The sequence below is a fragment of the Phaenicophaeus curvirostris genome, chromosome 14, assembly GCF_032191515.1.
Source record: "Phaenicophaeus curvirostris isolate KB17595 chromosome 14, BPBGC_Pcur_1.0, whole genome shotgun sequence".
NCBI lineage: Eukaryota > Metazoa > Chordata > Aves > Cuculiformes > Cuculidae > Phaenicophaeus > Phaenicophaeus curvirostris.
The window spans coordinates 13,653,883-13,769,422 of NC_091405.1; the positions used below are offsets into that span (position 1 = coordinate 13,653,883).

Consider the following 115,540-nt stretch of genomic DNA (forward strand, 5'->3'; position numbering starts at 1 on the left):
CAATTAAAAGCAGTTGCATTGGGCAGAGGTGTCTTGGGGGATACCTGAGCATGCTTCCTCCTGCAAGCTGCTGTTTTGAAACCTCTGGGCAAGTTTCTGAACCCGACTAAAGGGAATGACACAACACGAGTTTGCTTCAGTTACGTTTCCAGCACCAGCATCAGAGTACGATTGGAAACTAAGGATGAAATTTAATTTGACTTGTGAGCCTGATTTCCTTCAGCATCAGGTTTGCTGAAAAAAAAAAATTTAGAAAAACAGGCACTTGAAGGACTGTTTGAGATACAGCATTTATTGAGGCAGAGCTGGGAACAGAGTGTGTGACCCCAAGGGACATTCTGTCCCGTTTAGTGTTTGCCTCCTCCCCATGTTCTCTCACCTCCCCTTGGTCCAGATCTCCCATCACATCCCAGCAGAGCTGTAGACCCATGCCCTCCACCAGATGCCCAATGCCCCCAGCCAGCCTTCAGCCCTTCTGTGCAAGAACCACAAAGGGAAAGCAAACAGAATAACCAGTAAGAAAAAGCTTCGCATTTTTTGTTGCAGTTTTCATCTGAACAACGCATTTTACAAGCCATGCTGAATTCAATTAACAAAGCCTTCATTTCTTAATTCATTAAGAAACAGAGTCTGCTTTATGATCTCATAATTGAAATCAAGTTGTAAGATATTGACTATAATCACTTTTTTCTCTTTTGTGAGAAAAAATAATATAAAAGAATATTAAAAGTCTCAGTCTGTATTGAGTGGGAAGGGAAGGAAATCCACTTCTTTGTTATAATAAGCCATCTATATTTCAGCTTAAGCATTTTCCAGTTGTGCCATCCAGCAGGCGTATATCTGATGCCAGAATGAGGTCCCTGCCCCAGGAGTGCAGTACATCATTTTGGGAAGAAAGCGGGCTGGAAGCTCTGACTGCAGCCAGGGCTCATCCCGCAGCGATGAGGTGGCCCAGGAATGGATCTGCCCAAGCAACCAGGGACCAAAATTCAAACAGTACCAAGCCCCCAGTTAGCATAAATAATTGGTTTTCCAACATAAAGGCCCCCACGGTGACTTTCCCATCGAGGAACCATGTTCTACTAAGAAAATTAAAGGTTGAAGGTTCATTACTGGGACAAGTAGAGCACGAACTTTTGCAAAATGCCTCATCGATTAGCATCATCTCTTGACCTAAAAGAGAAACTCTAAGGAGAGCTGATAGAAAGTTGATTCCTGCTGGGGTTTATTGCTATTAAGTATTATTATTATTCATTTCAGCTCATTATTTTCCTTTATTTATAAAAAAAAAAAAAAAAGAAGAGAAAAGAAAAAGAAGTTCAATGGGCTTTCCATCAGCCTGGCTCCAGAAAAGGTTATTCACATTGCAAGGCAAAATAGAGTTGCACACACAGATGCTATTAATACTTCCTTTCTAATTAAATTCCACAAGAAATTGTGCAGGATATTTCTGTCCCTATACTCATTCTAGTCCCATCATCTTTTGATTAACTATCCTCATGCACTAGCAATTCAGGTGTGACCTCTAACTTTTTTTGAGAGAGATGTGCTGTTTTTAATATTAACAGCTCCACCTTTTCATTGTTCCTTGAACAGGGTTGGGAGGAGAAATATAATTACACACAATGGGGGTATAATTCATACATTAAAAGTGACATTAAAATGATAGGTAGCAAAATATAACAATATAGCAGCTTGTCTGTCACACTTTTATGGATTGCTGGCACCCTCCAACCCCATTACAAACACGTCCCAGGAGGGAGCACAGCAGGAAGACGTGAGCGAGATTAACGCCAGCAGAGACCTCATGGCGCTTGGTGCCACAGGGCTCCCTCAGCAGGGATATCCGATTTAAACTCCTGTCGGGTCTCTCTTCCCGCAGGCACCCCATCCATGAGCTGGCTGCCGCAGCTCATGCCACTGATACCCGTGGGTCCTGTTCTCCTGGTGAGGAACTGCCCCAACATTGCAGATTCCAGAAGCATAGTCCCAGCACTCCCATTAGGAGATAATGTTATGCAGTTTGATGTATCTGGGGCATGGGAGGCCCTCCTACGTAGCACAGAGGAGAGCAGCTCTGCTGCCCGCAACATTGCCTTCTTCCCAGAAAAATGAGCTGGCCCTGGCAGCGAGGAAGCCAAGTACTCACCAGCGGTGAGGCACATCAAAAGGGCTGTTTGCATGGAGCCAGACTGTGGGTAGCAGTCGCCCATGGGACAGGGGATGCTGCTGGCAACACACCTGGCCTGGCAAATCATTTGGTCATTGCCTTCCTGTGGAAGCTGCAGCCCAGCTTCATTTAAACTGCCTGTACATGGCTGCGGAGAAACTGGTGCAAACCCCTGGGCATGCAAATTTGGGGATTTTTTTCTGCTTAGCTGCAGGGTGCTCCCTGTCAGCATAACCTAAGTGCAAAATTCTCTTTTGAAACTGAATTAGGGCATCATCTGCTGAATGCACCAATGTCTGGCACCCTTCTTCTCCATGTGGCTGCCTGGTACCCCTCTAGGGCTCCCACACTGGCCCGCAAGGAGATGGGTATGTGTGCAGCCCCAGCCAGCCCATTGATCTGCCCCAACACAACCCATTTGGGCTGAACTGAATTAGAAAGCATCCACACTGGCAAGAGCTGTACCCCCTGGCTGGGAGGTGCAGCTTCCCCGCAAGCCCCGTGGGCAGGTAAATTCCAGCTCAAACGGTTTCAATATACACTTTCCTCAACAGAGCTTTCAGCTGAGTTCAGGCTCTTTGGTCAATGATCACCATGCTCCATCTAGTCTGAAAATCAAATGAACGTAAGGATATGCTTAAATCTTTGCACAGTCCTTATCTTCACATTCCTCAAACACAAACAGTAAACATCACTTCTGATAGCAATTAGCTAACATTTGATTAATATATTTTTCAGGTCCAGTTTTAAGACTCAAATGGATTAAATACAAGTGTGAAAGCATCCCTGCAAAACGCAGCTAGGGCTTTTACTGAGGAATTCTGAAAAGATGTGGCTCCACGTGGGAAGAAAGGGGAAAATCCAGAAAGATACAGCCTGAAACATAAACACAACAACCAGCGAATGCCCAGTAGCAAGAGCTTCAGTGGACTCGCAATATTCTAGTTAAAATAGGCATATCACTCATTTTTGCCTCGATAGTGAGATAGGTATTTTAAGACAGGCCTGTTTTGGAGAGCACCAGCCCACCAGCCTTTTCTGCTCCCCACTTCTTATACCCACAAATCTTGTTTAGACATCAGTTAATGAACAGGAAGATGAGACCATCGGGGTCCTGCTGCAGGGAGCAGAATTTCCTTGCCCCAAGTCACCCTGCAAATTTTTACTGCAGTATTTTTGCCATCGTTGTATTTGTTTTCAGGAAAAGGACGATGGGTAGCCTTCATGCCCAGAGTGCACAGTTTGCTCTCTCCAAGCACTTCCCAGCCACTGCCCTGCACCTTGTGCCCACCAATCCAGCCTGTTTCTCAGTGCACAGGAGCTGGTTTCATCCCACCTTGGGTTTTCTTTCATTTTTTCCCTATTTCTTTGTTTTTTCTTTTTGCTTTCTTTTTTATTTTTTAAACATAGAATATTTTAGCCCATCTTTTAGCACTCCTCGCTATATAAACATAAGGAATTAACTGACACCAGAAGCAAGGTTTTGCTACGTTAATTACAGCAGCCCCAGTTCTTTTGGAGCTGCATGGAGCAGCACACATCGCAGCAGCCCCTGTGGAAAACAGATCACCGACACCGCACTGCGCTTTCTCAGGCTTTGGCACCAAAAGCAACCCAAAGGAATTAGGTTTTCTTGATGTCTAAAATTAACCGGAAAAAAAACCCAGTACTTGCCATGGTGGCTACCGCAAGTAAAAGCATTGGATGCTTTTTGTGGCAGAAATTTAAACTGGTTTCATCTCTAATATCTACATGAAGAAAACTCATTGTCACCGTGATGCAACAGCCCACCCAGACGGCAGGACAGAGGGGACTGTTTCAGCACCCACCCCGCATGAGGTCCTGTTTTCACCCTTGGCTCAGCCTGCAGGCCAGGGCCAAGCACCCACCTCAACATGGGGAAAAATCTCAGTCCTCAAGCATACCTACTATTAAATAAAATTGCTTTCGATGTCACCATAACTTTCAAGTCAGCTAGCAAATTCTGGTTATATGGATTAGAGCAGTCACAGATGAGCCGTTTCAGGCAGCACAAGCATAGAAACAGAAGAGAAGTTCTACTGCGCCACATTGTGATAAATGGACATCATGTTAATTTCTGGAAACCTTCAGAATGGTAAACGCAAGCCTGGAAAAGAATGCACTCTTGGAAAATGTAGGACAGCTGGGATGTGAGGTTAAATTTTGTGATTTATAGCCAGCTGTATGCAGTCTTTGAGATATTATTAATTCTATTTTCTATGGGCTGGTGGTTACTGAGGTGTGCTTCCTTGTTGGCCAAAAAGGTAAAAGGACAGTGACTCTTATTTTGAACCTTTCTGGACATAAGCTGGTTTTTAAAAAATAAAAATTTAAAATATTGGGGTATGCATTTATCCCAAAGCATTTGTTCTTCTTTTTCCTCACGCAGTCGCACCTACAACTACTATTTCACACTCTTGAATCCTGTACAGCCTGAAGAACAACTATTTAACAGTACCCATACTATGGATAGACCTTCAAAGTGCCATAACACCATCCAGTGCTGGTGGCCCAGGAAGCCCTATGCGACAGGCAGCCCAGTACGATTGCACAGCTCAGAGAGTAACAAACTAGAAAATCACTCCAACACCCCAGCTTTAAGAAGCTCTTTTTACATTAAAGGCTAAATCTGTCTGTCTACCTAGTAATTATGCCACAGACAGAGGGTTTGGCAAAGAGGAGTGAACCCGTTCTCCTCCAGGTCCAGGGCATCTAACAGCAGCCAGGGAGAGTTGAGCCTGGCATTGAGGAAGAACCTTTCCACTAGAAGCACAGGAACAAGCATCTCCATAAACACTCCAGCCCTTTTCTCTTTATTTGTTTTTCCCTATCAGGTGAGGCATGGAGCTAGTGATAGTCTAGATAAGCCAGGTCCTGTTTCACAGTGCTCCTGTGGTCATCTGGTCCTGAAGTTTCCCAGACATTTCATATCAAAGTCTGTCAACACAACTGTTTAAATCCATAATCCACTAAGTCTTGCCAAGGCAAGTAGCACATTTCAGATGTTAAAAGCTCCTTGTTCAGGAGTTTTTAAGACCAGTAGGTTTGTGTGCTTTCTGGATAAGCAAGGTGTCAGAGACAAAGAGCCCTGTGATATGAGGTCATCGCTAGAAATGAGCTCTAGATCTCACCTCACAGGATTTATATTTCCCTCTAAAACTCAGGTGCAGTCCCATGTTGCCAGAGCACCCCACTACCACTGCCTGCCAGGAGCCAAGGCTTCACGAAAGGAAGGGCACCCAAGGTACAGCTGGAAGGTTGTGCATGCTCACAGGTGACAGGCAAATGTGACAAATCTGGAAAAGAGTTGATGCATCCTCCTCTGTGTAGACAGCACAATTTTCTGTTTTGCCTTTGCCAGCTGCAGTAGACCACCTCACATACAGCATAAATTAGTTTGTATTTTGGGGAGTATCACTGCAAATGAGCTGAGCTTCTGGATCTCCCGTGAGAGTCAATGGCAATCACAGGCACTTGGCTCCTCTGGAAACTAACAGTGTTTTACTTTTCCTCTCCTAAGGGCAAGAAGTTAACAGGGAAAATGAGAGGACAGTCCTTACACCATCCAAAGTGCATTTACAACCTGCTGGACAGGGAATGGACACAGAGGACTCCCAGCCCCTAGGTTTCTCCAGCCCCCAGGCGATAGATCTGCTCTAAAAACAAATTTCTTCTTTACAGAACTGTTTAGTGGTTAGAAGTAATTATTCCCTGTGAAACTATTTTCCATAGATTTAAGAGCCGGTAATTTATTTTACTGCTGTCCATCTATTAGATTTTCATCTCCTTAGAACTCAAGCACTGAGAAAGAAGAGGGTGCAGACTCCCCGTGACTGTATATGAAGCATTGGCAATAAAGAACTGCAGCAAGTTTTCATTTTCTGCTTTCTTGAGCTACGTTTCTGGAGAACCGACATCCATTCATCAAAAGGCATTATTATGAAGTGATACCTATAAGCGTCAATATTGACTTACTGTCTCTCTGAAATTTCTTCTCCTCTATTTCCAACAGAGCTGAACACAAAGCTGGCACCATCTCCAGGGAGCAATTCAAATAAACTTTTAAGCTAGTACCAATGCACAATGCACCTCCTTCCAGGACTAACAGGACTTCAAGAAACTCACTGAGAAGCTCTGTGCAAGTGCCGCTGTGGAGAGCTGCAAGGCACAGTCCCCACTGTCCAAAAAGGATGCTGCCATGCGATGGGGTCATTGTATGATATGTGGGCAGTGGCCACTCAGGGGATGAGCTATTGCTCTCACCCACACGCGGATCTCCCAGGAAACAGTAAAACATCCTCTGCAGCACAAAAGCACCCTCTAAATAAAGAAACTGAGCTGAAAAGGGACATCGCTTTTCCAGGACCTGCAGCCAAAAGAGTCAACCACACCATAGAGAGGAAGGCTGGCTCACACACACAGGTATGTGGTCTTCCCGCTTCTTCTATTCAGCAGAGCAGCCCAGTGCTTCAGCAGAGGAACAGAAAGTTGGGAGTGGGGCACACCTAAGCTTGCCATCTGCTCCAGGCAGGCCTGGCTAATTCAGGTGTGTAATACCCTGTGCCTTCTGCCGTGTCCTTTGCAGGGCAGCACAGGCAGGCTGCCGTCCCCAGCGGGCAGTGGCCAGGAGCCAGCGCACCCACGCACTGAGAGCCTGTATGGTGGGAATGGCAGTCTGGGATTGTGGGCAGCCTCCTGCCACAGCAGCAGGAAAAGTTTTGGCTGTCTTTTTCCCTTGTCATCTCTGCCTACCGTTATCCCTCCTTGCACTGGAATAAGGAGGTCAGCCAGACCCACCCAATTAGAGGAAATTGTAGAAGGTTGACCTCGTACCCTGCCAGGTCCTTTCAAGCATGGGCAGTCTTTATCAGTAGCAGCACAGAAAACACAGAAGAGATGTGCTTATAGATGGGAGAATGAGATTGTTAAGACATTTTTTCCCTCACTCTCCACAAACTAAGATAGTACCTCTGCCACTTGGATGAACTTAGGTTATTCCCACTCATATCTGGCAGCCCGTGGTTTCTTCCTTCATCTTGACTTCTGCTATTTTCATTCTGTGATGTCTGTACTTTTGCACTATTGGGAGTGGATTGTGTGTGGATCACTAACTTTTGGACAGGTCAGCTATCTCAGCCTGAGCACCACTAGATGGATACTAATAAGAGGAAACGAATACATCAAAGAAAACTCTTTCTTTTTCTCTTCATATCCCTCTCCCAGGCACGCTGCTTTCTCTGCTCTTGTTGTTGCTGCCCTTTCTCCCTCTGCATTTATGCTCTGATTTCTGCAGATTGCGTTGTATCAAGACAAGGTGAAGATTGACTTTTTAGGTCTGCTGGAACTACCCAAATGAGCCTGCGTGGAGCCCACTTTTCAAAGGGAACAATGTAAAAGAGAAAACGGATGCTACAAATTGTGTGCAAAATTTAACAAAACAATTAGAGCGATGGCTGTTAGGAGATGAGTGATGGCGCTGTGGGGAATGCATCGGTGGTGTGTGGAAGCACTTGTTTGAAGAAGATATCTAAACCCTGGAGCGCATGGAAGCCTCCACTGCAATTAAGTCATTTTATAGCTGGACATGGTTGTTACTAGTATTTGGCCTGGCTAAACCTAGATAAGCATACTGCAAGTGCTTGTCGCTTCCTTGGCAAAAGATGAGTTGCAGGAGCCCTGTAAGTGCTAAGCAAACACCCCTTTATTTTACACAGCATTAGTAGGCCTGAGAGTGGAAAGCTGGGGGGTCACTGTAGTTGCTAAGGTAGCTTTTCTGAGGACATCTTCCAAGCACAAAATCAATTCCTCTTTATTTGTAAGTGATGGAAGCTGATACAGGACATGTCTGACCATTAGATCCATAACAACTGTATACTTGCCCTACCTGCCAATAGACCACATGTAACAACCCAGTGACACTAGTGAGTTGGTCACACAGAGTGTGTGATCAGTGCTGGGGACCAGAGTCTCTCTGGCCGCACTGATCACAGCTGGAGATGTGCATGTGTCTCAGCTGTATTGGCGAAGCTGTCTCTGAGGGCCTAATTTGGCTGGCAAAATCTTTGCTACCAATTGCAATCCCTGAAAAGAAATCACTTCAGCCTGACTGCCAGGTTGGCTAACAACAGCTACAGTTAGGAAAAAGAGAACAACCCTTTACCAGTAAAAGGAGTAAATAAAATTTGGAATCAGCAGGATACAATAATCCTGGACTCCCAAAACACTGTTTCTGCAGCACCAACATTTTGAGGACTTTCAGGGCAAAAAGCAAGTATCTCATATGACAGGAGGACCACACTGGATGAAAGCTTCTGTTTCTGCCACACTGGCAGATTACAGGAGACCAGGCCCTAAAGTGGAGAAATTTGGTGGTTTGGACTCATTAATTAAAAGTAGTTGGACCTCAGGAGCTTTGCGGAAGCCTACAGGTATCAGGACTTGGGATGTTCTCCCAAAGCAGTTTGGGTTACCTTCTTTGAAACCAAATATTCTCCACATGGCAAAGATCTCCCAGGCCACCAAGCAGTTGGTGTAACCTGGGGAGCACGGTGGAAGCCTGCTCATGTCCAGCAGCGGAGTCAGACTACAGTAATTAAGGATCTGCAGAAACCTTGCCTAAACCCTTTCTGATCGCCTGGCATTTTATTTTCTTCTTCGCCAGTTTAAGCATCAGCCTTAGCAATGGCAGTGTGCCACAAGGAATAACGATACACAAACTCCACCCAGTTGAACCCAACGTGCTCACCCCGTCTCAGCCACATTATTAACAGGCCTGGGCACAGCAAGCAGTTGCTGGAGGTGCCGTAATCTGCAAAGGAGCCCTGAGACACAGCCCACGCCAGAGCGATGTTCCCAAGTTTGTGATTAGACACAGTGGAGAGAAGCAAACCAGAAGTGCATGACAAATTAATGGCTTTGCAATTTGTCACTACAGCAATGGTACAAGGTGGGGTATGCAGACCAGACTGCCTGATACCAACCTCAAGGCACTCTGGGCGGATAATGTGTCCAACACATGCTTAAAAGACAAGACCTTCAGAAACAGCTTTCAAATCTCTTTTCAAAAACCATAAGCCCTTATTAAACTAATTATTTAAATTTGTTAAGCATCACCTGTACTATCCTAGCAAATAACTGAGCACAGAAACACTGAGGTTTGGTGCCCAGTTGCTTCCTAGACTCTTTTATGCATAGGGTATAGCTTAAAGCTATTTAGTCGCCATCCCGGCCTGTGCTAAGTAAAATGAACTGATCCTCCCATTAGTGCAACTTGGAGAAGGCATCTCACTTGCGGTTTCTGTTTTTCAGATGCGTTAATAGCTACAGCCCATGTTAAATCCCAGCATTCAGAGCTTCCTCCGGGTCTGGTTATTAACAAGCCAGCGTGAATCTCTGCCAACTCCTACGAAGACAGCCTGACCCCTGCGCATGGAGGCAGCGGGAAATGCACCCCAGGCTGGTCCATGCAGGCCTGTGCCCCTGGGATACTGTAGGCGATGAGAATGGGCTGCCTGGTGGGGTGAGCTTGGGGGCTGCACATCACCTTTCAGACATAGGCTTCAACAGCCAGCGTGTATACGCACAGGTCAAACACATGCGTGACCTGCAGCAGCACGGGCCAGTGGAGCCACGGCCGCAGATGGAGGGCACCAGCTGCACTCCCAAGGGCAGCACTGCCAGCATGTCCTGTGGTCGTACACCAGTACATCCCAAAACCTCGTGTCCACTCCGAGGCTGGCCAAGCAGCCAGTCTTCAGCCTGTGTGTCCCTTTCAGAACGGCCTGGCAGCCCCAGCCTTTGCTCCATGCTCTCGGCCCATGTTTGTGTTTCCAAACACAGGTTTCACGAAGTATTTAAAAGACTAAACAACCATTACATGTGACACTGCTTGTTTTTAAAACCTCATTTGATACTTGTATGTGGAGCTGTTTTTTCCCCGGTGGTTGTACTGAGAAATTATGTTAGATTTAAATTTTTCCAATACAAATATTTTCCTGAATGTTTTCTGCTAGCTGAGAAGTAGTACACGGGGAAAAAAAGCAACAACAAAAAAATCAAAATCCTCAGGACACCGGGTCAGGAAACATCCTCCTGCATGGCAGGGTGCTCCCACCCTTGTGTTGAGGAGCTCCCAACCACCCACAACAGATGTCTCAGCACAGTCATCTTCCTTCAGTCATGATAAAATGCTGCTGTTGCATCAAGTGTGAAATTATGCTACCATCGGTTGCTGAAGAAGGTAATGCCCAGCTTTGTCAACAGCACTGGTGGAAATGTTACCATCTCCAAAACTTTTCCGTGCACATCGACTCCTCCTGCCCAACGTAGGGAGGTCAATACCATTTTCCAAACAACTCCAGTGAGAGATGAGGCAGGTAGAAATATGCAACCTGAAATGATTTTGGTGAAGGTGCCAGAGAAACCTTACAAGGACTGGAGCTTGGATAAAGAACCACCACCAATCCCAGCAATACCTGCAGGGGGAACAACCAGCCTTGGCTGTCACCATGCTGCCAGGTCAGGCTGCCAGTCACCACAGTCCCTCCTTGTCCAGGCAGAGCCGAGCAAAAACTGAGGAAAACTAATCCAGACCATTTTGCCCCAAGGCAGCATGGGAGCACCTAAACATTCCCACATGCTGCTGGGGCCTCTCTCGGGGAGGGAAGGGACATTAAGAAGTGGGATCATAGTCCCCCCTGCAAGATGTCACCTGGGATTTGCTCACATTCTACTAAGCCCCAGCTCACCATTTCCCCAGCAGTCATTTTTGGAGGAATTGGCTGTCTCGGGGCTGCCCATAAGAAGCCCCCACATCCTGCTGAGCCCCCTCAGCAGCACAGCCCTCCCGCCAGCCTGTGCTTGGCCACCCCCGCATCTCTGAGCTCACCCCGTTTACTAACATCTCCATTAGCTGGTAATGACTAACATTTAGAAAACATATTTCCTCCCACATGGTTCCAGAGGGGTTTGCAAACTGAGCGACAAGAGCTCGGCACAGGGACTACTCTGCTCTCTGGGGCAAAGCGCCGTGGCAGCTCCAGGGTGCACAGCAGCCCAGGAGAAGCTCCACACACCAGCTCGGCTGTGGGGCAGCGGCTATGGCAGTGTGGGGCTCAGCAGTGGGGACAGACACAGGGCCGGGACTGCGTGCAGGGTTGCCCCTTTCTACAGGGGAGGTAGCCCCCAAACCAGGCCACCCAGGCCATTGCGTACCAGCGGCCGCTGGTGTCCCCAGGCAGCTCTGCATCCCCATGTGGTCGGTGCCTGGTGGGCAAAGGCTGTCCAGGGACCACCAAGCACTGTGGGGAGTTTTGCATCACCAGCACCCACTGTCCCACACCTCCCTTGGGGGCTGGTAAAGCCAGGAGACAACTGTGGAAAACTTCTGCTACTTTCCTAATCTTCTAACTGTCCAGACATGAAGCGTTTATTTTGAATTCCTTGCTACCGAGTCATTACGCATTCAGGTGGAGAGGAAAGTGAGCTCGGCAGGAGGCTGACAGTAATTCTGCATTAGTTAAGCATTAGCTGACAGATGTATAAAGCAAAGCCACTACTCCCCTCAGCTGCTCTGCCCCAACTCCTGTCCCTATTGTGGGGGCTCCTCCAACCAACAGCTCCAGAGCTTGAGGGGGACAAAGGCCTGATAAGAGGTGGGGAGGGGGGCAACTAAAGGTGAATGAAAGGGAGGGCAAGGATTTTGTCTGGAATGCAGTCTGGCCAAGTGTTATCGTCACATTGGGATATTTCAGCGCTTTTCTGCCGAAGCAATGTCAGGGATACCAATCTTTCCAAATACACACCAACCATTTCGAATGAGCATGCCAGAAGCAATGCTTGCATGGACTTCAGGTTGCTACACATTAACCAAATTTGAATTTATTTGAAATCTAGTCCATTAGTAATGATATCGTGAAACTGCAAGAACTCCCTAGAAAATTCCAAGTAGCTTTTACTAAATCACTTACAACATACTAATCACTAAGTGCTATTAATAGGAAAAGAAATACATGAAGAGATCACTGGGTACCCTGCACTGAAACAGCCAGGATCTAGAACTGCGTAAGAGATCAATGCTTCTTTTCTGCAGAGTAAACTTGAAAAAAAAAATTAAATATATAGAAAATCATTGCAAATTACATTTCTCTGTGATTACTATTGTTGAGGACAAAATTAAAGATAAATGGAGCAAATAAGTTATCGCTGGTGTTTCTGTACACCTCCATCTTCAGCCTGAGTGCCAGAGGCAGAGACCCTCACAGTTAAGAAACATGCTCAGGGATATTGTGAAGAAATTTCCAGTGTAGTAGAAAAAAAAATTAATCAGACTGGTATCTTAGGTAAGTCCTTCTCTGACAGCCAGACCAGGTCATTCCTATCACATGCTACTTAACATAAATTTATGTCAAGGAACCCAAATAGCATGTTATAAAATGTTTAAAGATATCATAAGACAAAAACCCCCACAGACCCTCTATTCTTGCTGTTTACCAGATGATGTGTATGCTAAAGGCTTTTGCACAAGCAAGTGCAAAGATATGGTGCCAACTGGACCTGCACTCTCTGCAAGTCAGTCTGTATGGTTCCCAGCAAGTACAGAAAATAAGGTTCAGGAAGAATTAAAATTTACCACTTCTTATGATCCTGATGAGACTCAGTTGAATACTTATTTTCAAACACCTGAAAAAGATCTGCTGAAGTTTCAGTGCGATGAATTCCGCTTGGTACCAGTTCTTGCTATTTCTGCCTCCAATACTGCTACTGCTGTGCAGCTTCACTCCTTTCCCTCTCTGTGGACAGTGTCTGCAGTGAAGATGCTTCCCTTTTATGCATCCCAGAACTGCTTTTGTCTGCTTTTAGTTTCTTCCACAAACAGGCCATACAACAAGAGGGAGGCAAGGATGGCCAGCACACCACTACGGACAAGTGGCACCTCGACAGCCACATGTGCATGAGCCCCGACCCCGCCAGGCTGCCTGCAGGGCTGCTTTGGGGTGCTCTGCCCAAAGTCCATCAGCTCAAGTCAAACAACACCCTTTCTGTGAACTAGGCTAACAGCAGAAGAAAAAAGAATGATGAATTTTTGAGAACTCAAAGTGTCCTTCTGTATCTCTTCAGTTTTAAGTTTAAATCTAATTCACTGATGAAAGACCCTGTAAGCCCATTGTTCCCTTTAGGATCTGCATGGAAGGGCACAGAACAAGAAATCTCACATCCACTGGACTTTCCAGTGGTCCTGCAGTGCTTCTTGCCCAGCACACACACCTGTCTCTCACCTTCTCTCTGTCCCTTCTTTAAGTGTTTGGACATCATCCACCTTGTAACGACTTGTAACAAGTAACTTGTAACTTGACAAGTACAAGTACAAGTGACTTGACAAGTAATGACTTGCAACTTGTAATGACAATGGCATGAGGTTTAACAAGGCCAAGTGCTGGGTCCTGCACTTGGGGCACAACAACCCTGTGCAGTGCTACAGACTAGGAGGAGTCTGGCTGGAAAGGTGCCTGGAGGAGAGGGACCTGGGGGTGTTGGTTGACAGTGACTGAACATGAGCCAGCAGTGGCCCAGGTGGCCAAGAAGGCCAATGGCATCTTGGCTTGGATCAGAAACGGCGTGACCAGCAGGTCCAGGGAGGTTATTCTCCATCTGTACTCGGCACTGGTGAGACTGCTCCTCCAATCCTGTGTTCAGTTCTGGGCCCCTCACCACAAGAAGGATGTTGAGGCTCTGGAGCGAGTCCAGAGAAGAGCAACGAAGCTGGTGAGGGGGCTGGAGAACAGGCCTGATGAGGAACGGCTGAGAGAGCTGGGGGTGTTCAGCCTGGAGAAGAGGAGGCTGAGGGGAGACCTCATTGCTCTCTCCAACTACCTGAAAGGAGGTTGTGGAGAGGAGGGAGCTGGGCTCTTCTCCCAAGTGACAAGGGACAGGACGAGAGGGAATGGCCTCAAGCTCCGCCAGGGGAGATTTAGGCTGGACATTAGGAAAAAAATATTGCAGAAAGGGTCATTGGGCACTGGCAGAGGCTGCCCAGGGAGGGGGTTGATTCACCTTCCCTGGCGGTGTTTAAGGGACAGGTGGACGAGGTGCTGAGGGACATGGTTTAGTGTTTGATAGGAATGGTTGGACTCGATGATCTTGGGGGTCCCTTCCAACCTGGTTATTCTATGATTCTATGACTGGCTTCAATATTTTATTGCCCTGTACTGTTTTCTGTTAAACCATCCTTTATCATTTCCCTCCTGCCTGTTAGATACTCTCCCTTAATAAATTATTAAAGCATGTATTTAGATCACAGAAGGCAAGAAATTAGATTACATTGATCCACGGCAATTTGCTCCCACACCATTTCTACACTAAACAACACCCTTGCCATACTTCATTCATAGAATCACCAGGTTGGAAGAGACCCACCGGATCATCGAGTCCAACCATTCACATCAGACCCCAACCCCGCACTGTCTCCTCCAACATTCCCACCAGCTCAGTGTGTGGCAGAGCCCAGGCAGGCGCAGGGCAGGGGACACCCCGCACGGCAGGAGGCCCAGGGGCGTCCTCATCCCTGGAGGGGTCCAAGGCCACGTTCAAGGAGGCTTTGAGCAACCTGATCCACGGGAAGGCGTCCCCGCACATCGCAGGGAGGTTGGAACTGGCTGATCTTTAAGGTCCCTTCCAACCCGAACTATTCTATGATTCTGTCCCAGAACAGCCCTCACAAGCCACGGACAAACCCAGAGCCGCTGACAGCACTTGCTCAGAGCGCCATTCCTGAAGCGGTCAAGAACAACCAGCACATTTTTCCGACAGCCATCCCGTCCCCGCTGAGAAAGACTCAGATGCATTATTTTAATTTCTCTCCTTTCTCCTCCCAAGCACCCCCTGACCCCCCAGGCCGGGGCCCTCCCCGCCCCAGAGCACCCCCCCCCCCCGCCATTCCTGCCGGGCAGGACGCGGCCCCGGCCCCGGGAGGCGCCCCCGCCGCGCGCTGCCCGGTGCGCTGCTGCCCCCTGGCGGCCGCGAGCAGGGGAGGCGCGAGCAGCGGGGGCTCCGCTTTGTCATTGAGTCATTGAGACACCCACATCGCGGGGGGGGGGGCAAACAGGGGGACCGGGGCAGGCTGGAGAGGGGGGGCTCCGCGAACCTCGTGAGGTTCAATGAGGCCAAGTGCAAGGTCCTGCACCGGGGTCGGGGCAATCCGCGGGGTCAGCGTGTGAGGGAGAGCTGCCCTGCAGAGAAGGATTTGGGGTGCGGGTGGGTGAGAAGCTCGATATGAGCCGGCAACGTGCGCCCCCAGCCCAGAAACCAACCGTGTCCTGGGCTGCATCGAAAGCCGCGTGGGCAGCAGGGCCAGGGAGGGGATTCTGCCCCTCTGCTCCTCTCCTGGGAGACCTCATCTGGAGTAGCGTGTCCAGCTCTGGAATCCTCAACAGAAGAAGGATTTGGAGCTGTTGGAACGGGCCCAGAGGAGGCCACAAGGATGATCTGAGGGCTGGAGCACCTGCCGTGTGAGGACAGGCTGAGAGTTGGGGTTGTTCAGCCTGGAGAAGAGAAGGCTCCGAGGAGACCTTATAGCGACCTTCCAGTGCCTGAAGGGGCTCCAGGAAAGCTGGGGAGGGGCTGCTGACAAAGCTTGCAGTGATAGAACTAGGGGCAATGGGTGTAAACTGGAGAGGGACACATTTAGACTAGATACAAGGGGGAATTTCATCACCATGAGGGTGGGGAGGCCCTGTCCCAGGTTGCCCAGGGGAGCTGTGGCTGCCCCATCCCTGGAGGTGTTCAAGGCCAGGCTGGATGGGGCTTGAGCAGCTTGGTCTGCTGGGAGGTGTCCCTGCCCAGGGCAGGAGGGGTGGAACTGGATGGGCTTTGAGGTCCCTTCCAACCCAAGCTATTCTATGATTTCATGATTCTAAATCATACAATGCACCATCTTGGAAGGGACCCACGGGGATCATGGAGTTCAGCACCTGTCCCTGCACTGGACAACCCCTATGTTCTACACCGTGGGGCTGAGAGAGTTGTCCAAATGCTTCAAGTATTGTGAGGCTTGGTGCCATGACTGCTTCCCTAGGGGGCTGTTCCAGTGTTCCACCACCCTCTGGGTGACAAGCCTTTTCCTAATATCCTCCCCTGAACCTCCCCTGACACCTCTTCCTGCCATTCCCTTGGGTCTAGAGAGGAGATCAGTGCCTGCTCCTTCTGCTCCCCTTGTGAGGGAGCTGTAGACCACGATGAGATCTCCCATGGGTCTCCCGTTCTCCTGGCTGAACTGACCAAGTGACTTCAGCCACTCCTCGTACAGCTTCTTCTTTAAACCCTTCCCCAACCTCATAGCCCTCCTCTGGCCACTCTCCAGTAGCTTTATATCCTTTTTATCTGATAGCACCCAAACTGCACACAGAGGACTTTCCCCTGTGCCAGGGCTGCATCCATGGGCTCTGGAGAGCCAGCACACCCACACATGGCTCTGGGGACATGAGTGATCTCTGGATTTCACACAGGTTATCTGTCTCCACCAGCAACAGATGAGGCAACCCAGCATCTATGGGCTTTCTCAAACACCTGAAGTAAAGCCAAGCCCACATGGGTGCTGCTCCGGCCTTGGAACACCTATCAAAAACTTTTAAAATAACCCTCCAGCTTCCAATTTGTCCTAACAAGCCACTCACTTTGAAGTCACAGCTTTCCTAGCCCTCACAGCTTCTTCCCACAAAGCTGCAAAACTGTTACTGGAACCCCTGTGAGCAGGTCAGTCAGGAAAGCAGAGTTCAGAGACATATGCTTGTAGGTGAACAACTTAAAAAGTCAAGGAGCGGAGTTTGGTCTGGAAAGGACTATTTTTCCCTTCCGTCACCTCTGACGTCGCTGTTTTAGGACTTTAAGCATGTGGCCTCGCTTTGAAGGAAAGGCTCAGCACTGGAGAGAACAAAGGCCCTGGAGGAACAGTTCAGCAAGCTTGTGAGAGGGGCAGCAACCCCGATAGGAAAGGCAAGAGCTACAGGTGAAGGCACTAGATGTGATTGCCAACCAATGGCAGGATTAATTGGTAACACCACTTCAGCTATTGCCAGGGATGGAAGCCCAGAATCGTTAGATTATCTACTCTGCCCATTCATCCAGATGACTTCTCTAAAGCAATTAACTCCTTGGAGCTCTAAACCATAGAAAAAGCATCAGAGAAACCAATTTATCAATAATGGTTTCAGCAAATCCCTGTGAGTATGGAAGAGGAGGAGGAGGAAAAAAAAGGTTGTTGATACAGTTGTTAAACCCTTGGAACTTGGGGCACATTACATCCTTGTCAGCAAGGGTAAAAAGCTTCCCAGTTATTAGAATTCTTTCCTCTGCCAAGGTACCTGGACACTCACATCACTTCCAAAAATTAGTCTCTCAAAATTTAACAGCATGAGGCTTGTTTCCACAGCTCTTTTCTGTAGTCTCCAATAGGCTCTCACTGCATCTCCAAATCCACCCCAAAATGTAGACCTCAAACCAGGCAATTCTAGTATTTTTTTCCTTGAAAACAGGACCAGTAAAAGTGCTTTCCCTTCTGCTAATGGAACTAAAAGAAAAATAAGCCATGCAAGGATTGTATTTATTTCTTTCACTGTAGTACAGGACTAAGTCTTCCAGCTGCAGCTCCAAACCAGTATCTCCCATCTGAAACACAACTTGCCTTCTTTACACCCAGATGTGCAGCAAGTGTCAGCACTTGCCTTTGGCTGTGTTTGCTGATTGAATCCACTTACCCAACTGAGTCAGAAAGAAGCAAAGTCTTTGTTATTTACTGCCTTGCTGCTTCAGTGTTTGAAAATTTTGCCAGAAAACGGGTTGCTATCACTTAGAAGTGCTCAAACTTCAGCACACAGGCAGCGCTTGGCTTGACAAACCAACTCATCCTGCCCGCAGCCTGTCTTCTGCATCTGACCTTTCCACAGAGTTAGCAGCAGAAGTTTCAGTAAGATTTGACCCAAGAGTCTAGACGCTTACAGTGAAAGATGAAGAGGATTGAAATCTCACAGCTTCCACGAGAAACACATTATCTGCTGTTGCAATTTCAGCGTAGCTCACAAGAGGCAGCAGATGCATTTCCAAGAAGATTCTGCTTCCATTGATTCCATTTGCCTCGTTCAGCACATCTAATTACTTTACACAAATTACACAATCTAGCACTCTTCCCTCCAAAAGTCAGAGAGAAAACGTTACTAAACTGTTCCATAGCTGGTTTGCACTGAACTGCATGCGAAATTGCTACTAAGTAAAGCAATGCAGCTGCTAAATAAAGGAAAGCAGTACAATTGCTCTCTATAACTTCATTGCTCTTTATAACTACCTGAAAGGAGGGTGTAGAGAGGAGGGTGATGGCCTCTTCTCCCAGGGGACAGGACAAGAGGGAATGGCCTCAAGCTCAGCCAGGGGAGGTTTAGGCTGGACATTAGGAAAATGTTTTTCACAGAAGGGGTTATTGGGCACTGGAACAGGCTACCTAGGGAGGTGGTTGAGTCACCTTCCCTGGAGGTGTTTAAGGCACGGGTGGACGAGGTGCTAAGGGGCACGGTTTAGTGTTTGATAGGAATGGTTGGACTCGATGATCTTGGGGGTTTCTTCCAACCTGGTTATTCTATGGTTCTATGAATGATGCTTCTGTTTGCTTTTCATACTCTAGGAAGGCTCACAAAGTTTTATGTACACAGAACAGTGTTCAGGCATTAGGACATGTCTGCGTTGAAGGTGTATGGTCCACCACGAGGTCTATCCAGCACTCAATGTGTTCTATGGCACCTTCTCCAATTACAAGATTGTATATTTACATAAAGACACACAGCTTCCCTAATTAATTGACGGTCTATTTGATAAGGAGCAACTCATCATCTTGTTTACCATCAGGGATTTTTTTACTAAAGGGACTATAACTAAGGGAGTGGCTTTGGTTGCGACCCAGCATTCAGTATGCACTGCATGCAGATTCCTGATTCCTCCGACTTTTCTGATGTTTGTTCCCTTGTCACTGAGATCAAAAGTCAGAGTATTTGGGGTATCCATTACCAGCATACCAAATTGAGGGCTCAAAATAAAGAAAACACGACTCAGGTATAGACAAATTCACATGGTTTGCCTAAAGTTACATGGAAAAGCTGTTACATGGAAAAGCTGGAAACTCCAGCAAGAACATAATAAATTGTGATATCTCAGATCTCAGGCTTAACACAGCCTTAGAGGATCAGACTGTTGCTAACTTTTATCTATGAGGAGCCTCCTAACTTCCGCAGCACCCTCTGCCTCTATTAAATTAGGTAGCTTTGAATTTAAAACACTCCAGATATAAGCGAACAATAATCAAACACACCAGAAGACAACCATAACAAAGGAATACAGCATAACCATCATAGACATCAGAGACGGGATTGAACAGGAGACTCAGTTCAGCATCTTCTAAAGGGTTGATATCGTACCTTTAGCATTGTTAATGCAGCCTCGATACAAAACCCCAGCACTGCACACAGGTTACATACCTTGAATCAGAACTCAACAGTTCTCAGTTACTGACACTCGAATCTAAGACTTACCCAGGAAATAAAGAAATAAGGAATTATAATTACAGAGAATGCAAGAATTTGGCAGCAAGCATTTCTGAATGATTAGTCCTCTCTGAAGGAGTATTAAGAAGCTGCTAAGACATCAAAATAGCTTAAGCGCTCTCCAGTCAACAGCGTACATAATTTCATTTATAACATACCTGAGAATGGAAATTTTCTTCCCTCCACACATCCTGCTTACATTCCCCAACAGTGTTACACCCCATTAAACACTATAAAAGGATGATGAGGAAGAAGTACCAAAGAGGAAAACACCCAATAAAATATGTACTTTTACAAACATCATCAGAAAGTTTACAGCACACCAATGAGCACAAAAGAAAGGATAAGGGCTTTAGGCTCACACCATTTATTTAGCCCACAGACCAAGGAAAACCAAGCACCTCATAAATAACATTACCACAAAAGGAAACATCATCTTGCCTGGTAGCCATGCAGCACTCATCTTTAGCAAAACACATTGAAATGAAAAAAAGCAAACCAAAACCATCTCAGAGCAGTTGTGTACGCCCAATCCTCAGTATCAGAGGTAACCACAGTTTGCAAAAGAATACAGAATAGGGAAATGCTTAAAAGCATTGTATCTAGAAACATTAAAGTAGTTACTTATCAAGCTTTCATCATCGTGTAGTCAGACACTAAAGCAGCAACACTCATCACTCAGCAATTAACAAGACAACCAATATTTGTATTTTTCAACACGTCTGATACAAAGACCAAAGTTTACTGCCACTGTACTATGGTCAGGTACATAACCCCCATCCTCCCTACTTACACCCTGCATTTGGAGAGCTCTAGAAATGACCCTCATAATCCAATCTTTTCTTTCTCAATCCCACAGCTCATGTGAGTGCCTGAAGGGGAGACAGGCTTCCCCACAGCCCACCCAGGACTCATCCCATACCTGCACGCCGCAGGGGATGGAAACAGCTAAGCCTACTGCACCCAGCTTTTACACACAGCCTTTTAACAATGTGCACAAGCAAAATTGCATTAATTGAAGTCTGCTTTTGCACAAAGAAGCTCTTACCTGCAGCGGGGCCCTCCAGCTGGGGCACTGCCAGCAGCAGGCAGCCCTGCCAGGTGCAGCAGGTGAGCTGCCCGCCCCTGGCACGAGGCTCACCTGCCCTTCACAAGCTGTCAGCTGGTGAAGCAACAGGGTAAAAGAAAACACGGGCAGAGAGAGCAGCACACTTTCCTCCCCAGTCTGCAGTGGGTAGAGAGCACGCCAGGCTCATTTTGCCCATGGAAATAAAAGACAAAGCAAGGGCACTGTTTCCTCCCCCTCGGTTGGGCCGCAGCAGCTACCAGGCTCTTGCTGCTCCTGCAGCACTTTGATGTTCTTGGGCAGGAGAGCGGCTTCAGATGCCTCTTTGCCCTTCACAATTTGTATTCAATTCTTGGCGAAGGGCTGGCAGTAAGAGCCATTTCCCCTCAGCAGCCCTGCCCAGTAAGGCTCAGTGCAGCTGTGGAGCTGGGCAGCTTCACCACCCCTCCTCTTCTCGCCTCGGCTGCCTCAGGTGCGCGGCACAGGGGAAAGCATCAGACTGAAACACAGCCACGATGTTAGCACACCGCAAAATAAAGTTATATGCCCCCAAATGCACATTTTGAATAAGAAAGTCACTTTCTCTTGTGTGGTTACTTAAACTTTGCCAGACCTCTGCAGAATGACCACAGCACAACAGCGCTGTTTTCACTTACTTCTGATACAAGTTCAAAAGCAGGTCAGAGTAGCACTAGTGTTTGTCTGAAAAATACTTTAAACCCAAGTTTTCCGTCAGAAAAATAAATCCAGCTAAAGATGTCAGAGCGAATGAGATAAAATACAGTGACTTTAAAATACATCTCCACGAGCCCTGAGGACATCTAAATCAACAGTAGTACTGGCAATATAAAAAGCATTCAATAATTCAAGTGCTCTGGGCCATATGTCAGCCTTAGCTATGGATGAAAGTTATCTTTTTCTGCTTGATCACCAGAGCAGGATTGTGGTCAAAAATCTCATCTGATACATAGTCTTCTTTGTAAAACACGACAGAGGCCTCGAGTGACTACTGCACAATAGAGTAGTTTGGAAAATAAACAGCAGCACGATCAAAGGCTGCGTTGAGTGCGACACAGGCCACGTGTCTTCTTGATTCACATCCTTAGGTGCAATGGGGAGATGGGCAGCTGCTGAAGTTTCAGCCTTGCCTACCCCTGGAGCAGAGACCTCCAGAAACTCCTTGAAAAGCAGAGAAGTAGGAATATTCTGTCTCTCCCCCTTCACTTTTCACCGCCAGCAGCCTAACTCTGTTTGCACTGGTGCTCGTACTCCCGCACCTGAGGAGCAGCACCGAGCTCACCAAGGGACTCGTGCTTCAGTATCAGCCAGACCGACTGTCTCCTCTGTGCTGTGCCTTAACTACCAGGCCGCTTTTTCTCCATAGGAAGCAGTATCAGCTGTTTTAAAATGCTGCAGTATATAAATATTTACCTGGTCAAGGTACAGTTCGCTTTTTTTTTCCCTTTACCTGCCTATATGGCACTGCACATCATCACTCTATTCTTGCACACTCCCCAGTACTGTGAGCATTCGTTAAGGGCTATTGGCCTTTGTAACCAATTTAAAATTGGGCCTACCCGCCCCAAGCACCTCACTGAAAGTAAGCAAGCATTTGTATTTGTCTATAATACATTTTAACACCCCTCCTGAGAGTCTGCAAATAGCAGGTCAATGAAAGAAGCTTCTGAACTACTTTAAGGTGCTCAGAAGTTTCCTCATGAATATAAATTAGAAATTCACAATTCATTTAGTGGACAATGTTCTACAAGGCTTGGGCTTCTGTCTTTCACGGGGTAAGGTGTGTTTGGGCTGGGTTTTTTTTGCTGTATTTAAATAAGCGGAGTGAGTGATGACTTCTGCACACAGGCATGCTGAATTTAGAACTCTGGGGATTTATTTTTCTCTGATTTCACATCAGTGAGGCTATCAACTTAAGCCTAATTCTTCTGAAGGACAGACACCTACAGAAATGCCTCACTCATACTTACAGGTTTTGCTTCATTTAGCTCCCTCAATTTCCTTTTAACTTGTGAAGTCAGATGTTCCACCTGACTTCTAAAATGGCAACATAACACCCCTTTTCAGGTTCTTCTGCACACCTCATTTCTGTTCTTCAGATTACAGGTACATGCCTTTGTCATTATTTATTCCCCTACGATACTTAGTTTCAGCACCTTCCCCACAGCATGGAGGGGTTAGATTTATGTGCAGGAGGTGCCACTCTCTCCCCTCAGCTGGAGCTCACTGAGGCCAGCAGGACCTGAGCAATCCCTGTTTGCACCAGAGCAGCTCCCCAACTTCCCACTCCCTGCCTCAGAAGAGAGATTTTACACTATGATAGATAACTCTTCAGCAAAGTTCACCTCAAAACCTCAACCTCAAGTGTTAAAAGAGAAAAACCCTTAAATGATACCAGTTATTACATTTAATCCCTTCGGGGGAAGTGGGGAATGATTTTGTGATTAAGGACCTACTGTGGGGCTCAAGGGAATTAGTTCAATTCCAGGCTCTGAAACAAGCTTCCATGTTCCACTGGGGAAAGCCTATGCAATCTCCTACCTCACACGGACATCAGCAGGATAATTTGTAAGTGCATGCAGCCCTCAGACATCATAGTATCAACAGCCAAATGAATGCACAGGTAGAGGTTAGGTGGGCTGCAATCATTTTGAGAGCTGGTTAGCTATCCAAACAGGGCACTACCATTAGACTATCATTTACCACAGAAGTCATACTTGCATTTTTGAAAACAGGTATTAGAAGGAGTCTTGAAAAATAATGTTATTTTATTACTTACTCTTGGACTGACAGCTGGTTCCTAATGGTTTTAGCTAATGCATTAAGTGAATGAAAAAAGCTGCAAGATAAAAATAAGTTGGCAGGCCTTGCAGAAAGGCACTACTTAGCTCTGAAGCACAGAACTATTTTCCATGGTTTGCACTGCAGGGAAATTTTGCTCAATTAAGATCTACAGTTGGCATTGTTTCTCAGCAAAATTAAATTTATCAATTGATTTAATTCATAAAATGAACAAATTCAATAATGAAAATTCATCAAACAACAGGAGTTATGAGAAAGTAAATCAAGCAAGCACTGTCAGGAAAACATAACACTGCAGTCACTGTGTAACCTTCTAGAAGGCAAAATGCTCCACAGTACAATCCCCAGTGAAAGCATTAGACAGCTTGCCTTGCAGAAAGGAAAACCAAAAAGATTTAATTACTCTGGTATACCAATATGCACACATAGTAGCCAGCTCTTTGCTATTCACTGTCAGCAGGAAGTTCCCCTACAATTATGAAAAGCAGCTGTCTTACACCCATACCAGAAATATATAAAGGAAAAACTACTTCCAGTTTTTAAAGACATTGCTATAATTTTTAAATTCCACTCCTTTCTGAAAAAGCACTGTGCCTATTATGATCGCAAGTAATATCCATGGTGTATTTAATGCATGACAGAAGTTCCTTTCAGTAGCTTGATGCATGCTTCATATACTTCTAAACTATTTTTTCTATGAAAGTAATTGCCTCTTTCAGAAAGTGTAAAAATACAAAGTTTCAAGATCAGTGTTTCTGGCATTGCCTCTTTATGTTCATTCTATAAGCAATAGTTTAACCTTGACAGTAAGTGTTTTTACAGTATGGCTACCATTCTTTTTGCATGTATTAAAACCAGGAGAATGGCTGTTAAAAATATTTTTTTAATCTATTACTTGATTGGCTTGTATGCAACTACAGATTCAGGCATTTCCTCACATAAATTTGACTGCTTTTCTAACTACAATACTTTTAATATTTTCCTTAGTTTTTCCACTCTTTTAATTTCAAGTTATAATGGAAGTGAAGATATAATGGAAGTGAAGAGTTGAAAATAGAAAAACCCAATCCCAATCAAAATCAATATAAAACCACTTCAAAGCTGTCAATCATAGGGTAAGCAAGAAACACCAATAATTCCAGTTGAGGCTAAAGTTGGTCTTTTCACCTTCATTGATAAAGTAAAACACAAAAATAACTGACGGACTTCTGATGACTTCGGAGAAGTTCCATCCATCCCATTCAATTTGCACTAAAAGCCAAGTCTAACCAGACCTGCCCATTCAAACTTGCATAGCCAGATTAAGTTCAACCACAGTGAAACTGGTGACAAGGGTCTAAAATAAATAACCTTATTTTGAGACTGTTTAGCAACTTCTAATTTGAAGTTATGAAGGCACAACACTGACATTCATGAACATTTGTTTTAATATAAAAGCCTCCTTAAATTTTTCAGAAGTTGTTACAGGCTGGAATGTGACAGAAGGTGCGATGCATGTGTGGTTACAGGACTTCCACTATAGCCAATGTTGTCAGCAACATCTTCTTAGGCTTCCCATTGGTGCTGCACTGGTTTGACGTGAACAGCTGTGACAAAATAAGATAAATACTGTAAGACAGTTGTAGTTTCTGTATGTGTTGCCCTCTCCACACCTACTTATATTTAAAAACCACTTCCCCTCTTCATCAGTGGAAGACCAATTGCCATCTCAATTTTTCATTTTTGCAGTATTATTGAACCTAATGATTTACTGTAAGGTTTTGATTGTTCCATATCCTCTGATAGGTCATCTAACATTTAACTTCTCACTTCAACACAAAACATAGTCCAATATTTTATTCCCTTTAAGTATCCTGCACCCACGAATCAGGTTTTAGGCGAAATCCCACTGCAAAGCTAACACTCCTGCAGCTGAGAGCATCAATAAAATGATCCTGTCCTAACATCTGATGCAGAACCACAATATCCATATTACCACCAACTCTTTCCAACAGAAGGTAAGGAAGCATTTCTGAGCACACATCCACTTGTACTGAGTGAAGTGATCGAGCTGAGTCTTGTTCTCATAGTGACAGGTTAGAACATGTTCTTTAACCACACCTCTGTCTCTTCCCTCCCACTTATGGTTCCCAAGCTAGAGGCTTAGTCTTTTTTTGTGTCAGACATCATAGAAGCAGTATCCTCCAGGCCAAGGCTGTCTTGAAAGATAGCCATCATTCTATGGCTGTCATCACAGGAAAGGTTTTAATTTGAAGCGATTTATTAAACCAAACAGCTACAGAGCTTTGTCTCCCTCACCTGGCACTGGGGAAAGGACAGATGTACCTCCAAGCATTGGCCATTTGGCAGGTCGATGTCAAGAACGTCCTGGAAGTCCAAATCTTTTAGCAGGTGCTAAATGAAAAGGTAGAAGATTATCCTTTGTATCCAGCAGTCCTGTTCGGAAATGTCTGTGTTTGATGTTTTTTTTTGTGGTGGGCTTTTTTTTGTTCATTTTGTTTAATTAACTGTTTTAAAACAAACAGTGAAGTCTGCTTTTATTTGCACAGGACACTCAGCTGTGAGGGTCTAAAACCACCAGGCTTAAGAAATGCCAGAAACCTATCTAAAAACAGGAACAGAAAGAAGCACTGCAGACAAAGCAGTGACACCACACACCAACTGCAACAAATGTCTTAGCCTTTATCATTCATAGTGCCTTATTTTAAAAGGGGTGCAACCACTGAACTACAAGTACAACCTTCCTGTATGTTTTAACAGAGCATGCCGACCTGCAGTGTTACTAATCTTAGCAAGATTAGACTATAAAGTAGAACTCCCCTTGATATTAATTCTAGTCTGCATACCCAAGTTACAACTCAGACAATCAGTAAAGTTAAAACCAGATTTTATTTGAGTGATTTTGTACATAAACATATTAGAAGTCATCTGAGGCTGGTTCTAAGCAAGGATTTAAGCCATGACTATAATGTAGGTCACTAATGTTGATACAGTTTGCGCCTAGTACTTATTCCAAGGAATCAGGTTCAGCACTAACATCAATAGCTGATGAGTGTGTACATTTGGTTTCATTTACACCACTATTTAATAGAAGAAAATGAAGTCACTAAGCAGATGTCACTATCTTTTGCCGACTTCCCTATTTATTTCAATCATTAAAGCAGTATTTAATTTACAAAGCACCATACTCTAATCCTATGCATCCAAAAATATTCATGTTTAAAACCTGAACCGCCCTCGCTGTTTCTGCTGCCCTTCTGGTTTTCAATAAGCTTCAGTAACTCAAAAGAATTGCAACCAACTTGGTTACTAAAAAAAAAAAAGCTTTGTAGAAAAGTTCACAACAGGGGAGGAAAAAAAGCTTTTCTGCAATAGCCAGGTGTTCACCTCAACCCATACCAACTTCAAACACATGCAAGGACAGAAGTTGAATCTGATTTCAGAATAAGGACATGAAAGATGAGCTTTATATTCTTATGCTTTTATAATGTTAGAATGAATTCACTTTTAGATAAAGAATAGTATACTCCCCACTCTCCTGTTCTTTCACATAAAGTTTGCTCTGAAAATAGCATGGCTGAATTCCAGTCTTTTATCTACAGTTTGATCACTGCCAAATATTTGCAAGTTCAGATTTTTCCATATCCCACCCATCTACTTGATTGCATTTCATGTAGTACCTACAACATTTTGTTCTACTGTTATGAGTAAGTGTACAGTAGCAAGTCAAATGAGCCATGGAAACAGAATTACTTTGAAACACAAAACAAATTATTGGAAGAGTCCCCAGCCGTCTACCATCCAAGTGACAGTTTAACCTGAGGAAGGGGTGATTGGCCCAAGAGACCAAATCTGTGTATTTGAGTGGTTAAGATTCCCATAGTCAAGTTGATCCAGCTCATCTCCAGAAGATGAACAGTGATGTAATGGAAACTAACTCTTCTACAGGACATACTCATAATAGAAGTTTGTCTTCTGTTTAACAGAATGTTACTACAAGAACCCATTTCTCCAAAGTATCCTAGTTTTGCTTCAAATACTAAGAACCAGAGACCAGGCAAGAAGTTCTGTGCATTTGTAAGCCCTTTTTATGTAGCCAAATTTAATCTTTCCTTCTGTTGGCAACTGAGAAAGGAATATTTTTAATTAAAAAGGTACCTCACATGCATCAAAACCTACAAAGATTACTCAGGCAAAACCAGGACCCTAAACTACTACTAATATGTCTACGTTAACAGACCACAAAATTCAACCAAGCACTGCAGGGTGGCCTTTAAAACAAAAAAACACACAAAAGAAATTATGTAGATTAAGATCAGACTTAATTCTCAAGCCAATTTTTTTAAGAACATAGACAGATCCCTCATGGCTGTCACAGTACAAAACTTGAATGCATAAGAAACTTTAAGACTAAGTGGTAAGGGGACCAGACATATTAAACAGGCGTGATCCTCAAACGCCATCTATACGTTTGCAGGGTCATATTTCTGAAATGAGTTACAGTAACACCTCTATGATAGAATTGGCTGAAAAAATTTTGATAGAAACCTACTTTTGCTTCTTGCTGATAACAATCAAGGCACTTCATTCTTTCTGCATGTGTTGGTGAAACTGCAGGTATAGCTTCTCTCCATAATCATCCCTGGTGCGGTCATCTGCAACCAAGTGAAAAATCATTTAAGCAACAGCACAGACTGCAAAACTGTATTAGAATACCACTAAGCTTTACCATTTAAAAATACTGTCAAAAATGATAAAAAAATAGTTCTTTGAAGCGAGGTGGTTTTTTTTCTTTTTTATTTTTCCCTGAGGAAATTTGTTATGGACATGCAAGAAGGCATAAGAAACATGGTTAAACTTGGCTGCAGGGTTCTCAGAATTAATCTACAGAGAATAGCCATTCATTTACTCCAGCCCACAGAGGATTACTTTTGTCCCATTCTCTCCTGCACTTTCTCCATTTTGATACTGGGACTCAAGTCTTACTCTAAGGGAAAACAGTGAGAGACTAGGAAAAGCCAGACTGCCTTTTATTTTAGCTATAGCCAGACACTCAGGAGATAACTAGAACATTTCTATTGCAGTAGTCATAAGGATCCTCCGAAACAGAGCTGGGATATGTTGCACTCTGTACTAACTGCTGGACTTCCCAAAGATCCTGTATCCTAAGACAAGAGACATACTGAAGACTGTGCAGAGGACGATTATCTACTGCATATATTAACACAAAGAAAACCAAATGTGATAAACTAAAAACAGGAATTAAGTTATTTTGGATATAAGAAGCCTGTCTTCTGAAGTGCTATAAGGAATAAGAGAGTGAGTTTTACTACTCCTGCCCTAAGTACTTAAAAAGACATACAACCCTCACCACTCAATTGAGTTGTAGAAAGGGAGCACAAGACAAATTAGCTTTATAGACTACTGAAATTCAAATAATTTTTAGCATCTCATACAATGATATTCAATAAGTCAGAACAAATTTCAAACTATGATTTTAAGAAGTGAAAATGAATCTTCTATTACATCAGGACACACAAATTTTGTATTTTTGTACTGTGCATATTTTACATAAAGGTGATTCTGTGGAGTTTGCTCAGATGTCCAACAAAAGGCTTTCTCTTTTCTACTGAAAATGCTGCTATTTCATAAATCTCATCTTCCAGGATAAAGTTTGAAATGTTTTCTACAGGCATGCTAAAAGAAAAAGTTAACAGGGAGAAGAAAAAGTTCTGGTCAGAATTTTGTTGTTGTCTAAACCAAGAAGCCCTGACATGGCTCTTCCTACAAAAAACCCCACAGTAGTTCTGAAGATAAACCACACTTTTTAGGGAAAATGAGATGGAATGAAAAAAGGAACAGTTTTTCAATAAGATTTCAAGCCTTCTAAATCTACTCCGAAAAGGAATATAAAGTATTAAACACTATCCTCATATGGTCTCCGAACTTTGAAGGTAGTTACTACAATAAACAGAGTTGTAAAACCAGGATTAGTTCATTCAAAAAGACTGAATGTCTAACAGCCTTAAACATTAGCCCAGTATCTCTGAAGTAACATGTTGCCTCAAGGGGAAGGAAATGTTTAGAGGAAAACAAGCACTAGAAAGGATTATGTAGAGACAAACACATAGGCAAAGGCTGGAAATGCAATCAAACTAAGAAACAAGTGACCCATCCTAATTACCTCTGATAGCAGATGCTGCTAACAGATGCTCTCACATTATGCTCAAAGTACAGCTGTGAGAATCAGAAACAGATACAGAAGATGCTAAAGTCAAAGACAGATCCCTTGCACCTTGAGAAGCAATAACTTGAGATATTCTAGGCTGACAAAGCATGTTTCTTCCAACCACCCCTGCATTATGAAGCAACTGAAATTTACACAAGGCCCTTGCACTTAAGCTGTTAATTTTAAGGCTTCACAAATGCTGGCAGAAAGAGATATCAAGGATTATTAACAGATGCACTAACCCTAAGAAAGACCTCATTACAGTCATACCTGTCATACAATGAGCATTACATTGTCTTACCTCGTTTACCTCAGCTTGTCTCCTATCAGCAGAATTGTACAGATGAGAGTAGAAGCTACTTAGAGAAAAATTTAAGCTGTCCAAGAAGTTTCACATTACAAACAATAAAGGAATGACAATTTACTGAAGTATATCAAGGGTTACTGCTCTGGGAACTGTTTTCCTAACATAGGTTCAGCTTTCAAGTGTCACAAATCACAGATGCCTGAATAAATATCAGCTTTAAGATACCAACACCTGTTCAGAAGCAAACCTAACAGGTAGAGCAAGATAAAGGATCAGCAGGAGATCTGCACATCAACAGACTGACAGAATATAAATAGCCTAATAAAAATAATAACTTTCTGATGCTTTCAGGGTACTAGAAACCTTAGCACATCATTCCATTTTTCAAAGTAGCATCTAACTTCTTGGGGTCTGATTAATTTCAGGGGTTCCCAACTGCAAGAGCATAGCTGTAGTAAGGAAAAAACACCTTCTTCCCAGACAGGACTTTTCATTCAGTGAAAAATTCTAGTCCTAATATATGCTATATAATGATGATCCGAGGGCTGGAGCACCTCCCATGTGAGGACAGGCTGAGAGAGTTGGGGATGTTCAGCCTGGAGAAGAGAAGGCTCCAAAGAGACCTTATAGTGACCTTCCAGTGCCTGAAGGGGCTCCAGGAAAACTGGGGAAACGCTGCTGACAAAGGCTTGCAGTGATAGAACTAGGGGCAACGGGTGTAAACTGGAGAGGGACACATTTAGACTAGGCATAAGGTGAAATTTCTTCACAACGAGAGTGGTGAGACACTGTCCCAGGTTGCCCAGGGGAGCTGTGGCTGCCCCATCCCTGGAGGTGTCCAAGGCCAGGCTGGATGGGGCTTGGGCAGCTTGGTCTGCTGGGAGGTGTCCCTGCCCAGGGCAGGAGGGGTGGAACTGGATGGGCTTTGAGGTCCCTTCCAACCCAAACTATTCTATGACTCTACAATCTTCACCAATAGACAGAACCAACAGCCCTGAGGCATTCAGCCTTTCCACCTGGCTGAGGGAGTTCCAGCCACCGCTAGCAGGACAGCTTCTGTTGGCAAAAACTAGCTAGGAAAAAAAATATAATAAGCTGGACTTACAAACGCTGCAGAGAACATATTTTCCTGTTACCTACGTTCAGTCAGGCAGCACCAAAGCAAGAGTAACTTACGCCTTGGTAGCAAACACGACGTTTTGTGATTTCACTTAAAAGCCGTGAAAGCAAAATGACCACAAATCACGTTTCGATGACTGTTGAATTTCCGTTTAAGAAAGCCTCGGTATAGCCGTAACTCCGTGCCTAAGGGGTCTCGCCTCCCCTCACCCCCGGGAGAAGGGGAGCTCCTTGCCCCTTCCAGAGAGCGGCGAGCACAGCCCGGGAACCCGGGACGGCGGAGCCGCATCCCCGCACAGCTTTAACCAGAAAAACCCTCATTAAGGGAACAAAACCAGCTCGGTTATCACCGTATCCTCGCTGGGAGATTAGGATAAAATGATAAAAGCCACGGAAGGCCAGCACGTCCCATCACAGCCTGTAACCCCCAAACGCACCGCCTCAAGGCACTCACTATTTCGGGTGCTGCCGCCCCAGAGGGAAGAGCGACCCCACTCACCCGCCACCCGCAGCCGGGAGCTCTGAACGTTGCTTAGCGCCGACCGCCGTTAAATAGGCGCGGCCGCGCCCGGGCCCCGCCCCCCGCGCCTCGCAGCCAATGGTCGCGGCGCTTGCTGCGGGGGGCGTGGCTCTGGCGGCCAGTGGCGCGCGGCGTTGTTGCGGCGGGCGGGGCCGCGCGGGGCGGTCGAGAGGCCTCCGGCCATGAACTCCCTGGACCAGGCGGAGGGTGAGTGCGGCGGGCGGCGAGCCGCTCGCCCTGAGCGAAGGGTGAGGCGGGCCCAGGAGGCTCGGGCTCCCCTCGGCCCTGGCGGGGAGCGAGGCGGGGGCTGCGGGGTCCCCTCCGCGCGAGGGTGGGAGCGGGGCCCGCAGGGAAGGCCCGTGCGGAGCGGGGAGCTGCCCCGTGGGCTTTCCCTCCCGCATCCCCTTCTCCTTCCTCATCTCTCTCCCGTATCCCGTTTCCTTCCCTTCCTCTCCCATTCCTCCTTCTCTTTCCTCATTTTCCTCCTTTCGTCTCCCCTCCTGTGCCCCCTCTCCCCCTCCCGTGTCTCTTTTTCTCGACTGTAGTTTATTAAAACTCGCTTTTGTCGCAGTAGCTGTCCCTCCGCTCTTGTTTTCTCATATAAAATGCATTTCCCCCAGCTGCGAGCCCCATCGCCCGGGACATCGCATTGCACTCTGCAGCGCTCGGCTTGCACTTGAAGAACGTGACCTCAAATAGCCCCCTCCTGCCTGAGGCGGTTTGGGTTACAAGTTATCTGAAGTCACGGCTTACAGGATGTCAGAACCCTGAAAAGAGTTCTTAGTGGCTAAAAATAAGACTCGTAGAGGTTTTTAAAACGCATCAGCGCTTCGGAGTTGGCAGGTGTTCCGTAGCAGATGCTAGAGGTGGACGTTTCGATAAAAACTGGTCACCCGGTGCTGAAGGAGCTTTGTTGCAGTGTCCCTACAAGCTGCAGGGATCGCAGGCGTGTGACTGGGCAGTTAGAGCTGCCAGGTGCCAAAGGGATAAACTCGGAGAAGGTTTTTAGAAGGTATATAGGCAAAAATAAGTTCAAACTTGAAGTTCCTGTTTCCTGAAAGGGTTTTTTCTTACAGTTTTTTTGTTTCAATGCTGTTTACATTACGCAAGCGTTTCTAGAGAACTTTATTGTCAATAGCTTGATTTTTTGTCTACAGGATGCTATTTCTCAAACAGTAGGTTTTCACGTGATACCTGATATTTCCCCTCACACTTCACTGACTGGTTGCAGGGGTTTGTGCCAGTCAGGGAACAGTTAATTAGCTTTAATTGCTGGCAGTAGTTTAGCTTTCCCAGAAGGGAGGTGGAGGACAGCCCTAACTACCGGGCTGTTGGCAGTAATTAAGACTAGGTAACTGTTCTGTGGCTGAAGTCAAGATGCTGTAATCTTCCCTCATGAATTCACCTGGAAACCACTTAGGTGTAAATGTGCAGTTTGGAAAAATGCATCAGTAATAATCATGATAGGTATATTTCTTCTGATCTTATTCTCCGATTGCTTTATTATGGTAAATAATTCAGTAATAGCTGCAAGTTAAAGGAAAAAAAATCCAGCATGCAAACGAAAACACCTCAGCTGAAAGTTAAGTTTATGCTAACAAAAATTTAACTCCTGGTAGAATTCTAGCTTTGACTGGAATGTTGTCAAATATTGACTATGTTGAACAGAAGCTTAAATCTAATGGATTTCAGGTGAAACAGCTCCTTGTAGGCAAACATTAGGTGGCTAAGATTTTTTTAAAGTAAATTAGGAGTATGAACTTGAAATGCTGCCCGTCATTTAACAGCAATGTCAGTGGAAAGCCTGTGGGAGAATTATGGCAATAAGAAGAAAGATCTATGTAAATTAAAAAAGAATTGAAATAAAATTGTTGGGCTAGTGTTTGTTGTGGGTTTTTACACATGTGTGTGTGTATTGTGGAGTCAAGAGTTTCTACAAGACAAAGACATGGAAGCCACGCTGGTCTGAATAATCCCATGAGCAGCTGGCAAATGGTTAACTTTTTTAAAAAATTATCATTATATAGATAATGGAACTTAATGGTTTCCTGATACTGTTCATTAATACTGCAAAATGTAACACTTATTTTCTGCTTAGAGGAGCTATTTAAGCTCTTCTAAATATAACTCAGTATCTTTAAAGATGTTTAAAATACTCTTATTTCTGAACTATATCTATTTTTTTTCCATAAGTGGGAATGGTTCTTGCATTTAGTATATAACTGTCATTGTACTTTTCAGCTAAACTTGTGTGATGCTACTTTGACTGTGCCCTTATTACATCTTAATTATTATTTTATTGGTTTTCTCTGCCTGTCTAAGTAACGAGTGTGCATAGGGGAAAAGTGGACTCCTTTTATCTTTTACATTAAAAATTGACTAAATAGATTAAGATCTAATTATGCTTGACATCCTCCCCAGATCTCAAAGCTTTTGAAAGAAGACTTACTGAATACATTGCATGTTTGCAACCAGCTACAGGACGTTGGAGAAGTAAGTCTGATGTTCCAAGGGATAAATAGGCCTCTCTCTTACAAGCTTTTTAGATTTACTAGTGTATATCTTTGATATGTTAGCCCAGACAAAAAGCTGTGCTTAAACTCCCTTTAAAACTTGTGTCATACGTTAAAACACTGCAGCAGTACAAGATAACAAACTAATACGTTAGCCAGAGTTAGAAAAATGAGGTCAAGATTGAATTGGCTCAAGGCTGAATCGTTCTGGAAATAGTTGGGACAGTAAGTTGTTGTATTTGTTTCTGTTTCATTTGGGGTTTTGTTGTTGGGTTGTTTTCTTTTTGGTGAAGGCTCAGACTTTCAAGACAGTCACTATAGTTACTTGGACTAAATACAATAGGGTGAGATAGTTGCTATAACATTGAAAGTGAAAACTCTACAGCAGCGTGCCTTAAGGGCAGAACATGTCCTCATCCTTCTTCTAAAAGGAAGGTTGGAAGGAAGACAGGAAGGCTAAAATTAACACTGATAGGCTGCCAGCTTTGGGGTCAGTTGTCCATAGTGGGAATAGACTGCTTTTTTTTGTACTGAGACTGAAGTTTCCATACTCAAAAGAATACAGATATTTTTTTAAGAACTTATAAAATAGCATCTTCTCTCCTGAGAGACTGAGGAATAGGAGGAATGACTACTTAGAAAGCAGAAACAACAAAAAAAACACCCCACCCAAAACACCACCCCCCAAACCTTGTGTCAGAGCAGTTAGGAGGTAAGCGGATACTTGTAAATGGTTATCCAGCTTGTGCACACCTACTGTAGGAATGTGTTTGGATTCCAGAATTGCTATTTGCTGTCAAATATAATCAAAGAAAAAAAAAAATACTGGAACCTTCTAACTTTTCAGTTTTGTAATATCAATAAGAAATACACAACTCAGTGAATCACAGCAGTCTTAAAACCTGAAAGTAGTGTTTTATGAAATCTAGGGGGTTTTTTCAGTTTTTTTTCCTTTGATCCTAAAGGCTGGTAACTCTGTGTCTTTTCTTTTTTTATCGTAGTGTTCTTTTTTTGCTTTTTTTTTTTTTGTTCCCTGGTAAAAGACTTTATTTGCATGAGCTTCAGACACCACAGAAAAGTCTTAGAACTTCCAAAGTGACCAATGAAAGCTGCAAGGCTTTATGAGTATGCAGTAAAATATGAGCTTTCTCTACCTTTATATTTGTTGGTTTTTTATTTTTTTTTCATCAACCACTGTTTCCCAACCTTTTGTAGTGTCCCAGAGCAGTCTAATATCTTATGTTAGTCTCATATGTATCTAGCATTATACATTTACAGTGAATTGATTATTCTTCCAAAGGCATTCTGGATATGAGGCGTTTTTTTGTTAATCTTCATGTGCTAATGCTAACGTGCCTTCTGATTCCTGTTTAAATTTTGTGGATTTTTTTTTCCTCTGTGTCAACTTTCCTTGCTTGTAATTGTGGAGTTCGAAGCATAATACAACTTAGATGTGCCACTGAAACTGCTGGTGCTAAGCCTCGGGCCTTTCTCATGTAGAAGAGCTAGCAGATAGAAGGTTTAGATCTGCTCTACAGTTTAATGGTGCTGCATATCTGTTGCCTAGACTGCTTAAGCTCATATAGCATACTGAGCATTTGGTACAACTCTAGTCCTCCAACTCACATTTTTGCTAATTGTGTTATGTTAGAAACCTTCATTTCTTCAAAGCATCAGGATGTTTTTACCTGACAGAATTTAGATCTTTGGTATCTGCTTGTCCTGTCCAGGAAATCTTTAATTTCACATAATAGAAATTTCTTTGTGTATTTTAATTTCTGCCGTCCACTTAGAAGCTTTTCCTCCCTCAGAAGCGCGAGGAAATATAAATGCCTAAGAGCTGCTGCTGAAAAATTAATGCTTTTTTGTAGAAGTGAGGTATACTATTTGACTGCTGTTCTTTTCTTTATCAGTGATTCTGATAGTGGTATCAGTCTGCACGGCAACTGGTGCTTGGAACTGGTTAATAGACCCAGAGACACAAAAGGTAATGATGATGCTCATTCTAAATGTAATGAATGTACTCTGCTTCATCATTTGGTGTTACAGTATCTTGAAGACTGGAAGGCTAAAGGTGGCTCTCCCATGAAACTGGGAGATCATTTTTAGTTAAGTTGTCTGGAGTTGTTGTGGAATATGTCCTGGGACAACGTCTACTGGAATGCTACACCTTGAATACTTATCTAAAGAATTGTTTGCAAGTACTTAGAAACTTAGGAACTACTACTAGGAGCAGTATTTTTTTTCACTTAAGTGAACTAGGCAGGAACTTCTTGTATGTTTTAAAAAGTATGTAGTGGGACTAATCTAATTTCTTTCCTAGGTGTCATTTTTCACATCACTTTGGAATCACCCATTTTTCACAATTAGCTGTATTACCCTAATAGGCTTGTTCTTTGCTGGAATACATAAAAGAGTGGTGGCACCATCAATGTATCCTTCGATTGTGTTTGTCATGTTAAAAATGTTGTGGTCACTGCTGTTACTAGATCATTTGTTAATATTGCTTTTTCAGTTTTTACTTACTCTCTATAAGTTAACTGCTTTCCTTGACACAAGCCACACAGCATAGCAGCCCGATGTCGAACTGTTTTGGCAGAATATAATATGTCCTGTGATGATGTAAGTGTTGGCAACTCTCTGCTTAAATTTTGTTTTTTAAAAAATTCACATAATCCAAAAAAGCACTCTGGTTGTTTTTTTAGAACAACACTTATATACACCTTAAAAATTGTGTGTGTCTGTAAAATGGAATAGAATACTTGGTATTGTTATGTGTGTCATTTTAAACTTAGCTTGTAAAATTGAACTTGAAGTGCAATTGTTGGGCTCAGCTTTTAGGGTCTAAACTTTGTTTTTTTCTGTCTTGCAGACTGGAAAATTAATTTTGAAACCTAGGCCTCATGTTCAATAAGGGCTGTCTTCCTTCAGTTTTTTCCACTGCCATGGAAACCAAAAAATGACCTTTTTTAAGGTAGTGTGACAGCAAAAAAACCAAATGGGACTGGTTGTCACTGCCTTGGAGTGAAAGTCTTACACAGTTGACAGTGAAAGTGTGCAATATTACTTTCTTGAATATTTATCCAAATTCTTTGTTAACATATTATCAGTGCTTTTGCTACTTCTGATTACCTCTTTTTCAGTATTAGTGTCACTTTTTTACTTCAGCTAGAACAGAACATACAGGTGAAGTATGTTAATCAGCTATGAAGTTGAACTTGAAAATCAAACCTCATTTGTGTATGTCTTTGTAAGCTATTGTAAATAGCAGATCAATGCCAATGTTCAGGAAAATAAGTAATATTTGCTGTATGGATTTTTTTTGTTCTCATGAACAGTGTTGAAAGGAATACTCACCATTCCCATTATGTTTTATTAGCACACTTATTCATTACAGCTGTCCTTGTCTCCTGGTCATTCTTTTTGGAACTGGTTAAAAGGCTTGCAGAGAGACTGTCTGTCTATGCTGGAGAAAACTGGTCTTATTGTTCAAGAACTTTGCAGTATATCAAGGATCACATTTGTCAAGTTGTATATATAAGGCACCAGCCACTTTCATTGTGGTTCCATGTAGCTCTGTGTTTGATTGGGTTCACAACACTGCTATTTTAAGATTTTAGGATTTTAAAAATTGTCTTAAATATGCTTGTATCTTCCTGATTGTAAGGTTGTACTGTATCTGCAGTTCACAAGACCATTCTGAGTGGAGTTTTATGCTGTGATAGTATGAATATGAATCTAGTATTGCAAATGTATAACTTCAGGTTTGGTGAAGAAATCAAAGTGCCACAATAAAGTGACAAAACCTGTTATTCAGAGTGTTAAAAACAAATTGTGGATGTTACATGCATAAAGTAACTTCTGAACAGCTAAAATTGTAAAGAGTTTTAAGCTGTTCAAGGTGCCTTTTTACTTGTTTCAAACTCTTTTAATTGACTAAAACTGCAAAGCTGTTGCAACTTCAGTAGCTCCTACTACAAGGTAGGCTGACTTTTGAAGGCAGCCTATGGACGTTCTTGTCAGTTGAGACATTTGAAATTGTCTCCTATAATTTTTCCAGTTCAGTCTCCTGCCCATCCGTTATTTTTAACCGCTGTATATTTTGTAGATAAATGTGTATAAAATAAATCCTTTGTATAAACAGACGTTATCTTCTTTTGTGTTGTGCAAATGCAGATCTCAAATGAACACAGAGGGACATCCGAGGCCACAGTTCAAGTCTGTAGCTTTCATACCGGAGCAACCTTTCCTCTGTCTGGTGTGGTTCTCACAGTCTAAGATACTGATGCCGTGAAAAGCCAGACTCAATAATCAATGCCAATTTGATTATTAAGTAAAGTATCCTTTATTGCGATGTTGGGTGTGCAGGGGGTAGTTCCACCTAATGTGCATGCAACTTTCCAGCTCAATTCACTAAGGCTATAAGGCTATATACAGTCAAAGCATACATATTCATCACTTTTCAAGGAACAGGCGTGTCTGTTATAATCAGTTCCCAGAATTTACTTACCTAAGTTTCCTCCCCTTGGTGCAGACACTTTGCCTTTGGGGGTCTTGGCCTGGGGGCTGTCAGAGAAAGGCTTGCAGTCTTCTTTCTCAGTGAAGTTTTCAACTTGCCTTCTTGTGTGTGCTCTTAGACTCCTCGGGCACCTTGTCAAGGTTGCATCTGGTCATAGCTAGTTCTTCTTTCTCTTATCATTGCACTGGTGCTTGTTATCTGGCTTGATTAGATACAGTGGCATTCTTTACCATTTTTTCTACCCACAGCCTTGTTAAAATTCCTTATGTAAGTGCAAGCATCTGGGCGCAGGCTAGCTAAAAGTTCTTATTCACGCTAATCCTATATTTTAGTTATAAAATCACAAAACCCATACATAATATTCAAATATGTAGTAGGTTAGTAACTTATACCACAAAAATCTCTTCCTTCTGTACCGACTGAACGTGAGCCAGCAGTGGCCCAGGTGGCCAAGAAGGCCAATGGCATCTTGGCTTGGATCAGAAACGGCGTGACCAGCAGGTCCAGGGAGGTTATTCTTCTGTACTCGGCACTGGTGAGACTGCTCCTCCAATCCTGTGTTCAGTTCTGGGCCCCTCACCACAAGAAGGATGTTGAGGCTCTGGAGAGAGTCCAGAGAAGAGCAACGAAGCTGGTGAGGGGGCTGGAGAACAGGCCTTATGAGGAGCGGCTGAGAGAGCTGGGGGTGTTCAGCCTGGAGAAGAGGAGGCTGAGGGGAGACCTCATTGCTCTCTCCAACTACCTGAAAGGAGGTTGTGGAGAGGAGGGAGTTGGGCTCTTCTCCCAAGTGACAGGGGACAGGACGAGAGGGAATGGCCTCAAGCTCTGCCAGGGGAGATTTAGGCTGGACATTAGGAAAAAATTTTTCACAGAAAGGGTCATTGGGCACTGGCAGAGGCACTGGTTGAGTCACCTTCCCTGGAGGTGTTTAAGGGATGGGTGGACGAGGTGCTGAGGGCCATGGTTTAGTATTTGATAGGAACGGTTGGACTCGATGATCTTGGGGGTCTCTTCCAACCCGGTGAGTCTATGATTCTATAACACGGGAGAGAGTCCCCTACCCCTCACCCCCCAGCTGTCAGTCAGCGGTGCCGGAAGGGGCGGGGCGGGCTGTGCGCAGGCGCGGGGCCTGGCGCGGGGCGCACTGGGGGCGATGGGCAAGAGCCGCGCGAGGCGGTTCCGCGGCGCCGCCGCCTTCGGCCCCGCCGGGCCCGGGCTCCGCGGGGCGGGGGGCGGCCCCGGGCTCGAGCCGCGCGAGCCGCCCGCCGAGCTGCTGGGCCAGGTGAGCGGGGCCGGGGGCTTCGGTTTAAGTTAAAGCTGCTTCAGACCTCCTCCCGCGCGTGGGACTTCAGCGGCAGAAGTAAAAATGTTTTCCCTCAAGTAAATAAATCCCCTTTGTTCGCTTCACCTTACAGTTCGCGGTGAGAATTAGTTGATGAGTTTTGCTGCAGCTGGTTTGTGTGTTTCTGGAGCGAGTCCAGAGAAGAGCAACGAAGCTGGGGAAGGGGCTGGAGAACAGGCCTTATGAGGAGCGGCTGAGAGAGCTGGGGGTGTTTAGCCTGGAGAAGAGGAGGCTGAGGGGAGACCTCATTGCTCTCTCCAACTACCTGAAAGGAGGTTGTGGAGAAGAGGGAGTTGGGCTCTTCTCCCAAGTGACAGGGGACAGGACGAGAGGGAATGGCCTCAAGCTCCGCCAGGGGAGATTTAGGCTGGACATTAGGAAAAAATTTTTCATGGAAAGGGTCATTGGGCACTGGAACAGGCTGCCCAGGGAGGGGGTTGAGTCACCATCCCTGGAGGGGTTTAAGGCACAGGTGGACGAGGGGCTGAGGGACATGGTTTAGTGTTTGATAGGAATGGTTGGACTCGATGATCCGGTGGGTCTCTTCCAACCTGGTTATTCTATGATTCTGTGATTCTATGATTATCTCGTCATATAAATCTGTCTTGTATTAAGACAATATGCAGTCTCCAGACAAGGATAAATAACCTGAAAGAATACAGGCTCTCTTAGAGTTGCAAGAATTTATTGATGTGCTGAGTTGTCGTGTAAGGGGTAGCTGTTCTAGGTCAAGAGAGAACCTGTCTTACAGCTGTGAGAATTTATTGATGTGCTTAGTTGACTTGTGAGATGTAGCTGTCTTGGGTCAGGAGATAACCTGAAGGAAGTCTTCAGGCATAGCTGGATAACTTAAAAAAATAAATATTCTTTGAGGACTTAGACGATTCTTCTTCTAAAACTAGTATATGTACCCACTGCTTTTGTAAGCTGTTATGCCTTTTTTGGAAGGGTATCCGATTCAGCGCTGAATTGTAAAATAAAATATTATTGCCTTTGCTTCAAAGACTTTGTCCTTTTCAAAGTTTTACCAGTGAATAAGTGTTTCTCATATCATTGATCAAATAATTATTCTTCTGGACTGACCTATTTAGTCTTTAAGAAAAAAAAATCAAAAAGAGAGCACAAAAATATCTAACTGCACGGGTGAGGATGAACTGGGACCTCTCCGTTTCAGTGAAACAGGCTCTAACGAACCACTCTTTTCCACTTGGCTCTCCAGCAAATGTTTGTTTTCAATAAACTCCATGACTTTCCAGGATGGCATTTCTGCTGTTTTATTATTGTTATGGTTTGCAATACTCATGTACACCTCTGTTAGAGGCAAGTCAGTGCTGTCCTGTAGATGTAGAAAACGCTTACGCCTTGTCTTTAAGCAGATGGGTTTACTCTAAAGGCTGTCATGTTTTCATATTCTTCGATTCTTCACTTTTTGTTTGTTGTGACATGTATTCTGTCTGTTATACTTCCTTGATTGTATTTTGCCCCGACTTTTGTTTATTTTTTTTAAATATGGCAATCAGAAGCAGATATGCGCTTTCTCCAGTGCCAGCTAGTGTCACATCTCTGTCTGACCTATCGCTCCCCTGCGAACCACCCAGAGTAGTATCTATTGAGTCATATTGTTAACAGTGATGATCCAAGCAAAGATGTATAAACTTCAACGGAATTTAAAAGCTCTTGGTTCCGTTCAGGAGCAGTAAACCAGGAGCTACAGTGCTGGGCCTGCAACTCAAAAGGCAGATCAGTCTCTTTGCTCAAAACCTTCCAGCTGCCTTTTCCTTCTCCCTAATCTGCCCTGTTTGTGTCTCCCCAGCTGCAGCATCCCAGTGCTGAAGTGAGAGAGTTTGCCTGTGCCAGTATTTCCAAGCTGCTGCAACAGGAGCATGTGATCCCAGCCTTTCTGCAGAGGGACATTGTCCGTTGTTTGGGACCTTTGCTGATGGATCACAGCTTAGCTGTTCGGGAGACGGCTGCAGGTGCTCTCCGGTAAGCAATTGTTAGTACTCAGTTAGAAGAGGGTGCTCCTGGCCTTCTAAAGAAGGCAGTGGATGTTTGCTTTTAAAAGCCATGAACTTCTGAATGCCAGCCTCTCTTGCTTCAACTGCTTTTTGAGTAAGTGTGTCTGCATCAGACAGAGTTTCTAGAGGGGCTTTTCCTACTCCAGTAGGCTGCCAGGAAACTAATGTCAAGAGCAGCCTTTAAGTTTGTTAGTACTGTTTTATTTGCTCCCAGTGGAATGTGCTGTTTTCCATCCTTACATTAAAAGAAACACATCACCTCCTATTCCCCTGTAGTGTGAAGAAATATAGAGAAGTAGAATGCTGTTAGCATGGTATTTTGTTTCTGAATAACACAGTAGGAGCGGTGGGCTGGTTAGAGAAGGCACGTGGCTGGCTTTTTGAGAAATTTGAAAGTGTTGAGCAGCATGATTTTGAGTTGATATTCTGCAATCATGCCTACAGCTTGCTTTATTTGTAGAAAAATGTAATGCTAATACTTGCTAATGTTCATGTTGTGTTTTACAGTAAGTAATACCTGGCAAAAGTCATGTTTTAGTGCAGATAAGTTTTCTAGTTAGGCTAGACAAGTTAAGTGAAAATATTTTTTTTCTTAATAATGCCAAAGTTATTCTTTTATGTTAGGAAGGTAGAAGACTAAAGTTACTGATTAAGAAGATTGATTTTAAAACAAAAGTACCATAACCTTTAGAGAAGAGTACTGAATATGTATTTTTCTAAAACATTCCTGAAAAGTACTGTGTCTGATCCAGAATATTTTTTTTCCCAGAAATCTGAGTGCTTGTGGAGGATTTGAAGTCTGTGATGACATGGTGACAAAAGACATCATGACACCTCTTGTTGCACTTCTGAAAGAGGTCTGTTTATTCTGATTCTAAGACTAATGTAGCCATTGAATTATCCCATTTTCAAAGATAGTTCACTTTTTGTAGCTATTATCAAGATAGGATATTTGAAGGATCTTCTAAAAGAATGTTTCAGCAGGTTTAATAGTACGAAAATTATACCATAGATTTCAAACCACATACTTCTGCTTCCTGACCTGCTAACATGGTGAGGTTTTGCTCCTTAGGATTATTTCTGCATAAATGGTCTGGAGGTTTGGGATCTGGAATGTCAGTCAAGACAAGTCTATTCTTTCAGCCAAGATCCAGATCTGACATTTATGTTGCAAAAGGATTCTAGAGAGTTTTTTTGGTGAATAACTGTGTCTAGGTGAAAGCTTGGATTTACAGTTGGGGAGTTACTGCTATTGTAGAGTATTCTGTACTGAATACCTGTTCTTTGTTTGGTCCAGGTGTTGCAGTGCAGTTTGGAAATTGCATTGAACTCTGTCACCTGCTGTCTTTGTATGATCAGCCTTGAGCAATACCATCATTTTCTGGATGTTTCTTCCCCATTTTAAAACATGGGTAATAGTCTTAATGTAAAGTAACAGCAAGATATTAGCTCAATTAATCTTTGTGATTAGAAAGAACTGTTGAAAATTGCGTACAGACTGTGTTAGCAAGAAGCAGCTTTTCAGGTTCTAAAATCGCTAAGTATTTCTTTATTAAAAAATGCTTCTGAAGACTGTTGAGTGTAAAACAAGTACTGTAAGGGTCTTTTCTACAAGAGAGAAAAAATATCAATGATTTAATTCCATTGTGGCCGAGTTTTCATAAGAGAACAGGAAACTAGTCAGGTTTCCTGGTAGCAAACACTTCATGAGAGATCTTTTCATTCGCTCTGCTGCTAATGTTTTAAGTTTTTGCTTTTCTCTTGGCTTGTTTTTTCCTAACCCTGGTTCTCTTGTTTGGTTGTAGTGTAGCACGGGACTAGATGCTAACCAGCTCTCTCCAAAGAGATGCGGAGAGATGAACAAAAATTATATTGAAGACATAGCCAATGAGGCTGTTAATTTGCTGTGGAATGTATGGTAAGTACTGTGTAAACACTGGGCTTTTGAAAGAGCTGAATTAAATTGTTCCTGAAGAAGAGCATGGTGATTGAGATGGGAAAGAAATGACTGTCCTTGCCTGGGAGTATGTATTCAGTTGTTGATTCTCATTTCTGATTGTGTTGCTCGTACATGTGTTTTGAACTGCTTCCTCCCTCTGCAGGTCCCGGAAGTTACTATTAACTGTTTGGACAAACTGCCCCTTAGTGACTGAGGCATTGATACAAATCTAGTTAATTATGTGAGGAATGTGGATTGTTCGATTAGTCGTTTACATTGGAAGCACCCGGTGAAGGAAGAGCAATGGCAACAGATTTAATATAGAAATGGCTATAAGTATTCAAGGGATACAAACTTGTTCCAAAAATTCTTGAATTTTGTGTTATCTTCTTTTTGTAACAGTTCGATGTCATTATACGCTTTGGTCCATACAGAATTTGGGTTTGTGCTGTGCAGTGTTTGAGTGTTGCTGCTCCTACAGCTGTCTGGATTGAGCCCTTGCTTGTAAATTGGGTTTTTTTTAAAGGTGTGAATCTAGAGCAGTAGAGCAACTGCTTGCTCAGCACCTTACACTGAATACGTGACCCTTTGTAACTCAACCATGTTTTAATTTTTTTCTTTATTGCTTTTGTAGACATAAGTGGTTTGGAGCAGGAAATGAAATCATTGTGTGCTATAAATCACTATAAAATTGTGCTATAGATTCTGTAATTTGAACTTTGTGGCAATGCCCATGAACTGCTGACTGCATTGCTGACTTTGGTACTGATAAAATTGGGGTTGGCATTGATGCTGAGACAAAATATTATCCAAAGTAAATTTTTGAAGACCTTTATGGCTAGTTAGGACCCAAGCTTTGTTAGCTTGAATTTGTCTTGTATCAATATATTAGTTTAAAAAGGAGAATAGCTGCAAAATCTTGAAGAAACACAAGTTCCACTGTTAGATAATTAATAGACTAAAGTAAATTAAAAAACATTTAGAAGTGATTTAGCCTGCGCTTTTGAATTTTAAGAGCAGTCATTTTTTAGAGTAGGTGAATATTGATGTGAGAGGCAGCAGCCCAGGCTGTTGTTGTTGGGGTTTGTGGATGAAGTCTTCCATGGCTGCAGAAAGCCCTGGGCTGGCTTGTGGCCTGCAGCTGTGAGCTGCCTTTCACACTCTGGCTGGTTCTGGCTGCAGAAAGCTGTACTTGGGCTCCCAAATAAACTCTGTATACTGTGCGTGAAGAGGCAGATAGCAGAAGCCAGCTTTCCTCAAAGATGTCCTGGGTATTGCAGACTCTTTTTCTCTGTTTATTTACATAGCGTTAATCACAACCTTGATAATGACATATAGCTCTTTGACTAATGTGTAATTATTAGATAGGCTTTTAAAATGTATCAGTGAGTACATGTTACTTGAAATGCTGTTGCAGTAATTTTTTTCCTGGGAAAAGTGTTTTATTGATTTTTTTTTTTCTTGTATTAGTGAATGCAACAATACCGCAGTCTACATATTCAATAAAGAAGGATGTCTGGATGCTGTGTTACATTACTTAAAGAAATTTTCCACAAATGTGGATCTGGCTATTTCAGTAGGTAAGTGGTAAAAAAAGAAGATAGAGATTTAAAGATACTTCTTTTTTCTTTAATATAGGAATATAATCCTGATGCCACAACCTAATGCACCTGCCTTAACATTACTTAAACTTTACAATGAAGACCTTGAATTCCTTTCTGAACAGCACATCATTGAGAAGTTGACATCTGTTGTGTTTCAGTCCAAAGGAGCATGTAACTGGTGGTTACGTGGAGGAAAAATTTTGTGGGAAAGCAAGCTCTGGACAGAGGCTGTTTTCTCCATTTCATTTTCTGGTTTTTATAGTGAAGTGTTTATTTGTAGTGCAGAGGACAAGGTCCATCTAAAAAAACCCACAACTTCTATGACTTTCTTTTTGGTTTTATCAGTAGTATCGTTATTACAGTATTACAATGTTCTTGCAGATGTATGTGCTCACAAGGCTTTTTGGTGTTGTCCCTAGTCAGTATACAAGGGAGAAACTGAATTTTGAGTAGCTGACATTAATACAGCTAGTTCCATGTCTGATGTGGTACTCTCCTTGCCTGTTCTATGTATGGGTTTGCCATAGAATGTCTTTTCATCTGGAACACAGCTTGTGAAGGACAGTGTCATATCAGTACAACATGATGCTGCAGGAAATATTTTTTCTTGTGTCTATGTTTCATTACTCGAGCTTTCAGGAAGATAATGCTTTCTCATTAGGGGAGTGAAAGCTGCTATTGGGTTTGTTAATTATCTCTGTTGTTGTTTGCTGCAGCAAACTGCTTGCAGGCAGTGACAGAAGATAATCCAGATCTTCTTTCTTCATTTAATACTTCTGCACAACAAGTGTTGGAAACTGTCATGTTGTGTCCAGAGAGCACAACGAAGCATATCCTTCTGAGGACACTGATTGCAGGTACAACGCTCGAGGGTGTTTGTTGCTTTGTGATCGGGAGGAGGCAGGTAAAAGGGTGTGAAGGACAGAAGGCTTGGTTTTCTCTGCCGTAGCCTGGACAGTTGCTTGTCAAAGCCTGTATAAATGACTATGAGGTTATTCCTGCCTTTTGGATTGTCTTTTGGAATGACCAGATATTTGCAACTAATTTTAATACTCTGTTAAATGCTTGATTCTGAATTCAGTACCTGTGATAACGCTTTTCAACTGTTCATTTGATTTTCAATGATGAAATGAATCGATAATAAGTAGTACAGGAATAATCTTGTTCTTAATAGGTGTAGATTTTTAACTCAGATTCTCTACCTTGCATTCTTCTGTCTACTTCAAATGTGCAGCCATCTTGATTTTTGATACTAGATTGTAATGAATTGGTTTTGAGAATCCTTAGAAACTGGTTATTTAATGTGGATTGGTTATCACAAATGAAAAACATCACCAAGGTCACTCCACACAATTGCTCTTTGTATACTTACATGCTGAGGTTTACTTGAGCTTAAGATGTGCACATAACATAGTTACCACAGATGAGTATATGAAATGCTAAACAGGAAAAAATACAAATCTGTAAAGACAAGACTTGAATGTTCATACTGAAATATAAGCAGTGAGTAATTTAAGTAGCAGAGGCTGTGTCCTTGCAAAATGTATGGCTGTTACAGAGCTAGGCATTGAACATTTTAATAATTTTTATATTTCAACTGTCTCATGTTTAGGCACTATCTGGAATATCAAGAATACCATTCCACCAGGCAGCCTGGGAAGTATGGTTAATGCAATCCTGAAGATTTTTTCAGAATCATTAGCAATAGATGCTGGCGAAATGATTATTCGTATGAATGAAGCTGAAAAAAACAGATTAAAACTTACTGCAGAGCCAGAAATGGATAAAAACATGAGTGATGTTATAGACAACTGTGTTGTGAATGAAGATGATGATATGGAAGAAATGCCAAGAGGAAAAGTCAGGAAAGAAAATGACATTTCAGATCTGCTTCCAGTAAGTGGGGCTGGCTGGCTCTCGAACAGCTCAGTTTTGCTGAGCAGCTGACCAGTCTTGACTTGGCATTAGCCAGAGTAAACTACCTATGAATGTTACTAATCCCAACTCGCAAATAGTGTTACTAATCCTAACTCCCAAATAGCTTGACTATTTTAGCTAAAACTTCAAGCGTGAGCATGGGGAATTTCAGCACAACTTGTCCAAATGCGTTCAAGTTGCAGAGCACAACAGGAAAGCGCATTTCCATTTTTTGCCTCTAGTGGAAAGCATAGGCTTAGCTGACTCTTCTCCCTGTAGCTCACGCAGCAAGTTTGGATTTCTGCATAAGGCGAGTGAGTATTTTAATGGTTGTAACCATTCAGTTGTGAGTGGAGATGCCTCAGAGGTTAACAGGTGCATCCACTATTGTGTACATGAGAAGCATAAGAAAAATACGTGTTTCTGTTAGGGCCGTAGCAAACATTCGGTAATCTTTTCTATTACAGCTTTAGTGCAGCTGGTGTTTATTAAAAGTAGAATTTGTTCTGAAATGTGCAACAGAAAGATGATAAGTAATGCCTCTGGGTTTTGTGGGAATCTTTAAAGTTTTGTTGTAGGATGAGAAGAGTAAATGGCTGGATTGTGTTTTTAACTGACAGTTTGGGTACTTTAAATTGCACTGAAATACTGTTTCCCAAATTTAAATTGAGTTCACATTTTTATTTTTTTAGTCTGATAAGTGGGAACTGGAAGAAGTGACAGCTTTACTGATGGCTCAGCAGACTGCTCTGGAAATCATTGTTAATATGTGCTGCACCGAAGGTTTGTAGGAATCTCTTTCATTGCAAGTGTTGTGGTGCATTTGTTTATGGAATAGGTCGGATTTAGTTTGCTGTTTGGTGACCTTGGCTTTTAAGGGTGAATGCACATAGACTTCTTGTCCCTGATACCCTCCTCTAGAGGGCAGATTGGGTTGTAATTTCTGTTGCTAATTTAAGTGGGTTTTTTTCTCTTAAGTAATTGTTGCTGCTTACATTTTTTTTTTGCATGATACTACGTGTGCCAGCACTTAAGAACAAACAAAAAAACACTTGTGCCAGAGAGATTTTTCCTAAAAAAGTATCAAAGCAAGTTCTTTGTTGAGTTAGAGGGTGTTCTGATACAATATGGGCGTGAATCTTATTGCACAACAGGGGTATCTGCTGGATTTAGGCAGATAATTCTTGTAGTTTTGATTAAGTTTTGATACTACAAGCTTTGCAAAAGAAAGAGGGACAGATTTTGTGTGCAGCTCTGTCAACAATGCAGATTTAGGCTGTTCAGAGTTCTGACTTCATGAGCTTTTTTGAAGGAGCAGGAAAGGCTGTTTTTCCAGGGGGAGTATGAAATAGATACTCTCTATCTGCTGTGAACTCTGATATGTGATTTTGATCTTCAGGAAAACAAATAAGTGATTCTCAAGTTCTGTTCAAAAAAACCAAAGAACAACCAAACAAAATAACCCTCCCCAAAACCCCTCCTGAACCTGAACACTTTAATTGCTGCTGCAGTTTGTAAGCCTGATGCAGAAGTAATTGTGTGTAGGAGATGACTTTCTGAGCAAATCTATCAGGTTCTAATAAAATCCACAGTAATACCCAGATATTCCCAATGGTGACTTTTATTCTGTTACAGCGCAAGGAAATTCTGTGCCTAGTAGATGAAGCTCCTTTCATAACTACATTTCTCATCTAATGAGCTTTAATTCATAAGCTCTCCCCTTTAATTGGGAAATCTCTTGTGGATAGGCTGCATATTCTGCCATTCACTCAGTGTAATGTAAGGTCGATTGTGTTGTGTTTCACTGCAGTGCTTTACCCATTCATGGGCAGACAGAAACATGGTCTGTAGAAATTAAGAGGAATCCAGAAGCAGCTATTAATTAAATTTTCAAGTTATTTGAGGACTAAAATAGCTTTAGCCATTATGCTGAGTTCATAGAAACACTTGGCTTGCCACTGGACTCTTGAGAAATAACCAGGCTTGCAAGTGTCGTATTTTACTGAACACTGGCTGGTGTTTGGAAGAAGCAGGGTGTTCTCTTAACGTGGACATGGGAGGAATGCAGGAGACTCCAGCTTTGCTGTCCAGTCCGTAGTTCATAGGTTACCAGTGCCAGTTAGGATGGGATTGCCATTGGAAAGGCTGCTGTATTTCCAAGAACATTACAAGAAACCTGATGTTAGTTATGTGCTAATGTTCTAAATTCTAGCTCCTGCTCTGCCCTGGTCACTCACTGTGAATGTACAACAACTGTTGTCATTGCTGTTGCTGAATTGCATGGTTGGCTGGTATCATTAGCATTTAATTTTCAAAGGAGGTTGTTGTTTTCTTTGCTTCGTAAAGATGCAGATGGAATTTTTTTAGAAGAGGCAAGAGACTTAACTTGACAGAGGATGTCTGCTTTGTTTTCATGCTTGTTGCTGCTGTGGGTTCGTAAAGCATAGAAGACAACCATTTTCTCATGCAAAGGCTATTAACACAAGCATAATATGGCTGTAGAATTAATCAGATGTTACCGTGGGCAAAAGAAGATGCTCCCGTGATCAAATCGCCACAGCCTGAGGAGTTACTTTACATAGGATAAACAGTAGTCATCCCCTTCAAATAAATTCTTAAGCTGCTGTGCAGTGCAGGTGAAATGCATTCATTTAGACCTTTCTTGCTTTATTTTACGTGAATGAATTTACCCTTTGTCAGAGAAAAAGTACATGGCTGTTACCATAGTTACTATAGTACCTAGGTCTTGCATGAATCTGTGTTTGCAGGCAAAATTACTTGGGGGTGAAAGTGTGTTTTTTTCATCACAGTAGTTAAATATCCTGCTCTACATGTGCAGACAGAGCTTTTGCGTGTCAGTGAGGAGGATCAGTCTAACCTGTAGACTTAGGACTTGGGTAAACACCAGTGTCGCACCAGTTAAAATATAACCAGGTTTAAAACAACTTTAGATAAATCAGTGTAAACCTTGTGGACATAGTTGTATCAATTTAAATATGAATTATGGACTTGGCTTGTGCATGTCAGGCCAAGTCCACCTTAAGCCATGGACAGATTATTCATTTGACAGGAGCAGTGCCCTTTGGTAATACTGCCTCAGCCCCTTTCATCACATCTGCCCTTACACATCTGCGAGTAGAGTAAACCGTGCAAGTATAAACCTAGTTCAGGTTTGTAACTATAAACCTAGTTTAATTTAATTAAAATATTTTGCCTGAAGTGGCTAACAGGGATGATCTGGCTTGTTGTGGCTTGTTTTTCTGTCATCATTTTCTTTCAACTCGCTTTGCTGTGGAGACCCTAACATCTTCATCCAGCCCAGTCTGTGCCCAGGCAGAGGACATCTGTCTGTGGCTTCAGTGTTACCAGAGAAAACAGTTGCCTTAAACTGACTGCACTTATTTACTAAGTTAAACTGCTGTATTTGCAGGCACGAATCTACCTTGGAAAGTAAAATGGCACAATCTAAGTTAAAATCTTAGTAAGCGCTTTATGAAATGTTTCTTCTGTACTTTGTTGTCTCTATGTGAAGCACAGTTTATGTCAGAGAATGAAGTACCTGTGTATGAAGAACCTCTCGTAAGAATACTTGTTGCTTGAGTGAATCTAAAAACCTAATTTTTAAAAATAAAACAATTTAAATACAACTAGCATAATATTTAGAACCGTGGCTTGATGGCACTTGGTTTGTGTGGACTTCATTAGAGCCCAGGAGCTTAGACTCCTAAACCAAGAGGTGGAGCCAAGTATAATTGAGAAGCAGGATGCCTGTTGCCTGAGCGTTGCTACAAATCTGTCTTCTGTTCTCAGATCCTTCTGATGATGAATGGGAAGAACTCTCCAGCAGTGATGAAAGCGACTTGTTTATGGAAAACTCATACAGTGAGGGGGGTGGGCTGCTAATGTCACCCCTGTGCCTCTCTGATGAGGTTAACTCAGCATTTCTGAATAACCTCATTCCAAAGAAGGTATTGTCTTTTATTTCCTACGCATGTTTGTCTTTCCCTTGTGCCTGATTTTGTCCCAGGTTAGGCAAACAAATTATCCCAGTCTATCCAGAGAAAAGGAATATTTTTTAAAATCTGTTTAGCTTCACTTTTTTTGGCCTAGAACTGGAGCCATCATCACATGAGCTGATGTCTTGATCTGAATAATTTGTTCACGTAAGTGGGAATAAAGGTTCATGTGTTTCAGAAGTGCATTGGGTTTTTTTGGTTATTTTGTTGTTGTTTGGTTGGTTTGGTTTAGTGTTTTTTTTTAATTTGGCTTTTCCAAAAGTACAAAGATTGTTATTCTTTCTTTTGGATGTGAAAAAGATACTTGCAAAAAGAAATGAAACTTTGAGTAAAACCATGACTGCCAGATTCCCATATTAGCTAAGTGAGGTAGAAGTAACACGTGAATGGCAACAGTCAGCGCTGAAATAGTGCAGGTTCCTCTTTTCCTTGTCTTATGCATAATGTCTGAGGTACACTATTTGACACTGATAAGAATTCAGATGTTCATGTTTCAGAGTTGTTTTACTCATTGTTATTCGGGGTTGTAAAGGTCAAGTTTGTAATCTGAATCAGTTATTATGTTAGTTCAGCAGCTTTGTAGAATTCTGACCCAAGATGCCAAGGTGCAAGGTGAAAATAATCAAGGCTTTTGGTACTTAAAAACAAGCAGCATAAGTTTTGTGGCAAGGTCTTTTAGACATGCAGCTCTCTGAAAATTCTCTAGCAGAATCTGTAAGAAGAAAGATCTATATAAGAAAGAATAGCAGAGACCTGGAAGATCACTTTTTGTTCAGTGCAGTTGGATACTTAAAATTTACTGTGCTAAGCCCAGTGTATAATTGCACCATTTGAGTTATTGAGGAAGATTCTGGCATTTTTAGCAGGTGAGATGCTTCTATTTAGAAAGCTTTGAAATATGTGGTTTGAAATATCTGTTTGATGTTAAGCTAAAATTCCCTCCAAACACACTAAAAAAAAAAAAAAACTTTATTGCTAAAACTTTTTTTTTCCCCTCCTCAGATTCTTGAAAAAACTGCTTTTCCGAACAGTGTTGCTCTGGACATCTGTACACAGAATCCATCTTGGAAACCGTTAATTAAAAAGTAGGAATTTCATTGTCTCTCTTGCTCTTTTTTCATGTCATTTCATGTCATATTCAGTCATTTTAGAACTCTTCAAAGGATGCTCCGTCTTTGGGTTTCATTTAAGATCTGGATGGTGGCAGATCTGGTAATGTGGTTTTGAATAAAGAGATACAAATGTTTGTGTAAACTGCACACCTGATTGCAGCCTTATTTAATTCAAGATTATGCTCTGTATTTCAACATCTCTTTTCAAAGAAATCTCCTAAGTGGATTTTTTTGTTTGTTTGTTTCAGACTGAATGCAGTGCAGTGTAGAGCTTTAACCTGTCTTCATAGCATTTTGTTAGTGTCAGACATGGATTCTCTTGGAGGAGCTTCAGCACTTCAGTCCCTTGCACAGCATCTCTCGCAGCTGGTCTTTTCAAAGACAGGTAAGATCTTTAGTAAAGAAGGCTTAGCTGGTCATATAGATACAAGGTGGCCATATACATTGTTAAATTTAAATGCCATTTTATTACTAATTTTATCCCTTTGGACTTTCAAAATAAGGATACTGAATGTTTGAAATGTGGTGACAAAACAATGTATCCTGATTAGATGTATTTATCCACATCGCATCTTGAGCAATTGTGCTCCTGATGTGAGAATATGCTTTACATCTGTGTGCACACATAGAAAGTCACTAGGTTAGCGGATGACTTCTACCACTGTGAGACCAGAACTGTTTGCATCATCTTATATGTGGTAATAGCAGTTTTTCATCAATCAGACAAGCCATGAAGAAGATGGGACATTTTCTTTTTAAATGTGCTGTCTAGCCTAAATAAACCTATGAAAAAAAGGGTATCTAGCACTGCGTTTTGTGTCACTTTTTCTAGGAATCTTAGGAAATCATGGCAAAGGCGGTTGTTGCAAAAATCACCAGAATGTACATGCCTATTACAGTAGGAAAGAGAGCAGCCGCCTTGTCTCCTGGGCATGTTTTCATGCATACAATTGCATAGCTTTATTGAAAATATATTTGTAATAAGAAAATATGCAAAGTTTTTACGACTGAATATTAAAGCTTAACTTCCTGTTATTGTGATTGTTCAGTCTCATTTTTTTAAAACACTAGAATACATCCCCTGTGCTTCCTCCAAGGCACTTTATTTCGTAGAGATACTGTGATGTTTTCCACTTGCATATGTGAGTATCAGTATTATTGGATGGTCTAGTGTACATATGCTGCAGTTAGCATTTCCAGCTGCCTCCTGCAGTCTTAAACATCAGATCAGCATAGTTCCAATAGCACTGTTGGACTGTTTATGCTGTGGTCTCTGTATTACTGACACTACAGAAGCTGAAACAAGTTTTAAAAAAGGTTAAAAAAAAAAAGGGGGGGGGCGGGAGATAATGGTTCCAAGCTGATGATCTCGTTCCCTGATGAGCTGCTTCTTTCAGACTATTCTGATAATGTTTTTTGTTTTAAGGTCAGTGATGGTGGCTTTTCAAAAATTAAGAGATATTCTTAGAGGCTGGAAATGCCTGCCAAGTCTCAAAATTGTTGGAAAATATTTTTCTGAAGAGAGATCTGCTGAAGTCTAGCATATGCGTGGCTTCATCATTTCTTGTCTCTTAGAAGCTCAAGAAACTCAATTTTCTTCCCTTCCTTCAGGCGTCTTCGTTTGTAGCCCCAAATGCCATGTTGTTGTAGTTGTTACTTGCTCTAGTGTGTAGCATGACACTGCATTAATGCTTGAAAATGCATCTGCCTGCAAAACACACTTTTTTCTCAGTGTCATTAAAAGCATGTGATTGGTCTGTGGGAACATTGTTACTGAGAGCGTAGTGCTCGAAAAATGCAGAAAATGAAACTAAATATGGAAATGTGTGCATAAAAGTTCACATAAAATATTTGTCTCCTGCTTGAATAGCAGGAGTTGTAAGATTTCAGAGTCTGTGTGTTACGCTTTACAATAGTAAAAAATTTCTTAGATTAAACTGGAGAAGTGGCAAGCTAAAGACAGAGGGTGCTAATAACGTGCTGTAACAGCCCATGTCCATTTTTGTAAACATACTATTTTTTTTTTAGTAATTAAATGCAATATAATGGAAACTGGCAGATAGAGTTGATAACGTACCAGTGTGTGGTTGGAAGGAATTCTGTGGTTTACAGGGTGAAAGGGAGGCATAAAGATCTAGTTGTTAACGTGGGAAAGGAGGAGATACACATGAAATAATTGAAAGCTTCTGTATCTTGAGTAGTCTAGGAAATAAGAACACCTTAGAGGAAAATGAAAAGCTTCAAGAAATGCAGAACATGTATTGAAGATGACTGCTGGTATTGATGAATTGGTAGTTAAACAAGAATAATTGTATTTGGACGATACATCTCTGAAAGATTATTAAACCACCAGCAAACGTGCTCTTTAAATTGGAAAGAATCCGGTGTTTTTTTGACTAAAGAGCCTGCCTAGAAGACAGAAGAAAGTACACACTCAGGTTTTCTAGTTTTCTCAGTTCCTGTATTACAGCCTCAATGTAATACCAGTTTCCAAGCCCCTGTTCTGATAGCAGTGGTTTCACAGAATCACAGAATAACCAGGTTGGAAGAGACCCACCGGATCACCGAGTCCAACCGTTCCTACCAAACACTAAACCATATCCCTCAGCACCTCGTCCACCCGTGCCTTAAACACCTCCAGGGAAGGTGACTCAACCACCTCCCTGGGCAGCCTGTTCCAGTGCCCAATGACCCTTTCTGTAAAGAATTTTTTCCTAACGTCTAGCCTAAACCTCCCCTGTCGGAGCTTGAGGCCATTCCCTCTTGTCCTGTCCCCTGTCACTTGGGAGTAGAGGCCAGCACCCTCCTCGTTTGTACCGTGCTTTAGGTCACACAAGTTTCTTAACCCGGGGGGTGCCTGAAAATGAGAAGCAACTGTGGTCTAACCTCCAGAAACAGTTAATACTGAATTCTAACCAATCACTATGGTTACAGCCTACAGAGACAAGTCGCTGAAAATCTGGCTTTTCCTCTTTGTGGCAGTACCTGGAGGAACAGTAGAGGGACTAAGGAATTTGTATTTCTTTGCTTCTAGTATCCTTCACCTTCCTGCTTAACTTTTGGTTCTGGGTTCAATTCTTTGACAGAATTCCCTACAGACGCAGAATTCCTGGAAGCCGTAACCAGTGCTTTGAGGGCTCTCCTGCAAACAATGGCATCGAAAAACATCTCCCAGGTAAAAGCTTTCAAACTGAAATGCTCTGGTAGGTTCAAATTGATGTGAGATTGTGCTGGAAAGTTTTTCAAACAAAACCATTTAAATGAAGTGCTGAGTTTCAGCAGTTGTGAATGCTGAAAGAACAGATTTAAATGCATTCACTCTATATTTTTATGGATTTTACAGGAGCACTTTATTATATATTTATTATATATTTCCTCATTAGCATGTAAACAGATTAAAGGTATTTCAAAACCAAAATAACAATAAGCCACAGGTTGTATCTTTCTTTAGGAGATGGATATAATGGCAAGTATTTAGTTAATCAGCACCTAGAAATGCAGATTCTTTATTTCCTGATGTCGTCTGTTTGAAGCTTGTTGTCCTGGAATCTTGGTTGGACATGAGTTAGTGAACTTAATACAGAAATGAAGCATGATAGTTTGATATACAAGACATAATACTAGATGGTCTGCTGGACCTTTCTGGCTTTAAACTGAAAAAAAATTTATTTCTGGAAGTTGTAATGAATTGGAAGTAACTATTGTGCTAGGTAAATTTGTGAAAATCCCTTTGTGCTCAGAACTTTTTCCTTCCATTTCATTAGAGCCTTGGTTATGTTCTGAAAGAAACATCCTAAGAGGTTGAAAGGGAGAGCTTAACTGTTCTCTTGCTGATTATATTTTCAGATTCATATAATTTGCATAGTACAGGACTCTTTGACTCTTTTTCTCTGTTTTAAATATGCCTGTGTTCTGTAAAAGGAAATGATCTAAATGTCATATTTGAAAATTTCCATGAAAATGTAAACATGTTTGTTTGCCTTCTTCCTTCTTCCCCTGGGTAAACAGTGTATGACTCCTGAGCAGCTATTGGCCTTATGTGAAGCTGGTATTCAGAGCCGCAATGTCAGTGTTAGGGTGAACATGGTGAGCATCCTTGGAATTTCTGGCAGCGTCCTCGCAAAAGGACAAGATACAGCTGAAACATTAAAGGTGAAAATAGCAAACTTTGTCTTGCAAGCCTAGAACAGTATTTGATACTTTCAATTTTCTTAAGCATTACTGGAAAAATCTTTTTTTTTTTTTTCCCCTTCTTATTTCAGATGATTGGAAAATGTCTTCTTGAGGTTGCTATGAAAGAATCCTCTCTTGTGGTAGCAGGCGAAGCCTTGGATGCACTTTTTGATGTATTTGCAGATGGTAAAGAAGCAGAAAAGGCAGCGGTACAGATCAGGTTGCTTCCAGCACTGAAAGAATTTCAGCCGGTGTTCAAAATGAGGGTAGGCATCAAATGCAGCCAGCTCAGGGTCTCAACACACAGTGTGGGTTACAGCCTAGAGATCTGGGCTACTAGAAGAGATAATTAAGCAGGAATGTATGGCTTTATAAGATAACCAAAATAAAAAGGAAACCAGTAATTGAATTCATGATATTTCACTTTAGAGGAAAGCAAATACACTTACCTTGCAGTTTATGGAACCATCAAGGTAACAGTGCAGCATCTGCATTGCAACATTTGCATTACACCATCAGCATTATTGTTATCCAAATCACTATATTCTTCTCAAACCCATATTAAAAAAAATCCTGCAGATGTCTCTGGAGGAGAACAGCTATGTTGATGGCAGAGAAATCCCTTCTTAAATTACATTGATATCTTCTGGTTTTAACTTGCCATAGTTACAGGTGTGCATTTTTGTTCTGTTGTTGGTTAATTAAAATAGGTCGTGGGTTCTGTATTTTCAAACACCACGAGGCCGAACTTCTAAACTATAACGTCTTAAATAGAGAACGATCCTCATTGTATTATTTCTTGAGTCGGGTGGAGCCTGAAGAGTGACTTGCATGGTCTTAAAGCTAAGCACTGTACACACAAAATTCGCACTTGACAGTGCTGCAGTTGTTTGGTTAGTCAGATACGCAAGGTCATTCATATAAAAAGCTACAGAAGTAAGTGTATGTTTCAGATTTATGAGTGAGATAGCATGCTGATAGTAGTCTAGTTTTAGGCAGAGGTGTATTATAGTAGATTGACTAGCAGAACTAACTGCTGGCTATGCATATGCACACCTGAACATGCCAGAGTTCTCAAAGGGCGTGGGTTGCATGCCTCAATAGGAGACAGATATACAGTTGCTATGAACTTTAGGTGATTTAATAGGAGAAACTTCTCCATTAGTAAAGTATGTATTTTTGGTTTTACAGATACGAAAAGAAGGCAAAGGACAATGTAGTACAGATCAACTGTGTGTTCTTGACAATGTGAAGATGAATTTGAGAAGATTCATTGCATATCAGGAGACAGTAGGGAAAACCCCAACTTGAAACAGCGAGGAACTTGAAATTAAGGTTTCCCTTATTGAATAATGCTTTCCAAAAATATAACAGTTTTGAACTTCTGAAATTTACTGAGAAGAGCGATTTTGCTTTCATGTTAATACTGTGGGTTTTTTATGTTCAGTATTTTTATACTTCTGGGTGGGTGCAATATGAAAGTCACATCAGCATAAAAAAAACATAGCATACTTTGAGATGAATTGTTAGCGCTGATAAGAGTGTGCTCTTACACTCCTGAGGTCTGTTCACAGCTCCACTGTCCTCATTTAGAAATCCTCGTATATCCTGGTGGAAAAACGTAATTGCATGAAAAAGTAATTTGCAGAATATTGGTTATGTGCCAGATTGAGAAAAATTTTTAAAGCTCAAGATATTTTTCAGGAAATCAAGCAGGGGCAGAATGTTCATATTTGCTCTTACTTATTTCTAGGATTGCACAGGCACTTATGACAAGCTTTCCCAGAGAAGCGTGTGACAAGTGTGTAGATTACTGTCAGCACTTGGATCTTTTACTTCATGAGTTTTATCAAAGAGAAAACTGTTTGAGATACATTTAGGATAAATTCAGCACAATAGTTTTTTGCTGTGGAAATCACTTGTAGAGGACTCTATGCATACATGCAGCTCCTTGGTTTTACTTTATTTTGATTGGTATTCTGGAAATCAAGTCTCCTGATGTACTTTTTTCCTTGTAATTCTACATCAGGATGAATTTGAATTCAGGGAAGTAGTAAACCTAGAAAAAAGTACTTTTTTAATATGGAAGTGTTATCTAAAGTAACTTTATAATTGCTTGAAATATCTTTTTCAAATATTTGTGGTAGAAAATTTTAAGCTGTAAACTACAGAAACTGTTTTCAAAAAATGTTACTGATTCATGAAGATTGTAGATGAATTTCCATATAACAAAAGCTTTGGTTTTGTTTCTGTGCATGAGATTCTCATACACGTATTTTTAAGGGGGAAAAAAAACCAAACCCCACAACCAAACACAAAAGCATTTTTTTTTATCCTGTTTTGAAATGGGACTTTCCCCCCGCCTTTCTCTTAACACACAGCCTTAACACAAGCACCTTGTTTCTGACAAAATGTTGCCTGTGGTGTTAAGCAGGGAAGTGCAAAGACCAAATTTGCTTGGTTTGTTAGATTTCAGTCTCTTGGATTGGAAAGCAGGCTCAGGAACTGACTGGATGACTTGCAAGTGTCTGACTTTTTATGAAATCCTGATGTATGGTATTTTGTCAAATGCAAGAAAAAGTGAAAAATGAGTTTAAGCAGCTGTGCTGCCTGAAGTCCCGTTATTGCTATTACTATACCAGAGCTGGTTGAGATGTGTGATGTGATGCAATGCCTGCTAACGAAAATGAGTGCGAGTGTGGGATCAGGATCAGGAAGGCCCAAGGGCCATTGAGCCTCGCCTGGAGAAGTCCAGGAGAAGTGCTGAGGAACACAGAGTGGCTGAACGGTTATCTTGGGGTTTGGCAGGGGCAAGACAGCAAAGAGGGCTGGTGTGTAACAGCTGAGGAGAGAGTAGCTGGGTGGATTATGGCATAAAACTGCACAGTGTGTGGATTTTAAGCCCAGCATTAGTTACACTTGCTGAGGGTAGTATAATATTGGCTTGATAAAAGGTATTAATATTTGTTTGGAACACTCTCACGCACAAAGTTCTGCTCTCAGTGAATTGCAGGAAGATCTAAGTTGTAAAGGACTGCTGGAGATCTCTTAGTCTAGTCCCCTGCTTAAAGCTAGACTTCGGAGTCAGATAAGTTGTGCTGGGCCTTGAGCATCTCCAAATCCCACAGTCCTGGGTGGCCTTTTCCAGTGCTTATCTGCCCTTGCTGTGAAAGCTTTTTTTTTTTCTTTTCCCCTTGTACTGGATAGGACTTCCCCTGCTGCAAAATGTGCCCATTGTCCTTTGACTGCACACCACCAAGGAGAGACTGGCTGCATCTCCTCTTATAAGCCTCTTCTTGCCAAAGCTGATCTTTAGTAATTCCCTCAAGTGCCTGAGAAGTGTTTCATATTCAAGTATGAATCTGAAAGTTGCAGATAAATATATAGAAGATGGGGCATCCACTAGAAAACCTGTTTTTCGTAATATAATCTATCAAACTTTGTTTTTTCCTTCAAGTGAAAAGACAAAGACTGTCATTTAGCTCTTAAACTCTTCCAGCAGTAGGACTGCGTGGATTATTTTTTTTGCTATGTGCTAATCAGTTAATTGTCTAAAAACCAGAGAAGTGTTGTGTCATAATAAGATAGGTGATAGTACAGACCATATAGCTTACGGCAGTATATGATTTTTAGTGCTTAGAATATTTGCTTCTGTATTCTGGTACACATGCCGTTTCTAGCTAATAGCTAAAGGAGAAATGAGGAACTGCAAGAGCATCTTGGTTTCTTGTGAGTTTCTGCTAAAACCCTAACATATAAAAACTGGACCAATCCCTTCGCCTTTGTTTTTCTGAGGAGCCTAGAGCACTTTTGTGGCCTGTTCGGTGAGAGTGTGAGACACTGACCAGCTGGTGGCTCCGTCTCCAGCTCAGCAGATATGTTTGGGTTAGTGGAGAGGTAAGATGTAGCTCATGGAAGGTGTTCTTGTTCTGTTAACCTCATTGCTAACATCAACGACACTTTCATCTCTGATTTCCTGAAGCCTCACGTTGTAAGATCTGTGGCAAAGTCAGTGCCTTATCAGTGGCCGGTAGCAAATTGAACCCTCATCTTCCTTTGGGGTTTCTGTGATATTGTAGTTACCTAATAATGATTAGCCAGCTGCATATTTTGATGTCCTTATTTGTGTTTTTCTGAACGTGAAAAATCTTACTCTATCACCTGCCTAGCTCCCAGTTCAGTGTAACTTGCTCTTGGTGTTCACTGAAGGGCTTGTGACTGAATGAGAGATCATTTTGTTCATTAATTTAGAGATCACCTTCTGTTTGTAAGGACAAGACAGAAAAGAATATGAAAAGCATGGAACACTTTTGTCTATGGAAGACAAGGCACGTTATCAGTGACTTAAAGAAATGTGGGAAGTGAGCCCTAGAACTAGACAGTTTTAAAAAAGTACAGAAGAGCTAAGCTGTAGGATTTGAGCTATAAAAGTTCTTCTAACACAGGGAAAATTAAGGCAGCAGCAGATGTAATGATGTGGTGCAAATTATATGTTTTTGGGGCTCTTTTGGCACTGGTTTATTTAAATAGGTTTTAGGGTAAGCTTGAGATAAAGACAGGGTCCTTGACGGCCTGTGAAGGCAAAGCCGAATCTTGAAACTTTGAGGGTGACAGGAATTGGACTGATCTAGACAGTGTGCGCTGTAAGTAAATGGGTGCTAAGTAGCTGTAAGTGATTATCAGTTCAGATAAGACTGGTATCGAAACAGGTATCTAAAACTGAATTTGTTTGCTTATCCTGGTCCCTAAGGCATCATCTGTACTTCAATTGAAAAATGCAGTCCTTTGAAAATATGGATTGCAGTTTTATTTGTCTCCCTGTCTGACACCTAGCACAACAGAATCTGGCTCTGAGTTGAGATTTTTATACCAAAATACATACTGAATTTAAGTGGGTCTGTGATATTGAGTAAAGAGTGTCAGGAGGGCTGTGCGCTCCCCACCCTGGTCAGAAGCAGTAGGACGCTTTTGCTGCTGCTTTGGTCTCTCTGCAGCCTGCAAAATGTTGAATCCCCAACTGTGTAGATAAGGAGTTATTGTGATGTGGTTTTATTTTTACTCTCTATGAAAAGAAACCAGTGGCAAGATTAAAATAAGCATTTGTCGTGAAGTGCTTTTCATACGTCATGCCTTGACATTCAGAAGATGGCTGTGCACCACGTTATAGTCCATAGTTTAACTCTTTAGGGTTTGTGGTATGTGTTGAAGGTATTTTTTTGCACAGTGTGTTTTTGGTTTGTTTTTCTCTTACTTTGAGGAACAAGAATAATTTTTAACCAGTACTGCTTGGCGTGATTTTACATTTGTGTTTTGAGAGAAAATATTAAAAAAATCTGAGCACAGAAAAATTAACAGAATGGGAACTGTCGGAGAACAAATTAATTTAAAATCTATTTGTAATTTAAGTATAATCATTGAAAAGACTGTCTTGTGGAGTATTAACAAAAAAACAACCATCCAAAAGGGCGCAGGAACTTAAGTTCTCTTTCCTTAGTAAGTAATTTTTAGTGAAAGCATTGCCAGAGGATTGCATAGAAATGTCTAGCCTTACATTTACTGTTGCAAATTTGAATTTAGGCATTTGTGGTGGTAATTGAGAACAGTGTCATTGTTCCTTTCTGGTACAGAAGAATTGAGCAAACAATCTAAATATAGTTTGTGCTGGACACACTGTTAAGATATGTAGCATTAAGGTAATCGGCAAAAACTGAAGACTTTGACAGTCACAGCAAATTAAGGAGCTTTGAAGTTTTTCCACAAGGGCTGAAACAGGCTTTTCTGTGTGAAGAAGTGTTTCTTTGTGTGGTGGGGTATTTCTCTTCTAATTTCCAAATAAATTCAAGCCGTTAACTTTTGTACCTTCTGGGAAAAGCAGCATGCATTTAAATCCAGTCACTCTAATTTAATTTTGTTTCTGTGTTATTTTCATAAGTTCCTTTTTCTCTGTGAGAGGCATTTTGTCAAACATAATTCAGTGATTACATAAAAACATAGTTTGAGACTTCCACAAAAAGGATATGGTAAGACGCCTTATTTTTTTTTAATTTATTTTTTTTTAATCTAAGTGTCAGAAACTCCTTGCATGACCGTTATATTGAAGGCTTAAATCAAACTGCTTGTGAACCGAAAAGAGAAAACATCGTAATGACCTGTGTGCTGTTAGAACAGTCGTGGCTGCTACTTGTCCTCAGCACCACAGAGGGTCCCAGTGCACGCCCAGGGTTGTGAGGTGCTCACGTAAATACCTATGCCACTTTTAAAGATGGATTGGCATTTTGGTATGCCTTCTCCTGGTTTGGTTTCTTTTTTGACAAAAATCCTGGTGTGGATTCTTTGTTTCTTTTCTCCTCTGACATGATTTTTTTTTTTTTTTTAACTTTTAAGGAAAATTGCATTGGCCTCTTCCCTCCTCCCCGCCCCCTGATGGAGAGTGAGAGGCACTTCCAGAATTTACCTGAAGAATGGCTGATTTGGCTAGAAAATGCATGAAGTTTCTAAATAACCTTTTCTGGAAATTTCTATTTTTAGTAAGTAAAAGAGTGAAAGTTCAAAGTCACGGTGAAAAAAATCACTGCGGGGGATTTTTCCACCCCCTTTCTTGAATAGTACTTTTTATAATACCCTGTAGGTGTGCTCCCTAATCTGAAGCCTTTGTGGTACTACACCCATGTTGTATCCTGGCTTTATTTGCTTGGGACTAAGGTTGCTACTTAGGAATCTTGTAAATTAATAAACTTCAGCCATACAACAAAACTTGTTAATTTGTTTACGTTTTGTGCTGTGAGTGTAGAACAAATCATTGGGGTTTGCAGTCTTAGGTTTGTTAAAAAAACGAAAAGGTATTTTTTCTGTTAATGTTAAGGATAGTATGAAATCCTTTATTAGACTTAGGCCCTGTGTTCTCTATTGTCTTTAAAAACAAAAGTTTGTTAATTGAAACCTTTATTTTATTTTTGCATCTTTGATGTAAGAGGAACATCTTCTTGTCGTTTTCTAGTTACTGTGATGGTTGTACGACGGGTACCAGTGTAGGAGAGGGGGGAACGTATGAAAAGGGGGTGACAGCGTGCGAGAGGGGATAACACTGTATGAGAAGGAGTGACAGCGTACGAGGGGTACTGGTGTACAAGAAGGGGATAACCCTGTACGAGAAGGGGTGACAGCGTACGGGAGGGGATAAAGCTGTATGAGAAGGGGTGACAGTGTACAAGGGGTGACGGCGTACAAGAGGAGATACCAGTGTAAGAGAGGGAGGAGATGGCGTATGAGAGGGGATAACCCTGCACGAGAAGGGGTTATGAGTGTACAAGGGCTGCCGCTGTAGGAGAGTGGGTAACGGTCTAGGAGAAGGCGGTGACGGTGTACAAGAGGGGGTACCAGTGTATGAGAAGGGGGTGATAGCGTACGAGAGGGGGATAACGGTGTATGAGAAGGGGTGATAGTTGTATGACGGGTACCAGTGTAGGAGAGGGGGTAACGGTGTATGAAAATGGGGTGACAGTGTACGAGAGGAGCTAACAGTGTAAGAGGAGTGACAGTATACAAGGGGTACTGGTGTACACGAAGGAGATAACCCTGTACAAGAAGGGGTGACGGTGTACGAGGGGTGACGGTGTAGGAGAGGGGTTACTGGTGTATGAGAGGGAGGAGATGGCGTACGAGAGGGGATAACCCTGTACGGGAAGGGGTTATGGGTGTACGAGGGCTACCAGCGTAGGAGAGCGGGTAGCGGTGTGTGGAAAGGGGGTAGGTAGTGGTGCAGGAGAAGACGGTGACGGTTTATGAGGCGGTTTACCGCGGGTACCGGTGGTGTACGAGCGGAACTAACCGGGTATGAGAAGGGGCGAGAGTGCGGGCGGGGGGCTAGCCCGCTCCGAGAAGGGGCGAGAGGGCGGGCGGGGAGTTAACCCTGTACGAGGAAGGGCGAGGGTGCGGGAGCGGAGCGAGCCCCGTGAGAGAAGCGGCGCTGGTGGCCGGCGGAGGGGGCGGGGCCCGGAGGCGGCGGCCCCGCCTGGCGGCGCTCGGGGCGGGGGCTGCGGCGGCGAGCAGGCGCGCGGAGCTGCCCTTCCGTCGGAGCCGCCATTAGCGCTGGGACCCGTCGCCGGGGTCTCGGCGGGGCGGCGGCGGCGGCGCGGAGGCAGCAGCCGGGGGAGGGGGGTCGGACCGGGGCGGCGGCGGCGGCGGCGGGGGGGGAGGGGGGGGCGGAAGGCTCCCCGTTTGATGGATCCCCGGATCGCCTGGTTCCAGCCAGAGCAGCTCGGCCCCTCGAACCGCCTGTGGATGCAGATCTGGGAGACCACGCAGGGGGTCCGCAACCTCTACTTCCAGCAGCAGCGGCGGCAGGAGCAGCGGCAGCAGCAGCGGCAGCGGAGCGGCGCCCCCGCCGGGGCCTCCCCGCCCGGCATGTTCCGCGCCCCCCGCGACGACCCGCAGCCCGAGTTCCTGCCGCTCGAGAGCGCCGACAGCCCGCACGGCCGCGGCGGCCGCCGGCAGGCCTCGCCGCCCCCGGGCGCCGCCGCCTCCTGGGCCCGGCCCGCCCGGGGGGCGCCGCCCGCCGCCGCCGCTGCCAGCAACAAGAGGAAGCGCGACAACAAGGCCAGCACCTTCGGGCTCAACTACAGCCTCCTGCTGGGCCGCGGCCCCGCCGAGCAGCCCCGCGCCGCGCCCGGCGCCGCCGAGCCGCTCTACACCGGCACCCCCTGGAAGCGGAGGAACTACAGCCAGGGCGTCGTGGGGTGAGCGGGGACGGGGCGGGCACCCCGCGGCGTCTTTTTCTGTTTTATTTCCCCCCCACCCCGGCCGGCGCTGTCCGTCCCCGCGGCGGCGGGGAGCGGTGCCCCCGTGCATGCTAATGGGGCGGCCGCGCCTCTCCGCAGGCCCCGCCGCTGTCACCGCCCGCGCACGTGGGGGCCTCGCTCGAGCAGCCCGGGCTTAACGGAGGGTTAAAAAGCCGCTCCCGCCGGCCTTAAAAGCGACCGCTCGGAGCGGGGGAGCCGCGCGGGGAGCGCGTGTGCTAACCGACACCTGACAGCTGCGCGCCGGGCCCCGCGCGGAGAGGAGCCTGCGCGGACGGAGCCGCACGGGCCGCGGCGGGTGCTCCGCGCTGCTCGTGGGTCTCTCGCTGGGCCTCCGCTCATCGCGGTGCTTTCTCCGTAGCGTGTCTGTGTTCTCTTAGGGCTCCTTGGTCGCCGCTGCATGACCCCGCAGAACTGGAGGGCGGGCAAACCCCGATCTCCCGTCCTGTTTACCTGAAAACTGGTTTGAGTCCTCCCTCCCCCCCTCTTTAAACATAGTTTGGAAACGGGTGATGCCTTGGATAAAAGTAATTTGTTGACTTCTGTGGCTTTTTTTTTAAAGTCCATGTTTTTCAAAATATAACCTTTGCCTCGATGCGTAGTGTTCCCGTCCTCCCCGTGGCGGGAGGGCATTGGGGTGTGTTTGGCTCGGTGAGAAGGGATTTCTGGTGTGGTGTATGCAGGTGTAATGCCCTTTCCAGTCCTGCTCCTCACAGACAAGTCTGGCTTCGTTCCAGGGTTCAGATGGCAGAGGTGTATGGTGACAGTCGAAGGCCGGGAAGAGCTCCTTTTAGAAGTCCCTAATGGTTTGGGTCTGTCAGTTTTTTGCGTGCCCAGCTTGCACCTAAGGGGCCTTCATCCCCCTCCTGCTGCAAAGCGTTGACTTCTTTCCCTTCTCAAATCACCAATCTGTAACATCTGTAAAAGTGACTGTTCAAAGTTGCCGGTCACTTTGGAAGACAAACTCTTGCAGTCTCTGCTTTCCTATTTTCTTGCCAGCCCCCGCGTTACCTTTACTGCTGGGGGTATAATAATTCATAAAATGACACTGCAGAAGCGTGCTATTTTAAGTTCCGTAGTCACTATACATTGGAACCTTCCATAGCTTTCGTCACAAGACTTAAAAGCGGCGTGTGCAAAACACAGTAAGTACTGAATTTTTGTAAGTTAGTTTTTAGACTCTGTTTATCTCCTAGCTTGTCACTTATTTACTTGAAGGCTGAGGAACATTTTTAGAAGCGCCTTTCTCGCTCCCTCTGTTTCTTAAATCCAAAAATCCTTTCCTCGTATTGATGATACAGGGAGGGAAAAGTGTGAGCTTCAGCAGGAGGCTAATAATAATAAGAGCAGCATTAAAGCTGATACCGGTTGCTAGAGTAGAATTTTGGTTGAATTGGTTCCAGAGTGCAAGCAGTAGCAGATTGTGAACTCTTTTTTAATAGTATCTAGAAGTACTCAGATATGTTGGTCTGCATTTGACTCGACTGTCTAGTGTGTGACATATAATATATGATATACGTAATGCTGAGATTCTGCTTTAGCTCTTTCCTTTGCTCAAGGTGGGGTAAGGTAGCGTGTCTCCAAGATGCACCTCTACGTTGCTTTTCTTAAATTATGGAGGTGAGTGGTATTTCCTTCTAAAAAGCTATTTGTTCCAAAGCTATTTAGAGGCAGTTGGCTACCAAATCTTCAGTGAAAAACTGTGAAAACAATTTCTAAAAGAATCTGGAACCCCTTTGGAAAGCATAGAAAATGCTTAGGATTCATGAAGGTCGCAGTGTGACCAACTGGCTGCTGGCAAGGCTGCGTGAAGCCTCCCGTGTAATTGCTTGTGGTGTGGACCAAGGTGCTGCTGTTGCTTCCGCATGCGAGTAGCTTTTCAATAACTGTCTGTAGGGCACCAGTCTCAGGGCTGGAGACACCAGGTGGTAACGATGGGATAGAGAAATTGGTAACCTAGCGAATGAGGTTGTCATTGAAGTAAATATTTTGAAATAATTATTTCCAATGTGAATTCCCGAGTTTATGTTGACTAGTTCTAACCTTTATTGCGGGGGGAGAGGGGGAGAAGATACCTGCATTTCTATTACAGCATTACCTGTGTGTTAACAGGTACCTTTTTCTTCCCTAATTATTTTGATGAAAATTGTGGAAAAAGTGGTAAAGGCTCTCAACACTTAACCTGTATGTACCACCCTGTCATTTTGTTCAGTTAATCGGTTTAAATTTTGAGTCTTCTGAATATGACAGTGTTGCAGAACAGCCCCGTTTTCAGAAAGATTAGGCCTGACTTGTTGGCAAATGCGGTTGGATGCTGACATGTGGCATTCATATTTCCAGTGCAAGGATGTCACTTGTCTGTATGGCTATGCAAAACCAGCTCTGAATACAAAATTACATTCATCAGCTGTCTGGTAAAGCACTCCAATAATTTTTAACTAGTTATACACCTTGTATTAACATGTAACAGTGCTTATTTAACAAGCTGTCTAAAGATTTAGGTAAGTTATTTAGACATACAAATAAATACATAAATAATTAAAAAATAACCCACAACAGTGTTGTTTTTGATTTCGAGATAGATTTCTTACAGAGTATGCACAATGTTTGCTAACATTCACCAGTGCTGAAATACTGACATTCAACATGTGGCCAGTTTTCGCTCCCACAGAGTTAGTGGTGCTAGTGTATATACTGTATTCTGGCCTATCTTTAATATTTTTTTTTTTTTTTTTCCTTATTCTAAGCTGTCAGATTTGCAGTTCTGTTAACAACATAGATGTTTGCATTACAGGTACCCTACTTGATTTGGCACTCTTAACTTCATGACTTCTGAAACATGACTGTAAATCAGTTGTTTAATGCTGCCCGTGAGTTGTTTTTCCCTGGTTGGTTTCAGCTTGCTTATCTTACATCCTCTGGGGACTTTGTCAACAGGCAGTAGTGCAGAAAAGAACAGATAATGCAAAAAATGAACGGAAAAGTTCTACAGCAGGTGTAGGATGTTACTGTTGTCTTAACACATAACATACTTTTAAAGAGTTTAGGGATTTGCCTTGACAAGGTACTTAGTTACAAAACTCAAGGATGTAGAAGGATGGGCGGAGTTGGGGTTTTGGGGGTGAATCTGTGTGTGTGTCTGTGTGTATCCCAAGGCAACAGTAAGCATTGTTAGTAGTGTCACAATTTAAAAGAAAGAAAAAGGATTTGGGATATTGCAATGACTGGTTTTAGCTAGGCTTAATCTAAAGTTGTAAAGGTGACACAAGAAGAACTGCTTAAGCCAGAACTGCTTAAGTGTAACAAAACTCAAAAATAAAGACTTGCATGTAAGTTTGGTTTGCCTTCTCATAGGTTTCTATAATTCTTATGTCAAAGGAGAGAGTCTAATTTGTACACAGTGCCCAGGTAGGAGATGTGCATTTGGGAACTCTGTAGAGAGCTGGTTAGTTTTCACAGGAAAGTGCAGCCAAAGGCAAGAACCCAATTGGGGTGTGAGTTTAAGGAAAAGTCTGTCATATGTAGTCCAGAGGAGTAATGTGGGTTGCATAGAAAACAGTGGATTCTGAAATCTTGAATGCAAACTGTTTTGAAGTAATAATGGAAACTTTGCCATGGCAGGGAGTGAATCCTGTGACCCCAGAAGGCGTGCATACATGCCCAGGCTGCTGAATTGGTTGGCACAGAATTGAGCAGGCTTCAGCTTGTTTGATATAAGGGTTCCCAGAGTGGCAGGGGATACCGTGAAATAAAATTGTAACTACTTTAGGAGGAAAATAGCTTGAAGCTATATGTCTTTGCTACAGAAATTCTATTACTATTTTTCTGTTTTTGAAAGAGCATGAGTGCATTAAGGCAGGTGCAAGCTCGTTCTCCGCAGGCTTTGAGCTGACCAGAGGACATGTAGCTACAGTAATGCAGCTGTCTGCCTGAGATAACTTACCCTGCCTCTCTAGCTCATACTTGCTCAGGACCTTGCATGCTATCAGCCACATGGATCTCCACGTGTGTTGGAGCATGAACAGAATGAGCAGGGTGTAGTGTGAGCAGAGCAAGTGTGTGTAACTGCAGCAAAACATCTGGCCAGACTGGGTGCCTAACAGGGAAATCTGATAAAATCCTAACCAATTGTGCTGGTTTTCTTCGTGTGCTCTTAAGCGCTTAAATCAAATGCACAGATTGTGCTTGATTTGGTGTTGCATTACTCAGTATGCACAAATGCTTCGTATAGGTGAAACGAGTGCTGCTGTGCAAACTTGTGATTTGTGGTGAGCGGCGCTCTCCTCACTGTAACTGTGTGTGTAAGCTCTAAGGTAGAAGTGCAAGGGTGAAACTTGAGCGCAAATGCTTTGCTTGTATCTGGTAAGATCCACTGTCGCTCCCTGTCCCGTCCTGAGTCATGCCACAGCCCAGTTCTGGCACTACCCTTGTGACAGCTTGTGCAGCTCTGGAAGGCGGTCAGCTGGGGTTTATGGAAGTGAAATCGGATATTTCCCCACAGCCTCCTTGTAGTGAGAAAGTCCTTCTTTTGGAGGGGTTGGAAGAGAGAAATAAGGTTTCTAGGCTGACTGAGATCCTAGACTAAAGGCAGTCTGAGGAAACATTTAGGAAATATACTGTAAATATTATATAAGGGCATTGTTCATGCTTGCAGGATTTTGGAACAGTGCCAGCATTTTGGCATGTTTTGTTTGAACAGTTTAAGGAGGACTGAGAGGCCTGCTGGTTTCTAAACATGCAAGGAAACAGCATGTGAATGTATTCCTGTGAACTGTTTTGTTTTCTCCAATTTTTATCTTCTGTTTGGGACTTGGACACCTGTTTACCTTGGGGTGGCTATATAAGGAACAGAAGTTTGGTGGGCTTTTTTTGGTAGAGAGAGTTGCCTGTGTTAAGTAATAGGAAGAGTATGTCATTCCCTCTTGTGTGCATGCTGGTTCCCAAGAGCCAATATGTGCTTTCTTTAGCAATATGCATTCGAAAAAAAGAGGGTCTGCTTATTCTGAATCTTTACTGGTATTTTATTAAGCGGTGTTGGAGTTGTAGCTTTTCTTTTTAATAGTTAGACTGTTAGTATAAGGTTGATTTTATGAAGCCGAACATCATATTGTTGGTCCTAGGGAACACAGATAGATGAAGACCTGTGTCATGGAGGCATAGTGTTGCTTTTTTCTATCCTTTAAAAATTTTTTAACCATCTTGCTGTTATGCTTTGTTTCTGGGCAGTTTCAATAGTCTTATTTAAAATAATTGGCGTATGAGGTCCATTTATTGCTTTGGAAATTTGCAAAACTTCAAAATGTGGTTTTTGAGAAGCTGTGTGCGTAACCCTGTGGTTAAAATAGGCAATAATGTAATACTCCTTATTTCTTTTTATTGACCTCATAACTTGGTCTTTCAGAATGCATCTCTGAATACGGGGTATGTGCTCCAAAATAACTCGTGTGCCAAATTGAAGAGGTGACTGCTGCTTCAAAGCTTTTAGTTTATGTTGCGTGTGACATAAAACAGTGGTTCCTGGGCTCTTTACTGGATATTGGAACTGGCCCAGAGCCGGGTAGGTGTGTTGACAGGTGTGTGTGTGCTGGTAGTGTTACGGCAATGTAACCAGTGAAAATCTTGCATAGTACATAAAGTAGGTAAGCAAATGGTGTCGCTGTTCTTAGCTGGTTCTTATGCTTAGTTTCCATGCTAATTCACTATTTGAACATGCTGGGATTTCTTAAATTATGAACATTGGTCTTTTCAAATTCTCTTTCTGGACAAACAGCCAAAGAGTACTCAAGATGTCAGTCATGTTTGAATATTGCTTTCTGTCCCTCTGCCTAGAAATTTGGGAGAAAGAAAATATTCCTATAACTAAGAAAAAGAGAGGAAAACTAGTGAACTGAATGCAGGCTTCAGATGTTTTTGTTGAGCTGCAAATAGCTTTACAGAAGGAGCAATTTGAACTTTAATCATTTTGTAACTTTAACCTACCATAGATAACGCAGCAGGAATTTTTTCCAGGAATACTATGAACTTACGATGTCACAGCAAGAGAGATGTGGGTCGAGACAGCAGAACTCATTTGTAAGTTTGTACAAGAGCCTCTCCTACAGATCTCTAGAGCCCATTTAAAACTTGTCAATAACTTTTAGTACTGGTGGTACTCGTGTGTTGTATCATAGTCATGCAATTAATATATTAGTATCGCTGCATTCAGTGTAGGTTTGTCCCTCATCGTTATCTTTCTGACCCTTAAATCTGTGTCAGAAAGTTTGTGTGAGCCTGGGCAGCACAGCCCATGAGCTGGTTGTGCCCCGTGGTCACCTGCAGGCCGGCGAGCTCCAAGCATGGGAGGCAGCTGCTCCAGGGCAGCACCAGCACATCAGCTCAGTGTGAGGATCAACTGGCTGCGTGACTGGGTGTGAGGATGTTTTATGTTGGTACATCAGCAACATCTGTTAATTTCTTCCTCCCATGGTGACAATTAAGATTATTTGGCAGCCCTCATTCCAGATCAGCCTCTCTGACAGTCTCGTAATGTCCTCTATGGCGTGAGAATTACATCTGAATTATTCAAAAGCAATGTGCAGCTCAAGAGGCACAATCTTGCTATAATTGCTTGAGAAGGCTTTATAGTGTGGAATTCTCCATCACCATACTGCACTGCATACTTGTTGCAGTTTTATTTTGCAATGCATTTTACAGGACTTTTACTGGAAAACAATGGTAGCAGAGGATCAAGTAAGCAGAGGTTTAGGATCAGATTAAGTGTATGTGCATCTCCGCTCCTCCATCTTGGCACAACTTATTAGGGGGGAAAAACAGCCAACACTGTACAAAAAATGTCATTGCATGGACAAAAGTGTTGTGATTCTACAAGTAATGGGATATCAGAATGGGAAAATGCAAGCATTAATGTCCTCTAGAAACTTCCAAATCAGGGAAATGAAGGTAGTAGAGGAAGGGGTGCGTAGGTGAGTAGGAACGTTGGCTCATCATCTTCACTCAATGTAGATTTACTTCCAGGTGGATTTAAGTACAAACATTTCAAGTGTCGTATGCTTTCTTGCAATTACTTTGTTTATGGGCTCAATAAAACCTGAAAGATCTTGCGTTAACCTGTCACAAATACCAAGTATAGATCAGCCCTTCATATAATGTCATTCTGTAATTAAGAGTAAGAACACCGCTAACGTACAGCATGCTGGAGTCTGATGACTAAGGTGCTGATCTTACTGTTCTGTGTCAATGTGTAGGCTGAAGGTCACAAGTCCTGAATCAAAGCTTGTTGACCTTGCCTGACCTCTTGCTGTTGTGATTGATCTGGTCTGAGGAAGTGTGATAGCATAACTTTCCTCTGTTCTTTTTTATTCTCACTGTGGTGATTTTTTTTAAAGCTATTCACTTCCTTTGCTACTTTAGGAAGAGCTAATATTTTCTTTTTATTACAAAAATCGGGGGGGGGGGCGTTGTTCTGTTTTTTGGGGGGTTTGTTTGTTTTGTTTCAAGGGGATTGTTACAAAAAGCATACTTCTTTATATACCTTTACATTCCTCTCCCTTCTCCCTCAGTGAGATTTTGGCTTTAATCTAAAATAACTGTGCGTATTGCTTTTGAAAATTACATGAAGTTTGGCTCTGGACTTGCACCTTGTGCAATGGCTTTATCCCTTAGGTATTCAGAGGTACTCCTGGTTGGCAGGCTTTCCGCAACAGTCAGTTAAAGTATTGAGTTAAACATGGTGTGGTGAAGGAACGATCTTGATCTGAATAATGATCGTGGTTGGGAGTCACAATCTTGGGTCAATATTGAGCCAGGCTGAAAAACTGAGGTCCGGATAGTTTATTTTATTTAATTTTTGCGTTGTTATGTCACAGTCATCTTCAGTTGGGTGATTTGACTCACGTGCTTGAGAATGTTCTATTTACTTAGCCTTCTGTTTTGTTTTGGCCTCAGTGTCTTAGTCTCATTTGTTTGCAGGGATTTTTCCTTGTAGTAGTCATACTTGGCAGGTACTCACAGGAGAACATTTTCATGTTGATTTTTTCCTTGAAAAGCTAGTTCATTATCTTACTTAAGCAGCTTCTTTACACGTACCCCTGCTTCCATCATCAGGTGGAAGAGAAGTTTGCCTCATTCAGCTGTTGTATTTCCTCTTATGGGATAGTTTTCGAGATTAGGCAGAAAGGACTGTACTGCCTTGCTTGTGGCACTGCCTTGTAATTATGTTATACATCATCTGCAGCCGTTTTCTTAGCTAAAATCTATTTAAACTAGTGATCTTCTAAAGCTGCTCTTGTTTCAACTTGGCCAAATGTGACAGGGCATATACAGGTGGTGAAAGGTAGGAGCTTCTGTGGCAGTAAGCACAGTGTTGGCTCCTGGCGTAACAGCACCTTGGAGCAAACGAAGAGAATAACTGTGTAATGACAAACTTCCTCTCTCATTTCTTGTATAATGTGGTATTTGCCTGTAGGCATTAAGTCACTGAACATTCAATTCTGGAATAGTTCATTCAGCCTCTGTTGCTCTGAAGCGTACCTGCTTCAGGCATGCTGAAACCTGCTCTTTCTGGCTGCTACTGATTCAGCAGTTTGTAGAGCTCACAGCAACCCTCTTGCACTTCTCTGATAGCTGGTCTTCACTGCTGCATCTTCTGCTCTTTTTGGTGCCCTAGACACTTCTGCTTAATCTTTAAATTATTATTGAAATTATTTTGAGAGAGTGGTTTCAGTGAGTGAGTTGAGTGAATCTTGGGTGGGCTTCTGGGAGCTCTGCACAGCACCTTGCTCTCCGTTCGCTACTTTTATTAGAAGACTGCACACAAATGTTTTAATGCACAGCACAAAGACACGCCCTTACTGTAAAGATGACAAATCATGAAAGTAAAAAAGTTACCTGAAAACATCCTTGTACTATGCTGTAATATATGTGATTGTTCAAAATGCACTCTGCAGTGACGTTTGGTGCTGAGAGGGAGAACTCCGGGATTTATATTTCGCCTGGATATAACACCAGCACATCTAAACTTGTATTAATATTGTAGCAGAGTGTCGCCAAAGTGCAGAAACAAGTAATAAGTGGGTGATAAACTGGTTCTGAACCTGCGCTAAATAGATAAGTCGGGGTCGCTGTCCATTCTACTTGAAGAATATCGGTTTAACATACAAACTTAAAACCCTGTGGGTTTGATAGCAAGTGGTGATTTCAAATAATTTCCTAAGATGTTTAGAATACCTCTAATATAGGAGGTGTGACCAAAGTGTCTTGTGGCTCACTTTCATATTCCTTGGATGTTCCAAAATGCTGTGGAAAATTCCCTCCCTTCAAAAAAAAAGACGCCCTTACAGTTACAAAATATTGGAAGCAATTCAGATTTAATTTCAAGATGTTCTTATGCTGGAGCTGAAAGGGAATTAACAACCTGCAGCTGGGACTAGTTAGTTGACTTAATATTTTTGCATTAAATTACATTAAGTTTGGTCCATTTGTTACTGAGGCAGAGGTGTGTAAAGTTTTATTCTGTCCTTGGTTCTTCTGCCTACTTAGCAGGTAAAAAACAGCCTTGCTGCACAGATGGATGCGAGGTGGCTTTCTGGAGTTAGTGCAGTGTGTGTGTTACTGATTTGCAGGGACAAGTGTTTGAGCAGTACCAGCGGCAGGTAGGAACTTAGAATTTCAGCAGTTGTTTAACACGGCTTTGAGGTGAACGGCATAAGCCTAGGGTTCTGGTAGCATCTCACTTCCTTCTTAGGAGCTGGCAGGGGCTTATTTGATGTGGAAGTATGTAACTTTAAATCAACTCTGATGGAAGGAGACAGGAGTTAATAATTGCATTGCTGTCCTTCCTTTCACTTAACTAACCTTTCAAGTCAAGTAATTTATCAGGTCATAAACAAGAGGAATATTTGCCAGGTCTCTTCTGTGTCAGAAAACCCTGTTTTGAGCCCTGTGTGAGGCTTGCCTGGCTTTATGTTGGATGATGTGCTGCACATGCAGCCCCTTACATGGTGACAAAGGTCTGTGGAACGCGTTGTCAGCTCCAGTCAGAGTCTTCAGATGGAGATTTTTTTTTTCCAAGCACACATTATCCATTGGAAGCGCTTGGCAGGCTGCAAGGAGTGTGTTGGTCTCACCTCTGCTCAGGTAGCATGCAGTATCATTTCTTGGCAGGTCACAGATTGTTTGTTTATGTGGTAGTATTTACTACACTAGCAAAATAGTAGCAATATACAAGTGAACCGTCCTGATAGCCTAGCTTTTTGAAGACAAACAGCATATTAGCTGTTCTGCTAACCCTTTGTTCTGGTTTAGTAGTAACACCGCTGCTGGTATTTGCAAAAGTGATCTGATACACATTTTAACTCCCTTCTGCCTGTGGTGCTGGTACAGAAAGGGGTCAGACTGACTTGCAAGTGTTGCAGGGATTTGCCTGCTGTCTTCTGTTGCAGCCCTAACAGGAACCCAAGTGTTACGTTGGGAAAGTTCAGCTAATGTAAATTGAACTGACACTGGTAGTTACTTTTACTTCTTCTTAAGCTCTTGTTTAAAAAACTTAGAAACTGTTGTGTAGTCTTTTTGAGTGAGAGCTTTTTCAGCAAGGGGAATTGGCAGGCTGAGGAATTAAAAATTCCCCACTGTAGGAAATAGCTACCTTTACATTCTCTGTGGTTTTAGCTGTTTGGAAGCTTACCTCAAGTTGTAATTACAGAATGTAGGAAGTGCATGCTAACAGTTGCACATTTTAAAGGCTTTTAAAAATATGTAACAGTATTTTAAATTTTGTGGTTGTGAACTGTGTAGCTGGTCGTTATATGTAACTGTTCCAGCAGACTAATACCTTTCTACAAGTGAACTAAAGAAAAACCTCATGGTAGTGTTTTATAGCAGATGTTGGAACTACTGGTGTGTTTCAAGACAATTGTATCCCACCAGGATTTGAACCCTCTTTGCTATTATTAAATGAAACAGCTATTTCCCATCTCTGCTCTTCCTACTTTGTTTTTCCAGCACAAAACCTTTCTCTCCTGCTTCATCTTGTTCTTTTGTTAGTACTTAGTCTTTCAGCTCGGTCAAGGCAGTGGTTTCTCTTGCTGGATTTGTTTTGTTTTGTTTTTCCACCCCTTGTTAGCAAAACACATGCCTTCCACCATCAACCCATTGCCTGGGAGAAGCGAGGCAGCAGGCTCTCATAGCACTTGCTTACCGAGATGAGAAGGAGGGACGATATGTAGATGCTTTCCAGGGAGGAAATATTAATAGAAGGCTATTCCCACACATGTAGCTAGATTGTTTTTATGTGCAGAATGATTTAAAAAAAAGAAGTGATGGGAAGTAAGGGTGCTTCTCAAAATGGTCTTTCCAGTTGGCATTTGGTATTTCTGCTGCAAAAATAGAGAACAAGATTGAATATGCATATGGCTTGGGTTTAAAAGCTAGTAGATCAGCTGCAGAGTTGTATTTCAGATTGCTTGTTGGTAGGACTAATTGAAGAATCTGATTTGTAATTAAAGTTCAGTGAGACTTTTTTCCTCTTTAAAGAAAAATTTCTATGGGAAAAATTCTGGTACATCTGAGAGTATTTTAGGAAGACGAAGCACACAGTGCAATTTATAAACAGGCAAAAAATGCTAATTTCTACCTTGATAGAAAAAAAAAAAATCTCTTACATTACTTCTAGCCTGAAGAATGTGCTTGGGAGTTTTAATTAGAAATAACTTGAATGTGTTTAAAGAAAGTAATATTCATCCTGATTGAAGCAAAGGATCTATAAAAGAAACAAAAAATTGAAAAGATGGAGAGAGGAGTTTTAATAATTGAAAAGAACTGCCCACATTGCTTCTTTCTCCAGTGTTTTAATGTGTTTCTGCTACATTTTAGCCATTTCCATAAGGCAGTGCTATTTTAGTGTTTTTTATGATACTGCTAAACCCATAACATAAATTAAAAACTATATTAATTTGAGGGGACAAGTGTTGATGGGAGGAAGAAAGAGGGGGCTATGCTATACATTTTCAAGTATTTGCACAGGATAGAAGTTATAGGTCTCGTTAACCTAAATGTAGTGGCATCTTTTTTTCACTCCACAGCATTTGAAGAATTGTACATAGTTCATCCACCATAAACTGTTGGAAGTGAAAGAACTAACACAGTTCAGAAGAGTGTTTTCAAACTCAGCATCAGAGTTATTAGATTAATCCCAAAAGACATTAGTCCTGAAAACAGGTTCTGGATTCCTGGATAATTTACATGTTCCTGAAAATCTTGCCCTCTGTCAGTCTTAAAAGGCACTTTTGTGAATTACTCAGCAGATGACAAATACTCGGGTAAAAACTGAAAGCTACTCAAGTATCACTTGGTTGCTGGTGGTGGTCTTCTGGGTGTCGAGGTTCCAGGTGAAGGTGTTTCTTCCACTGGCTTCTCTTTGCCCCTTGCTCTCTGAGTGGAAGCGGCCACTGCTGCTGTGCCCGAGGGCTCCTCTTCGGGCTCCCCACTGCCCTTAGGAGAAGTTGGCTGCCTTAGCAGAACTGAGGAAGGTGGTGGGATTTAACTTGGCTAACTTTGCCTTAGGTGGATTAGGGAGGCTCGTGTAATCCAGTTATAACAGACCTTGTTGCTGGGGAGCGGTAGCAAACACCTGGGCTATAATGGAAGGGGACAGAAAGAAATCTCATTTGCCTAACGCTCTGCAAATTGAAATTCTGCATTTGCATCTGGCGAAGCTGTTTTTACAGGAAATATCCTGACTTTTAGTGATGTTTAGTAATCGTATGTTAGTGGAATACTTGTTTGTCTGTGGAAGACCTGCATGGCTGTTTTTAGGTAAACTGTGAGACAATGATCTGTGAAGCTGTATTTCAGACACTTGAAACAGTTCAGCTTCAGTTGAACTGAAGAAAAATGTGTTGTATCAAAATCCAGCTCTTCAAGCTTTTCTGGTTTTGTCAGGTTACTCATCTGGACATCTTCTGGGATGCTTCATTTTAAAGGTCCCATATGAGCACATGTGGCTCAAAATACGGTTATGATGATACCTGTAATATATCGATATGGTTCAGTAACCATATAAAAAGCAACGTCCAAAGTCTCTGAGGTATTTGAAAATTGTTTGCTTTATTATGCACAATTTTAGTTTCTTATGAGGACTGATGTATCAGTCACCATGAAACTTAACTGCCTATTAAATCACCTGCAGAAGCAGTTAAGGTTCTTTTCAGTAGCTTAACACCTACAAAATATTAAAAGAATTTTTCTGCTGTAGAGGCCCAGGTGGTGGGAGAGGAGCTCAGCAGATGCTTCATATTTATAGTTCCCTTCACTACTCTAATGTTTGGGTTTGCTTGAGTTTGTGGATGGGAAAACAATTTGTCATCTTTACAGCGTCTGCTGTTGTTCCTTCTTTGTTATTCAACACATGTAGATGGTAATGGTAATAGTAATCTACAAATTATTTTATTAAGCTTGTAGGAGATCAGTGTTAAAAATTAAAGTTAATTTGGGGAGCTGTTGGGCTCTCCATCTTGCAGAGTGTCACTGTGGCTTTTAAAATAAATACTTAAAAAAAATACTATAAAAAAAAGAAAAAAATAGACATGAAGGGGAGAGGGAGGGTGGGGCGCTCTGTGTCGTTTCTTTACCTTAGTCACGATTTTGTTCCAAACCACTTCAGGACCAAGTAGAATGCAGATGGGAGAAGGAGAAGCTTTGTTTAGTTCATGAAACTTCACAGGGGTCAGAATTTTCTGCCATAATATTTTTTTTTTTTTACAGTTGCAAAGGCAGTACCATCTTCTTAGTAAAACTCCGTGGGAAGCTGCAAGCTGAAGTTACTCTCTCTTCTCCTGTTCAATGCCAGCTTTCCTTTCAGGAGCGGAGGGATGGATACAGTTAGGGCTGTTAAGTATTGATGCTTTCAAGGAGCTGAAAATACCTCAGGTTCGGGCAGTTATAAACCTGAAATTCTACAATATTTCTCTTTTTTGCCTTTCACTATTTTTTTTTTCCTCCAGAGGAGACTTACAACGGTAGGGGCAACTAAGCACTGTCCTGTGGGAGTTATTCATCCAATGAAAATTTGGAAACAAAAGGCTTATTTTGTGCTACAGGGGTACATTGCAAATATCCCATCCAAGTGGGAATATAAAATCAATAAAATCTTAAATCAGAAGTGATTCATCTTACGGCATAGAGTTTGGGAAGGCAGAAGTCACCTGTGCATTCATTGCTTACTTCTGCTCGCCATCCACAGAGGTTCTCTATAGTTTAGATTTGTATCATTCTGGAAACAAAACTTCCTTCAGAAAATCCTGCCAAAGAATAAATTGTACCATGAGCATTATGTGACTTCTTTTTAAATGGTTAATATCCATTTTTTTAAGATTATCTTCAGTGATGTTAGAACTTGCTGTGCAATAGAATATCTATGCCCAGGGCAGAGGAAGCTTTTTGGGATGGACAAGCAGAATTTTTAACCCAGTCATTTTTAACAGTTGGAGTAGTAGCTATGGGTAACACGCTGATGAGAGGAATTAGAACATGCATGCCTGCATAATTTCTTCTGTGAAATGGAGAGCGAAGAAAAGCGAGAGGAGAGTGGAAGTGTAACACAGTTCCAGAATGACAAAAGCAGGACGTTTTTCACTTAAAATTTATTCCTCTGGTTAGCATAATCCAGCATGTGGGCATGCAGAGGCAACCTTTAACCAGCTGTCCTGTGATTAAGCAAAACCAGTTGGAATTATCTCTGTCTCACCGGCTGCTCTGCTGAGCCAGACTGTGCTCTGTGTCTCGGCTACTCGGGGCAGGCAGGGAAAGTTCAGGTCATGGTCCCTCTTGGAACCGCCACTGGTGAGCGATGGGCAGGGCTGTGTCAGGATGGCTTCCTCCAGCGACAAAGTGGGCCGGTTATATAGTCTCCTTCAGGATCCTAGCGCGGAGAAGTGAAACTTGTAGTATCCCCAGTTGTGTTTCATAAAGCAGCGTGCCTCCTGGTATCACTCTTGGCTCCAGTTCTGGACTTAAAACAAGTGAGTTGTGCTGCTTTATGTGTCAGATAATTGAGGTGTACGGTCAGCTGTGCGTGCATCTAAACCAGAAATAAGGTATTGTTTGTAAGTGATTATTTTTTAATGGATTGCCACAGGTGCAGTGAGATTCGTGCTCCAGAACAGCAAGGTCTCAAATATATATATTTGAGACATATATATATACTTCATATATATATGAAGTAGTTTGAGAATCCCGAGTTGCACATTTAGAGCCTACAACTTGTAGTACAAAATACAGGTGTGGTCAAAGTAAGAAAGAAACGCAATGTGCACTTGCATCTGCACAAAAACTGTGGCTTTTTACCTAAGTGGGTTGAATCTAGTCAGGTTGTGTTCCTCGTGGCACTATTCAGGGATGTTACGGTGGGAAGTCTTTCTTGTAATTACAGCTTTTTCAGCCATAATTATTTTTTAATGATGCATTGCTATCTCTGTCAGGTAAACATAATAGACACTATAATCCACTACATTTACTCTTCTCTATAATTCTGGTTTGTCTGTGAAATTCAGATGGAATCAGCTTACTAGGCTTGGAAATGGACTATGATGCCCCTAGTACTTTATTTTAAAAGATATGCAGAGAAAGCATAAGAGACAGTTTTTCTTTTCCCAACATGTTATGATTTCTTTGAGTATAGGATAAAGACCCAGTGGTTTACTGATATTAACTGTTATAATAGAGTAAACTAACGCTCTTATGCATTGCAGAGAACTCTGCCATGCATCCTGAGTAGGTCTTGGGTGTTGGTAGCTTCAGCATGACTATAAAGCCAAATTAAATGTTTCTCCATAGTGAAATCAGGTTTATTATTACAGTGTAATTTCCTTCTAAAACCAGCTCTCCTTTTAAGGACTTTTATCTAAAATAACTAATGAATATAATGCATTAAATAATAAAATACTGTTGTGATGCCAAGAATAACTTCTCAGGCTCTTTGATCTTTATTTCAGCTAAAGATATAAAATTCCACTGGAGACTCTTGTAAACAGATTCCATTAATCCAAACAAATTGTTTTGGAAAACAGTGATTGTAATAGATGTTGATTAAGATGGTGAATAACCTTGAATTTTAATTTTCAGTACAGCTTGAGTTAACTCCACATTAATTGGAGTCACGTCTCTAAGTCGTGTTGTACTGCTCTGAAATCTGCTTGTGGCTATTTTTGTTTGTCTTTGCTTTAATTAATCATTCCCTTATTTCTTGAAAGCGGCCATTATTGGGCAGAGAAATACAGTTCCAGGTGTAGTTGTGAGCCTTTACAGCTTCCGCCTGGCTTCTGTGTGCTGTGGCTCTGCACACCACAGGCGGTCCCAGCAGCACGGAGTACTGCAGCAGATGAAACACAGATCTCTCTGTAGTGTTTCCAACTGGTGTGCTGATGGGAACAGTCTCTAGTTGTCTTTAAGCTTTTTTTCTCTCACTGAAACTGTTGAAATTTCGTTTTTTTTCTTTGTCTGCATTGTTCGGTACCATTCGGTGCACGTGTAATGTCGGTTTCTAAGTGTTTGCATGCTGCTTAATTTTTTGTCTTACCATAAAGCTTCACATGACTACCTAAGGAGAAGAAGGATCCCACTTAAAGAGGTGCAGACATATGTTATTTATGTTTAGCAAAAGAAATACATCAGGTTCTGACAACACATCATTATTTTATGTGCTTTTAAAGGGGGCACTGATTGTTACAGTTATCTCAATTAAGAGTGTCAGTGGAGTTAATAAAGAGAAGTGCCCTGAGAACTGCAGTGTCTACATTCTGTGTGGCTTTGCCTTTTGTGCACTTTGGGGACCTCATTTCTGACTGCCTTGTTCTTTCTAAGTTCCCTTATGGGGCAGGGGAACAATTGACTCCTGGAAAGCGGAAGCCTGGGAGCAGCTGGACCCGCTAATGATGGGCAGTATGGATTTGTGCTGCATCGTACGTGAATTTCTCCCTTGGGGTAGTCCCTGAATATTAGCCCAGCACATCTTGCGCCGTTAAGTGCCCTCAGACAACACAGTGCCACTCCTCATGGCACTCAGTGCATGCGTTCATTCAATCTTATGTTACCAAAAACATTGCTGTGGAGCAAATCTTGGGCCTTGGGAGTGTAACCACTCTGTTCTAGCCGGTCTGGAGGAACATAGGCAGGAACGGGGCTGTGTTGCGTGGTCAGTTGCCCACAATGTAGCCTGCAAAAAAAGTTCAGAGCTTGCCAGACATGCTAGGAAGCCTCAGCATGACTCCCAAGTCGTCCTGTAACCTGGTTCACAAGTTACAGGTGAAAAATAATTTGTGTTTTCTAGAGTTTGATTATCAAGGTCATGCATGTTTTCCTTGTTGCTTCAGTTTCTGAATGTTACCTTAAATGTCAAGCACATAAAGACTGAATTAGGAACTGAGTATGTGTAACCAGCGTTGTTGGAGTGCCTGACTTGTCCTTTATTGTGTGCTTCTCACCTGAATTAAATTCTTGCAATAGGAGGATAGCTGCATCAAAGTTTAAGTGCCAACACATCAATAGCAGTGAAGACGGAAGGAGGTAGCTGAAAGGCCAAAGGCAGGAGGAATCAATGCCTTGTAGGGGGTGGCAGTGGTAGTTTGGAATGTGCACATTAATCCAAGGAAAAGCAAGAAAGCAGCTGCAACAGGAGGTAAGGAATTTCCTAGCATTTTGGTATCAGTATTGCAGCTGCGTTGTTCAGAGCATCCTAGTGGTACCCGGGATGTGCATGAACGGGGCTTTATGCCAGTGTGGCAGTAAGCAAGGAGAGAGGAGGGAGGTGGCACGTTGCATTTTTGCAGGAGGTCTTTTGGAGGGGTTTGTTTTATTTTAGTTTTAGTTTAAGCATTTGTGAGGTTCCCTCTGTAGGTGCCAAAGGAGAAGCTTCTTCTCCAAAGGTTGATTTGGAACAGTTAAATAGGGTATCTGCCTGGATCTCCCTTTACAGGACCTTGTCAGAGGAGGTTTTTTCTCTTTGCATTAGCTATAGGGAGCCTGTGGTGATGGCCACCACAAATTGCTAGGCTTTTATGACTATTCCCCTAACCGTGTGTGTGGGAAATTCCAATAAATGATCAGTGAAAAGTAATGTAAATATTTTATTCCTCTATCTCTGACAGAAAGAAGCCTATGTTATTCATAACACTGCAGTATTGAAGAACATAACAAAGATAATTTGAGTTCTGTCCCTACCCTGACTCTGTAAACGCAACTTTCAGTTATTTTGATTGGTTCTGTTGACACCTGTATATGACTCCCAGTTATTAACATTTGATTTATTTAAGTGTTTGTGCAGTATTAGATTCCACATCTCATCTAAGGGCTTGCTCGTAATAAATTGCTTTCTTCCAATGGTCCCTCAGAGCTTATAGGACAGATGCAGCTGTGCTTGGTGACCAGAAACAATACATTTTTTACAAAATAACTCTCTTGTTGTAATGGTCATTGCAGGAAACAAATGAAATTAATTTAGCTACTCTGTGCCAAAGTTACTCCTAGCTTTGCTGGAATTAAAGGGTTGTGTCTGGTTTTTTTTTTTTAATACATAGTTAGTCAAGATGATGATGTGTTTATGATATTACAGAGGTATAGCAATTTGTGGGACTGTATGAACAAGTTTTCATTTCAGCCCTAATCATAGGCAATCTAAACATAACTTACTGACTGTGAGAAGCTCGTGTAATATGGTGAACTGTCAAATATATGGGTTAACTGTCTGTCAATTGCTTATTCTTCGGAGCCGCCTCTGCTGCGTGTGTACTACTTATTTTTGTGTTATGGGGAGAAAGTGCATATTTAGCTTAGCATCTTCTCTACGCAGTAAAAGAAGCAGCTTTTGTAGCTCCTGTACTGGCAGACATTCTATGAACTTTTTATAAAGCTTGGTCCTGAATACAGGCTGATGCTTGAAACTCCCACGCTGGTGCCAAGGGGCTCACTGGGAAGCGCTGGCTGAAAACCTCCTGTTTAAATTTTTGCAGAGTGTGTACTTGGAGGGTACAGCTGTGTTCATAGTTGAAAGCTGAACCATTTCCATGTTACACTGGCATTAAAATACAGAGCGTAGCTTTTAATGTGAATTGAAGATGCCTGGGTTTAGATTTGCTTCCACCCCTCTAGGAGATGCAGTGTAATATTGACCTGTTGCATAAGAAAGTAACATGAAACTAAATGTTGCTGAGTGTTGTGAATCTGGGGGTGTCTTTAATTGCATGCCCTTTAGTTAAATAGGGACCTAGGAGTTTAAAAAGTACGTTTAATTGGAGTAGTTGCTGTTTCATTCTCCTGTGGGGGTTTTCCTGACTTTCTGTTCTTTTTTTCTCCTTTTTCCCCTTTCTTAGTCTTCATGAAGAAATCATTGACTTCTATAAGTATATGTCTCCCAGACCCGAAGAAGAGAGAATGCGGATGGAAGTGGTGAACAGGATAGAAAACGTTATAAAAGAACTCTGGCCTAATGCAGATGTGAGTAGAACACTGTTCTATTTGTTAATATGTAAAAGCAACGTTTTGAGACAATTTACTTTGTGAAGTACTGAATAATGAAAATACTGTTTATTTTCTATACTTAAAAAAAAAACAACAAACCAAAACAAAAGGATTTATTGTCGAATGAAAGAGATGATCTTTATTTCTAGAATAATACAGATCAACGTTTGCCGTCACACGTCGCAACAAAGCAATATAGACCTACTGTAGCCAAAGAAAGGCGTGGCAACATTTAGATTCATTAATATTTATTTACTGAGGTTAATGGGAACTTATCAGGCATGCGTGCTTGTAAAGTACTGTGTTTAAAAAAAAAAAAATCCTTCTGAAACTTAAGTTTTCATTCAAAAAGTCCGTAGCAGGTCTTCTAGTCCACAAACCTGCAGTCTTGAATAAGTCTGTTAAGGTGGGATGCCACCAATGCTGTGTTATGTAGACTGTGCTATTTTAATGGGCGGTTAAACTAAATTGACATATCTTATAAATGTAACGGAACCGGTTTTTTATATAGGAAGAAACATCTCTGTAGATCTGTTTATTGAGCTTAAAATTTGTAATACCTCTTTCCACTGAAGGTGCGTTTTTGCTAGTACTTCATTCAGTCAAAACAAGAATTTCTCTGATGCAGAACAACTTTTTTTTTAATGAAGGGTGGATTAAGGATAAGCCAGAGAAGTTGCTTTTACAACTCAAGATGGTTTTATGGGGACGCAGTTGGGTTTCTAGTGGAATTGTATCTAGTTTTATTGTATCCATCTACTAACATGGTGTTCATTTCCAGAATGCAAATTTGTAGCTGTAGTCATCTGTCTGCAGATAACAGTAGCTGAAAATAAGGACTTCTTAGCTGGAACAGCAAACCAAATCCAGACAGCGGAATCCTTACTATGAGGAATGCTCTTTGATCCTGCCACAGTAAAAGATAAAATAGAATTTTGACACTAGTGACTTAAACCCACTGTTCATTTCAAATGTTAGCCTGTTTTTTGGAATGTGTTTGTAGAAACAGGCAGAATATGACAGAATATGAATTCTGTGTAAGCTAAAAGTATGTGGTGTGTGAGTTTGTGTGTAAAATACACTCACATTTTCAAGGTGGCTCATGTTATGGGTGAGGTTTAGTGATGTATAATTTGGGAGGAGCATGCTCCCCTCAGCGATAGCCACCTTAGCACAGTTACAGGGAGTTGACAGTCAGTACTACACCTCTGGGAGTTTTACGTTTGAGCAAAACCAATACCAAATTACAAGCCCTACCACACAATGGCAGCTAACCACTGGCCTTAGTGTCTGAGAAGCAGCACACACCAGGCAGTTGGAAATTGAAGTTCACTTTTCATTTAGTGCCACTTAAAACTGCTGTGACCATCTTTCTTTGCTGTTCTTGAAACTGTTAGAGAGCAAGAGTGTGCTGGTTCCTTTTTCTCGAGTCAGTACCTGCTCTTCGAAGCCTAACTTTGTATTTTGTCTGCTATTATGTCAAGGACGAATTCTCCACTGACTTGCCCTTCCTTTTTCTGGAGGCTAGAAGGGAACCAAACAGTGACAACAGCATGCCAGGTTATAACCTGGAAATTACTGTAGTGGTATTTTTCTAGTACTTTACAGACCTGCTTGGAAACTGAACTGCTGAACTCAACCATGTTTGACTTTGACAGCCTTTTGTTGTAACTTTTCAGTCATTTGTGTTAATCACTAACCCTTTGGAAATCTGTGTTGGTTTAACTACTTGTAAGGTTTAAGTTTTGAGTACGTGCTTTGAGAAGGTGGAGTGTTATCTGGTCCAATGTCCTCAGCCTTAGCTGTAGTGTAAAGCAATAAGTTAATGTTTAAGCAGTTTATTTCGAGTCATAGATGCAGCAAATCACAAATCCAGCTAAAGTAAACTCGTAACTTAAACATACACATTTAGTTTGTTGTTTCTCTAAGCACGTAGGTAAAACGTGCTATAAAAATCAGATAGCAGGAAAAGAATAATCGAACTTCATGGATCTGAATATACAGAGACTATGTAGAATGTGGCTGTGCACGTACATTTTTTTTTCCCATTCCACTTAGGAAAATGCTGAAAAAGCAGATGGAGGGGGGTTAAACCTAGGTATCCTAAACTGTTACTTTATTTATAGAAGTTAGCAATTGTGTCATTTGCTCTCTTACTCAAGGGAATGTGCTTAGAAGGAAACATTCCTAGTAAGTGAGAACTGTTCTTGGCATCAGCAAGGCTCTGACCATAAGAAAGGCTTTAATTACACTGAAACTGAACAACGCAAATGAAAGCATTTTAAGGCAAAGGTTTTTTGACCAGGTGAATATGAAAATTTGACTCTTGAGTAAGTAAGCACGCACAGAGTGGAGTTTAGGACATGTTTGTCATAATGTTCTCAATGTCACGTTTGAGTATTATGTGGCTTCGTAGATCTGAAAAGAAGTAACGTTGCATATGCGCTTCAGTTATGAAAATACTGGGATTGGGAGTGGAAATAGAAAAATGAACTCTATTTAATAATTTGACAAACTTCAGAAAATTCTGCTTAACGATGTAGAAGAAAGAAAAATTTAAACTGACTACAGATAGATTGTTATTGTTTTGATGACAGATTTTGGTAGTAAGGACTTTCCAAGCTTTTGTGGGTTTCTGAGTTGTGTTGTGCATAGAGAGGACGTATTTAGACACATACCATAATGAAGTTCCTTCTGGAACTTTGGAATTTAATATGAACAAGTTTGCAGAAATGTAGGATAAACCCTAACAATAGCATAGATGAGTAGAAGGATTCGATTATACTGTTGTGAAGTCTTAAATTATGTTATGAATGCAAACACATATCTCTATAGAATAAAAACATAATTGGCAGTGTTGGCCCACAGCAAAAAGTAATACTTGCGTGTCTCAGGTCATAATAGTGTCTGTATTTGGGATGCTTTAAATATGTACGTGGCTACAGAGCTACAGCTTGAATTCCAATTTGATAATTAATCAAAATATTTTAAAATTTCTGTTCCCATTTTCCCACTCCTCCTCTTCCATCTTCTCAGAATTAATGAGGAAGGGATTGAAGTGTGGGTGTGGGTTTCTTTTATAAAAATTCGGTGTTTCTCATACTCCATGTTATTGTACAACAGCAGATGTTGCCTCATTCCTTCTGGTAAAGGTCATATATGTTGTATCAGTAAGTTTATGAATACTTCAGGGTTGTTTATTCAGTAAAGGCTCTCTTTGCTGTGCAGCTGAAGACACTATTTCGTTAGATGATGTGAAAAGCACATTTAATATTTTCTAAATACAACTATAAAGTTGTTTTAATTTCCCACATTTTTAGTGGCCAAATAAATCCTCGTTTCACTGAACCGAAACAGTTCACAGAGAAGGCTTTTATTATTGTCATCCTGGATTAAAATTAGTAATAGTTACTATTACTACATTTTTAGCTTTATGACGCCTTTATGCTTTTGTAAAGATCTAGTACAGTATTGATGCTAGATCTGTGGCATCTCTTGCAGTCCTCTATGAACTTTAGATGTTAAATTTTATGCCAGTGTTGGAGGTGAGGGTGAGAGGTAAAAAGAATGAAGTGAGAGAAAATAATCAAGCACTCGTACTGCTTCTTAGTCCGCTGAAGTATCAAGGCAGTTATTTGCAAAACATGACCTTTTCCCATCTCCCCCTTTTTCTTATCCTGAAGGAGAAAAACATTAAAACTGAGTCACTTGACACACAAATAGGTGGCAACAAGCTGGTGTATGAGAATCATTAAAGCAGAATACACGAGTTTGTAAGGTGACAACAGGAAACACATCAGAAACCTGTGTGGTTGAAAACTAGTCCAAATGTGTACATATTTTTACTTTCAAGTCTTACCAGTCCCACTTTGAGACTTAGTGCAGGATTCCAGCCTGAGCCCAACCTCCTGCGAGGCTTGGCTAGGTGAATGAGGACATGGATTGGGACAGCTTTCAGTGGAAACTTGATTATTTAAGCCTCCAGTGCTAGGAAAAATCCATCATGATAAACTAAATCTGAGGGTTGTGATACTTTGAGTCTTTTTTCATTTGTTGTTTAAGCTGAAATAAGCTGAGTTGTGCTATTTGCGCTGTAATTCAGAAAAAGAGTGCAGTGATTTAATGTATTTTTTTAATATATGCAAGACAATGGAAATATATTCGACTTAACCTTAGGAAATGTGTTTAAAAACTCAAGGGTATACTTTGAGCTATGAAAGCAAAAAATAAATTGAACCCATATTGTGTGGGGGGGTTGTGTCCTATTATTTTTAAGTGTTTGAAAATCTTCTTGTTTATGGGGTTTTGCCACATTTGGTCACGGTGAAAATTGTTGTGTCACAAAAGGTTTTCTAATGGAAAAGTCAAAGTTCTTGATGTTTCATGGGTAATAACAGTGAAGGTTAGTCGTTTACACTACATTGAAGATGTAAATGCTTTAAAAGAGAAGAGTTCAGAGCGTGCCTGTCAGCAATACCAAAATCTGCCAATGGAGGGTAGCAATAACCAGCCTTTGCAAGCAACTTAATAGAACTTGTTGGTCTTCTGAAGCCTGAGAATTTGTTTTCATCTATCCTGTTGTTGTGTTGCAGGTGCAGATATTTGGAAGTTTTAAAACTGGTTTATATTTACCTACAAGGTTAGTAATTTTTCATTGTAATTTCTGTACAAGAGAAAAGATAGCCTGTTTAACCTGTACCCCGTACTGATTTATCTGATCTCCTAATATCTGTGTTAATTGTGTGTATACTTGTTATATTAAGAAAGTTTTAAGCTATTAGTACTCTGCAGACTGTTCAGAAATATGGTAATTAAGACTATTAACTAAAGTATATGTGTCTGTATAGGTTTTGCATGTATGTGTAAAAGATATGAATTACCATGTTGTCAAAAAAGGCGAGAGATATTTTGTCTAACACCAATGTAGTTTCTTTGAGATTGTTAAAGCAGTGTTGTTTGGGAATCAGCAGACCTATAGAAACTATGGAGGGGAAAAGGTATTCCTAAAGATTTTGGTATCTTCTGCTAAACAACATCCATATAACATAACATATTCCATCCCATATAATGAAGTCGCCTGCTAGTATACCTGTAGGGTTACATGCTCACCTCCTTTGTGTTCCCAACCAAGCAGAGGAAATCAAAGAAGAAGTTGGGGACTGAAGAGGAAAAAACTCAGGATCTCACAGTAGCTTTCACTGTTTTCAGTTTGGACACCAGTCACCTTTTGAATTAGAGTTTAGGTGTTTGATGAGGGTACTGGCTCCCCGTGTCGTCAGATAAACGTGTATGTGCATAGGGAGGCAGTGAGGCAGGATGGAGACACCTCTTCAAGGAGCTAAGTTAATGAGTGAAGTTAATTAGATGGTTTGTGTTATTTAAAAGTTTGTTGCTTCCTGAAGTCAAAGGTGTCACATTTTCCTCTATTCTCCTCTGATCCCTGTTCTTGGTGCTGCAGGCCAGCTGCTTACCACGTGGCCAGCGGGGCTCTGATCACCTAGAAAACCAGCTCTGAGTTGCAAAGAAGCAGGAAAATACCCTAGAATGTTTTAGGTTTCCCTTTTTAAAGGTTGGGCAGGGGGGAGTTGGTTTCTTCCAGGCCCATTGAATTTGCTGTGGGTTAGACAAATACTAGACCTAAAGGAGTGGACAGGGCCATGCACCTGGGAGGAGAGGACAAGAGGGCTTTCTCTTTCAGTGCAAGCAGTTAAATAGACCTCCCTAATTAATACAGCCTGAAGGTGGTGATTCACAACAAGTTAATTTCTTGCTTTGAATCACTCTGGAGGAGGTGATCCTTCTCTGCTGATACTGGCCTGAGGATATTTCTGAGTGTATCTGTGCCCTCCACTTTGTAACCTGAAATGCTCTATATTTTTCCAAGTATAAGAATTCATCCCCACCCCTTTCTTCATAAAATTAAGAATAAATTATTTCGTTAAACTACGTTTTGTTAACTTTATTCTAGTTATGTGCGGATATCAGTTGTTTGTCTTTTAGCTGTACTAGTCTTCTAATTTGAATAAATCTATATTTTCTTTCCATTTCAGTGATATTGACTTAGTTGTGTTTGGAAAATGGGAGACCTTACCTCTTTGGACCCTGGAAGAAGCTCTTAGAAAGCACAATGTAGCAGATGAAAACTCAGTAAAGGTTTTAGATAAAGCAACTGTAAGTTTCAGGGAAGAGGGCATTTCCTTGTTCTAAGCTTAATTTTGATCAAAGAAAGGTCTTGATTAAAAGGATGAATTTGCATAAGTAAAAGCTGTCTTGTATATAAATTTGAAATAGAACCAACAGAACACTTTTATTTAGTTTGGGTTTTATTATTGACAAAATAATTAATAGTGCTCCAATAGAAATATTTCTTCTGTGGGGGGAATGATCGAGTTTTTCCGTGCTGCATAACATACATATGCTTTTAAGTGAAGTTATACTGGTCATTGTGAATTAATGTGATTAGACTTGTGAATTTGTAGACTAAGTTTGTACATTTTTTTTCTTACTGCAAGTAAGCAGATATAATACATTTTCACATAAAAGCTGTAAGTACAGCCTTGTATAAATACGCAACAATACGTCTTGTGCAGGCTTTCAATTAAAACTTCTACCTTTTGCTAATTGTAAGAGTATTTAAGAGTGTTAAGAGTTCAAGCAAGTGTCTAATTGCTGGCTGTTACTCGTAGAGAGAAGTAATTTGGAAACCGCTCAAGTGGAGACCTGGGGACATGTCAGAGTGCTCTCAATACCTTGTACTTCTTGTTTGACAATTTTGATGAGGAGTCAATGGCCAAAAATGACACAAGTGTGTCTTCACTTAAGAATATCAATCTATTACCATTTGTCTTTATTTCAGAGAATCACAAAATTGTTTAGGTTGGAAAAGTCCTCTAAGATCATCAAGTCCAACTGTAAACCTAACACTGTCAAGTCCACTACTAAACCTTGTCCCCAGTCACCACATCTACTCATCTTCTAAATACCTCTGGGGATGGTGACTCCACCACTTCCTTGTACAGCCTGTTGCAATGCTTGACAACCCTTTCAGTGAAGTAATATTTCCTAATATCCAGTCTAAACCTCCCCTGGCACAGCTTGAGGTCACTTCCTCTTGTCACTTGTTACTCGGGAGAAGAGACCAACGCCTGCCTTGCTGCAGCCTCCTTTCAAGTAGTTGTAGAAAGCGATAAAGTCTATCCTCAGCCTCCTTTTCTCCTGGCTAAACAGCCCCAGTTCTCTCAGCCACTCCCTTCACCAACTTCATTGCCCTGCTCTGGACACAGCCCAGCAGTTCAGATTCCTTCTTGTAGTGAGGGGCCCAAAACTGAACACAGGATTCAAGCATTTGTCTCCCTCGGGTGTTTGTTTTTCCCACTAGAACTATATTTTTGCACCAGGAAGTGAGTAAAACCAATTTGCAATTAATCGCTTTGAAGATAAAGTGTAAGTTCTGTTAAACAAGATAGTAAATTGAAATAGTATTTAAGAGTTAGAAAAGCAAAGTTTATATAAACAAATTGGCAAGGAGAGTGAGTTCATAAATAGGCAGAAGTCCTGTTTTCTCTGTCGACCTTCTCTCTACAAATTCATAAAATGTTTCTGTTTTACTGGTGCATGTAACTATGAGTGAAACCAAATGTGTCTTAGAAATCTGTATTGACTTCATCTGTCTTTTTTTTTGTTTTTGCAGGTACCTATTATTAAACTGACAGATTCTTTCACTGAAGTAAAAGTTGATATAAGCTTTAATGTACAGAATGGGGTTAAAGCTGCCCAGCTCATCAAAGATTTTATCAAGGTTAGGCAACTTAAAATTAGTAATAACAACATATTCCTGCAGAAAGTAGAAATAAACTTGTTCTGGATTGAATATTGTTTCAACAGACAAATGCTAATTAAGTAGAGTAAGTTAAATATAGTCAGTTATTGTTCAGGGATTAGCTAATATCTGTATCACAGGTTTTTATTTAATAAATAAGGTTATTTTTGTTAGGATAAATGGGTTTCGGTATTTAAAGTTTTGGAGTATCATTACACTCCTTCCTTCCCCTTTCTCTGTTCAGTGCATTGGACACTCACAGTAAATGTCTCGTAAAAGCAGTAGAAATATTCTCTTGGATTTTCATCCAAGAAATGAAGCTGGGGGACTCCCCACTAGGCTTCCCACATGGCACTTTTCCACATGGCTCTTTTCCTAGCAGCCCAAGCCAAGGCCAAGCAGCTGTGCTGCACTGGAGCTTGATTTGAGCATGGGCAGCTGAGCCTGGTGTGGCAGGGGAGGTGGCACTTGGCCCTGACACCAAGCAAGTAGTGGCTACGCTACCCTGGAGGGTTGTTTGTTTAACTTGGAGAAAACTCTCTGCGTATTTACCAAGTGACTTCATTGGTGTTTTTGAGGATCTCTTCATAAAACGTTTCCAGGGTGTTCCCTTGGCTCTCGTTTTGTAACTTAGAATACCTAACAGAGGTGTCGTGTTCAGTGTTACCCCTGGAAATGCCTATTTCTCTTCACTCGGTTTGTTTAGGAAGTCTGAGGCATCTGAAGCCTTAATTAAGGGTTTGCAGTTTTGTGAGAAAATCCTGTCTTTGAATCTTAGTATATATTGATACTCAGTGCTTCAGCGTGTGACTGTAAGTTCGTAATAGTTGAAAAAGGTGATCTTGAGATCTTTGGTTAAATAGGGCTCCTGATACTCTAAGACTCGTGCAGAGAAGTTCTTGGAGAAAATCTTTTCCCATTAAATCTTTTGCAGTCACAGATACCATGATCCACATCTTTTCTCTGACCCTAAAGAACTTCTTAGCTCTGTATTGATAAAAGGAGGGATATTATCAAGAGTCTTGTGCCCGTTTCCCCCTGAGGGGGTGTGCAAAGTGCAGACACAGCACATCCTCCACTGCTGTCCAAAAAGTCCATGTTCTGCACATGTGTAGCATATGCACACCTCTAAGGGAGTCCATGCAGACAAAGCTATTGAAGGACCAGTTACCCAAAAGTAAGTATTTGGTTACTTTGAAAATCCTACCTGGATGTAGTAAATTTGAATGACTGTTTTGAACTGTGGGCACCTGAAGTACTTGCAGAACAGAAGTCTCAGTCCACTTCGGGGTATCACTTTGGTTGTAGCAGGAGAGTTGTGTTACAGACGTGGGTATCTCCAGAGTTCTTCCTTTGCTCTCCTTTTCACTTGTATGAGAAAAGCAAGTGGATTTATGTATTCAGACAAAATCATTCTGATTTTATGAGTAGTAACTTCTCTATATCATTAATACCTGCTGCCAGACTTGAAGAGGTAAAATAACTGCCTTGATCACTGACAGAACTCTTGGCTTCTCTAAGGTTGCTAAAAGTAGGAAGTTCAAATTATCCTTAGCTTTGAAACTTAATATAGCAGATAGGTTCTATCTGCTTTCTTAGCATCAAATGTATATATGCCTCACAGTATCCTAATGCCTGTGTTTTTCTCTTTCAGAAATATCCTGTATTACCATATCTAGTTTTAGTATTGAAACAGTTCCTGTTGCAGAGGGACCTTAATGAAGTATTTACAGGTGGAATCGGTTCTTATAGCCTTTTTTTAATGGCTGTCAGTTTCCTTCAGGTAACCTTAATGAAATCTGTTGATGCTGTTGGTACAAAAAAGTATTGCATTAAGAAGGAATTTAATTCATCCTTAAGTCTAGTCATTTAAGTTACCTGATTTGTAGTTTTGCACCCCTTTTTCATTTAAAAATAGATACATCCCAGCTGTTCTCCGTTCTTCCTCCCATACTGCTACTTCTGTCATTAGAGATGTTTGGAACATCCACTGGTGTATCAGTACTAGGCACATTTGACATTCAGGGTAAAATAACTTGACTTGTGTGACTTACTTGGACAAGCTACATAGGTTCATGTTTGATGTACTTTAACAAATGCAGTAGAATTTTGTTTATTTGTCTAGGTTTTTAAGCTGGTGTCAGATAAATGTGTTTAAGAACTTTCTCTTAGATTTAAGAGAAAAAAATGCATTAACTAAATCTATGCTGTTATTGGGGGAGAAAAACATAGAAATATGAAGAAGCCAAGTTCTGGCTTGATAAACCTCATTCTTCTTATACTGAATGTTATTGTGTAACGGGTTATGTGTGCATGTGCATGGCTATACTTTTCCAGTTTGTAGTTACTTCTAAACCTGAGATTTGAACTGGAGCTGGGTGTCTGCTGACAGCAGTTGCCTGCTGAGTGCAAAAGAAATGAAGGCAGCTGGCATATCTTTCTGAAAGAAACCAAGATCTCTCCCAATGCCAGTTTTTTCTTACACTGACAAATAGCATTTCCATTTGCCTCTGAAAAAAATAAGTTAGTTTTTGTATCTGTTAGTTATGACAGATTTTGTTCATAATCTGTTAGGCTGTGCACTTAACAGTAGAGAGGATCACTTATATAGCTGTGTGGATTAAAAGCCCATATCTGTATTGCAAACACAGGTTTGTGAACTGCAAATGTCCTTGGTTTTTTACAAGAACTCTGCCATTAGTGCTGCAAGTTCACTTATGAACTGAAAGTTCAAATACAAAACCACAAATATTTGCCAGCCTTGTTTTTAAGAGATAACTAGTTTATTAGAGTTTAGATAGCAACTTGTTTTAAAGATGTGAAACTGCTTTATCAAGGAAATGTACGTTTATACATTTGCTTTATTTATTACATCTTATTGTTACTTATTACTGTATTTAGACATGTTTTCTGTGAAAAAGGAGAGGCACTTAGAGGCACTGGAAACTTGAAGTCTTAAGAAAATGATTTTTTTTCTCTCTTCTTAATAGCTGCATCCCAGGGAAGATGCCTGTATGCCCAATGCCAACTATGGTGTTCTTTTAATAGAGTTTTTTGAATTATATGGACGTCACTTCAATTATCTGAAGACTGGAATCCGAATAAAGGATGGTGGTTCTTATGTTGCCAAGGATGAAGTGCAAAAAAGCATGCTGGATGGCTACAGACCATCAATGCTGTATATCGAAGATCCATTACAGCCAGGTATCCTCATAAACCAAGATTGAACATATTACTAAGAAAAAAAGTTAGGGGGATGCCTAATCCAGAGGAGTTAAAAGAATAACATAGAATGACCACCCAAACAGAAAGACTTCATTTGTGTATAAATGAACACAAGGTGCATTCAGAACACAATGATTTTCTTTAAGACGCTCTCCTAGTGGAAGTTACCGCGTCACCCAACAGCATGCGTGTTCTGCAGTCAAGAGATAGGAGAGGGCACACCTAACAACCGCTGTGTGCTCTGGGGAAACGGGGGTGAAGCTGCTGCAGCCTGGGCCCAAGCGTGGGCTAGACCTACCTGTACGTCCGCGCGGTCCCTTTCAAGCTTGCGCTTGCCCATGTCACAGTAGCACCTGGCAGTGTGTGTACACCTAGGCATGCTCTCCTGGTTGATTCTGCACAGTCCCGTAAATACCTAGTGGTTTCATTACCTTTGTGTTAAGATTGATTGTTGGCTTGAATGGATGAATGGCTTCTGGTGAGTCAAGTGCTGTTCCTAGAAAAGTTAATGTATTTCTGATCTAAGAAGATGTCATCTGGGATGGTGCTGTTACCTGTTTAATATACGCACTACAGGGGTTCTTTTTGTTTTCTTGATCATGTGATTTACCATTTTGGAATTCTTTACATGTAAATATCTATAGGTCTTTTAAGCTCTTTCAGATATTTACGATTCATTAACCCTCTTCTCTTCTACAAGAAGTAACTGCAGAGAGTTTGGACTTAAGGGCAATTAAAAAAAATATTTCTGTCTCCTGTCTGAAGGGAGGTAACCACGTTTTCAATCTTATTTATTTACCTAATTATATTCTTATTTTAAGGTAATGATGTTGGGAGGAGTTCTTATGGTGCCATGCAAGTGAAACAGGCTTTTGATTATGCCTATGTTGTTTTGAGCCATGCAGTTTCCCCAATAGCTAAATATTATCCTAACAACGAAACGGAAAGGTAAATTTTATGAGTCTAAATCTCAGATATTAATTGCTTATATTTTTGTGTGCCTAAAAATTACTTATGATGACTTTTTTTTTTTTTCCCGGTTTACAGTATATTAGGTAGAATAATTAGAGTAACGCAAGAAGTGGCCACATACAGAGACTGGATATCAAAGCAGTGGGGGATGCAGAGTAGGACAGAGTCTTCGTGTAATGGTAAGTCCTGGCTAAGCATGGCTGATAGCGGGAAACCTCTTGTGTATTTTGATCATATAAATTTTATTGTTGCCTTTGCCCCGCGTAAGGCACCTTACTGTGAATTTACTTTTTTGCTCACTAGTGATGGGCTTGTGTTCTCATCCAGAAAATTTTGATTTGTACAAGAATAAAATGGCTCTACCACAACACCTTTATTCTACTGCAATAGGTCTGGTCAGCAGAGAAGCCTTGAGGAGTGCTGCCTTACAAAGGAGGCTTTTGAAAAGTTTCCATCTTGAATTACCAGTGTCATTACTGTCATGCTTTCTTTGTCCTTTAAATATGAACAACACTTTAAAAAGAATTACTGGAAATGCTAGTTTAATTCTAAATCCTTATCTTCCATTGTTCTTTTTTTTTTTTCATTTTGAAGTTTAGCGTATTGTATGTGTACAGAAGTAATATTAAACCAGGATTGACCATATAAGTGGAACAAGTCTTTAAAATGGAGAAATCCTAAAACATCAGACATAATTCTTGTTACTAACAAACAGAAACACACAAAATCTAGCCAGAGAACTTGCTGAAAATTTCCTTTAAAATAATCTTCACTTTGTTGCCCATCTCCCGACTCCACCAGCCGGATGCCCCCCCTTCTGGTCTAGGGGTATCTGCTAGCTCAGAGTTTTCAAATTAAAATTAATTTTGGTATTCTCCATTTTAGAATGTTTGCTACTAGAAATCTTCTCTTGGTAGTGATTAATCACGAAAGATGACAAAACTACTCAGTCTTTAGGCTGGGTTGGGATTGGGTTTATTTGTTTTTAAAGCTTTTGTTAGTGATTTCCCTCACTGTCTTTGTAGATGGAATGTGTGTCTTGGCCATTCTGGATTTATCTGTCAGTGGCGCTGCTGTAGCAGAGCCAGCCATGGTTCAGCCCTGCCTGCTCCAGAGTAATACTTAGCTGCCTATTGCAGTGTCTGTGTTACCTATATACAAATAGAGCTAGCGGGGCAGTGAGTGGATATTACATAAATCAGAGGTAACTCCTGGGTGGCTTATGGGAGATAGAATAGTAATTAGTAAAATAAAAATAACCCTGTATCAGGAAGATAATGGTGACAGTTACTCTGGTCATCTTCTAGATTTAGTTTAGATTTAAGTTCTGATTATTTTTTTCAATTAAGGTAGCAGTGAATGAGATAGAGTTCTGTATCTCGTGTTTTCAGTGTAGGGTATCACACAAAGCAACCAGACCTATTTGGAATTCTTATGACCCTAGCAGGTCCAGCGGAAGAAGAATGGGAATTGCTGAGTATTGGGCATTTAGGAAGAGAATGTAAACCTTTCTATAAGTGCTGTTGAAATGTGTCATATTATATTGTGCAGCACATCTGAGCTCTGTTACTACCTTCTTCCACGTCTTATCTTGCTAATTTCCATCTTGAGCTGTGGGTAATGCTTGGCGGTTTTCTTGGTGTACATTAAGGGATTTTGTCAGGAAGCCACCCCGCCCCCAGCAAGGTGTTTGCTTGCTGCATGCCCTGCACACACCCCAACACATGCGCACGTCTGCCCCCATGCATTACAGGTATGTACCTGTGCAGGTGTCTGTACGTGTCCCGCTGGTTGTAGTCAATACAGGATCAATACAGAATACCTAAGTGGGTATGTTAAAAAAAAACCAAAACCAAACAAACATTTTAAAAGCAACATCTGTAGCACTTACTGCCTGGCGATAATGTGTGGTGATGCTTCTGGTTTGGTTTTTGCAGGTAATGGAGTAACTTTGATAGTAGATACTCAGCAGCTGGACAAGTGCAACAATAATCTTGCTGAAGAGAATGAAGCACTGGGAAAACCTAGAAATAAGACTTCAGAAACACTTAGTAAACATTCTTCAAATTCTTCATCGGGTCCTTTATCATCATCATCATCTACGCTGTCCAGTTCTAGCGATGTAGTAAGTACTAGGTTTTCTGGTTTTGTTTTTATCAGTTTCTTTGATTTCCTCTCCCTCCCCTGATTTTTATTGCCACAGAACACGTTTGGAAAGCTCTAAAATGCTCATTAGTTATTTCATCCAGAATCCTCACCTGCATAAATGTCACCTCTTATGCAGTTTCTACACATGTAAATTGCAGTGTGTTTTAGACCCAACACACCTTGGTAGCGAATACTTCCTAAATAGATGCAAAGTTACATGGCTCTATTTTCTCTGGGAAAACTATATTTAAAACAAAAGACTGGTAGTCCTTAGCCATAGGCTTTAAAAAAAAAATAATCTGTTTGGGCGTGCTATTTAAAAATAAGACACAACTCCCAAAATTGGAATAATGTGTCAACACAGTTTTAAATCTGTCTGTTCTACTCAGTAAGAATTCTGCATTGAAAAAAAGTTATGTATAAAAAAATGAACATGTTTTAAGCTTTGTCCGCTGCTAGCTTTATTTTTAAGGGAAAAATCCCTTATACAAAAGCCCCCTTACTGTTGAGAAAAGCTTACTAATGCTTTCCATTTGCTTGAAGGATTCTGATGGAACGCCTTGCAAAACCTCTAAACAGCTGAGTTGCCGTCAGTCTACCACAAACAGAGTAGGGTCACAAGAAGTGTCTCTGGAATCCTCCCAGTCAAGTGGGAAAACACAGAACAGCCAAACAGCCAATGCATCCAGCAACACGAACAAATCGCAGGTTTGTGAAATGTTTGGAAACAACAACTGTCTAGATGATTTGAATATTACATATTACACGTCCTGCATGGAAGGGTAGGGTGTTCTGGAAAGGAGACACTGCACTTTGCATCTCCCTTGTACCCCACTAAAAAGCTTGGAGCACTGACTGTATCTAAACCCACTTGGTTCTCTGTTTAACTTGCATAGATGAATTTGCAACAGCCACTTTCCCAGCCTTAAAACAAATCAAATTGGATTGACTTGGCTTTGGTAGATTTGCAGAAGGATACGGCTGTGTTGCACCCATTTCCTTTCTGCTAAAGGCAGGTCAGTCCAGTCCTTACTGCAGGACTCAAGAATTGCCTTTGTGTAGTGGAAAACAGCAAAAATGTTTGCTTAAAACTGTGACTGGCCGCTCCGTTAGCTGTTGATACTTGCTGAACTGTCTTTCATTAAGGCAGAAGAAAGTTCCTTGCTGATACTTGAAATTCCCTCTCATTTCCCCCTAAAGACAAATATTTCATGATGAGACCTACCAGAGGTTACGCATTTAGGGCATTTCTCGTGTTGAGGAATGTTGCTATGGCAGCTCGCTGATCTGGAAGTATGATACGCCCATATAAGCAGTGTACTGTGGGTATATGCGATTTAAATTCTTATAGTTTTTCAGAATTTAGGACTTATATAATGTGTGAAGAAGTCTGAAATCCTCTGGAATATTATTTCTTATAATGCCTCCTCCTTGTTAATTATCTATCTACAGCCAGTTTACAAACTAAGCCTTGGATATACCACATGTATATAAATATATAAAATTAGTCCTGGTCTTAAAAGAATTTTGTCTTAATTTTGACTAGAAGATTAGATTTGAGCAATCTTCATCTGTCTTCTTGGATTGTGGATTTGGGTTGCTGTGAAACAGTTCTTGATGATTGTGAAATGGGAGCAATAACCTTCTCAGAATTCAGAGTACTCTGCTCTTCTCCCTTGACCTGCATGGTTTTGGGTCTAGAGATGAACATTTGTTTGCACCAACTGCCATGGAAGCTCCGTGGTGCCGCGATGCTGTCTAAGCACTGGCCGAGCTTCTTTTGCCATACACGTTTTTTTCCAAGTGTAACGCTTCCATGAGTCACCATGTTCATCATCCACAAGCAGGGCTGTGTGATTGCCGTGCTTTTCTTTGTAGCACTGATTTACCATGTTCTCTTCTTTTGCAGCATGGATCTGCACGGTTATTTCGCTCTTCTAACAAAGGCTTCCAAGGTCCAACAAACTCAAGCCACGGTACCTCAGTCACAAACAAACAACATCAAGGCAGCAAATCACACCATCAGTTTTTCCATGGCAAAAAGAGGAAACACAAGAGAGATGCGGCTCTTTCAGACCTTTGTAGATAGTTGCCTATTTTATGACTGTTCTTCTGTGTGCAATGATCTCATGCTACAGGATAGTTTGATAGTGACTCCTTGGATCTCTTCTGGAGCTTCGGACTGTTCAGACATTGATTAGCAACTGCATTTTTTTTCCCAGCTCGCCACGGAATGGATCACGAAGATTGATCACAGCAAAAAAAAAAAGAAAAAAAAAAAAAAGAAAAAGAAAAAAGAAAAAAAATTTTAAAAAAGAGAAAACAAAAAAAAAAAGAGGAAAAAAGGCTGCTCATTTGATAAGTCATATGTATCCCATCAGCTCATGCTGACCAGTAGGGGGTAGTATTCAGTGTGTCTGGGGGTGGTAACAAACAAATATAACACAAAAAATAGGGAAAAAAGCAAAAAATTGTATTTTGAGGGAAACCCAGCCTTTAAAAGTGAAAGTAATTTGTGCATGATTTTTTTATTATTTTTGCATATACTTACCATTTTATTGTGTATATATAGGTGACCATATAGGAAAACTGACATTTGTAACAGTGGATTTGTTAACACTTTTTACATAACATTACTGTTTAAATTGTAAACGTAAATTTTTCTCAGGATTAGTTTGGAAAATAATCTGAATTGTCATCTTAACATCTGTATAAAGAGACATTGCTAGTTACATTGCTCAAAATTTGTTTTCTTGGCATTTAGAAGATTTACTAGAACATTTGATCTGCAAAAGCTGTTCCTCGGAAAGAAAGGTTTATGGTGGCAAATGAAGTTTTTCATTTGTATAAAGTGTGTGTGTACTTTGTGTAGACACTGAGCTTGTCATCTCGGAGAAGTAACCTTCACCTTGTTTTCTAGAATGCCATTATTTCAGGCAATGGGGTTTTATAGTTGCATTCTTCTCTTCCTCCCCTCAGTGGCCTCTCCTGGGCCCTTTTTTTAAAGAAGTGTAAAGGCACTTGGATTTTTTTGTTTGGTTGTTGTTGGTGATTGTTTTCTTTTTCTTTTTTTTTTTCCAGTTTAAAAGAGTAACAACAAAACTCCATTTGTTACAGAAGTTTGCATTCCTGGGCTCCTTTAATCCCATGCCTATTTGTTTGTGCCTTCCCTCCCCCTTCCAGGTCTGGGTTTTTTTGTCTTTTATATTTTTGCTAACTCCTGCAGGAGATGATAACTGTTAAAGCTTTAAGTAAATTTTACAATTGAAGTATTTTTTTCTCACTCCCCTCTTAGGCATTTTTATATTTACACTTGATTATTTTTAAAAAAAAAACAACAAACAAAACAACCTCAAATAATGAAATATATTTTGTATTGCCTTAAAGACCCAAACCTTTCATATCTCATAGTATTTCTTCATCAACCTAGTTATCATTTAATTTAAACTCCGCATTTGTCTGGTACAGTCGAATTACAAGTCTAGGTTGCAGTAACTTTGATGCCGTGAATGCGAATTTGATGTGTAATGACACTGGCAGGCAGAGCTTGGAACAGGAGTTGGGACACTTCAGTGGCAGAAAGTTAAGTGGCATTTACTTTCACATACTTCTTTAAAGTGGAAAGTCTCAGCATATGTGGCTGTATTTAATGCAGCTGTTCTGGAGATGATGCTTTTATAAAAAGTACTGTTAGCTTTTAGAACCTTTTTTTAATATATATTTACAGAATACTGCAAACCAGCCTGACCTTCGATGGGCACTGATGAGTGCAATGATTTTTAAAGTAAAACAGTGCTAAAATAAGACCAGAACTGATGTTGTCACTTAAATTAATAAGCATTTTCAATGTGTTAAAGTGTTTTACTTCAAAAAGGAAATTAGATATATTCCAAAAATACAAACTTATAACATTTACTCAAACACTAAGCTTAAGTGATGTTAATTTGACAATGTTTTTTTTTTTAAATTTTAGATTGATATATTAATTTGATCAGATAATTTTATCGCGAGATATTGAGCTTTTGTTCATAGAAACTAGTAAGAGTTGTACCATGTTACGCATAATCACACTATTTATTTTGTTTTAGATTATTGTGAATGTGTAGACTTATGTTCACCGCTTAGGGAACAATTATTTATAAATTATATTAATCCAGTATTGTTAGCTGCTATTAGCAAAACTGTTCCAAAACTTAATACTTGCAAAGATCTGTATCGCATTTACCACACTGAAGTGTTTTTAAAAGAATCACCCTCATCGTTGAAAGCAAATGTACTCTTAGGGTGCAGATATTAGTGTTCCAATAAGCATGTGATAATTTTAAGGTGGTGGTAGCGGGAAGATAATCTTGATTCCATTGGGAATCTTAGGTTTGCCTCAATTTATGGTTTTCATAAATTTAATGGGAAATAGCTTTTCCTGGACTGCTCAAGTTTCTTTTTGGTAAACAGTATCTTTCTAAAAGAAAAAAAAAAAAAAAAGCATGAAGGAAAAATTGAGGTATTTTACGGTGCCTCAAATGACCAGCATTGTATTCATAAAATACTGTATATCTTGCAAATCTTTATTTAAACAGAACAGTTGAACTGTTCATTTTTCAATCTGAAGTAAAATACTTTCAAGACCTTTTAGTTTGCCTGCTCATTTGTCTTGTACATTTCATCTCTGTATTTGACTCGAGTCTAATTCCTTTTTGAGTTTCAATACTTTTGTGAAGATTTTGTGAATATATGAAAAAATAAATGTTTAATCTAACTACTGCAGTTTATCACCATTCTTGACACCCTGTTTTTTCCTTCAGAGTATTGTGGGAAGACCAGGCTACTCAAGGTGCTTTGTAGGAGTTGTGCAGTGTCTGGGTGCTTCCCCAGCTGAGCGCTGGGCCCCTCTGCCTGCACTTTGGAGGCTTATGTTGTTCAAGGGGGCCTGGTCTGACGTGTTTCCTTCCAGGAGAGCTGAAGCCGAGTCTGTGTGCCTAAGTGGAACAATCTGCACATATAAAGCATTCTTCATGTATTGTTTTTCTCTAACTTGCCTCTGCGCTGCACGTTGGAAACTTGTGCAACGATGTGTTTTCTTTGCCTTCCAAACTTGGGTTGGGTTAGCGTTCCAGATGCAGAGCAGCTGCTCAGAGTTAATTTGAGTTACCTTCAGCCAGAAACCGTGCTGAGCGTAGTTCCTGAGGCATGGCTGGTATTACTGAAGTGTGTTCTTAACTTTGGTTATCGTTCTTCCTGACATAAGTCAGCAGGGAGATGTACATGTACTGGAAGTTCTTGTAGTCCACCCAAGACCACCTGAAGTACATGAATAAGCTGAAATGTTCCTGTACCTCCATGTGTGACACTGGATTCATTTGCTAAGGGTTTTTTTACCTTTTTTTAAAGAAGGGTTCAAATGATGTTTATAGGTGAAAGCTGTGTCTTTATTACTTCTTTTAAATTGTCAATCTTCTACCTTGTGGCAGAAAAGAAGCCAAAATTTAAGTAAATCTCCCTGTTTGTGAGGCATGATGTGCCTCTGTTTACAGACCTCTGTGTCTGGTGCAACTTCCTCCAAATTCACAGCTCAGTTCTTTAAATGTTTATAATAAACTTGTTGTAGAATTTAATCCTGAGGAAATAATTAGTAGTCCAATGGCTGGTGGCAACTTATTTTTTCTTTTTAATGTACTTTCAAAATGGGCATTTTCCACTTTATATCTGGAGTCATATTGAGTGCATCCTAAATATAACATGAGCAACTGATTAGAAAATAGTCGTATCTTGAAAATGCATTGTAAATAAATGTAGCCAGCCATTTGACATCTTGAGGGATGTTAAAACTCACAGTAGATGTTAAAACTGAGTCTGAATCTCCCTATGAGTAAAAGATTACAAAGTATGTACTAATTCAAGAAGGAATGTGTTTACCTTTTTAGGGGCTTTTAAAAAACCCAACATTTAATTATTCCAGCTATTGTTAAAGTGCGAAAGTATCAATTATTTATTCTGCTGACTCCTAGAGCTTGATTCTTTTGTTTTAACAATGCGAAATGCTTTTTAAGAATCAGGTTTACCCCTCTTTGTCTTGAAAGGGCAGAGTTTGAGAGCTTTGTTTTCTAACTAATTTGTAGTGTTTCCACAAGTTTTCTGCAGAAATGTTTTCTACATGCAGTGACCTAAATGTGAATGTGTCTTGACTGTATTTCTGTGAGTCATTTACCGGCAGTTCTGACAGATGCACATTCATGGTTTCATCTATAAACTGAAAAAGCTTTGCAGTTCTCATTTGCAGTGCTTAATTACATCACAGTTGTAGATTTTCCAGTGCTGAAGTTGCTGGGCTCTTCCCTATACTAATTTGCTCTGAGCCTAATTAGCTAGTCCTCAAAGGTTGGTTGTTAGGATGTTTGACATGATCCCAGAGAAATCCAACACTAAGAATCCTGTGCAAGTTACTTAATGAACAATGTCCTGAGTAAGATGGGAATTAAAATTCAAATGGCTTTATTGGGTCTTTAAAAGTCCAAAGTGTGTGTTGAATATCGACTTGAAATGGGAATAAAGTGGCTGTTACTTGTGTGTTTTAGCATAGTAGTGCTAGATCAAGTTGATCTGCATTTCACTTTACTCTAAATTTTAGATCACTTACTTTTTAAGAGCTCTGATTTTAATTTTTAATATATGTAGTAATTTTCCCACCATGACCATTTTATCCGTTTGTAGAGTCCAGAAACTTCTAACAGAACTTGGTGCCTTTGTTAAACACCTTGACCATACAGTTCAATAGGCAACAGGTTTAAATAGCTGCAAAGGTGTTTATTGGCAATTAGACTGATGCTGATAAGTCTTGGTCCTTCTCTGTCTTGACAGGAGTCCTTCAAAAGATGTCTTCTTAATCCTTGATGCTTCTTGATATTTTAAAGTTGCTGAACTGACTCTCCTAATCCTATTTTAACTCTGAGTCTACCCTTTGCGATTTGGTGGTGAATGTGGCATTTATCAAATCCTGTCCCAACAGGCCATGGTGAAGCAGGAAGAGGATGGAGACTGGTAGTGCTTTAAAAAGAATATCTACTGGTGCTACAGCTGCTTTTAAAAGAAAGCTAAAAACCCACAGACCTCGTGAACAGAGAAGGCTGGAGTAGGAATATATTCCTCTAGCCTTCATACATCCACCCATGAAGTTAAGTTTCTATGTGAATTAACCTAATGTACCAACGCTAGGCTGGGGTTTGTTTTTAGTCCTTCTATATAATGAAGTCCTAATTCCTCATGAAACAAAACACCAGAAGAAGAAACAGTTTGGCTGTATGCAAGAGCTTGTAAAGAATGCATTTGTGTGGTGGTGGTGAAGTCTGAGGAACCACATGTGCAGACCTGGTGAGTGTGTTGCTTGTTTAAAATTTAAAAAAACTGCTCTTGTAGGTAAAACTACTTTTGCTTATGTATGAAGCAATGTTAGACTCTTGAGCTTGAAAGATCTTAAGCAATCAGATTCTTCTGAATAGCTGTTGGAAAAAGTAATCTGTGCTCTCAGCTGAATATTCATTTCATTTACTGTACCAGATTTGGTGACAGTGAAATTGGAAAGTGAACCTGGTTTGAAATACTTTTTTATGCTGCCTGGCAATGTAACACAACAATATCCTTCCTGAACTTCAGGATCCCATCTTAAAAAAAGTAAAACAAATCCACCTGGCTGATCTGTGTACAACAGATCATTGCGCCAGGAGTATGAACAAATACTTTTATTACAACAGTGATGTTGTTTAGGTGAAATATGCATCAATGGTTGATGTTTGCATTTCCCTCCTCCTGTGGCCTGTTTCCAAACAAGACTGTTATTCATTCTTCCAATTAGGAGGGGGCTGATTAAGGCCGGGTTGTTTCTTTTTCCTTCGTCACTGTACTGGATCTTGAATCAAACTCTCTTGTGGTTGCCTGGTAATCAGTAACTACAAAAAGACTTCTCAGTCAGAAAAATCAATAGCTAACCCAACAGCAGGTAGAAATCTTTCATATTGTCTTCCTTCAATACTCACTTGTTTGCTTTTTCTTTTCAAAAATTTAGACGGCAAAGGAGAAAAAACTTATAGAATCATATTCTCTTTCCTATAAGATTTTTATTCATCCCAAAGCATGTCTTACTAAATCTATGTTAAGATATCAGCTTTTATTCGTCAAGGTAACACAATAAAGCGATCTTGTTGCTGAAAACTTGAAGTACCTCTGAGCTGGAGAGTGCGCCATCTAATGACTTGCTTTTGGGCAGCATCTAAGCAATATACTCCAACAACAGAAGGTGGTTTGAAGGCTTCTGTTTCATAATGTTGTGTGTATGCAGAAACTAGCACCTTCAGGTAATAGTAACTTACCTGGTATTGCTGAGCTACTGCCTGCATTTATGCATCTTGGCTGTCACAGAATCCCACTCCTCTAACATTGTACCTAAGAGAACAGAATTTTGTTACCTGAAGAAAAAACTTTAAACGATATCAGTAGGGCCAAAAGCCAAGGGAGTAAGAGCAGTACCTGCTACTAGAAAAAGGCGCTGGTGTGGCAGGTTGCCCTGGCACCTCTGGCTGTGCAGACAAAGGAGCCTTCACCTCCTCCAGCAAAACGGCCAGAGACCACCACAGCCAGCTCGTGCTGACCCAGACCTGCTTTCTTACACAGAGCCCTTTATAGAAACACATTTAACAACTGAATACTTCTAAATTCTTCAGAACAAAGTCACATAGTCTATCAAAACCAGAACAAACTTCTTGGAGAGTATAGACAAATACCAAAGCTGGGACTCAGGAAGCTGCAGCGTTAACATAAAAGGGAAGGGATCCAACTTCTGCAATTACAGAGGGCACTGGTCTGGTAACTTCACTATGCATGGATTAGCCTGATTTAAAACTGAACAAATTAAACAAAACAACCCCTAAAGGTTTATATGGCATTACCACACTTTATTTCTGTTGAATAAGGTAATACTTTAGATTACAGAGGTAATTTTAGAGGACTATCTTTTAAGTCAAAGCAATAGAAAACAATAACAAGTCAAGAAATAATGCTAGTTCTATAGTTTCTGTATTAAATGCTTTTTTTTTTTTGTAGTTACCAACACTTGGGCATAAAAATCTGACCACAAAAAGCAGTAGCTGCAAACTGTAATTACTGTATTTGTACATTTGGGAGAGTCAGAATGTTCTGGTGCTGCTTAGTAAGGAAAAACTGCAATTAACAATTGTGATGAGCTAGTGCAATACTAAAAGGACCTAAGTTAGAACTGATGTTTAAGTTTCTGATGTCATTATTGGAAAGTTATTTATTTTCATTTCTTTGTGTCCTCATCAATTTTTATATTTTTTATAAAATTGTGCTAGAAGTACTCTTCTTTTCATCCAATATACCCTCCTGGCTACTAACACAAAGATATTGGAAGAGCAAATTGAAAACAGTTAGCTAAATAGTTTCATCATTCACTGTGAAAATAAAATGACCTGTTCTTTTCTGTGTTCCTTAAATCAATAATATCTTCTATTTTGTTATAAACTCCACCTGCAGTGTTATGGTATCTAACAGAGAAATGGCCTGTCTTTCATTTATTTTCTTCCCTTGTGTGACTTGCCAATTAATGAAAAGAAAGAGTGACCCTTCACTAAGACCATCAAGACAGTTTTATAGGAAGTCACAGACCTGATCTTCTGTTGCTCAGCACTGTTGAGAGTAATTCAATTTCTAGACAAAAATGTTCCATTTTAATAAAGGTCAGCTTGAGTACACGGATTTTAAAGTAGGTCTGATCTACAGCCCTTAGTGCAGTTCAGATCACTCATGCAAGTACAGGTAAGAAGCTTCAGTAATTAGCCAGGCACAGATTTTTTCAAGGCACAATTCATGTTCTTGCTTTGGAGAAAGAACTCTGAGCATAAGCAGGAGAGGAGATATTGTTCTGATTCTCAAGCCAAGAAGTGAAACAAAACCTCCTAGTCCAGCCTCTGGAGTTGCAGTCAGTGGGACTTGAATTCCTAACTCCTTCAGTTTCTCTAGAAAACAGCATATAAGCTCCAAAGTCACATACCTTTTTGGAATGTTAGTACTTTTCTTAATTTCTTCTATCATTTCATAGTGCTGTAAGCTTACATTGGGCTTGAAGTTTCACTTGGAGAAGTTACAGTTGTAGAATTAAGTCCCTCTGACTTTCACAAAATCTGAAATGCTAGAAAATCTGATCATGGTTCCAAATCAGTCAGATTCTTGCACAACTTTAAAAGAAGTAACAATTAGGATGAGAGATCTGAATCACTTCTCATTTTTGTTAAGGAAACGTGTATGGCAATTATTGCTTTATTTACAGAATAGCAGCAAATGATTCCCCAAAGTTTTTTCAATTGATCTAGGGGCCTAGAAATGCAAGGTATGTAACAGCAGTGAAACTCTCTTTAGCGTGGCTGATGCAGTAAGATACTTCTGCATTTAATAGTGTAAACTTAATGGTCTTCAGCAATTGATTCTAAACTGTCCTGTAATTGAGGGTGATAGCAACGTAGCAGCTCAAAATAATATCTCATTAGATTCTACCTAAGTACCTCCTGTCTAGGACTTTGGAATTGTTCTATTATTAGACACCTTTGAACTCATAAATTTACAGTAAATGGCAAATAATTTACTCAAGTTATTTGTCTCATTCTCTAAATTGTTCAGTGGCCAAAGACAGCAGCGTGTGACTATGCATGCTGGTAAATAGATGTCAAATCCCATCCAAAACAAATTGCTCTAATAAATATTTCATACTTTAGTGTTCATTAGAGACAAGATTTCATTCCCAGTTTTCTGAATCAGAACTGTGAAACTAGTGAAGAAAAGCAGAAGTTAACATCGTCTGTCTTGGTCACTGTTTCTGGATGTTTGAGGAACTGCAAAAGGGCAGCATAGTAAAGCATGCTTTTCTAACCACTATCTGCCATGCTATGGCAGGATTTCAGAGGAGTGTTTAAAAGGAGTGAATACATTTAAAAGTCTACCAGCTATTTTTAAAAGTACTACTTAATATACTGGGCTGCTTAGGATTCCATTATGTCTAGCCCTCAAAATATTCTACTGAATATTAATTTTCATTTTTTTTTCCTGCAGGTGTAAAATAATATTTTCTGAGGTTCTCACTATATTTCTGCTTTGCTTTCATCACATATTTATTTGGTCAGCAACCATCCTCGACTTAATTCTGGGAGCCACTGAAAATCTGAAGCACTGAAACATTTTGCAAATAAAATGATTTAGAAGTAACTTGCTGGGATGAAATGCTGTGATTCCCTCTACTGCTGTGAATAGTGCAAGCATGCATATACCAAAGGCAGATTCACTACACAATGACTTACCGAGAGGAAAATGTAGCCCCCAACGTGATAATTATGCTTGAAGATTACTGTGTTTTTCTATTTCTGCTTCTTTTAAAAATACTCATCTTTTCCTCTTTCATAATGATTCACAGAACTGGGTACTATGGCGATTTACACTGAAGCACACATCTGAATTGTACAAATCAGATGTGTCTAATGCTCTGTAACTCAGTTTGTAGATGGCACTACAAGTAGATTGAATTTGAAATTAATTATATTAGATTTTATCAGCTAATGTGTTGCATTTTATTTTAACTAAAAATCTAAAATTATTTATGATAAACTATAGTTATGCAGTCTTTGGAAAGATTGGATTTGCACGTTTAATGTTCTGGGTTTAAACATTCAATAGGCATGTGTCATTGTAGAGCTTCTGGACCTTTTCCTAAGCAAGAGGACAGAACCTTGTGCTTGGGTAGCGCAGGGCTCCCAGCAGTGGCAGGTGCTCTCCAGTAAGCGGTGGTAGCATCTGCGCTATGACTGTCAGCCCTGACTGTGCCTCAGCTGCACCACACTTGAGAGAGAAATAAGCAGCACAAAAAGGAAAGCGGAAGCCTGTGCGTAGCACATGCAGGAGCCAACTAACTGGACGTTAATTTTCGTGTTTTAATTTCCTTTCACATCTATTTTGCTAGAAATGTGTTACAGTAACTACTAGTAGTTTAAGAGTAATCTCCACGGCAGTGGACATACAGCACTTGAAGTGTTTCGGAACTGCTGCCATGCAAAAAACCTACAATGTTGATCGTGTTGAATCTTGCAGGGATTTTAGATCTAACTCGGACAGCAAATATTTGTGGGCATACAAAAACGATATTAAGCAATCTGTATAGTCAGAAAGGCCACAAAATTTTGATGAAGTCTTAAATGGAGTCCATCTGTTCTGAAATGACTCTATGATTTCAGCAGAATGATGTATTTTCCATTTCCTGCTGTTTTAAAATCTTGTTATCTAATCCAGCTTTTAGTGAAGACAAGGGGTTCTTTTTAACAATTATCTTACTGGAAGATCCCTTTCTCCTCTTCCCTAACAAATGATCTGAATACTCTATGCACGGCTTCCATTTGAATGCTCCGGTAATTCCCTAGTGCTTTTCAGATACACGGTGTCCAAAGCAGGAACAGGAACACCTAGGTAAGATTAAGTAACTTGCTGAAGACTCACATAAAAGGGTCACAGGGCAGGGAACAGAGGAGCAGAGTCCAGCTCACTTGCTGCCCAGTTCTGTTTCTCAAGTACATAACCACTTCTTCTCTATCCGTGTTCCTTATACTTGTCTGAAACTGCTGAGAGTGGATTCAAATTCCTTTCCAAGCTTCTCAGTCCTAACAGCCCAAAAGCTTCCTAAAGGTTGGGCAGTCTCACAAAATACATTTCCCACTTGCCCACCAATATCCAAACAGGAGCTTCGAGAGTCAAATGAAGCTGTGGTGCTTTTGGTGTGTGCATTGAAGTGCTGCTCCCTCTGAGAGATTCAAGGACATCGCTGGAGTCTATAGCTGGTGAGCAGTGCACAAACAAAAATTGCTGTGTTTAGTTGCTAACATATCATTGCAGGAACGGTACAACTGGGGATGGGCAATGCCTGGTTGTAGCTGCAGGCAGCTGGGCACACGTCTACCTGCCACGGGCTGCGTGCAGTCACCTGTGACTGACACCTCCCCAGACAAACTTCATCCAAAACTCCATGGAAATCAGCGTTTCTTTCTATTGCCAGCATGAACTTTGGATCTCACTTATGTGTGATGGAGCCAGGCTTGGTATGATTTAGTTGCCAGACGTACCAGGCTTGGTACACCAAGGAGTCAGTGCCAGCCTGGTGAAACTCATCTAAAACACACTGGGAGGACTAAAGCAGTAGGTGAATGAGGGAATGGGAAACCAGTGGGATGCCCTCAGTGATGGCTTGTGAGGGACAAGTCCCTCATCCCCTGGTGCAGCAGGGCTGTGGGGAGGTTGTGCCTCGCCACCCCACCTTAACAGTGCCCAGGTTTTAAAAAGCTGGCTGTAAATCTGTAATTTTTTAGGGTGGCAGGCAGCAGTTTGTTTCCACACCTTTGCAGTGGGGATGCCTTCCCCGGTGTGACTGGGGTGGGGGCACACGGACACTCCTCACTCTTACAAGGGACGTGGTCCTGCTGCCCCCTTGGGGAGAGGAGGATCATTCAATCAGAGAATAGCTTGAGTTGGAAGGGACCTCAAAGCCCATCCAGTTCCACCCCCCTGCCATGGGCAGGGACACCTCCCAGCAGGCTGCCCAAGCCCCATCCAACCTGCCCTTGGACACCTCCAGGGATGGGGCAGCCACAGCTCCCCTGGGCAACCCGGGACAGGGCCTCACCACTCTCATTGTGAAGAAATTCTTCCTAATGTCTCGTCTAAATGTGTCCCTCCCCAGTTTACACCCATTGCCCCCAGTTCTATCACTCCAAGCCTTTGTCAGCAGACCCTCCCCAGCTTTCCTGGAGCCCCTTCAGGCACTGGAAGGTCGCTACAAGGTCTCCTCGGAGCCTTCTCCAGGCTGAACAACCCCAACTCTCTCAGCCTGTCCTCACACGGCAGGTGCTCCAGCCCTCGGATCATCCTTGTGGCCTCCTCTGGGCCCGTTCCAACAGCTCCAAATCCCTCTCATGTTGAGGATTCCAGAGCTGGACACACCACTCCAGATGAGGTCTCCCAGGAGAGGAGCAGAGGGGCAGGATCCCCTCCCTGGCCCTGCTGCCCACGCGGCTTTCGATGCAGCCCAGGACACGGTTGGTTTCTGGGCTGTGAGTGCCCGTTGCCGGCTCATATCACCCACCCGCAGCCCGAGCCCCCCTCCCCGGGGCAGCTCTCCCTCACACGCTGACCCCGCGGCTTGCCCGGACCCCTTCCCCTTCCCCGCCCCGCGCTGAGGGCGAGGCCCGGCGGCCCCTCCTCGCTCCCGCCCCGCCCCCCGCGGCCCCCGGGCTGAGGCGCCACCGGCCGCGCGGCGCCCGCAGGTGAGAGACGGGGGGCGGGGGCGGCTCCGCTCGCACCGGGAGCGGCAGCTCTTACGGGGGCCGCGTTCGTTGAGCCTTTTTTCGCCTAATCGGGCTTTAAATTGTCGACAGAGCCCGCAATCGAGCTTTAAATTGTCGACAGAGCCCGCAATCGGGCTTTGAATTGGCGACAGAGCCTCCGCTCGGGCTTTAAATTGATGATATCCCAGGAAAACTTGATATCCGAGGAAAACTTGGACTACCTGCTTGCAAAAGGCCGGTTCGCGTCTTTTTTTTTCTTTTTTTTTTTTTAGTTTTGTTTCTGCTGCCGAACAGGTGATTCACTGCTAATCTCGGTCGGGTTGTGGCGTTTCTATAAAAGTGTTAATAAAGGGATTAAAGCGGTTTAATAGGTGCAGGGCGGCCCCTGGTCGCGGCCGCTGGGGTCTCGGTTGCCGGCTGGCAGGTGGAGGGGAACATCATCGCCTCCCACCGCCACCAAAGCCCCGTGAGACCGAGACTCCTTCAAAGGACGTGGTGAAGGCTGGAAAAGGCACTTTGAAAGCATTTTTTGGACGCGCAAAGTAAATACGCAGCGTAAGGTTTGGGTTGGGTTGAGCAGAGAAGGCTGCTTCCCTCCTGCCAGGTGTGTTTTGTTGGGCTGTATCGCTACCTGCCCGGCCAGAACCAACTGGGCTGGGTGCCCGAAGAGCCTAAGGTGGGGAAAATCCACACAAATGTACCTGAAAATGTACCGCTCCTCGAATTCTGTGTTCAGTTCTGGGCCCCTCACCACAAGAAGGATGTTGAGGCTCTGGAGCGAGTCCAGAGAAGAGCAACGAAGCTGGTGAAGGGGCTGGAGAACAGGCCTTATGGGGAACGGCTGAGAGAGCTGGGGGTGTTTAGCCTGGAGAAGAGGAGGCTGAGGGGAGACCTCATTGCTCTCTCCAACTACCTGAAAGGAGGTTGTGGAGAGGAGGGAGCTGGGCTCTTCTCCCAAGTGACAGGGGACAGGACGAGAGGGAATGGCCTCAAGCTCCACCAGGGGAGATTTAGGCTGGACATTAGGAAAAAATTCTTCACAGAAAGGGTCATTGGGCACTGGAACAGGCTACCCAAGGAGCAGGTTGATTCACCTTCCCTGGAGGTGTTCAAGGCACGGGTGGATGAGGTGCTGAGGGACATGGTTTAGTGTTTGATAGGAATGGTTGGACTCGATGATCCAGTGGGTCTCTTCCAACCTGGTTGTTCTATGATTCTGTGAAAACTGTGTTCTTCGTCCTGAAGCGGCTGTAACTTGTCGCAGGAGTTAGCGTCCTGTGCTGGAGGCTGGAATATGAAACTTTCCTCAGAGTGGAGAGCAGGATATTCCTGAACCTGTGTTGGTAACTTTACTTCTTTGTGCTAAAGACTCGTGATGCTGCTGCTTTTAGGGAGAGTTGTTTTGTTTTAAAAAGAAGCTATACATTTGTTTTTATATCTAAAAAAGCATCAGAAACATGTTGTATAACTTAATAGATAGAAATAGAAATGCTGTATTTTGAGGATAAATAACAATCTGAGGTTGCAATTTTATTATTATTGTTGTTGTTGTTTTTAAGCGAGCGAGAAAGTTTTGAAGAGGGGTTAATGATTCTGTCTAGGTCAGAAACAAATAAATGCGTAGTGTGGCAGTGGTTGTGTCTGTGTTGGGGGTTTTGTTTCTTTAGGTATCCTGACCTTTCAAATGTTGAAGTGCTGATCTGGAAGGTTTTC

At 41.7% G+C, this 115,540-nt stretch overlaps 3 protein-coding genes and 1 long non-coding RNA gene across 5 annotated transcripts; 3 read left to right on the forward strand and 1 right to left on the reverse strand.

Annotated features, from left to right (window-relative positions):
- Positions 1-24,712: 24,712 nt before the first annotated feature.
- LOC138726545 (uncharacterized) lies at positions 24,713-31,827 on the reverse strand. Its single transcript, XR_011338456.1, has 4 exons — positions 31,766-31,827; positions 28,209-28,311; positions 25,955-26,050; positions 24,713-25,242 (listed from the first exon to the last, which is right to left on the reverse strand). It is a non-coding gene; the product is annotated as an uncharacterized lncRNA (long non-coding RNA).
- A 110-nt stretch (positions 31,828-31,937) lies between these two features.
- CNEP1R1 (CTD nuclear envelope phosphatase 1 regulatory subunit 1) lies at positions 31,938-37,951 on the forward strand. Its single transcript, XM_069868646.1, has 6 exons — positions 31,938-32,038; positions 34,253-34,324; positions 36,258-36,331; positions 36,668-36,777; positions 36,912-36,966; positions 37,217-37,951. Exons 1-6 carry the CDS (start codon positions 32,014-32,016, stop codon positions 37,256-37,258), a joined length of 378 nt encoding a protein of 125 aa, XP_069724747.1. The 5' UTR covers positions 31,938-32,013; the 3' UTR covers positions 37,259-37,951.
- A 2,113-nt stretch (positions 37,952-40,064) lies between these two features.
- Positions 40,065-63,737, forward strand: HEATR3 (HEAT repeat containing 3). Of its 2 annotated transcripts, XM_069868645.1 has the most exons (16): positions 40,065-40,145; positions 42,019-42,191; positions 42,993-43,080; positions 44,029-44,141; positions 45,633-45,742; positions 46,483-46,623; positions 47,379-47,662; positions 48,376-48,466; positions 51,494-51,651; positions 52,702-52,784; positions 53,060-53,196; positions 55,898-55,986; positions 56,820-56,963; positions 57,074-57,250; positions 58,176-58,319; positions 63,369-63,737. In XM_069868645.1, the coding sequence occupies exons 2-15, from the start codon at positions 42,145-42,147 to the stop codon at positions 58,293-58,295; spliced, it is 1,782 nt and encodes a 593-aa protein (XP_069724746.1). In that variant the 5' UTR covers positions 40,065-40,145; positions 42,019-42,144; the 3' UTR covers positions 58,296-58,319; positions 63,369-63,737. The 2 variants fall into 2 exon arrangements, with proteins under 2 accessions (XP_069724746.1, XP_069724745.1); XM_069868644.1 differs by lacking the exon at positions 63,369-63,737 and having other exon boundaries at positions 58,176-58,374.
- Positions 63,738-65,166: 1,429 nt separating this feature from the next.
- Positions 65,167-104,205, forward strand: TENT4B (terminal nucleotidyltransferase 4B). Its single transcript, XM_069868141.1, is given in 14 exon segments — positions 65,167-65,311; positions 65,313-65,374; positions 65,377-65,719; positions 85,138-85,261; positions 89,878-89,924; positions 91,336-91,456; positions 92,976-93,083; positions 94,759-94,887; positions 96,095-96,308; positions 97,151-97,277; positions 97,377-97,480; positions 99,239-99,426; positions 99,993-100,157; positions 101,359-104,205. Coding segments are annotated over 14 exon segments (2,019 nt in total). The 5' UTR covers positions 65,167-65,204; the 3' UTR covers positions 101,539-104,205.
- Positions 104,206-115,540: the final 11,335 nt, after the last annotated feature.

Coding starts and splice junctions, on each gene's coding strand:
- CNEP1R1 (XM_069868646.1), top strand. CDS start 32,014: ATGAACTCCCTGGACCAGGCGGAGG. Junction 32,039..34,252: donor CTCCCTGGACCAGGCGGAGG/GTGAGTGCGGCG, acceptor CATCCTCCCCAG/ATCTCAAAGCTTTTGAAAGA. Junction 36,967..37,216: donor ATAATATGTCCTGTGATGAT/GTAAGTGTTGGC, acceptor TCTGTCTTGCAG/ACTGGAAAATTAATTTTGAA.
- HEATR3 (XM_069868645.1), top strand. CDS start 42,145: ATGGATCACAGCTTAGCTGTTCGGGAGACGGCTGCAGGTGCTCTCCG. Junction 53,197..55,897: donor GCTGGTCTTTTCAAAGACAG/GTAAGATCTTTA, acceptor ATTCTTTGACAG/AATTCCCTACAGACGCAGAA. Junction 56,964..57,073: donor ATACAGCTGAAACATTAAAG/GTGAAAATAGCA, acceptor TTCTTATTTCAG/ATGATTGGAAAATGTCTTCT.